The sequence below is a fragment of the Populus trichocarpa genome, chromosome 1 (genome assembly GCF_000002775.5).
Source record: "Populus trichocarpa isolate Nisqually-1 chromosome 1, P.trichocarpa_v4.1, whole genome shotgun sequence".
Classification (NCBI taxonomy): Eukaryota; Viridiplantae; Streptophyta; class Magnoliopsida; order Malpighiales; family Salicaceae; genus Populus; species Populus trichocarpa.
In genome coordinates, this window is record NC_037285.2 from 49,164,670 (window position 1) to 49,287,247 (window position 122,578).

Genomic DNA, 122,578 nt, shown 5'->3' on the forward strand with positions numbered 1-122,578 from the left:
AGTTTTTTTAATTACATAAAATACCCATGTAAAAATATCAAAATACTCCCGAAGGCAAAAAAAAATTTTCTTCTCTAAAACTAAAATCGTTATTTATTTATACTTGAAAATTAAAAAAACTTGATACCCTGTAAAGTTTACTCTAAGGACTTGAATTTAGGTACACAATCATTAAAAGTCACCAAGAATTCATGGGCATCTTTGGATACTCTAGTTTGATATCACTACTTGGAGAAAGTTCCATACTGCTGTGGCTTTTATTTTTTAATCATCTATATAGAAGAAAAAAATTGTTTTGTTAGTTAAAACATTTTTGTTTATTTTGCAACGAGCACTATAATAATTGCATTTTAAATTTAAATTTTGTAGAATTTTTATTTATTTTGCATACAAAAACTCATCTTACTGTAGTTTTAATCAATTATATATTATTTTTTTTAAGTCACAACTAAAAGTATTTTTGTAATTCATTTTTAAAAAACACGATAATAAAAACTACCAAATATCAGATGCACACTAAATATCAATGGTGTATCTATGGTATTATGATATTGAAGAAAGGGACCCACGGTATTGAAACTTGGAAACGTTAGCAATGTTAAGTCATTGGATTAATTCAAGTTAATTATTTTTATTAAATTGGTATTGTTTCATTATTTTAAATAAGATTTTTTAAGTTTAGATAAAGATTAGCTAATCAATTAGGTTATTAAAACTCAATCGAATCAACCAAATTTTATTAAATCAATTTATTTTTTATTTAACTTAAAACCTCATGTCAGTCAGGTTTTATATCATAAATTTATTTTGATTAACCTATCGAGTTGTTTCTCTATAATATAATTGATTAAAATCCAAAATAAGTTTAAAAATAGAAAATAAAAGAATGCAAGTTTGCAATTATCGCGTAAATACAAGTAAATTATTTTTATTAAATTAACACGGTTATTGTTTTTATAAGAAATTTATTAGTGCATAAATTGCTGGCATGACAAGATTGAAGGCATTGAAAGCTTGTGGTTGCATATTAGGTGTAGCAATTAATGAGTAATAAAAAGAAGTGAATGTACTTTTTCATCAATTAAATTTTGTGTGAGACGGATACGATAGATATAAGAATCTTAGCTCTGAAGATTAAGGTAACTATTTGTTTTTGTATTTTAAAAATATTTTTGAAAAGATTTGATTTTTTTTTATTTTTTTTTAAATTAATATTTTTTATTGTTTTTAAATCATTTTGATACGTTGATATCAAAAATAATTTTTAAAAAATAAAAAAATATTATTTTGATATATTTCTGAGTGAAAAAAATACTTTGAAAAACAACCGCAACCACACTCTCAAACAGACTCTAAATCAGATACAAAAAATTTAGGTTTAATAGTCATATCAAACTTAAGAGTATTGTATTTAACAGTCATGCCAGACCTAGAAAACATAATATAATTTATAATTACTTTTAATTAAAAATTATGAATTATAATTGAATTATATACCACATAATTATAAATTAATAATAAATAAATAAATAAATTAGTTTCAAATTCGTGAAAAAAATTGAAACATGTCTTATTATCATGCTCTAAACAGCAACCAAGAAAGTCTTTGATACTATCAATTTTTGTTTAAAATAGTAAAAACAACGTGAGACAGTAGCAAAAAATAACCTGTAAAAAAAATTAACAAAGAATTCAATTTATTTTAATGAGTTTTGAAGTAGAATAATTATTTTCAAATTTTAATACTTATATTTTTTTTGTTGATTTTTAAAGCATTTTAGAGTTTTGATATTCAAAATAAAGTATAACTACAACAATATATAGTTTAGTTGTCAAGTAACTTATTTATATTATTTAGAGTTTTACATGGTGTATAAATTAAAAATAAAAGTAACCTATATTTTATGTTGCATTTTATAAAATAGTCAATTTTTATGAATTATGAATTTTCTTTTCAAAATTTTTATTAATATTAGTCTTTTTATTAATAAGATGATGAGTTGAATTTACTTTTAAATATATATATATATATATATATATATATATATATATCAAGGATGCCTGACCCGGATGCCTTAGGGTCTGGCATCATTCATGTTTGTTAAACACAAACAAACAACAAATAAAAGAGAGGACAATAATGTATTTTAGTTGTCAGAAGAGAGAAAAGAAAGAAAAAACTCAAACACTCAATCATCGGTGACAATCCAACCATGATATATCTACACGCTCTACTTTATGTGGAAGAGGGCACGGCTGTGCATTTAGTGATGCGATAAATAGACAGATTTGGCCACTGGAAAGTGTCTCACATGCCTCTTTAATGGTGCCGGCGCCATTCACTTATTGAGGCATGTGGAACACGCGCTAACAGCTTTTTAATTAAAAAAATATAAAATATAACGTGTAAAATACTAAGACGCCTTATAGTTTTTTTAATTACATAAAATACCCATATCAAAATATCCCCAAAAGTAAAGCTTTTTTTCTTATATTTTCTAAAGTTAAAATCATTGTTTATAATTAGGTACACAATCGTTAAAAGTCACCAAGAATTTATGGGCATCTTTGAATACTCTTGTTTGATAATTGATAGGATTCAAGATAATATTGACAGATTGTATAGCTAGAATCAAGGCAGTAGAATAGCTAATGTTTAGGCTATAAATCAGGAAATTGATATGTATAACGTCTTTGTGATTTACATGACACTATAATATAAATACATCAAATCCAACCCTTAAGTGGTTGAGAGATTCTTCTGCTAAACCCTTTTCTTCTCTATTTCTCTACAATATTTTCTCCACTCTTTCAATAATACTACTTGGAGAAATTCCGTACTGATGTGGCTTTTATTTTTTATCCATCTATAGAGGAAAAAAAATTGTTTTGTTAGTTAAATTTTTTTGTTTATTTTGTAATGAGCACTATAATAATTACATTTTAAATTTTAATTTTATATAATTTTTATTTATTTTGCATGCAAAAACTCATCCTATAATAGTTTTAATTAATCTTATATTTTTTAATTTATTTTTTAAATCATAACTAAAAATAATTTTTTAATTTATTTTAAAAAACTATAAAAACTACCAAAATATCAGATAAGCACTTAATATCAATGGTGTATAGATGGTGTTATGATATTGAAGAAAGGGACCTGCGGTATTGAAACTTGGAAAAGTTAGCAATGTAAAATCAATGGATGAATTCAAGTTAATTATTTTTATTAAATTGATATTATTTCATTATTTTAAATAAAAATTTTGGAGTTAATTCAGTTAAGTTTAGATAAAAATTAGCTAATCAATCAGTTTATTAAAATTCAATCCAATCAATTAAATTTTATTAAATCAATGTATTTTTTATTTAACTTAAAACTCCATCTAAATTAGATTTTAAATCATAAATTTCTTGGATTAACTCATTGAATTGTTTCTCTATAATATAACTGATTAAAATCCAAAACAAGTTTAAAAATAGAAAATAAAAGAATGCAATTTTGCAATTAGCGTGCTTTCAATGATCTTAACATAGGATGAGGGATCAATTGATGAGATGTTGTGGTAAAACTCTCCTTTCAAATTAGACGTGTTCATAGTTTGACTTGAAAAAATATACTTGATTCAATGGTTATCAATCAATTTGCGAGTTATTATTGCGTAAATACAAGTAAATTATTTTTATTAAATTAACACGGTTATTTTTTTTATAAGAAATTTCTTGAAGTTAACATGGTTGGATTTGGATAGAGGTTGAGTGTCTTGACAAAATCAGTAAAGGCTCGGTGAACTCAGTTAAATTTTATTAATTTAATATTTTTTTTAAAATAAATTTAAAATTCTAACTTTATTTATACCCTGTTTGTTTGCTGGAAAGTAGTTTTTTTTAAAAAAAGTGAATTCCAGAAAAGTGAATTATATTCCGATGTTTGGTAATGTAATGAAAAATAAGTTGGAAAACACTTTCCAATGTTTAGTTATGTCATGGAAAATGAGTTGGAAAATAACTTATTGATGTTTTATTTTTTTCAAGTTTATTAAAATAATGAGAAACAAATCTTACAAATTAAAAAGTTGAACGAGAATGAAATTGAAAAAAAATATAATTTCATAAATTATCTCAAATAAAATAAATAATAATCAAAATAATAGAGATCAAATCTAAAAAATAAAAAAAATTAAAAGATGAAGAAATTAAAATAATAATAATTAATATTTCATAAATTATTTTAAATAAAATAAGTAACAATCAAAAGAATGAGGACCAAATTTGATAGATAAAAAATTTCAATTAAAAAATGATAAGAGAAAAGCAAATAACAATTATAAAAATGAGAACCAAAGTTAATATAAAAATTAAATTCTAAGGGATAAAATTGAAAAACAAATATTCAAAACAGAATATATATAGCAATCAAAAGTTTGAGGACCAAATTTGATATAATCAGTAAATAATATGATATTTTTAAATTTTTCATAAATTCTGGAAAGTGTTTTCCACCTAAAATAAAAGAAAAATACTTTCTTGAAAACCAAACCAAATTTTTTTTTAATCAAAAAATGTTTCTCGTTGACATTAACCAACTTTTTAATAGTAAATATACACACAAAAATTTAGAAAATAATCACTTTCCATTGACAAACATATAAGTTTTCAGACAATAAATCTTAATATCTTATGTATCCCGCTGAGAGCCGTACACGTTTTAATAACTATGAGCAGAGTAAACGCAGGGCATCAGAAGATCGAAGACATTGAAAGCTTGGAGTAGCAAATTAGGTACAGAAAATTAATGAGTAATAAAAAGAAGTGGCTGTACTTTTTTTGATCAATTATTAAATCTTGTGTCCTCTCTCTAAATCAAATACTATCCATGCGAGCATCAATCATCATCACTTTCTTTTGAGTGTGATTTTCAAAACGTGTGCTTTCATATGCTTCAAGCTTTTCTTCTCGAGCTTGAATCAATGGATAAGTAGGAAACATTAATTAATAGATATTTAATAGATATATGAATCACCTAGCAATATTCTTGAGCCAGAAAAAAATAGGAATATAGAGACAAATGAGATATATTTTCTTGTTTTAAAATCATAGAAATTCAATTTAAAATCATTTCAAAAATATATTTATTTTTATTTCTTTAATCAAACACACGAACTTGAAGAACAACAATTTTAGAACTTAATTAAAAGCACTGAAGGGCTTCTTGCATGCATAAATTCTATGTTGAGAACTCATTCAACTCGACACACTTACTCTAAAAATATTTAAGAGCAATATTTTTTTTTTGTTTAATATGGGTGTCCGGGCCAGCTTGCGTGCATCTCGACTAATCCCACGGGCCCTGAAGTTAACGACCATATAAATCTCCAGTGGCCATCATATGAGAAACCACAGGGTTCGAACCTGAGACCACAGAGGGAGAGAGCAGTACTCTATTACTTGAAAAAAAAGAGTCAATACATATAATATAATAGATGAAAACCCAAAAAAAAGGTTTAAAAATAGAAAATAAAAGAATGTAATCATGCTTTCATTGATCTTAACATGGGATGAGGAATCCATTGATGAGATGTTATGATCAAACTCTCCTTTCAAATTATGAGAAGGAATTTCTCATATTGGGTTCTACCCCCAACTAATTCTAATACCATTCAATCCAACAGCCTGCAAACCTTAAGGCCCATCTTCATGTGCAAAATAACCTCTGCCATGGAATGAACACGATCATGACTCTGGAAGGAGCCTAAAGCTTACTTGAATATTGGGTAGGACAGTACTAGCTTTATGTTTTTAAGAGTATTTTTTATTTAAATAATATTAAATTAATATATTTTAGTGTGTTTTTATGGTTTTGATATCCCAGTATAAAAAAATATTTTTAAATGAAAAACATTATATAATATAATACCAAACATACTAACAGGCTTTAAAAATCTATATTTAACCCCAACAGGTTTAAGTATGAGCTTGACTCATGAGTATATTGAAGGTGGGTTTGATTTGGGTTTTTAAACTCATATTTAGGTTGCTTTAGTGGGTGTCACGTGAAAAAAAAATGTTTTCTTGATAATTTTAAAGTTAATTTTTACTCTTTTTTTAAAAAAATAGAAAGGACATGAGAATATATATATATATATATATATATATTTTATCCTAGCTATCTTCTTCTATTATAGTTGGAGAGTTTAACCTATAGTTGATTTAATTTGGAGGTTTTTTTCTTGGAAAGAAAATCTTAACATTCACAAGATGCTTTTGCTTTCTCTTTATAAAAGCATAGGATTCTCCATTAATATCTTACATGGCCACTAAGCTTTTCTCAAAACCTTTAGTAAAAGGGCTACAGTAGACAATGTTGAAGAGAGAACGGGGCCAAGGTTCCCCATGCCCAGACTCGACTTCATGATTAACAAAGGAGTAGCTCGTGGGACCTAACAAGAAGAACGAGCTTTATTTGAGACTCTTTTATGCCTTTCTCCTTAGCCAATCCATGTAAATTAGAGCATAGATAAGCTTTCATAGTACAAATCTTTTTCTTTAACCCAATTATCGAACCAGCTTTGCTTGACCCTCATGGATTCCATGAAAAATTACACGCAAGTGTCACTCTCTCCGATTTGAAGGATCGATTTAACACACTGTCTTTTACTTTCGCAATGGAAGTTTTTCATTGGATCGAGGAAAGGGCCTAGATTTTCCACGATTTTTGCTTTGATTAGGTCTATTAAATGACAAAATCTTGACGAAAAAGAAGAGAAAGAAACTGCACTAGTGGCCGTCATCAACGTGATTACACCATTCTTGACCCTCCCTAGCTATGTGTTGGTCAAGTAGATGGAAAGCATAAAGAAACAGCGAAATTGCTCTTATTTCTCTACAAATATTCAATATATGACTGAGTTATAAGTAACACTGTGGATATTTGAAAGCTCTTTGTATTTCAATACATTTACATCGAAATAAAGCTTGAAAAATCTCTGCAAATAAAGCAGATAAGATACGAATATATCATCTCATGGTGAGACGGTAACGAGACTGGGAATCTAAGAGTTATGGCCGAAATATTTTCTTGTTGGACCTTTGAACCAAATCCTTAAAGCATAATGAAGAAAAGTTGTGAAGAGGGACGTAAGTGTTTCCTTCAATCATTTCTTTTTTTTTTTTTTTGCTACCTTTGGTCCCTAAATTAGAGTAATGAGATAAGAAATTGTCTCAAAAAAGGAGAGGAAAGAGAGGTTTATTAGCTTGGTGACTTTTTAGCGATGAAAATCATTATTATTAATGTTAATAAGTTTTATTCAATAAAAAAAATTTGATGTGGTGATTTTTATCTTAAAATTATATGAGATTGTAGATATTATAGAGTTTTTTTTTTTTAGTTTGGATTGAATTTTTTTTAACTCTTTTTTAGGTTTTTAGGATTATTAGGTGATTTAAAAGGGGTTTAATGGTTTTTTTTAGTAAAAAGTGATTGAAAATGAGTTTTTAGATCTAAAAGATATCTCCCTTTATTTTTTTTGCTATCATGATGGTGGTTAAGTTTTAGGCAGATAGGCAATTAACCTGTGTTGACTCAGATTAATTTAATATATTAATATTTTTATATTTTCATATAAAAAAATATCATCTTAATTAATTTTATATAATAAATACATGGTGATTAAATTTTTTTTTACATTAAATTTTTTTTCACCTCACCAACAACATAGCGCCGAATATTATCCTAGTGATTGCTACATAAACAAGAGATTTTGGTTAGTTGGATTTGGTGTTTTGTAAGATTATTTAAAAAAAAATATTTTTACTTCTTGGTACAAGTAATGGGATGTTAAGTTAATAATTCATAAAAAAAATACATCAAATTAATTATTCCAATGTCCAAGCATAGAACTATAGTAGTACTCCGTATGTGTTGGTCAAGGAGATGGAAAACGTATAGAACCATTGTTTTCTTTTTCTACAAAATATGGACAAATATTCATGGATATCAAACCTTCGTCCACCACCCAATCTTAATACTTTGGCAATACAACATCATGAGTTAGACGAGTAACATAAGTTTACCTAAAATAATAATAAAAAAATATTTCATTTCAAGATTTTTTTTAAGTTATAATACTTTTTTAAAATATAATATTAAAAAAATTAAAATAAATTAACCAAATTTGACTCGATTATTTCCATCTATTTCCATCAACAAGTTACTATTAATTTGTTAAAATAATAACTCTTTCTATTAATTTGTTAAAATAATTACACATATTAAATATGCTAGCATTTTTTTAGATTATTCTATTTCAATTTTTTTTTATCATTAGTATTATTAACGAGATGTATTTATATTTATTATACTTTATTCACCTTTCTTTTATTTAAAAAATTTTTCATAAAAAAAATGTATACAAGTTTAAAATTTTTAAGGTATTTAATAAAAATAAAATATATTTATATTTATTTTAGTACAATTCTTATTATATCTCAAAACAAATTAGAATTTAACCAAATATTATTTAGTTGCTTTAAATATTTATAAATACAATGTAATAAAATTATCAAATACTACTTTTATCTCATGACATAATATATATCAAATAGCACAACATAATATAACACAATAACTAGAATACATCATGGTGTAAAGAGTAACGTAAAGTGAAATTCTTAGCATTGTTTCATTCCTATAAAGAGTCACGCAAATTTGTGCATTAAAGGTTACCAATAGGTTTTTGGAATGATCAAGCCTCGAAACAAATGAAACAAATAATTATTGTGATTATCGTTGTCAATTCATGGTTTACATATAAAAATAATAATGCTAAAGATATTTAATTTTGTATAATACATCTTGATAAATCCATATTTAACGGGTCTAAAAAACCTTGAAAATTAAAAAACCTACGATCTAAAGCAACATGTCTAGACCCAGCACTGTGGAAAACAGCCAGGAAAAGAGCTCAGTTTTCTTAGACTCGACTATATTTTTTATCATACTCTCCCCACATCCCTATATGTATAAAAACTTTTCCAAGGGCCTGTTATTTTTCTATCGCATTAATATAATCTAGACTCTCCTCTCCACCAAAAGACAAGACTCATAAGCTATGAATCCTCCATGAATCCTTCAAGTTCGAGGTTTATATTCTCAATTTTTTAAGTACATGTATTTTCAAAGTCTATCTCTCTAAAATATCATTGCACTTTTTCTCTAAAAAAATACTTACTTAAATATTTAAGAGTTCCTAAATTTACAAAAAATAACATTTTTGCAGGTATCAGTCACCTTGACCTACCAGAAACCTGGTACAAGCTACCAGCTACCTTGATTATAAAAAATGAATTAGATTTCTAAAATTAAATGATTAAATGATTGTCCAACATATAAATCTCACTTCTAAATTACTTTGATATTTTAAGACATGATCACATTTCATATAATTTTCAGTATCATCAAATGTAAAAAGGAAAAAAAGATTCTCTTTAACAAATATCATATCATTTAGTAAAAAAATTTATATATAAAAAATTAAATACCCCCAGCATGATTCATTACAATAAATAAATAAATAACAACAAATTCAGATTTCATACCAACATTAACAATACTCTAAAAGGCGTGGGGAAACTATTGTAGCTTTCCCCACGCCACATGATTTTTTTTTTTTTTGCTGTTTGTTCCTTTTTTTTTGTTTTTTTCCCATAATTTTTTCGGTTTTTCCCTTTTTTTTTGGCTTTACATTTTTTTTCCCAAGATTATTTTCTTTTTTTTTTGTTTTTGTGTTTTTTTAAATTATCTTTGTCAATTTTTTTTAATATTAAATTGGTTTAAAATTTAGTTCTGTAGTTTTTTTTTTTAAACATTATGAATTACTATAATGTTTCCCTACATGGTTTTTTTTTGTTTTTTTTATGAATTTTTTTTCTTTTTTTTTCCAATGTGGTCTTTGTCGATTTTACTTCGTAGTTTTTTTCTTTAAAACACTGTGGATTGTTACAATTCCCCACATGGTTTTTGTTTTGCTACAGTGTTTCCTCACATGTTTTTTTTCAAAATTATCTTTGTCGAATATTTTTTTTAATATTGAGCTGGTTGAGAATTCAACTTTAACTTTCCCCGCATGTTTTTGTTTTTTTTTTTTTTTCTTCCAAAATTGTCTTCTTCTTCTTCTTGTTTTTTTTTTATTTTTTTGTGTTTTTTTTCAAAATATGGAGCTAGTTGAAAATTCAGCTTTGTAGTTTTTTTTCTTTAAAACATTGTGGATTGCTATAGTGTTACCCCACATGGTTTTTTTTTCTTTTTTTCTTTTTTATGATTTTTTTTGTTTTTTTTTTTCAGAATTGTCTTTATCGATTTTATTTTTTTTATATTGAGCTGGTTGAGAATTTAGCTTCATAGTTTTTTTTCTTTAAAACACCGTGGATTGCTACAGTGTTATCCCACATGATTATTTTTTTATGATTTTTTTTTAAAATTGTCTTTATCAATTTTATTATTTTTAATATCAAGCTGGTTGAGAATAATAACTATAAATTTCCTCATGAAACACTATAGATTGCTATAGTGTTTCCCTGCATGGTTTTTTTCCCTTTCGGTTTTTTTTGTTATGATTTTTTTCAAAATTTTCTTTGTTTATTTTTTTATATAAATATTAATATGGTTAAGAATTTAGTTTTATAGTTTTTTTCTTTTAAATATTGTGGATTACAATAATTTTCTCCATATAATTTTTTTTATATTTTTTTATAAATCCATGACAGTGTACAAGCATGCTACAAGCCCGCGGCATCGCGCGAGCATGAGATCTAGTCTCTTGTAAAACCTATACATGGAGTCATTTTCAACCATTACATAATAAATTCAAAGCCATTAGTATGTATACATCGCCTAACACTGAACTTTTCTTGATGGTAGTAATTAATTAATTAATACTTCATGGAAGCAATCAACCAAGACATTGGCGGTTTAATGACATTTTTAGTCCTTAATCAACTATAATTTTAGCACATCAAACCTAATGATTCAAGAAAAATACATTGGATCCTTAGGTTTTTTTTTTCAGAGGCAAAAAATTGGTCTCTCCATCAGATTGGGAGGTAATAGTTAAATTAAAGTGGTTTATTCAATGTGTGTCAAATTCTAGAAGACACAATAATGAACACATGGTGCATCCACATTGGTCACAAAAATATTAAAATCCTTTTTTATATATATATTTTTTAATTTTATTTTTCAATATTTAATCTAATTAATTAATAATTGAATTTTATAATTTTTCAAATTGACGAGATATCTCAGATTGACTCGACTCTAATTACTATTATTACAAGTTTATCCTTCTAGCTAAAATTGATTAAAACTAATTATTTATAAGTTTTTTTATTCTATTTCAACACAATATGCCCAAAAATGCGGGTATCGAAGCTAGTGTTTGCTAAATAAAAATGTTATTATGGTTAGTTGGATTTGGTGCTAATTAATTATTCCAATGTCCAAACATATTTATATATAGTAGCATTCTTGACCCCACTGCCTCAATGCCCTCTTTATGTGTAAGTCAAGTAAATAAAAAACATAAAGTTGTTTTTCTTTTTCTACAAAATTTGGACAAATATTTAAAGTTATTAAATTTATCTGGTTATTTAATACTCCGGTCACAAATTAAATGAGTTATCCCAAGTTAACACACGTTAATAAAAAATTAGATTTTTAAAAATATATAATAAGTTTTTTAAAAATATTTTTTAAAAAAACAAACTACCCAGATTTAACATGATTATTTTCTATTTAATTTAATTTAAAATTTTAATTTGAATAAAATTTTAAATGAATAAGTCACCAAGTTGATTTATCGAGATGTAAGCTATTTATATTTCAATACATTTATATCAAGATGAAGCTTAAAAAAAATATCTGTCTAATAAAATATAAATATATAATCTCATCTTGAGAAAGTAACTAGAATTAAAATTTTATTTAAAATTCGACCCTAAGTGGTTTTCAATCAACATGTTGCTAAATTGATTTATCAAAACTCACCTCATAATAATTATTTAGTAGTGGTCCAGTGATAAGAGTTTGAGATTAAGAAGTTTGTTTTTTTTATAGTTTCAAGTTCGAACCCTGTGGTTGCTAATATGATAGACACTGGAGACTTACATGGTCGTTAACTTTAGGGCCTGTAGAATTAGTCGAAGTGCGCGTAAGCTGGTCCGGACATCCACGTTAATCGAAAAAAAAAACTAACCTCATAACACACTCCGAATATTTGAAAGATCTTTGCATTTCAGTACATTTATATCAAAATAAAGCTTGAAAAAATCTCTGCAGATAAAGCTAATAAGATATGAATATATCATCTAATTGGGAGACAATAACGAGACTGGAAATCTAAAGATTTATGGCCGAAATATTTCTTGTTGGACCTTTGAACCACATCCTTAAAGCATAATGAATAAAAGTTGTGAAGAGGGACATAAGTGTTCCCTTATAGGTTAAGTAATTGGTATCTTCTTCTTCTTCTTCTTTTTAACTCTTACCCTCCAACAAAATAAAGTTTTTATTTTTTATTTTTTTGAAGTTGAAGAGTCTATTGTTTTTATATTTTAAACATATTTTTGAAAAAAATTAATTTTTTTTTATTTTTCTTGCTTTAAATTAAATTTTTTAATGTTTTCAAATTGTTTTCATGTGTTTAATGTCAAAAATAATTTTTTTAATATATTTTAAAATAAAATATACCTTAAAAAACAACAACTATCATACTCTTAAATAAAGCAAAATCCTTTCATTGTTCTCTGCCTTCTACCTGTTCTACAAACAATTAAATAAAAGTATTAGTATATGCTTTTAACCAAAAGTACAGTGATAAAGTTTTAATTAAAAGAATAACTTTCTCCATTATTTTTTAAAATAATTACACATATTAAATATGCTAGCATTTTTTTAGATGATTCTATTTCATTTTTTATCATTAATATTAATATATATAGTACAATTATTATTAGTCATTTTATATCTCAAAAGTATAATAATAGAGTTTAACTCTTTCCATTTTTATTTTGAGGTCTCAATTGTAAATTGCAAGAGGGGTGAAGTGGGAATTTAATACTTGAGGAAATGTATATCTCAATGAACTAAGAAAAGACCTTCTTTTTTTTTTCTATATGAATTATTTTGACTCGGTTAAAAGTTTATATGGGCATTATAAGATTTTTCATATCGAAGATTTTTTAGAGTATGCATGAAAAATGTATATCTCAATGAACTAAGAAGATTTTTTTCTATAAGATTTTTTTCTATATTTATTTTTAGGAGAGACACAATGAAGAGAGAAAAACAAAAACAAAAAAATAATTAACATTGTTGGAATCATTCTTATTATTATGCTACGTATTGACCTTTTTTTTTTACAACGCAGTGCAATATTGTCTTTTGTTTGTATGGAAGTATGACTGTAGTTGTTTTTTAAAGTGTTTTTTTATGTTGAAATGCATTAAAATGATATTTTTTTTATTTTTTAAAAATTATTTTTGAGATCAGCGTATCAAAATGATCCAAAATATATATAAAAAATTAATTTTAACAAAAAAAATTAAATTTTTATAAAACGTATTTACACTGCGTTTCCAAACGGTACCACCTTACATTATAAATGCTATTAAATACAATAATATGTATTAATTATATGAAAAGGATTTAAGTTGCAAAAATTACAAAGTACGGAAGAGGAAAAGGCTCTCTCCACTCTTTCCAATGATTGCCAATCAAATAAGTTAAATATAATAATTTATGTCCTTCCAAAAAAAAAAAACTTAGATCAAAGCTAGCTCATGCCAAGTAATATCAAATCAACTAGAAGAAATATCACATAAAGTGGAGAGTTACCCTTTGCTCATTTATATAATAATTTCCTTAGCATAAAGTATATTTTTACCCATCAAGATTCAATCCTTTTCTATTCAAGCTCTGGATAATTATTCTTTTAATATTTCTTTCCTTTAAAAAACCTATATATCTTTACAAATCAAATCTATAAAATTACAACTATTTAGTAGGTGGTCTAATGGTAAGAGTTTGGAATCTAAGGGATTTACTTTTCATGTGGTCTCAGATTCAAACTCTGTGGTTGCTAATATGATGGCCACTGGAGGTTTACATGATCGTTAATTTTAGGGCCCGTGGGATTAGTCGAGGTACACGCAAGCTAGCCAGAACACCTATGTTAATAAAAAAAAATCATTAAATTAGCTTAGATATTGTTTTATAATAAAATCAACAAATATAAAAATAATAAATACATAAAGACTCTAGACTGTTTTAGAGTCCATTTTTATCATTTTAAAACTTGAGATACAAGAAAATATGCCATTTATGTCTTTATCACTTCCATCTTTTTTATTTTAAAACAATATCCAACATAATTTGATATATAATTAAATCACTGAAAACTATTTATACATATAACAAAAGAATAGATAAGAACCGAAATCCAACTGCTTTTAATTTTTTTTAATTATGAGAACAAACATTCACACCAAAAATAAAAATACAAAAATTTATATTTAATATTTTTTTTCAAAAATAAAAAAGGGCAGCTGGTGTAATTAACAAATGTAATATAAGAAAGGTTGATATTGCTATGGCTTTTCCACTCCCGCTCTCACCAAATCGATCCCTTCTTCCATCTCTCTCGCTCCACTTATTTTCTTACATCAACAAAAACAAAGACAAAAACCCTAATAAACACACTGACAACAAACTTAAGAGAGACAAAAGGAGTGAAAGACACAGCCTTTCTGCGGTAGCAGCCTCTTTTTTTTCGACAAGGATTTCAATACCTATCTTGGGTTTCTGTTTTTCAAGAAACAGGCAAGTTTTTTTTCACATTTTTTCTTATGATTTGTAGTGTTAATTAAGCTCAAGTGAAGTTTGTTTTCAGCATGGTTTACTTGCTGGTCTTGCATGGTAGTTGAGAAAATGGAAGGAAATAGAATGAAAAGTTTGAGCCTTTAAGTTCTTTAAGTACTAAATTTTTTTCACTTGAATTGTTAATTTAAGCTTAAGCAAGGTGGTTTTAGCTTGGGATTTAGTTCGGTTAGTTTTAGCTTAATTTTAATGAACTGGGTTTTGAAGCTTTTTGGTTTTGTTGCCGCTAAGGCAGAGAATATTTTATTTTTATCTGTGTACATGTAGTTGTAAAAAGCTCAGTTTCTGCTGGGTTGTGTTTTGTTTTGTTTTCTGGGTTATTGTTAAATGAAGCACTTTTAGGATTTTAGCTTCAAAACTCTTTTTATTTCTTTTTATATTTTATCTGAAATAAATTGAGTAAATATGGCATTTTGGTATTGGCATGTTAATTGTATGAATGTGGAATTTTCTGGGTTGTGTATTCTCACACTTTTCTTTTGTTGAACTGCAAAATTTTGCAGGGTTTTTGTGTTTGCAATGAATTCTTTAATGAGTTCGAGTTGTTTATTGACGTTAATGGGTAGTTCAGTTTGAGATTTGATGGTGTTTAGTTGAGAGTGAATGGGGAGTGAAGAGGTTTTGGGGAGTTCAGCGGTTATCATGGATCCTACTATCAGCCCATGCAATGGTAGTATGGTTCAGCTTATGGATGATGGCGAGGAGAATGAGAATCTGGGTGTTGATCTTCTTAATGATTTGGATTTGTATTTGGAGGATATTAAGGATAGGTTGACCATTTCAAGAGTAGTGAGTGATTCAGTCATTAAGGGTATAGTGTCTGCAGTTGAACAAGAGGCAGCCCGGAAGATTGCTGAGAAAGAATTGGAGTTGACTAGACTGAAGAAAGGATTACATCTTTACATTGTGGGTTCAGATGATGGATCTGTGTGTTCGGGGATGCGCCAAGAGCAAAAACATATAAAAAATGAACTTTATTCAGATACTTTTGTGGAGCATGATAGATTACAAGAATCTTTGAGAAACCTTAAAATTGATGTTACAGGGCAGCTTACAAATCTCAAGAAAGAAATTCATAAGGTTAAAGGGTCCTATTCTATGAGGAGGAGGAATTCATCTTCTGAAATTGTGGGGTTGGGTGGTATTCTTCTGGAAAAGGTGCCTGATAAATTGATTGATGTGGACAAAATGGTTGATGGTCTAGGAACTACTCTGGACTCTTTCTGCGAACATGCAGAAGATATGGTTCATTTTCCCAAGTCATTATTCTTTGAGTGGCAGCAGGAGAGGGAGTTTCAAGCAGAAATTGAAGGGCTGGTGATCAAGAATTCTATTAGGGGTCTCCAAGAAGAGCTTGAACAACAGAGATTGTGTGATCAAAATACTCAGTTCTACAGTAACGGAAGTGCAAGTTGGCTTGAAAAGGTGAAAGAGCTTTCAAGTTTACGTCAGGAATTGGATGCTATTGCCAAGTCACTTTCTGTACCTGAAAGTGGGCAGCTGATTTCTCATGGTTCCTTGGAGCACCGGAAGTCTTCAGGTCATCATTTTTCAAATGGAAATCATGATGAGTCAGTAATTACTAGGCCAGAAAATTTGGAAGCTGCTGAGCTACTAAAGGACAAGAACAAGGAAGAATTGTTTCATTATCTCAAGACTGAGATGACTAAAATGAAGAGAGACCATGAGTCAAAAGTGCAAAAGATAACTGAAGAGCTATTCGCCTTAAAAGCGGTGTACTTGAAAGAAAGGGGATCTACTTTGCCAGGGAGGAAGGATAAGGATCTTGACACACTGAGGAAAAAGATCCCTGAAGTCATTCTGAAATTGGACAACATTCTCATTGAAAATGAGAAAGTGCCTGCAATGAGCGACAGTGCAGAGAGTCTTGACACTATGAAGGACAGACTAGAATCACTCCGTATAGAAAACTGTGAACTACAGGACTTGCTTGCACAAAAGAAAAAAGAAATAAAGCTCCTTTCCTCACAAGTTTCTGATGCTGCTGAGAAAACGTTGCAACATTCTCGGACTGAGGTAAACTTGTTCAGAATGATCACAAATCTTAAAAGCTCAATAGAAGATGCACATATTGAAGCTACAATCAGTGAACATCTATATAAATTACTTCTCAAGGAATTCATGGGCCAGATCAAATGCTTCAGTAAAGAATCAGACCTGGAGTACAATAGTATGGAGGGAAGTTCTGAAAACATTTTCAGAGAGGCAGCTCAAAATGTGAAACCTGCTAGCAAGTTGGAAATTGAAGATTCAGATATGGAGTCCATTATTATGCAAGGGGTGTTGGAAATTGGTCTTCAAGAGGCCTTCAAGGAAGCTGAGGAGAAACTTAGTAGCTTGAACCTGAAATATATTGATGAGAATGAAGCTCGATTGTCACTTGAAAGGGAAGCCATGGAAAAATTGGAGCAAGAGATACACTTACTAACAGCAACAATTAAAGAAAAGGACAAACTAGAGCAGGAATCAGTAGATGAATTGGAAAAAGAGAAGGAGAATTTTGAGTTGGTTTCTCAAGAGCTTGACAGTTTAAAGGCTCAGACAAATCAGCAGGGTCTTTTAACAGAGAACTTGAGGGAAACTGCTGAAGAGAGAAGCAGGCTACTTGCTGCTTCTCAAGAGAAGCTATCATTGGTTGAAGCAAGAGAAAGGGAGCACAGGGAGGAGCTGGCTTCAACTATTGTTCTTGTCAATGGATTGTCAAGAGCAGTCACTGATTTTGAAAACAGAGCCACAAAAGAAATCGAAAGGAAAAGCTTGAGGTACTTGCTCATTGCCTTCTTTTTTATATAAAAGTTATGCGATTTCCCATGGTTGGTCCTGTTTTTTAAAATGGTAACCTTAAATGCTTAAGCCTACACTGCACCCATGAATACTCATCTTCATAATATAAATGATCCTGGTGCTTATGTTATGCGTGTGAGAAATGGTATGCCCCCATTCTATTATATTACCTGATTTTTCATATCATTAATCTATAATGCTTGAAAGAGTTGAGGATTATGATGCTGTCGAGGATGATGTTTTTACTGAAAATTGTTGTGGAGCAGAGTAAGTTTATTGATAAGAAACTAGCCATAATAATATGTGGCATTTGTTGCAGGTTGGAAAACCTGAATTCACAATTTGGTTCTCTTATTCAGAAGGTTAGTAGACTTAAAAGAACAGGGTTTCTGTACAAGAAGAACTTGGAAAGTAGATGTTCTGACCTTCAAAAGGCTGAAGCTGAGGTATGCCCTTGAATCCACACTTTTTGAAGACTTTTCATATATTTTAGTGGCCTGCCATCTTCTCATAATAACTTGCACTGTATAGAAGAAGTATTAGGAAGTAAACTGATGGTTGGTTTGTATCTTTTTGCATAGACTATACTTACTGTTTGGAGATGAATTCCAAGAACTTAAACGGTGGCATATATCACATAAGTAGAACTACTATGTTTTTTCATTATTTGAGGAAGTTGCTACTGCATCTCATTGTATATTTCAGATTTTCTAATCAATAGCATGTCTCACAATAATAATATGTACTGTCACTATGGCTTTTTTTTAATTTTTTTTCCTGGAATGGTCTTCTTGGCTGATAGATGTCTGGATACAGTTTTCGTGCTATATTCTAAAACTATAAAATTTGTAGGATAGATGTTAATGCAGTGGCTTAATGGATAGGGATGGCTTGATTCACATCCTCATTGGCACTATAGAACCATTAGGGACTTTGAGAAGTAATAAAAAGAATTGGAACCCTAGAAATCGTTTTCCTTACGGAAGTATTTTGGAATTTAGGGGGGGGGGGGGTGGTTATACTCTCGATGCTACTTGACCAAGATTATCTGCCATTTAGGTTGGTGGAGCTTTTTATTTCAAAAGGAGAAATTTTCAGTGAACAAATTATATTTTTGTAAATTTGGGTAATCTTCGTAGTGACCCCAGGTTCATTTAATCCTACTTCATGAAAATGTACACACATGAACTTGAAAGAATGTGTATTTTCATTTTTCTTAATTAGTTTATTAGATTGTTTCTTTGAATTTCAGGTTGATCTTTTAGGTGATAAGGTGGAAAATCTTCAACGTCTTCTTGAAAAGATATACATAGCACTGGATCATTATTCTCTGATATTGAAACATTATCCTGGAGTAAGATGCTCTTCTCTTCTTCCACCGACACTTCTTTGATGTATTTGGAATTAATTTGTGTTTGCTTGCTTTCATTTTACCTCTTGGTTGTGTGATTGCATTTGATTCTTTCTTGAAGTTTTGAAGTGGAATAATCCTGGCACAGAGTTCATCACTTCATGTTGTTTTTTGACACTGCATACAAGGAAATGTTACGAATTTCCTGATCTTGAATGAATCTCATTCAGGCTTCAACCATTCAAAATTTTCAATTTTAATTATATATATAAAAAAAAAACTAATAAAACAAGAAGGTAAATAGATTCTAACACAAAATAAATTGATTATTGAACATTTGCACATCAATTGTGGCCAAAATTTAAAATTATGTGTTTTTCATGGTTAAGCATTACTGATATTGTAATAAACTCCATCAATACCCTTGAGACATTTCTATTTTGATTCATCTATTCTAACCCTTTACTACATTGCAGATTACTGAGATTCTAAAGCTAATTAGAAGAGAATTGAATGGAGAATCTATGACTGCTTACACACATGACCCTGCAAGCTCCTTGCAAAGCAATGCCTTTGGTTCCAATGCAAAGAAATTTGAAGATAAAAGAGTGTGATGCCAAACAGTTGCAGCAAGAGGGGCCAGACACTTGAGGGAACTTGTTTTTTTGCGAGACAGTATGGTCCCACATCCCTGGTTCTGAACCGCCTGTCTCGGTGAACCACAAGATGGTTCTGTGATAGACAGTTTTTTGTTCGCACTCCCCTGCCCGCATAGATTATAGTATTTTTGTAATCAAAGAATAAGGCTCCTTTTGTCTCTAGAAGTCCTCTTATAGCTCTTTTATATTTGGCTGTTTTTTATGTATTGAATTTATTCCATGTTTCATACCATAGGCTTCCATGTTAATGTATAGTTATTTCTGCAGTCAGTGAATCATTGGCTAGGCGTATTTCAACTCTTCCTGAGACACGTTAGCTTTTATCCCAAGAAGAAAAGAATTCTCTTGCAAGCAAATAAAAAGTGATTCCTATTCAAAACTAGTAAAATTGATGAGCAATTTCCATGCAAGGTAATCAAAATGTTGGTGGGATAAGATGAATTGGTGTGCAACACAAACGTAAATTATGTGCAACATCGGCCATTACGGGCCAGTCTCCACAGGAGAGGTATTTAGCAAAATCAAACAATAGAACATGCGTATTAAGCATTCACCAACTTTTATTTTATCTATTTTGTAATTTGTAAATAGATCTGATTGGTAAAAGAGAAATATGCTTCCAAATCATGTGGAAACTAAGAGTAATGAACGGCCGAACGATATCATGACCAAGTAGCTGATTTTCATTTCTTTTCACAATCTTGATAAATTTTATTCGGCAGAATGCACATAAGAATTTCACAGAAGAAAATTTATTTTCTAGAAATCTTCCTGTATAGATCTGTACAGTCAGTCGAACATTCAGCACCCTAAAACAAACCGGTCAGCTATGGCAGTTCTCTGTTGATTCTTTCATCAAGAAATTCCAGGCCAGCAGAGCTGCCCCGACAGCTGGTTCCACCTGAAGATTCAAAATAGGAAAAAGCACTTGTCATGCTACTCCAATTAAGGAATAATGTAGATTAGACCACCGTTCATTTGCTTGCACGATGACTAATACCTTCATGCCAACAAACTGTGTTTTGAATTTAAGTACTATTAAGTCCTAGGGTTTTCCTAATCCCCTTATCTGGTTTATAGTTTAAAAGTTACTATGTTACTCTCAAATTGTAATCACTGAATCAATTGCAATGTGGTTCAATGCATTCAGATTTAACAATGGGAATGGATGAAACTTCGAAAAAAATGAAAGCAAAGCCTGAAATCAGTTTTGCAGTTTGTTGAGGAATAAAGGCATCAAGAATGAAAGGTGAATCGATGCTAACCTGTGGTCTAATAGGATGAGCCCCAGGAAACTGCTCCTGAATACACTTCACAACTTCTTTCCCAATATCCCAAGTCCTGTTAGCTTCAAGAACACCACCAACCATCACAACAGGGAAAAAACCATTTCCATCTGCAAGAAAAAAAAGTGTATTTAAGAAGGTGAAGGTCATGAAATAAAAGGGAAAAAAGAAGAAGCCAACAAACAGACTTTGCTAGACAGCCTGTTGAAAATTGCGTTCTCATTATTGTTAGAACAGTTTATATGGAATATATCACATCTTACAATAAAGGCTAAAGAACATCACAGCTTGGACTACAGTTCAGGCATCCAGAGTTCATAAAAGTCATCCGCCCGTGTTAAAATTTATAAGAAAACGTTGTTTATCTTAAGCAACATTTTGAATAAGCACAGTAGGCACCTTCACCACACAAACCAAGTCTTTGAACAACAGCCTTCACACTTAGAGCCAAGTCCTGGACTGCATCAACTAATATCTTAGTTGCAACTTGATCGCAAGCTTCAGCACAAGATACCACTTCTGGAACGAGAGCTGCAATGCGTGCCCAAGATGGATCAGCATAAGTCCACCTAAAACAGCAGTGAAAAGATGGCATCAGTCGAACCAATGATATTCAGGATGCTTTAGAGGAGTAGGATATCTCTTATAGCCATTTCAATAAATGCTAAATATCATGTGCTTCGAACCATTTGTTGGTTAAAGAAGTGGAAAGGGAACAGAAAATACACAGGACACAAAAAGAAAACACTCACTGTGAGGTATACTTAGATTTAACATTTCAAAGCTCAAAGCTCAAACCAATAACTGAATGCAAAAAAGATAATCAGAGTCAAGAGCATTAAAAGAGATACCCAATAAGTTCATCTGGAGATGAAAGACAGAGTGCCTTTAAAATCTTATTTGTTAGCAGTGTCTGTGGACCACGACCATCATGAGCCCTTATTACTGCAGTTAGTGCCTTTGCAGCAATTCCATAGCCACTGCAATTAACACATAGTATACAAAAATTATAAGATAAAACTTACTGATATTAAAAGCCATTAGAAAGAAAAAGCACCATTGTCATTTTCAGAATACAAAGTAATTAACATTCAAACTATTGATTATTTAGGAAGTAAAAAGGAAAGTGAACTCAAACTGTATCTCATACATCCTGACTGCATTAGGCAAAGAACTAACAACGCATCAAATGTGCAGCACATACCTCCCCCAATCACCTAGGACAGGTCCTGCACCTGAAGCTCGAGCTTCTCTGCCATCTTCAGCAAATCCATAAGAAATGCACCCTGTACCAGCAATTAAAACACAGCCATGAAGCTTTCCCATGGTCCCACTTGCGAGAGCAGCAACAGCATCATTCTGAACATACAACTTCACATGGCTAGGGAATATTTCTCTGTAAAAATAGTCATCTGATTCAGAACAAGTTATCCAGGAATAATGCATTGTTATAAGCAAGGAAAAGGAAAATAAGAAGCAGATAGTAATTGTGGTGGGAATCTATAGCCATGAACAGGAAAGGGGGAACGGTCCAACTAAAAACACGTCAAGAAATGCAACAAGATAGTAAATTTAAGATTTCAATGAACAACAATAAGTTCTCATACGACATGGAAAAAAGATAGAATTCATGTTCAATTTCCACAGGTCAGGTCACTTCACAGGAAATAAAAAAAGTGCTAGGCAATATCCAGGTGAGAACCTCAGCCAATTTAGTATCCTTTCTTGATCAGTTGGATGGTTAACACCAGAAACGCCTAAACAAACAGCATGAACGGTGGACCAATTGGAACCTGATTTTGAAAGGGCTTCAGCCATAACCTCTTCTAACGTGTCCCTGGCAGCAGTTTCTGTAGGATATGATACATGAACAGTAACTAAAAGACAAAAATAATGACATGATGTTTTGCCTTGTATGGTATTTTGAATTTTCAACATTGACAATATGAGAGAGAGGAGAGAGAGAGGAGAGCTGATATAATAATTAGTATTCAACAATGATATAAAGAACAGAAAAGGACCTAATTAACAATATATTATCATTCATACTATAATAAGTGAAGCAGATGGTTTATCAGAAAATATTGATTATTAAGGTCTGTAAAGGAGCTGACACATAGAAGAGCATAAACATTATTCATTAGAAATCCAAAAAGCTACCAGCTTATGAAGTTCAAATAAGCATCCAATCAGAAGGAAAAGTCCACTCTACAGCTGCTTAATTACTCTAAAAACTTCTCCATATAATGACACGATCAGATTCAATCAGGGACCAAAACATAAAGCATACTTTTTGGTACCAAAAAATCAGCTCCCATTTGTAAAACTCAAAGCAATTAAGAAATTAAAAACTCAAATTTTAATAGCAGATCTCCTAAGATTATCAGCTGGAGGTCTAATTCCATATTTTTATTTTATAAAGTACAGAACTTTGAGTCAGATTAAATGGAAACGAGCCAAAACTCAACCAAATTCCTATCTGGGTCAGTTCAAATCACAACAATTCACCAAAAATCAATAACCTAATGATCACCATAATCAAAATTCAAAAACACCTCACATAAAAAACAACCAGAGATTCAAAATTTAACTAAAACACCAACCAATAAACCCACCATTCAAAAAACACCAAATGATCAAAAGGGTCACCAAAAAGCGAAAAAGAAATTACCTCCAACACTGTTATGATTGGAGCAACCAGAAACAGCACGTCCAAGGACAAGGAGAGGCTTAGGGAGGGTATTGGAGGAAGGAAAGATAGGAATACAGACACAAACAGTTGAAGTAGTGCCACCATCAATCCCCAAAATGACTCCATTACCAGACCCATCTCCATTTTCACCATGATCACGACCTTCAACTTGTTTTTCATGGACATTTAAATCTCCATTGCTCTCCCCATAATTATTCATCTTTGATACACCAAAATATCTCTCTCAGTTTCTGTCTCTCTCTTTGTAGTAGAGGATTAAAAAATAAAAAACCGAAAAGCGATGAAGGGATAGAAATTCAAATAAGAGTACGATGGTTTTGTCCAAAAAGATAAGAGACTTTGACAGTAAGAATGTTTGGTACGAGGAAAAAGTAAATTGTGAAGCAGATGATGTTTTAAAATGTGGTAGTTGATATTTTTAAAGGTGTTTTTTTTTTAATATATTAAAATAAAATTTTATATTTTATAAAAATATCTTTTATATTAGAATATTAAAACAAATAAAAAATATAAAAAATAATTAATTTTAAATAAAAAAATTAAATTTCTATATAATGTTGCTCACTAGTGCGCTCAAAATATATATATATATATATATATATATATATATATATATATATATATATATATATATATAAACAAAAAACCAAAATAAAAGTATGAATAATTTTAAAATGTTATCATTAATAATGAATGAGTTGTGAAATTGCAACAAGCTATGTTTTGTTTTCTTGGGTTTTCTAGTTTAAATAAAAATATTTTAAAAAAAATTATTTCAACTTAATAATTTAAATTATTATATAAAATCTTAAGATATAATTTATATTATTTTCTAATATATTTAAAATAACTATAAATTTTCCATTTCTCGTTGCATTGACTAAAGAAACAAAATGATAATAAAATAATTAGCCATTGAACATAATTAAACCAATTCAATTATTTCCTTCTTTTTATACTAAAACACATGAAAATCACTGCATAGTTCAATCAAACCCAATGTGTTTCGACTTAAGCATTTGTTCGAGGTACAAAACCATAAGCTTATCTTCTGCGGACTGGATTTTTGTGTTACTTGTTGGCCTTAGTGAATGGATTGTAGATGGGCCTTAAGTCCTTTTAGGGCTTGACCCCCTTTTGGGCCTTAGTGGATTGTGGATAGGCCTCTACCTATTTTGGGCCCTGAGTTGAGGCTCCATAAATTTATGATGGCCTTGGAAGATTGTTAATTAATGAATATTCAAAAAAAGTATGGGATAATTGATAATTAGGATTACGGAGTGTACATAGCCTTCAAAATGGTGCCAAGCATGAAAATTAAAGGTTACTAATAATCTCATTTCATTTGTAATTTAATTGAGATTAATGTGTAATCCTACGTGTAGTGATCATATAATGTTAAGTATAGTTATTAAATTTAGCATTTCATAATGTATCAACCTAGTAATTAACATGTTGATTCATAATATGGTTTACAATGAGCTTTTATGTTAAATTGGGTTGGAAGTTAACTTTGTTAAACTTAGTTGTTTTTACATATTATTTATAATTCAAATTGATTTTTTTAAAATATTGGTTATTTTTTAAAAAAAAAATCTTAAAATAAAGTGTTTTGATTCAATCAAGTATAAAAAAGTTGATTAGTTAAATTCATGACTTATATCATATATTGGATCATGTTTTATAAATATTAGTTTAAGATATTTGGTTACAGCACCCTAATACCATAGTTTTGAAACCCGGCTCGACGGGTCGACCCGGGATTCGGCAGACCCGATGCTGGAACTGGGCCGGATTCAAGAAAAAATAGGAAAAAAAAAAACTCGGGGTGACCCAATTGACCTGGCTAACCCGGCAAAACCCGGTTGCAACCCGTTGACTTTTGTTTTTGTTTATTTTTTATTAAAATGATGTTATTTTGATTTTTTTAAAAAAAATTTGACCCAGGAAATCCGGTCAAAATCCTAAACCCGGACCTTAAACCAGACCGGCTACCAGACCGGATTTAAAAACTATGCCAATTATCATATCACATCAATTTTTTTCTTTCATAAGATTGTTTTTTCCTTATAGAAGAGAGAGAGAGATATTTTCAAAAAGAAAAAGTGACAAAGACCTTTGTTTTGGTAAATGATACAATAAACTATATAGACTTTATCCATATGGGCCAATATAATTTGATAGATTGGCACAGTAAATCTTTTTTTTCTTGATTGGTTTGATGTGGTGGAGCCCTATGTTTAGCTTGATGTACAATTCATGGAATTATGCTTCTGACCTGCCACAAAATAACCAATCAAGAATCGATTTCTCTCTATAAATTCTTTGGTTTTTCAAGAAAATATGGAACTGCTAACTCCAAAGATAGAGAAATGACTAGTTAGATTCATGGTTGTTGGTCCATCAAATTCAAATCATACACTTGTATGGATAATGCACCAACTCAATTGTAATTTGATTTATCATTCTAACCAACATTGTTATCTTGTATTAAATATCATGGATTAAGCAGTCCACCCACCACTACCAATTTTCAAGCCAAATAAATTTAAAAACAAGTGTCCCCTTGAAGATCTTCTTCATGATCATGAGAAATATTAGTGATATAATTACCCTTTTGTTTTTCAACTTTCTTGGGTGAATGCATTAACAATGTCAGTATCAATACATATCTGACCGGAAAGACGAAGATAGAGAATATTGTACTAATTATAATTCATAAGAATTTACATTTTCTATGTAAAACTGCTGTTGATGGAGAGTTATGAAGAGAGGAACTGAGGAAGACATGCAAGCATGTAAGGTGGCAAACATTAATTGGTTTACTTGATCATAAAGATAGGAGAAGGACAAGGACCCTGGCCTTAACTCTCTCAAGGACTCTACTCTTGGTACGGACAAGAGGGCAGACAGTGCTCAGAAAAACTCAAGGGGCAGTTTTGTTAATCCTCGCCATCACTGCTCATCATCTTAGAGACATCTGCATGTGACCCACCTCACAAATAATGGAACCCCATCTCTGGTGAGAGCGAAAGAGCAGCCAAAACCCATCATCAAGTAATGAAAAATAATATTGAAAAGATTACAAAAGATGGCGTCTTTGTGTCTCTTGTGTGTGTTTTCATGTTTTTTTTTTTTAATGTAAAATAGAAAATTATTGCCACTTCATAGATAATTGCCAAATGCCAACAGTTACAAAAGATTACAATAAAGTGTAAGTTATGTCAGATTCTTGTCTTTTTTTTAAAGCATACAACAAACAAGAAGCAGGATGGAAAGAAGTGAACCTTTTTCTCTTCCTTTATTTAATAACAACCCATGTTCTAGTTCCTTTGTTTATATAAAACACATATAGTATTACAAGATCACTTTTTTTTTTTTGTTTCTTGTAATAATTTTCTCTAAGCAAAAAGGTTGTTGCTTTATATCTCATTGCCATTTTTCTCTCTCTCTCTCTTCCATTTTGTATCCAGTTCTTGCATGTTTCTTCTTGGTTCAGATCTGAACATTAACCGGGGTGGTTGTTGATTGGAGAAGGTCGATTCAAAGGAGGGTGTGCTGCTGGTTTTTGATAAGCATTCTTGGTTTATAGCTTTCAAGTCTCTGAAAGTGATAATTCGGATGCCTATGCGGGGTTAAAGAAGGTAACTTGATGTTTTTGCTAGGAACTTGAATGCATCGTTGAAGTTTGTTGAGATTTCTTGATGATGCTTTAATGTATGATTTGTTATGAACCTTTGATGATGATGGTGAGGTAATTTGGGTGATTTAAGAGATGGGATTTTCATGCGTTTTGTGAAATACTGTTCTTTTGGTTGGTTTTTGTTATACAATAGAGGGTTGATTTTATATTTGAAGTTAGAATATAAGACTCGAGGTTTTTGAGGGAAATTGATGGTAATGGAGAAGGTCCAGGGAAGAGGGTTTTTGGGTGTTGTATTTCTGGTCATAGTATTCCTATCTGTTAGCAGTGGAGAAGCTCAGTCTAGATCTTTTCTTGTAAACTGTGGTGCAAATAGCAGTGTTAATGTAGATGGCAGGAGATGGATTGGTGATTTGGTCCCAAATGATAATTTCACTGTCAGTTCTCCTGGTGTCGCTGCCACTGATTCTACAGCAAATGGTGATTCACTCTACAGAACTGCCCGAATTTTTGACAATGGTTTGAATTATACTTTTTCTGGAGTGCAGGGAAACTACTTTGTTAGACTCCATTTTTGTCCATTCCCTATTGAGAATCATAATGTGAACGAGTCCTTGTTTAGTGTCGTGGCTAATGGTCTGAAACTGCTGGCTGATTTCAATGTTCCTGGTGAGATTTCAGACAAATATCTGCCCTTGCAGAATTCCAACAGCAATTCAAGTTCTTTGTCCTTGGTCAAAGAGTATATTCTAGCAATCAATGATGTGCTTGTGGTTGAGTTCATTCCATCCAAGGGATCATTCGGGTTCATAAATGCCATGGAGATTGTCCCTGTGATCGGTACACTTTTTGCAGACTTGGTTCGTAGAGTGGGTGGAAGTGATGCCAATGTGAGCGGAAGGGGGATTGAAACTATGTATAGGTTGAATGTCGGGGGACAAGAGATTAAACCTGATCAGGATTCAGATCTTTGGAGGAAATGGGAAGTGGATTCCAGCTACATGATTACAGCCGATGCTGGTGTTGAAATCAAGAATAGTTCTAATGTCACTTATGCTTCGAACAATGATTCCTCGGTGGCTCCTCTTCTTGTATATGAAACAGCAAGAATAATGTCCAATACAGAAGTCCTGGAGAAAAAGTTTAACATGTCATGGAAATTCGAAGTAGATCCTGATTTTGATTATTTAATTAGGTTACATTTTTGTGAGCTGGTATATGACAAGGCAAACCAGAGGATTTTCAAGGTCTATATAAACAACAAGACTGCTGCAGATAACTTCGATGTTTATGCGCGATCAGGAGGGAAGAACATAGCGTATCATCAGGATTATTTTGATGCAATATCTGCCAAAATCAACACCCTTTGGATCCAATTGGGTCCTGACACCGCAGTTGGTGCTTGGGGAACCGATGCTCTCTTGAATGGGCTGGAGATTTTCAAGTTGAGCCGAAGTGGGAATCTTGCATACGGTGACAGAATTGGTCCAACTGGGAAATCAGCTAGTCATTTAAAATCTTGGATTCTCTGGTTGGGGATTGGAGCAGGTGTAGCTTCTGCTCTCATAATTGCAATTGCATGTACTTGCATCTTTTGCTTCTGTAAAAGTCAGAGAAATGAAATGAGCAATACCAAAGACAACCCTCCTGGGTGGCGGCCACTATTCATGCATGGTGCTGTTTTAAGTAGCATTGCTAATGCTAAGGGAGGGGCCCAAACTCTGAATGGATCCGTGGCAGCATTTACTAGAGTTGGCAGGCGGTTCACATTGTCAGAGATTCGTGCTGCAACAGACAATTTTGATGACAGTTTGGTGATTGGAGTTGGAGGCTTTGGTAAAGTATACAAAGGGGAGATCGAAGATGGCACCCTTGCAGCAATCAAGCGGTCAAACCCACAATCCGAGCAAGGCCTGGCTGAGTTTGAAACGGAGATTGAGATGCTCTCAAAGTTAAGGCACAGGCATCTGGTCTCGTTGATCGGGTTCTGCGATGAACAGAATGAGATGATCTTGGTTTACGAGTTTATGGCAAATGGAACTCTTAGAAGTCATCTTTTTGGGAGTGGTTTCCCTCCATTGACATGGAAGCAGCGATTAGAAGCATGCACTGGTGCTGCCAGGGGACTCCATTACCTTCATACAGGAGCAGATCGAGGAATAATTCACAGGGATGTTAAGACAACCAACATTTTGCTTGACGAGAATTTTGTAGCAAAAATGGCAGATTTTGGGTTGTCTAAAGATGGTCCAGCTTTGGACCATACACATGTCAGTACAGCAGTGAAAGGGAGCTTTGGATATCTTGATCCTGAATACTTCCGTCGACAGCATTTGACTGAGAAATCTGATGTTTACTCATTCGGCGTGGTGTTGTTTGAAGTTGTATGCTCTCGACCTGTTATAAATCCAAGCTTGCCAAAAGACCAGATCAACCTCGCAGAGTGGGCAATGAAGTGGCAGCGGCAGAGGTCACTCGAGACCATCATTGACCCACGTCTCAGAGGAAATTCTTGCCCGGAGTCATTGAAGAAGTTCGGAGAGATAGCAGAAAAATGCCTTGCTGATGAGGGAAGGAATCGACCAACCATGGGGGAAGTTTTGTGGCATTTGGAATATGTCTTGCAACTCCATGAAGCTTGGATGCGCACCAATGCTACTGAAACTTCTATTACTAGCAGTCAGGCCTTGGAGGATTTGGAACTGAGAGTAGCAGAAGATGCACAGAGACGACCTTCCTCCTTGGACGAAGACACTGTTAGACCTCGACATGAAGGGTGACTGAGAACCTGCTGCCGCAATGGTTTCAGCAAACAGTATGCAGCTGCTGGATTTCACAATGGAGTGGCCTAGGTAGGTGTCTAGCAAAAGCTAGAGATTATATTCATTACAGCGTTTTATCATAATGGTCCAAAATTCTTTTATTTTGTTCTATCAGATTATGTGCTTGGGGTAGCTGTGTTATTATATCGACATTATCTTTACCAGCAAGTGGAGTGAACTAAGACGTAATCTTGGTAGTCTTTCATATCTTATTCTTTGTAATATAGCTTGCTATAGTCAAGTTGACTTTCAAGTCAATTCTTGGTGTCATAGAAAATTGCTACTGTCCTGCTTTTAGTATTTGCTTTTTGGTCTTTTTGTTGGAACCAATTGCTCTGAATATATATATATATATATATATATTACTGTCATAATATATAATATAAAAGTTAGACATGTAATGTAGCGTTTTGGTTCTTACTGTCTTTTTTTTTATTTCGCGGGCATGTTTAAATTTTTTTCCATGCAAAAAAATATATTTAAATAGTGATAATTAAAGACAAGTCATGTTAAATTTATTAAAATACATCTCGAGATTAAAATAACCCACATAAAAAATAAAAAAAATTATAAAATTTAAAATCTAATAATCTAATGCAAATATGAAAGCAAAAAGGGATTTAAAAAAATATAATGATGAAGAAGAAAACTCGAGTTAACTCGGGCTAACTTGACTAGACCACAACCCGCAATATAAGACCAGGAAAAAAAAAATCAAAAGAAGGACCTAGCAAAAAACAAAAGTTCAACAAAAAAACATAAAAAACTCGAGTTAACTCGGGTTAACTTTACTAACCTGTTATCGAAATAATCAGACAAAAAATATTTTATGCAAAATAATAAAATTAAAAAAAAAACTTATAAAAAAATTAAACTTTCAAAAAAAGCACCTAGCAAAAAAGACCAAGGTTGAATACAAAAAAATTAGTAAGAAAATGCAAGTTAACCCGGGTTAACTTGAATAACTCGCACTCGAGATAAACCATCACGCGCGGATGTGTGCGTTGCACGCATCAACTGCTTTTTTTTTCCCAAATAATATCTAATAAAACATGCTAAAGGGTCAATAATTCAATGACAAATGATAAAATAAAATTTTAAAAAACTGAGTCAACCTAAGTTAACTCAACTGACTTGTGACCAGAGATATGAGACAAGAATAACCCAATAAAAAAAGAATGCATAACAAATCATGAAACAAAAAGGCTCAATAAGTCAATGTCAAACAATGAAAATAAAACGCAAACAAAGTTTTTTTAAAAGGATTTTAAAAAAGACTGAACTTAAATCGGGTTCATCATCAAAACTGGTGTACTGGGTTATAAGATTGGAATTACCCTGTAAAAGGTAAACACAAAAAAAACACAAAGCAAAATTCTAAATCATATGAAAATTTAAAAAAAATAATGAGGACTAGATCATACATAAAAAATAATTGAAATAAACTAATCAGGGATTAAATTGAAAAACATAATAAATGAAGAAAAGAACGAAAAAGAACAATACAAAAATAAGGACCAAAATTGAAAACCAAATAAATTTATATTAAATCCCAAAGGATAAAATCAAAAAATAAATTAATGAAAATGATAAAAAAATAGCAATAAAAAAAATAAGAACTAGATTGGATTAAAAAAATCTAATGAGATTAAATGACAAGGGAATAAAAAATTTTATGAAGCATTAGATTAAAAAAATGAGGAATAAATTAAAAAAAATTTAAATTAAAAAATACAACTAAATTTTTGGAAAAAAAAAAACTTCATAGCCACTTATCCGCTGCAGTATTGACTACACGTGCCATCCTAGGAGCTGCGTTGCCACCTATGACATCGGATGAGACGGGGGTTGAAAGTTTTTGGCCACTGGAATATGTTCCACGAGTCTCCAGAATGGCGCATAGAATGTTGATGCGTGAACAACACACCCTAGCCTCTTAATTAATTTATTAATATTTGAAAAATAGAAATTATTAAACAGGACCGAAGCACATATGAATATTACAAAAAAAAAAAAAACTAATTTGCAAAGACTAAAACATCCTCCCACGTAGCCTTATTTTTGTTTTTTAGTCAAAGGTTATATATGTAATTTAACTGTTCCAAAATTATGTAAAGATTAAAAAAAAAAAACATTTCTACAAGGTCAATATTTTTGAGCTTTAAAAAGTAGAATCGATAATTAACTGTGCAAATTAATGGGAAAATACGCAAAAAAACCATGAACCAAAGGTCAATTTTTTAGCTTGAAAGCGAAAAAATATTTTTGCTGTAAATTTTAAAGAGTAAATAACTAAACTTGCACCGCTCAATATACAAATGACATTTGGATTCTCTTAAAAAGACAACTCTACCCCCACTTTCAAGACAATTATTAAGTGTAATAAAAGATAAAACAATAAAAAACACTATCCACGGTGAAAATCGAGTATTTTTAGTTTTTTTAAAATAAAAAATATTTTAAAAAATAATCACAACTTCATTTTTAAATACATAAATTTAGACCGGTAAGGTAGCTATTTACTCACCTAAGATGCACACAAGAATGGGCTATGGAGCCCAATCCAAAAGGGACAATCGTAGATGTATACGGGGCGCTAAAAATTATCAAATGTCAACTAATTATAAATCCTAATTGATCCAAGATTTGAGTTATAGATTAGACGATTCAACCCTTCAATAAAATGATATCATTTTAAGTTTTTTCTGAAAAAAATCTAAATCCCTTCATTCTAGTTTTTTTAATAAAAAAAAAAGTCAATTCATGTCTCCCTCAGATTTTGACCGAGTCGACAACTCTTCACCTGGTTCAACATGAAACCCAGTCCGGGTTAGGGTCACCGAGTTGACCCGTTACCCAGGTTTGGTTTAATAATACTCATGTCATGCCAACTACTGTATCCTGACAGGGTCTAGTCCCTTCGTACTTCAACAAACCAAGTCCACTCAGCTGATCCTGTTATCCATTATTTAACACCTTCTGAAACCATCCATTTGATGCTGTCTTTCGATGATGTATGCACTTCCATTCCAAACCTTGCTTCACTTCCCTTGCGCTTCCAAATTTACAAGGTAAATATCCTCAAAGATTTCTGCTTTTTTGTTTTCTCAATTCATCATGTAATTGTATGTGTTCTTATTCACTTTCTTGGCATTCAACTATTACCAGAATGAAGTTTATGTGACTTGTAGTAATATGAAATGCTTATGTTTCTGTGCATTATCAGGCTGTAATAGTATAGTGGTCTGTTCTTGATCATTTTATTTCATCATAACCAGTTTTAGGATTTTGGGAACACAAGATTTTGCTTGATGGTTCTGCTGCTTGAGTGCTTGTTAATGGAGGACAATTGACTAGAATGCTATAATACTATGTTTAACATAGAAAAGAAGTGTAATGACAGCTTAAACAGCTAAGTGGTTCACATTGATTGATGATGTACCAGACCCAAGGATGCGATGCCCATGGACTTGCATTGCAAATTTTCTTCACTAGAAATAAAAAGATTGTCAAGGAGGATGGTGCTGAAGTTTTGTGGATTCAATACTCTCCTATTGTCCATCAATCCAGTTTTGGCTGCCCCGATGCCAGAGATGAAGGAGCCTGAAGTTATTCGGTAAGTTCTTGTTTGTCGTAGCTACCAGCTCATTTGTTTATCATTGTTGATCTTTTGGGGGCTTAGAAGATGTTTTATCAATACTGTTTAGTAGCTCTGATATGATTGTTTTGATTGGAATTTGAAGTGTCCAGGACACTGAAGCTTGCCAGTGGGGTTAGGTTTCAAGGTACTTTCTTAATCTTGCATAAGTAGCTGCTTATTACTTGAACTTACAACTTAATAATTTTTATATATAGAGATTATTGAAGGGGAAGGGCCGGAAGCTCAAGAGGGAGATACAGTTGAAGTTAACTATGTTTGCAGGCGTTCAAATGGATATTTTGTTCATAGGTGATTGTTGTCTAAATTTCATGTGGGTTTTAGATGTCTTGCTTGAATATCTGTTGATTCTGTAAATCATTTGTACTGTCACATATCATGACTAGTTTTGCTGACATACTCTTACTATCCTCTATTAGCTATTAACGAGGCTGATCTTGTTCTCTAACCATGCAAATATGCAATAATGCAGCACCGTGGATCAATTCAGCGGCGAAAGCTCGCCTGTCATACTTCCTTTGGATGAGAACCAGGTATGGTAGAAGTTAATGATCAAGTTAAGATAATGGACTTGAAAGTGTTAGGACCTGCGAGAGCATAAGAATTCTACGCAATTGCCTACATCCACAGCGCAACCAATTTCATTATATAGAGAGAAAATACAATTACAACAAAGGAGGAGGAGGAACACCCCTCAACTCAACTCCCGACTCTCTGTAATTGCCTCACGTCTCTCTTTATCTCTCTGCTGCTGCTGCTTACTCGTTGCTGCACTTCTGCCCTCTATTTATAGCTGAAAATGGGGAACAAACGTTCCCATTTCCAGACAAGAATTGTGCCAAGAACAAACCAATAGCATATCATTGAATATTTCGTACTTCCTATATATTATACTGATGGCTCCATCAACTATCATACATGCTATAGAAATACACACTTACCGACTTCAAGATTGTTGTCTTGCTTATGAACAGAAATCCTAATTTTTCATCATCGTTTGCTGCATTTTAATAAGCTTTTTGTGGCTGAAGTTGTGTTTTCTTCCCTCGACAGATTATTAAGGGCTTGAAGGAAGTCTTGATTGGCATGAAGGTTGGAGGTATGCTCAAGGACCTTATAGACCCACTATACTGGCTTTTGTATAATTACCCTTTTTTTGACCTTTCAGGTAAGAGAAGAGCATTGATACCTCCTTCTGTTGGATACGTAAATGAAAACTTGAAACCAATCCCTGATGAGGTGATTCTTCTTATCATGTGTCCAAGATTGCATCTGGTCAGTGTTTCGTGACAGAAAAAACAAGTATAGAAGGGATAAAAACATGTTTGGTTGAAGGGATAAAAACTGTTTTCGTCTCTTTTGTATTGAGATTTCGTCTCTTTTGTATTGAGACAAGTATAGAAAATACAAAAATATGTTTAGTTGAAGGAACAAAAACAGAGACACAAAATAAATAATTATTTTAGAATGAATTTAGTTAATTTTAAAATAAGAGGCAAAGAGAACATGTTCCCGTTATCTTTATTGTCTTCATCTCTTCTGTATCCAGACATCATCAACTACATGCTACTCGAGTGATTCTTTTGTTTTAAGTTTTCTACTTAAATTATATCTGCTAGTCCTTCTTGTACATTTTGGTGATGACTATGGTAATGGCTTCTGGTTTCAGTTTGGCCCTCGACGTAGCCTCTTCTCCCATGCAAATGAGCCTCTCATATTTGAAGTGCAGCTCTTGAAAGTCCTCTAAGTTTGCCTCCTATATTTGTATCCATTCTTTCTAGAACTAATGCTGTTGATGGCACAAAACCTTGAACAATTCTTTAGATTTGTGTAAAGAAAATTATTATTCATTTGGAAATGGATTTGTGGAAATGATTAATTTAGTAAAATTGAATTGAAAAAAATATTAATTTAGTAAAATTAATTTAATAAAAATAATTCACTCGAATTAAATATCAAATTTATATGCAAAACTAGCCCACAAATTCAAACGGCATCGTTCCTGTCAAAACTGTCCCTCTTTTTTTTTTTTCCTAAGCTTCAAACGGAAATACCATTTCACCTCCAGTGTTTCTTCACCAAGCTGATAAACATTAAGGCATCATCACCAAGATCGTTTCTTTTCACAACATTCTCAAACCTTAAACAAAATCATCAACTGGGTTGTCTTCATTTTCAATCAAAACAATGCAGAGTTGGTTTTCAAGCAGTGGAGAAGATCAACAACAAGAGAAACCCCCATCTTCTTTGTTGGCTGATTGGAACTCATATGCAGCAAAAAGCGATGTAAATGAATACACCAATGGATTAGGAAGCTTCGGTAGCTTTGATCTCGAAGCTGCTGTTCGCTCTGCTAACGACACCGTTTCTGGCACCTTTAATGTGTAAGCAAAAAAAACTAAAAGATAGAATATTTATTTTCAATGATTGAAGTTTACGTATTTTTGTGTTTATATAGAGAAATTTAATCGTGCGGTTTCTTGCTTTTGTTGATCAGAGGTTTTTTGGCACCTTCAATGTGTAAGCCAACGCAAAAAGAAAGGATCTTTATAGGCACGAATTGGGCTTTATGTATCTATTTTGTGTTTATATGGGCGAATTTAGTTGTGGGGTTTCTTTTTTTTTTTTCTTTATGTTGTTGATTATATAGTTTTTAGAAAATCTTTAGTTTAAAAAGAATCAATATTTAAGTGCGTGTGATTATTTAGGCGAATGTGATTGTGTGGTTTTGATTTTGATTTGAGGACATTAACTTATAAGTTAATAGAAGAAGTAATAAGGGGGATTAGATTTGGAGATTCTGTAATTTATAGTATTGAAAGTTAACCGGGTGAAGTATACTATTAGTATACTATTTTCTTGCTATGCACGTGAAGGAGCTGATTCTAGTATTCGTTTAGTGCCGTGTGCCCTTGCTGATTTATCCCTTCCCATTTTAGTTCCAAAACCTTTTGCAATGTTATTTCTACTAGCTATTGGAAGGCTCAATGCATTGCAGTCGGAGAAGGAAGTGGAATCTTATTTATTGTAATGTGTACTAAATCGATTATCTTAGATTTCCTGATTGGATGATAGGTTTATAGTGGATGAATGCTATCAGAGAACCAAGAAATGTACATTTTAGGCCTATTTTTTCACAGTTTAGATGTCAACCAAAAAGATTTGTTGGATGGTATGGAAAAGTTTGTTGATGAGAGATAGTTCTTTCCAGTTACAACACAGAATTTCCTGGACCAGGGTTTGATTACTCCAGTCATGCAGCAGTGTCGCGTGGAATCAGTGGGAGCTGCCTATGAAATAACAAAAGAAGAGTCTTAGGAATTGAAAGGATCAAGTTTTTGTGGTGTAACAGTTCTTTGAACCTATGGTTACTAGCTTCTTATGTTGATGATGTTATTTTATCTTTTGAAAACGATGCTGAAGCACCAGCTTAACACAATCAAACAGGCGCAACTTGGGTAAGTATTGCTTAGTGACCAGTTGTAATTAGTAGCTGCCTCATGGCCATAACTACTTCCCATCCTAAGCTGAAGCTAGTTGATTTATGTGGATACAAATGTCAGATTCGATGAGGATGGAGACGGTACTCTTATCTAAATGTTTCATTTTGTGAATGATGGTCTATATAGCTTTCAGAAGGCTTTTATTTCTAGTTCCGTCTTGTGTCATGTCATGTTGATGTCTCGCCAATTTTATCAAGATGCTGTTCTCAAGAGTTCCCTATATCTATCTCATTATCTGCATTGCACTATAGTCTTTTTGATAGCAAGGTGTCTACTATCGACTCCTTTTAACCCAACTAGTATCCCACCAGCATTCGTGTAGGAAAGATAGTCGAATATTATTTGGAGTCTTTAGGTAGCATTCGTTTACCATTTCACTATAGAAAGTACAGAACCAGTAGAGACATCACTTAGTATTGAAGAGTTGCGGCACATCCAAGGGAAGGGATGGTCTGGTCTCCATGTTTTTAGTGGAACAGAGGATAATAATATTGAATGTTTAAAAAGGGTCATCAATGGAAGCCATGCCAACCCACTTTCTTTCATGCTGATAATTGGAGGTTCGGTTGTTTTCATTAAAATTATTGCCATAACAATTTTACAATACATGGGCCATCATCATCAATTCATCTTGTAGAAAAATATGCCTTCAAATATAGTTACAAAACCTTGGCTCGAACCATGACACGGCTTAAAACTCGGATTATAGATTGAATGAGTTAATTTAAAACAATATTATTTTAAAATTATTTATGTTAAAAAAATTAAAACAATATCATTTTGAACTTGTTAGGTTTATTAAGTTTAACGTTGTTAATTTCCAACTTGATTCACAATAAAGCCGGCGAGTCTCTTGGATTGACTCGAGAGGATATATGGGGTTTTATAATAATGCTTTTAAGCCAAGAACATACTCCACACATGCATGCAAGCAGATAAATCCCAAAGCAAACCTTGCTTCAAAAGCCATGGGCCATCATCATTCATGTCTCTCAAAGGGCTCTTTTCCCAAGCCCAAGAAGTGGCATCAATCAAGCCAAACCTTATCTTCGATTCCTTGAGTGGGTTTAAACCAGACTCGCACAAGTAGCTTTCAGGTGTTATTAAACTGTAAAGTTTGGTCTTTGGGCTTAACAAAGTAGAAAAGCCGCAACTCTTGGATTTTTGACTCCTGACCTTCATTATTATATAATATACGCTATACAAGTTGTGCTTTAGGTGAAGGAAAGAGTCGGTCCACAAAGGCAGTCCAAGAGCATCATCCCACCTCACCACCCATTACCACCCTTATAATAAAGATTAAGGGATAAATAAATAGAGGTATTTGTGAACAAAATCCTGAAATTATGGGAGGATTAGGACATCAAACGCCGATAAGTGGACAAAGATTTGACCTTTAGAGGCTTATACGTGACAAAGCCATGGTTTTTTAAAAGGGGATTATTGAAAGCAAAAGGCCATCACCTTCACCGAGTAGGAAAAACCAAAGCTAAAAACAAAACGGACCACAAGTGAAAGGGTTGATGCATCACAATCACCTACGTACCATCATCGTCTAGACTATATAATACTCACACACACGCACGCACGGTTAAAACATAAAGGCTAAAGCCAAGACCATGTTCAAACTAGCCATCTTTATAGCGTTTGATTGCTTTCTCGGGGTAGAAAAAACAAATACGATGGATTAATAAAGAGACAACGATAAAAATATAAAATAAATAAATAAATAAATTTAATGTGAATTTTTGACATGTCTTCTATGTCTCTACCTTATGGTCTTGGCGCGGGTAGCTCACCAAAAAATAATTAATAGCAAAAAAAAAAATCAAAGAAAAAGAGAGTAATAAAGCATGGTCTATGATGCCTTGTTATTATCGTGCAAGAATTGATTAATATTCTCGAAGGAATGCATCTTATCTTGGTAGATGGTGACTTGGAAATTGGAATTAAAGGAGGATTAATTAATTAAGCTCATCTTTGAATGCTTTTTAATTATTCAAAGTCCAAATTATGATGTATTTAATATGTGTATACTTTATTTTTATTTTATTTTTCAAATTCATATGCGTGCATTGTCTTTGTTAATTAATAAAGCTAGTTTATGATAGATTATTAAAGATAATTAATAAATAAAGCTGTGACAAAGGGAGATTATTGCTTGCTTTTCTTTTCTTGGAGCCAGGAGATTCCTTTCTTAATCAAAATACTAGTGTTCTAAAGGTCCACAATTTGTTTTTTTTTTTTAAAATGGTTATAGAATCACACAGTAGCTTTTGCTGAGCAAAAGAAACTCCTCCATACATCTTTTTTTTTTAAAAAAAAAATGGATTTTAATTTGAATTATCTTTGAAATATGTCAAGAAATTGTATAAGATTACAGTAGGGTTTTTATAGAACACCTAGCTTGTTTATATATAAAAAAAGAAAAAAAAAAGAAGAAGCTAGCTTGTTGTTTGATTGATAATTAGACAAAAAAAAAAAAGTTAAACAAACATTAAGGTTGCATTTCGTTATATATATATAAAACATAAAAACATAAACAAAGATATAAAATAGATTTATTTATAGATCAATTTTGAAGTAAAATTCTATACTTTTTAAATAAAAATTACACAAAGATATCTCTCGTGTTCTCGCTATATATTTTTATCCTTTTTTTATTTTAAAACAATAAATAAACACTACCAAAATTATTTTAAAAATTCTAATATTATTGCAATGGAGCTTGTAGATTCTTCAGGGATCTAATAATTGGGTTACGCAATAATAGATCACTTTCTTCCTCCAATAATCTTTCGTACTCCCCATTAATTTGAGTTGAATTTAACTTGTGATTTCTCAAGATAACACCAATATTTGTTTACCAATATAATGCTCATCCTGTTCTGCTTGGAAGTTGAAGTGATCATCATGGATTCTGAAATGACAAGCAAATTTGGGAAACAAACAATCAAAGAGTCAAGAACTTGAGAATATCTTCTGACCATGGACTTGGAATTATTTTGGAATTATATATTAATTGGATAAAAATGATGAAGTTAGGGCAAATGATTATCATAATCGGACAATCAGATTGTCAAGATGTAGGACATAGATTTGGCAAATTATTAAGAGTCAAATCCAAAGAAAATTCATTCAAGAAACTTGAACTGATATACTTATCCAGCTTGGTGATGGATGATTAGATGGGCAATTTTCTCTTGGACGGCCATGGACCCTAAGGATTTAGTCGACGGGATCGCAATTAAGCAAATGACAAATCTTGTTTTGGATCCATCATGGTGTATTATTAATTAGGGATTTGAAATTAATAAAATATAATCTAGCTAGCTAGGGTTCATATCCCATTTAATCAAGGATCATGCATGAGCACGTGTGGCCAAGTACCAACTAGAAAGTCTCATGATAGCTTTATGGCATAGATTATTTTCTTTTTTAGGGTCCACTTCTTTTTACAATTCCAATATTAATCAATCAAGTACTAGCTTGTTAGTTTGATTTAAATTGATTTTTAACATAATATTTTTTTTTTAATTTGTTTTTATTAACCCTAGTTAATCTTAATGATGCTAATTTCTTCCTCTATGCCTGCTTGTTCAAGTATGAACATGTCCTTCTACTATATACTATATAGTGCAGGCAAGAAACGTGGACGTTTCAATGCCTTTAATTTCTTTGTCCAATTTTTTATCCACACAGTCTAGCTCTTAGTTAGTTCTGAGTACACATACATACATACATACATACATACATGAGGACAATGTATTTATACACAATTTATTTGATTTGATTTGATTTGTTGAAAGATATCTTCACGTCAATTTGTGCATATGAAAGATTATGTTTATCCCTTTTTGATTTAATTAGAACATAGAAAATTATGTTTATCTCTCCATCTTTTCACCGAATTAGAACATAGAAAATCTTGTTCATATTTGTTTCTAACCTAATTGAATATATATATATATATATATATTTTTGCTTTGTGTTTTCATTGTTGCTTCATGTAATGTCATTGAATTCAATTTTCATATCATCCCTTTTTTTTCTTAATAATAAATAACTTTGATCTTAAACCGAGCTAGTCTAGATTAGATGATGTGCCGAACTAGGTTTAATAACTTAAATTATAAAGGTGTTTGGGAGTGTGGTTATGGTTGCTTTTAAAAGTGCTTTCATTTGAAAAAATATTAAAATAATATTTTTTATTTTTCAAAAATTAATTTTAACATCAACGCATCAAAAATGATATAAAAATATTAAAAAATATATTAATTTAAAGCAAAGATAAAAATAAAATAAAATTTATTTTATTTAAAAAAAACATTTTTAAAACACAAAAACAAACATGGCCGTAACATCTGATAAAGAGGCACCGCCCCCTTTGTTTTTCTCATGTGCAGCTGTCCATGCCAAAACCAAATCTGACCCAAAAAAATAAAGATAAAAGAGAAAATTAATTAAAACTAGCACCACTGGGGGAAGGGAAAGGGAAGCATAGTGCTTATAAAATAAACCATAAAACATATGCTTTATTCCTTGGAGCTTCCACCATCACCATCACCATCACCATCCCTGTTAATTAATCTTCCAGTAATTTTATGCGATTAGAAAAACCAGAAATCTTAGATCATGTCACGTGTCTGCCCTTCCATCGATCTCAGTTGACGCCAAGACGTACGTTGCTCCATCAGATTCCAATATCTCATGTTTTTTCAAGAAAATATTGCATTACGTACATGAGATCATATCCATGTGATGTTGAGATTCAAAAATAATTTCGATCGGAGCAATTATTATTAGTTTGTCAATCAGTTTTTAATCAAGAATGAAAGGTTTGATTAGAAGTTACAATGTCAACATTAACCATATATATATATATATATATATATGCCTCCTATAGCTAGCTAGTGCGCAATTATTTTGAAAGGTTTGAATAAGTTAATTTTAAAGATTTTTTTAAAATTTTTATCCAAAATAATATTATTTCAGTTTTTTTCTTTAAAAAATTGTCATTTTTGTGCTCTTATCTTGCAATATTATTATTTATACGTAAAGAATTTCAAATGTACATAAGAAATGATAATCCATTAATTAATGCAAACTCAATAAATTAATATATAATATTGTTAAAGAACCATCTCAACCCAATAATTTAAACTGTTAGGTGAAGTTAATTTATATTATTCTCTAACACACCCTCTCAAGTGAAAGTCTTTTGGGCTTAAAATTTACACAGTCTCACATTACTTTGTGCTTAATTTTTATCAAATAAATAAGGATGGTGAGATTTGAATTCGTGACCGTTTGATCATTAAGGCTCTGATACCATGTCAAAGAACCATTTAAACTTAATAACTTAAGCTGTTAGATGAGGTTCTAGAATATAATTTATATTATTCTCTAACAGATATAATTAATTAAGTATGTTCATATGCGTTATTAATCTGAGGAGGAGGAGGAAGGTCAAATGAAGGGAGGGAGGGAGATCCATGTATATTTTATCTACTGTCTCTGTCTCTCTGTTTGGACGTTGTCCCTTCATTTCTCGGCTCCTCACTTTCTCACCAACATCACTTGCCCTCGTTTTTCTCTTCTTCATTTATTTTCTGCCAAACATCTTTTAGTTGCATCTATGTCTTGCAATACATTCATGCACCGTGTCTCTATCTACACACTCACACACACCATAGCTATTAATGTTGATATTATATTATTCATCATTTTTTTAAAAAATTTTTATTTTGAAATATATTAAAATAATATATTTTTAAAAAAATTATTTTTAACATTAAAAAGATTTAAAAATATAAAAAAATTAATTAAAAAAAATTCAAAATATCTCAAAATTATTTTTTAAATATAAAAACAAACACATTTTAAATATCGTTGGAGCTGATTGCTTGAGTGGAAAGCTTAATTTAAGTAAGGAGTGTTTACATCTGAACCCAATAATTTTTTTAAAAAATAACATCATTTCAGGTTTTTAATATTTTTTATCAACTTGTCTAATTCATAACTAGAGGTTGCAATAGGTAAACCTGAATTAGATAGGGTTTTTTTGGATTGTAGTAATAGTGGTAGTTTAAAGTGCTTTTCGTTTAAAAATGTATTAAAATAAATTTTATTTATTTTTTAAAAATTATTTTTGATATAGCACATCAAAACAATCTAATAATATATATAAAAAATTATTTTAAAAAAAAAATCAAAATTTTTAAGAATTCCCAATCACTCCCTTAATAGCTATAAGCTAGTCAAATTGCGATACAAATTATTTGGAGAGAAGCAAATAATGGTTTGGAGGGTGAAAATGAAAAGGAGTAAAGTACCTTATCTCTCCTTCGTATGAAGCTCTTGGGGTCCATACATTTTATGGTGTTTTTTATTTTATTTTATGATTTTACAAGCTCAATACCATCCATATAAAAATTATTAGTTTATTTGCGGGTAAGAGTTCTTCACTAGACTGAGAAATCTCATCATCACCATCGGTGTTCATCTACAGATAAAAGCTCACAGAGCAGCTCTGCTTTGCTCTGACCACAGCTTGAATGGTCTTTATCACTGAATGTTTGCAAGGACTGAGGACCATGCATGCATGGCCAGGATATTGCGCATCATATTTAATTCATGGCTCAATATATATGCTGTATTTCTTTCTTATATTTGGAAATTGTTTCTTGGAAACCAGAAAAAAATAATGATGGAGTTTGTTTCCAGATTTCTGGAAATCTCAAATTGAATAATACTCCATTATTATTAGTTAATTACCACTGTTTGTACAGTTTTTTTTTTTTTTTACAAATATTTTGCTTGTAATAAATTAAAAGAAAATGGTTACAATACCAAGTAAAATTCATCCTGGTTAAAAGGGAATGTTCACAATCAATTCATAACACTTCCACTAATATTTTATTTTCCAGATCCCGCAGCCCATGAGTAGATAATGGAAGAGCAAATCCAATCTGATCATCAGCTGGGTATTTTTTTTATTTTTTCAAAAATAAAAAATATTATTTTAATAAAAAATACTTTAATTTTTCTTTCTAATCCAGACCAGTTGAAGCCTTGAATCTGTTTATTTCCAGATTTACCCACTAGACAGATCCAAGTTGTAAGAGAAGGGAGCAAATTGGCATAGCACATGGTTAGTGATCCATCGTGTAATAATTAAAAGTGGTAATTAACAAATCTCAAGTAGATAATGTTGTCCCATCCACTCCCTCAAATTTTAATCCTTTACAGCAGAGACCACCCGACAGAACTACAAGATTTGCAGTCTAATTTAAGAAAGAAATTCCCATGAATTTTCACTTATTCCTTGCTTTCATGTGCTCTTCACTATTTACTATGGATTCCACCTCCTTCCACAACTTGTATTTAACAAATCCAAAATATATCTTTCCACTTCCCTTTTCTCTTTATCTAGAATTTTACCAGTATTAAATACATCATTATTACTCCCATCTCACTTTACGTATGATTTGTAATTCATTAACTCGAATTCTAATCTCAGTTGCATTTTCTGGATTTGATGAGGGGGGTGTGCATGTTATTTTAGATTAACTGTGTTTCATGGTAATTCCCATAAATCGGCTAAGAGTAGGTTTCTAAACTGTATACTTGGCTGCTTGAAAACATTGACAAGCTACTAAAGCACAGCAGTTAACAAAAACACACGATGGCTCTGCAACTGTGACCACATAAAACGATGGACCACCTGCTTCAGTTTGTTAGAGAATAATATAAATCATATCCTGGGACCTCACCTAACAGCTTAAGCTATTGGGTTCAGATGGTTCTTTGACATGGTATCAGAGCCTTGATGACCAAGCGGTCACGAGTTCGAATCTCACCATCCCCATTTATTTGATAAAAATTAAGCACAAAGTAATGTGGGCATGTGCAAGTTTCAAGCCCAAAGGGCTTTCACTTGAGGGGGTGTGTTAGAGAATAATATAAATCATATCCTGGGACCTCACCTAACAGCTTAAGCTATTGGGTTCAGATGGTTCTTTGACACAGTTGTCTTGGATTCATGGGATCCTCGACAAATTAATACATATCCAACGGTTGCTGTGTCAAGTTGGTTTGATCTTGAAGCTATCAAAATCTAAACCCATCAATCAACCATGCCCTGAAGATGTTACTCTTTGATTTCAATCAGTCTCTCAGCCTCAGGACTCGTTTGTAAGCATAATATCAATCAATCAAAAATCTTGGGAGATACAATTTTTCTGTGAACTTGACTCTGCTATGTGACCACAAGAGTGGCAACAGCTCGACCTGGAAAGTGGAAACCATATAGGATAGCTATAAATGTGAATCTTAAAAAGGAAAATTTTGGTTAACAAGTCATCCAGCAGATTTGGATTTTGATTAGATCGACCTAGGAATCGATTGGTTCATTCAATTGATTGTGTTTAATTGATTAATTCTCATTCAATTTAATTTGAAACTTGATCCACGTCTAGTCTAGTCTTGAGTTAGTGAATTACCAAGTTAATCTATCAAATCTGTTAAATATTAATTTTCACAATAACATAGAATATCACTTTTTTTTAAGAAAAAAAACTCCAAAAGTTTTGTACAGAATGTAGCAAACTGAAATTGAACTTTGGAAGGAAAGTACAAAAACACTTTGCTTAGTAAGTGACAGCAAGAGCAAAAGAAGGTGATATCAACAGCAGCATCCATCTACTAATTACTTAAATAAAACCAAATTAGTATCCATCTGCATCACCATCTCTGAATTAACAGCTATGCCAAATACAATATTAATAATTAAAAAAAAAAGAAAAAAGAAGAAGGTGGTGGACTTGGATCCAGATCTTCTGCTTTTCTTCTATAAACAAAACATGGGGTTCCTCCCTCAACAATCCCAACACAGACCAACTCTTCTCTTCTATCAGCAGCAATGCCTGCACCTCTAAGGAATCTCTTACTTTCTCCCAATATCTTCTCCTTCACCTTACTTCTGTCCATAAACTCTCTTCTCTTGCGTTCTTGCTACTCCATTGACGAGCAAGGCCAAGCTCTTTTAGCATGGAAGAACAGTTTAAACACCTCCACAGATGTACTAAATTCTTGGAACCCTTTAGACTCAAGTCCATGCAAATGGTTTGGGGTCCATTGCAACTCAAATGGCAACATTATAGAGATAAACTTGAAAGCAGTAAATTTGCAAGGCCCACTGCCTTCAAATTTCCAGCCTCTCAAGTCCTTGAAGAGCCTTATCCTTTCATCAACCAATCTTACCGGTGCAATACCAAAAGCGTTCGGAGATTATCTTGAGCTTACTCTCATTGATCTTAGTGATAATTCTCTCTCGGGTGAAATCCCAGAGGAAATATGTAGACTAAGGAAGTTGCAAAATTTGTCTCTCAACACAAATTTTCTTGAAGGTGCCATTCCTTCTGATATTGGAAACCTCTCAAGTCTAGTGTATCTGACTCTTTTCGACAATCAACTCAGTGGCGAAATTCCGCAGAGCATTGGAGCATTAAGCAGATTACAGATTTTTAGAGCAGGTGGGAATAAAAATCTGAAGGGTGAGGTGCCTCAGGAGATTGGAAACTGCACCAACTTGGTTGTTTTAGGGCTCGCTGAAACCAGCATTTCTGGGAGTCTTCCTTCATCAATTGGGAAGCTGAAAAGGATTCAAACAGTAGCCATTTACACGGCACTCTTGTCAGGTTCTATCCCAGAAGAGATTGGAGATTGCAGTGAGTTGCAGAACCTGTATCTGTATCAGAATTCTATTTCCGGTCCAATCCCGAGGCGAATTGGGAAACTCAGCAAGCTTCAGAGTTTGCTCTTGTGGCAGAACAGCATAGTAGGGGCTATCCCAGATGAGCTTGGACGTTGCACAGAGCTTACAGTCATTGATTTATCCGAGAATCTTCTAACAGGAAGCATACCGAGAAGCTTTGGAAACCTTTTGAAGCTTGAAGAGCTTCAGCTGAGTGTTAATCAGTTAACAGGTACCATACCTGTTGAAATCACCAATTGTACTGCTCTCAGTCATTTAGAAGTGGACAACAATGAAATCTCCGGTGAGATTCCTGCTGGTATCGGCAGCCTAAAGAGCCTGACTCTATTCTTTGCCTGGCAGAACAATCTAACAGGCAATATCCCAGAGTCTCTTTCAGAGTGCGAGAATCTTCAGGCTCTTGATCTATCATATAACAGTCTTTTTGGCTCAATACCAAAGCAGATTTTTGGATTGCAGAATCTCAGCAAGTTACTGATACTTTCCAATGATTTATCTGGCTTTATACCACCTGATATAGGGAACTGCACCAACTTGTATAGGTTGAGGCTGAATGGCAACAGGTTAGGAGGTACTATTCCATCGGAGATCGGAAATTTGAAGATTTTGAATTTCGTTGATTTGAGTAACAATCTTCTTGTTGGAGGAATCCCTCTATCAATATCTGGATGTCAAAACCTCGAGTTTCTTGATCTCCATTCAAATGGGATCACTGGTTCTGTACCTGATACTCTGCCTAAGAGCCTACAGTATGTGGATGTCTCAGACAATAGGCTTACAGGTTCACTGACTCATCGCATTGGGTCATTGACTGAATTAACCAAGCTTAATTTGGCGAAGAATCAACTTTCAGGTGGAATTCCAGCAGAGATATTGTTATGCAGTAAGCTACAATTGCTTAACCTTGGAGACAATGGTTTCTCTGGAGAAATCCCAAAGGAACTTGGTCAAATCCCAGCCCTGGAAATCTCTCTCAATCTTAGCTGCAACCAGTTTTCCGGCAAGATCCCATCCCAATTCTCTGATCTGAGCAAGTTGGGAGTACTTGACATCTCTCACAACAAGCTTGAAGGAAGCTTAGATGTTCTTGCAAATCTCCAAAACCTTGTTTTCCTTAATGTCTCCTTCAATGATTTCTCTGGTGAATTGCCTAACACCCCATTTTTTCGAAAGCTTCCGCTTAGTGACCTTGCTTCAAATCAAGGTCTCTACATTGCTGGAGGTGTAGTAACACCAGGAGTCCACTTGGGACCTGGAGCACACACTAGATCAGCAATGAAACTATTGATGTCTGTTCTTCTCAGTGCCAGTGCAGTTCTAATACTACTAGCTATCTACATGCTAGTTCGTGCTCGCATTGGTAGTCATGGGCTGATGGAAGATGATACGTGGGAAATGACTTTGTATCAGAAGCTTGAATTCTCCGTTGACGACATAGTAAAAAATCTAACGTCAGCTAATGTCATAGGCACTGGCAGCTCTGGAGTTGTGTACAGGGTGATTCTTCCCAACGGGGAGATGATAGCAGTAAAGAAGATGTGGTCATCAGAAGAGTCTGGTGCTTTCAATTCTGAAATTCAGACTCTCGGTTCAATCAGACATCGAAACATTGTCCGGCTTCTAGGCTGGTGTTCAAACAAGAATTTGAAGTTGCTTTTCTATGATTATCTCCCACATGGAAGCTTGAGTTCACTCCTTCATGGTGCTGGCAAGGGAGGAGCAGAATGGGAAGCTAGATATGATGTTTTGTTAGGTGTGGCACATGCACTTGCATACCTGCACCATGACTGTCTCCCACCAATTCTACATGGGGATGTTAAAGCCATGAATGTTCTGTTAGGACCAGGCTATGAACCTTACCTAGCTGACTTTGGCCTAGCAAGGGTGGTGAATAACAATTCTGATGATGATTTTTGCAAGCCCACTCAAAGACCTCAACTTGCTGGTTCTTATGGATATATGGCTCCAGGTAATTCTTGATTTTGGTTCAATCAAATTAATTTTGTCACTTCAATTAATTCAGCTTACTAAATCACTAATCATGTCTAATTGTTCTTGGTTTTTGTTCCGTAGAGCATGCATCGATGCAGCGTATTACCGAGAAAAGTGATGTGTACAGTTTTGGCGTGGTGCTTCTAGAGGTTTTAACAGGGAGGCATCCATTAGACCCAACTTTGCCTGGTGGTGCACATTTGGTTCAGTGGGTTAGGGAACATTTAGCTAGCAAGAAAGATCCAGCTGACATTCTTGATTCAAAGCTTATAGGGAGAGCTGACCCTACAATGCATGAAATGCTCCAAACATTAGCAGTTTCATTCCTGTGCATCAGCACTCGAGTTGATGATCGTCCAATGATGAAGGATGTTGTTGCAATGTTAAAGGAGATTCGGCACGTCGATACCGTAAGGGCAGAACCTGACCTGTCCAAAGGGGTTAATTTGACAGCCGTTCGCTCATCACCTCCTGCTAGGATTGTCGTTTCACAAGGATCTTCAAACTGTTCCTTTGACTTCTCAGATGATTCAATCAAATATTGAATAAAGCCTTGGAAAATAGGAGGTTTGAGTGCTTTTGTCCATAGAAGGATCCATTAAAATGTGCAACCACAGTGGGAATTTTTAGTGTAATTTTACCCTTTTGAATTGTAGTTTTCACTATATATGGTGTTGTAGATTGTACTACTGATTCCTTCGAGTAAATTCAGTCCAGAACATTAACATATGTAACAAAAATAAGAACTTTTGGGGCTTATAGAGGGTTAGATTGAAAGCTGTTTGATAGCTCCAATACTAGAGGTGGATTGGATTATCTTGGAAGTAGGGATAGTGGCAAGAGAATGACTGCAGGCTATGTAGAAGCTGGACCAATGATTGGTTCATTTGAATCTATGTAATTGGAACTTATTGCCATGGAATGGATTCTCTCTATCTCTCTCTCTCCCTCACTCACTCACTCACACACACACACACATACAATAAGACCAGTCTTTCCAGCCGAGTTCACATGGACCCACGTTTCTTTCATCACATGACCATGTGCTGTCTGAGAGAGACTTTCCAGCAATGAACAAGAAAAAACTCTTTCAAAGGATACTAAACTTGGTTTAGAAGAGACTGCATGTCTTAATTCAGAAGCACATGCACAAGCAGGACCATCATACCCGTTTATAAATAGCAAGATAATGATTTATAAACAACTGTTGCTCACGTTCAAAAGGTTTTCAGACCCACTTGAAAATTATAGCAGTCAGGGGCGAGACATAAGGCAGTCCAATCTCTGTCTAATAATAATACACAAGTTCCAGTATTTTTCTACAGCATAAAAATGAGGTACGGAAGTGGAGTAATTAGTGGTTTTTGTTTTCAAGGGCAAATCAGAAGAGTTGACATGTAAACCAACACTAACAAGATCTCAATGAAAATTTTGCACTTCATGGGTGCATGAATATTCCCATTATGTGTAAAAACTGTGATGATCTTCCAAAATCTAGTTGTTCCACTTGCTGCTTTGTCTTGGAGGTTGTCTTCATTCAGGTGGACTTCAGTCTACAAGATGTGATGGCACTGGGGTATGCTGATGCAACCTAAAACTTGCACAGTAAGAGTTGAAGTGTCCAACATTTAGGCCACAGCCGAGTGTGTGCTACTGGAGACAGTAATTCTATCCACATTAAGCAACTTACAATTCAAGTGACCAGATGGACCATTAGCTAATTTGGGGATGGCCCACATTCATTCCTGAGTTGGCACCAGGAATGGCTCTTATTGTGCTCTAGGAGATATGCTGTGATTCTAGCTTCTTCAATACAAAATTAACAACATCCCAGTTGAAACCACGATACTGAAGCCACCGAATAAGTCTTGATTTTCGTGTATCTTTGGGAACATCCTGACCTCGAAGCCATTGTTTTGAAGCCTGAATCAATAGCTGATCCATAGAAATCTTTGACATGCCCACTTTTGATTCTTGTTCATCGGAGTCACCATCCTCAAAAACCAGTTTTAGTGCCTTGTCTGTATCAGCTTCACTCACTCCTTTGTTGGACAACGCCTGTTCAAACAATTACACTCCAATACCAAGTAGTCAACACATTTTTCATTCAAATAACAGAAACTAAAAACATTTATTATTTGTCTTTTCTTCCTTTCCCTTCTTTTTCTTGTTTTCTATTGGAAAAGGTGCACTAACTGGAATTTATCCACTAAAGTCATTGTTCACTAACACGCAATGATCTTATCATCATCAATGAAGAACAATAAATATGAATCCTGATCTCTTGCAGATAGCTAGGAGCCACTGCATTATACGGCATGTTAATGACATAAAATTTGAAGTCTAAGTCATATTGCTTCGCTGCAGCTTACTGTATTAGCATTTCACCAACTGTTCTGGTAACCTACTCCATACACCTATCTCTTTGCCAGCATCTCAGAAAAACAAACTAGCAAAACTTTTAAGACCAAACAACGATTATTATATTTTGACCCTTCCTCTAAAGATACCATTCCAAATCAAGTTTGCCAAATAAATGGATTCTTTAGGAATGAGATATTGCAGTAGATGCCTAGGTTCTAGCTATGAAATATAATTTTCTTAAAAAAATAAAAAAGATAACAATAGAGTGACATTTATCAGGTGACAGATGGTGAAGCTGAACGTGAAGCTAACCGGAAAAAGGACAGAATACAATGATAGAATAATGTTATCTACCCAGCATTAGTTAGACATTTTGTCAGGAAAGGATGAACTGAGAGAATTAGATTACTTTCTTGATCCGCCTAGGTCCCCAGCTTGAGGAAGACCATCTAGATCGAGAATATGTTTCTGCGTACAAGCCATCATTGACCAGCCCTCTGAAACAAAAAGAAAAGATTAAGATCTATATTTTAATGCTTGTGGAAGCACAAAATTTCCTCAGTGAAAAGAGCAAATGACATCAAGTATTAAAAGCGTGTAACAAGAATATGGGAACACATAAGACAGCCTGAAAATAAAACTTCATAAAATCAAGTCAGCCATGCACCTGCTCTCGAAATCACCAATCACTGCCTCCACAATATCAGGAGGAAATCTTTTTCCATGCAATTTCTTTCTCAGTTCAACTGCTGTATATGCTCTGTGAGGAAAGTAAACAAGCTTAAGGTGATAGGTCCACACAGATAAATGTGCCCTTAACAATATTAGTAAAAAAAAAAATATCTCCTTTCCATTTAAAACTATCCAAGCAATTCAAGTTAATTGAGTCTCAAACTACAATGGCAGTTAGCTAACAGGATGGAACATGAGAATTCAAGGGTCATTGAGATCTCTGGTCTTAAAGTTCGGTTCATTTTGTAAGACTAAATAATTAAGAGGGTTTACAACCGTGAAATATGCTACTGCAGCAAGCATAGAAAATCCATGAGTAATTATTACAAATTGTACTGCTGTTTGGGACACGTGAGAGGAAAATGTAATGAAGGCAATCCAATTGCTAACATATGATTGCCATTAGGAATGAATCACTTGAATTGAAAAACTCAAATGTTGCATTTCAGTTAAGTGAAACAATTCTATGACATTGCTAACAACCAACAAAGAATAGTAACAAGGCAATAAAATTAAAACTATGCTTTAACCTTCTTGCAAGTAAACCAACGGCCACCTTTTCAGCATCTTGCATAATTTTATGCACTATCATGCTCTGATTAGAAATATCCTTTTCTTGTTGCATTACACTCTCTTCAACATCCTCTTCAGGCTCCCCCATGAGTTCATGACTTCTGGGTTCCGATTCATGATTGATTTTTTCTCCTAACTGTGAAAATGCTGTTACCTCTAAAGCATTTTGCTTGACTGATGAACATAAACAAATTGAAGTTGAACTTAGTGCGAGAACAGGGGGAAATGGTATACAGAACAACGCAGCTATACATGCAAAACATTGTTAATGATGGCATTGTACTGATGCTTGCTTATAATGAACATGCACAGAAGGGATGAGGGTGGGTATAGGAAACTATGAGAACAAAAACTAAGATGACCTCTTAAAGTCCTATTAACCAATTCAAAATGTACAGTTTTAAACTGCATATAACCAGATAACTAGAAACTAAATCATTTTGAAAGCTTGCACTTGTGGAAGCACATAGTGCCGGTCATTTATATATGCTTCCGATGCCCTGAACCCGATTGTCTCTTCAAGTATAGAGCAAGCGGGTTAAAGGAACAGCTGGAAGCTCATACATGCATAAGCTTTCCAAATCATCACTGATAATTAAATCCTAACAGCATAAACACATGCCACATAAATACAAGATACTAATCAATAATTAGCATCCACTCAAAGCTTAATTCTCATTCAAATATTAAGAAAAAAGAAAAACATTGTCAATAACAGAATTACCTTGCCGAGCATCATCAAACGACAGGCTCTCATTGCAAATTCGATTTTGATTTTTCACCTTCTCATTCAATCTAAAATTTCCCCTTACTCCATCCAAGTTTTTATCAAATACCCTCTTCTCAGAACTCTTCACAGGCAAGGGATTCTCAAATACTCTCTTCTCAGAACCCATTCGACCTTTTGCCTTGTCATTCAAACCAAAATTTCCACTTACACCATCCAAATTTTTACCAAATACCCTCTTTTTATCACCTTTCATAGGCAAAGAATTCTCTATCTCATCACTCTTTGAAGATCTCTTAGGAGTGTATCTAACCGGAACCGATGAACTGTTAAACTCCCTTCCTTTTAAACACAGTACAGCATTGTTTCTCTTTACCCTACAAATTATCGAAAACATATCATTTTAACCAACAAGATCGCTTCCCATTTTTACTATAACCGCAAAAATAAATGAGAGTAAATCAAGATTTCACATATATGAGCGCTTCAGCTCTTTGGCTGATTAAAGCTTTAGTTTTTAACTGTTTATCCCTCCAAAAAAATCAAGACTTTATCACTTTAACTAACCAACCAAAAAAAGAAATCCAAATAAATAAACACTGAATGATTAGAGACTAATTACTTTTAGCTGATTAAAAAAGTTTTAATCTTTAAGCTTAAAATCATAAACACACAAAATTAAATGGAAAAATAAATCAATTTTTTTAAATTTATCTGTTAAAGAAGAGGGAAAATTTTGGCCAAATACAGACTTTCTTTCCTTTTCCTTCATTTTCTCAGCAACCAAGCAGAGGGTAAATGAATTTGAGAGAAGAATCTTACCAGGGAATGACGGAGACGCGAAATTGAAGAGATGATGAGACTTTGGAGGCTAGATTTCCCGCGAAAATTGACATTTTGGAGTTTGATTTTCAAGTTCCTTTACAGAACAATTGCTAAACCCTAATGTAGAGAAGAGGGGGGGTTTTGTTTAAATCGCGCGTAGGGGCATTTTATTTATAGGCGCGTGGAAGATGACTTTGTCAGTTGGTGCAGTTAATTAACGTCCATGGAGGGAAGGAACTTCTTCTTATTATTGTTATTATTATGATTGTTTGGATGGTTTTCATTTCATATTAATTCTTTCTATAGAAATATTATAAACACATGAAAGAAAAAATAATAATTTTCATATTTTTAGTATGAGAAAATAATGTTTAGAAGTTTTTTAATAATATAAAAGGAGATGAAATTTATAATCATAATTATAGTTATAAGATCTAACCAAGTTGGGAGTTTAGAATTAATCCTAATTAATTCAAGTTTTGATTTAAAAAAATTAAAATAAAATAGTTTAATAAAAATAAATATAAACCAGGTTTTAGATTGAAGAGTTATTAAATTTACTTGTAAAACAATTTTGTGCATTCATAATATCTTATAGTATTGTTAGATTCAAATTAGTCAAGTTTATAATAAAATAAATAGTACGTGCCTGTAAATAGAAAATAATCAAGTAAAACTTGTGACTTTCAATAAAATAATTTACTCCATTTCTTTAATTTTTTGCAATATGATTGCAAAATGAAAATAAAAGGTGATATCATGAAGCATTATATATATATATATATATATATATATATATATATATATATATATATATATATATATATATATATGTGGACTGCTTTTGATACGGCGTATGTATATTGAGCCTTAAGCCACTTAGAATATGTTTGGGAACACGGTGCAAATCGTGATTCTAAAAATTTTAATTTTTTTTTTTACTAAAATTTAATATGATTTGTACGTTTTGGATCGTTTTGATGTGCTGGTATCAAAAATAATTTTTAAAAAATAAAAAAAAATTATTGGCATGCATTTCGGCACAAAAAATTATTTGAAAAGCAACCGCTACCACACTGCCAAGCACCCTCTTATAAGGCTAAAGTTGTGGGTTGGTCAAGTCAATTTGTGGCTTAGACAAATTAATTTATTTTTTATTAAAATAATATTATTTTAATGTTTTTTAAATAAAAAAATACTATTTTATTTTAAAAAAAAATTAAAATAATATGATTTAATAAATAAATTATAATTGAAAATAAAACTTAATTCGAATTAAACTTCAGGTTAATGGGTTGAGCTATTAGATAAGTCAGGTTTTATAAATGTGACCCGAAATAAAATACAACTTTGTGGAAACAAAAAAGGTAAGAAAAGGCAGGCATTTAGCTCAAAGATTCAGCCTCTATTTTTTCTGCCTAAAATCTCATGCTTTTCTACCTGAAAAACTTTTATTTTTCGACTATTTAACAACACTAGTGATTTGATTTCAGCTGCAATGATCGAACAACACAAGCATACAAAGAAAAGAAGAAGGAAAGTTGATTGTCTTTGTTTTTGAACATAGAAATGTTTCTTAATAGTCTAATAGAAGAAGTATAGAACAGCAATTTAATCAAAGATTGACCATACCCTCCCTACTCATATTTCCAAGCATTTATAACATGGAAAAACCCTGGTGTTGAAGAAGACCTTTCCTTTGGTGAATCATACATGCCTCCATCATTGCCTCTGCAATGTCTACCTTCTCCAACTTTATCATCCCCACCTTCTTGGGCTGCTGGCTTCAGGATGAACAATCCATGACTTGTGCTAGAGCCACTAAACAACCAATCATGAACATCCCAAAAAATCTGTACCCCAACATCATCCACTTTCATATTCTCATTGCCTCTAAATCTCCAATTCAAATTCATTACTCGAATCACCTCGAATCCATCTACAGTAATCCCCATTTCAGGATCACCTAGTCCTGACAAAGAAAATTCAATGACGAGGTCATGTTCTGTCTTGTCGTTTTGGAACATTGCCTTGGCACAAAATGATCTCTTCCCATACACATTTTCTTTCTTGCACAGCAATATAGGTTCTGTCAATGATGGTCTCTTTTTGGTTCTCTTGAAAGCATCCATCTTCATATCTCCAAGCATTAAAACCACCTCTTCATTGTAGACCAAAGCAACATAGTAATCTGATAAGGGCTCAGCATGGTTTGAGAATTTCGCTTGTCGAAAATCCCAGTAAACATCTACTCTTTTTCCATCTACTTCAAAAGATTTTAGACCTTTTTTCCCCCAAAATTGCCAAGTCTTTATATCAATCTTGCAAGTGTAATGACTTTCATCCAAAGGGTTTTCTACACTAATGCTAAGAGAACAGTTCATAACATTTTTGTTCCATGTAACTGTTACATTGCTGCGCAATTCTGCTACCTCCACCGTGTAGATGTAGGTGACAGAGATTTGAGGAGATTTGTTTGTTGTCTGCTCCTCGGTTTCTTTCTCCGTGGATGACGGTTTCGGATAGTTAGCTGGCTCAGCTCCTGGAAGATGAGCAAACATAATGTAAAACGTAATGAATGCCTTCTATTTCGACAAATTAGGCCTTGAGCTTGTAGATGTTGTGATGGAACAGGCTACACATTTCAATCTTCATAAAAGGATCAAACACCAAAAGCAGTTCCCCTGCAGCAATTACTGATTGTTTCAATGCACATGAATTGGAAAACTACCTGCAAAACGCAGAAAAACATCATATTAACATCGGTCATATGTCCTCAAAAGAGAAATCAATCAACTTTCTTAAGAAATCTAATACCATGCAAGCTTCCTTTAAGAAACACAAAAAGGGTGGTTACCTTGGCCTAATCAGCATTGACAGACCAATATCACACGTTGAATCCGACACGATTCTCGATGGTGATTGAAGATAAGGAAGGAACCAAAATGTTCAAGAGACAGGGAGAGACATTGTATGGAATTTGCAGGAATCAAAATATATGTTGCAGGAGACTCAGGTAATGGATTTGGAAACTCATGAAAATGTGACATCAAGAAATGATTAGATAACTTTGAGAAATGCAACTAACCTGAGGCTGTCAAAGAAAAGGCTGAAACAGAAATTATTCCTCTGCAATTTTAATTGAAAGTAGCTATTGTCCATCAATTTTAAGCCAAGCTGTTCAGTTAGCTAAATTTGGCCAAGTCTGGTACCCACCTTCAGCAGAACTTTGCAACTATTTTTAGCAAGTACAATTTTTTCTCAAAATTTTTGCTATAGGTCCCCTTTGCCTTTGGTTCACTCCTTCCAACAACATGAAACCATAAAATTTTTCTTCTATTTGTCTCTATCCAACTTCAAAAAGAATATAAGATTTTCTTTTAACTTATACAATGAAAAGATAAAAATTTAAAAATAAACCTACAAGGTACCAAAGCATTTAGAAAAAAAAAACCGTGCAAAATAGGTTTTGAGCTCAAGTCATACAAAGAATTAATTTTGACAATTATAAGAATTAATTATATATCAATTTTGGTTTAAAGAATCATATAAAAAAAGGTTGAATGGAAAATATTCTACATACTAAGCAATACTTCTTTTACCTTGTTTCCAACATTTTTTGCTTTGTTTTTCATCATTCATTCTTTTAGGTTTAGTTTTTTGTAAAGAGCTTTTGAGTTTGTTTTCCATGTTCATGTACCTTGATTAATAATACAACAATTAATTAAGGTGGTGTTGTTCAAATTTTTAAAGGCTGATTGCAATCAATTCATTTATTCAAAGTAATGAGCAATAAAGCCTTTAAAAACAAACTCAATGTGTATTTGTTACATCTCTTAGTATTAAACTAATCCTTAGTATTATATAATGCAAATTACACCTACTTAAACCAAATGAACTGCTGGATATGCAGGCATGTATAACAAAAATAGCCTGAAATGGGATGAATTCACACTGACAAAATCCTTGATGCTGCAGAATGATCAGTGTAAGCAAGCACAAGAACACACAGAAGATGTATATCCATAAGCGATGAACATTAGTACCATGACTTGTAAATTACAAGAAAATTTGCCATGGTGTAGGATATGTGGAAAGGAAGTCATCTGGACTACCATCCTCAAAATCCTCTTAAAAGAAGATGAAGCCAGTATTCAAACAGAACAGTCACTATACAACATGTTGAGAATATATTAATGGAAGTAAATTCATCCTATATTCTGTCAATCCTCAAGGTAAAATCATATACTTTCCGCGAGGAGTAGATCGACTCCTTCTGAATTCAGGCATAGATGTGTTTCCACCTTCTTTCACAGTATGAGTTACATTATTTGGAAGCTTGTTTTCAAGTTTTCCAGGTATTAAGGGTTCCACAGCTTGGACAACTCTGCAAATCATTGACATTTCTAGTATTATTAACACAGGCATATAGATATACAAAGCTTTACAGGAAGGGGGGAAAACTTCTTTGCGTTGAGGCTTCGAAAAGAACAATTTGAATCATACCTTGGTTCAAGATTCTGAGAGTTCCTTGAGAAGTTCCTCTGAATCTTCTTCACCTTTAAAGCACCTATTGTTGGAGACACAGGAAGCAGATGCTCATTTTCTGGCTCTGAAAAGTCGCTCTTTCGTGGCTCAGCATCTATATCAGAGAGCATTGTTGTCCCAACATCAGACTTATTGAACTTTGCAGGAAGTTGATGCTTTGCCTTAACCTTGCTTTCATTTTTTACTTTTCTAATGCCTCCTTGTCTTATATTGAGAGCTTGTCTAAACTGCTCCTCGTCATGTTCTGGGTATACTTTCCTGGTGCTAACCCTTTGGAAGTTGTAAAATGCGTTGGAGATATTATCCTGCTTCACCGCTTCTTGTGAGCCTTTATATGGACCCTTTGAGCTGTTATCTGCTGATGGGATCACTGGAATTGCAGCAATGGATTTGTTGATAGGCACTCTAGCTGGGAATGGTACTCTTGCAACTGGTTGATTCTCAACAGTCTCCTTGACCCTGCTTCTAATGTGGGCTCCTCTATCTGTTGAGATTGATCTTCTAACAGGAGGGGATGGTGATCTTGGTTTTGTGGAGCTCGCTAACATCTCTTCGCCTAAGAATGGAATCCTTGGTAATATTTCCTTGTCTGTGAGTGAAGAAGGAAACCTTGATCTCCTTTGCTTACCCGAAGAACAACTTCTAATCTGAAAATCAAAATCAACCACCCCAGGATATTCCTTGAGAATAGAAGTAACTAAAGATTGCAGCAAATAAAATAGTCTCTTGTTTTCTTTACCTCTGAGCGTTTAGTGTCATCATTTGACCTTTGAGATGTCTCAGGTTTGAAGTTGGCATTTGTACCATATCTTGGCACACTGAAAGGAGAAACTGCTCTTGTTCTTTGAGATTCTGTTGTGCTTCTAGTACTACCACCTTTGATTTGCTCCATTTCTGCTTCCTTTCTCTCCAATGCTTGTTTAAGATTTGATATCTAGACATGGAAATAAGCATCAGATAAATTTCCCTTACAAATCAAATATTGAAAGAACAGCATAAACAAGTGGAGAAAAGTAAACCTCTTCTTTCAGCTCTCGGATTTCGCCGGTTTCCTTGTTCGATTTAGCTGCCCCAAGTTCTATAGATGCTACTCTCTCGGCAAACTTCAGTGTGCTAATTGTCTCCCCAGTGGAATTAAGTTCAGGATTTATATGTACAAACATCAATGTTTTAGCATGCCCACCTAAATATGGAAAGAAACAATAAGAAGAAATGAAACGAAGAAAAAAATATTTGAAAGGAAAAGGTTGCTTGTTATGATCAGATGAGCACCTAAAGAATCCTGCAGAACTTGTGTAAGCTTGCTGTTTCTATAGGGAACATGTGGACTCTTCTGTGCTAGAGCAGAGATGACATCTCCCAATGCGGAGAGAGATCGGTTAATATGTTGAGCTTCTTTCAATCTTTCACCAACAGCTTCTGATTTATCCACTCTTTCACTTCCAGCTAAATCCACTAGATGCAGGCAGCCTTTAAGAATTGATCCAGAAACCAACTCTTTTCCATAGACATGAACTGTCAAAACACTGCCGCAAGCCAGAACCATCACAATGAATACTTGAAGAGTGAATTTTAAACTCTGCTAGAAATAAATCTTTCTACCTATGAGATCGACTGCTTCGCTCGTTTAGAGCAGTTGCACCGACGGCACGATTTCTGTGACCAATTTTCATTAGATCAAGAACATCTTGGGTGCTTGAAACTGGAATCCAGCTTGCATCAGGTACATTAAGTCCATTCAACTGTGAATTGTTACGTATGTCTAATGTATGTATAGTTAAGGCAAATCAACTCCTCAAGGCATAAAATTCATCTGAGATTTTATGAAAGTCTTATAAACAATCATCATGCCATGAAGCTAAATATATATAAAGTCAATTTTGAAGGATATCTTCTGTTGGAGCCATCACTGACTAACAGGTCTCTCACTTGTTCATTATATATCTCTATCATCTGAACTCCAACTTCATACTTAATGACATCTCCCCTTGTCTTTGAAATCTGAAATAAGTCGCGCAGAGCTCGATAGTTCACACCCCATGTTTCTTCAGAAGTCAAATCAGGGCCACTCTGTCAAAAATCAAACAGAAAACGAGCTGATGTGCATAATTACATATTTACTGTTGTTGAAAATGTTATCAGCTATTAACTCAAAATCAATGGTATACCATTGTATATGTCTTCCCTGATCCGGTTTGCCCGTATGCGAAGATGCAAACATTATAGCCGTCTAGAACTGACCGGACCAACGGCTGAGTGTCCACATATATTTGTTCTGAAAATGAAAAAGAAAATCATTAACATTTCAGAAAACCTGTGGATAAAAAAGAAAGCATAACTATATTTTTTCCTCAAAGGCTCTTTAACAAATGATGGCCTCAAACTTGGTTGCATCATGAAGAGTTACAGAACCTTGAGTGATCACCATCACACAATTCTGCAACAAGAAAGATGTCATACCTTGAGTAACATTTGATCCAAATACTTTGTTGAAGGAAAACACTTTTCTTGCTTCTTTCCCATTCTTAAGAGGATTAACAATCATGATATTTCCATTTTCCCCAATATAGTCGACAGCAGATTGCCTGCTCGATTGACCCGGTAAGAAGGGCCTGACTCTACAATAGACCCTAATTGTTCCTGCTCAAAAGAGAAATGTTACCATCTCATAAAATTCATAGAGTTCTTAACTTAAATAGAACAGAAAATAAGAAGTGGCCACCTTTAAGGTCTTGTACTTGATTGTAAAGTTGCCGATTTTCCTCTAAAACTTGGTGATAAGTAGAAGATGCTACTTCAAGGTCCGTGATATGATGCTCTGAGGTAATAAAAGTCAGAATGTTTTAAGGTCCAGAACACCATTCTAAATAAATGCGGAAGATTCACTGATTAGCATAAGAAATTTTAATGTTCTCACCAAGCCTACCGACTTCTTCCTCCCAACCTGCTTGAATTTGTTTCACTTGTTGCCTCGTCTCCTTGTAATGAAATCTTAGCTCCTGCAAGTATCAATTAGGTCAATATAAACAAAAAACATATCATGGAAAAGAAGTGTCAGTTTTTTGAAGGAGTAAACTTTTAATAGGCAAACATTCAAACCTCAAGCTGTTTCTGATGAAGATCGATTACTTCTGCGTGACCAGAAGAGTTACTAACAATATGCCGAATAGTTTCTTTTTTCCCACCACAGACACAAAACTTGGAGAAATCACTTGAAGCCAAACTAGTTCTTTGTCTAAGATATTGGGAAATGGCTTCTATGAATTCAGTCTTTGATAGGGAACCAATATCGCCCTTCAAAATTTTCTTCAGGAGTAGTCCAAGCTGCAAGGAGTGGTAAAAAGAGACCATTACTAGTTACTTCAAGGCAGGAACATTGGACTTGCTGATATATTAATCTTAGGCAATCACTTTTACATAGAATTGAAAAGAATACACAGTGAAACTCCGAAATTCTTATTACCTGTGTGCCCTGAGAAACAAGCAATGCTGAGAAATCCTTAACCACCTTGCTGAGCAAAGCATCTACTACCTGAAAGTTTTCACCCATATAATCACATCAGATTCCATAGAATGATAGAATTGACAGGCAACAAAACTGTCTACTTTTCGATTTCCATTGTCGGATTTCATTCCCATATTAGGTAGCTTGTACTCAGGTCTGATTAATACAATTGTATACATATGCAAACAAACTCAAAAGGTCTTACCTACCATTCCATTCAAAGGTAGCTCTTCAATCCCATTGCTCTCCTTAAGGTAAGCTTGAAGAAGTCTGAGTCCAAAATGATCGAAAAGAAAGGCCAGAGCATTGGCAGTTTTGGTTTCTTCAATTGCGACCTCATTAGAAAGATGAAGAAACTCTAATAGTTGTTCATATTGTGATGATTCAGATTCATCAACAGACTCATCAGCACTTTCACTGCCGACCAAAGAAGATGGCAATTCCTTCGGGAAAGATACGATTTTAACAAGCCCTCCATATCTCCATACCCCAATTCCACCAGCCTGCTTCCACTCGTAATATCCTTTCAGACAGAGAATGCAATCTACAACCTTACTCGATGAACCTCCCTGTATCCAAGATTTTAAACACAAAAATGCTTAACTAGAAGAGACATGGGACAGCAAATAAAGCACAACAGAGGTATGGAGAAAGAATTCCACCCTTTATGCTATGAATAAATGTAATGTCTGAATTACACTTGGAATAGCAGATATATGGAAAACTAGGCCTTGATTAGCAAATTCCAGTGCACATAAACCAGTCTAGAAGGTATTTTGGGAGAATCACAGACCTTCTCCAAGTCAGATGCTTCAAAAGTCAAAAGCTTCATGTCTTTAACAGCCACCAAAAAATTCCTCATGTTCTCAAAGTACTGAATTGCAGATTGTGCTGCTCCTTCTGTTGACTGCACAGTGAGAATCGAATTGTCCACCACCTATTCCAATTTTACAGATGAAACAAAACTACCATCGACATCAGAAGAAACAATTAAGAATTTTATCATAATTATTCCAGCAGAACATTGTTGACTCATCTCTAAGTTTATAGAAATTGTCGAGTCCCGATTAGAATTATGCACTTGTCAAAGTAGAACATATGCCAGTTTCATCCATGAATGCTGATAGCCTAACATTGTCAATGCAAGCTTCTATCTAGAAAAAAAAAATTATGCACGTATCAATACTAATACTGATGTAGGGTTTGAAGAAGCTCGTGCCTTGAGAACAGCACCAGGATTGACTTTATTGAGGACATTGCAGAGAATGAGGCCATTTCTTAGTGCAAGGCAAAACTCTTCCTCTGAAGGTTCTTTGGGCAGGGATCTTGATCCCCCCTTGTCCATTTGCCTCAGCCATTCTGCTGCTTGGTACCTCCTTGAAGCTGAGACACATGAACAATAGACATTGAAGTAAGAATTTCAAGACCATTTTTGCAATTAGCTTGCTACACTAAATTGTATCAAATTCAATCCACAAAATGGGCGATAGTTTAGAAAAAAACTGAAAATTTGCCTTAATTTTCCTATTATTTTTCTTTTCTTTTCAATTATCATTCTTAATAGAGCTTGAAAGTGAACACGGCAGGTACTGCGGTAACAATTAAACCATGGCCCCCTACTACTCACTATTGTTCAACAAGAGAACTCCAGGCCAAATAACCCTAGTGCAATTCTTAATAGCTAGCCTTAATCATCTAGTTGTTTCCGTACACAATATCTTACCTCTACCAACCTTGCCTTTAAATTTATGGCCCTCAATATTAGGAATTGCTAGGGACCATATTCCCTCTCCTTTGGCACTATGCTGCCCCACACTTCACTATCCAATTCCATAATTCTGATGTGTGGTTGGTGAAAATAGCAGATGTATAAAATATGTCAGGGCATGGTTTTCGTCAGCATCGGCAAATACAAGATACATCACCACTAGCATTTCAAAAAACAAATCTTCTGAAATTCGAATCATGTGTTTTCTAATTCCAGTCTTTAGGATAGCATCCTCCCTGCTTTCTGGAGGAGAGTTTCACAGGGCTGAATGTTCATCAGCTTCAAATCACGCCTTTTCGATACAAGAAATGCTTCATATTATGACAGAACATCAACGCAACAGGTCATGATCCATGTTTTAGGCCCTGCTATTATTAGCTAAATGTTTCATTGCTTAAACCAGAGAAAGGGTGATTATGAGGGTAGGTCTAGTTCCAAATAATCAAAGATTTTGCACAAAAGAAAAGACCAATCTACCGTTTCTTTCGGCTACCAAAAACAAAAGTGGGGTTGATTTGGACCCACCACTTCAGCACAAGTGATGAACACCAGTTTATTTTCAACTCTATGTGATCCCCCACACTCTGCCTTTCATCATGACATGCTGCGCAATCTTTTTTTCAGGCAAATGATTATATGACCACTCGAAAATTTATAACAAAGAATAGTGGACAAAAATTCAACAAAGTGAAAATCATAGAAACTATTAAACCAGCAAAGGAGACAACATTGGAGTAAGAATCTAAGTGAATTAGTAATCGTAAAATATGGAATGTTATCTATTCTTACCTGCTTCTTCAGCTTTTCTTTGAGCTAATTCACGGTCATTAATAATCTCCTCGGTGTAAGAAGCCTCGTTGCTGGACATCAAACCCTTTAACCCTCTCAAGTTCTTGCAAGGAGAGGTAAAAATGGAGCCATTGTTGGTTTCTTGAGGCATCTTTATGCCTTAGTACTCCCACCGGGATGTACTACACTATTTATCACTGCAAAAAACGATCATAAAAATGCACAGAAACCTGATCAGAACACTTGAAAGAAGTTGGTGAGAATTCAAACCCGGAAAGTAATATTCCAATTTTATTGGAGCAGTAAGTTTGGTAAGAAATTAATGTGATGCTCTTTAAGAAAGAACTAAAACATGAACACTTAACACATAAACAAGAGCTGGTAAGAAAAATAATGCTAAAAAAGAAAGAACATCTGACAAAATTGGAAACCATACAGAGAAGATTAGCAAGACTTCTAAGCATAGATGCCATGCACAAAACTCAAGGAATGGCCCAAAATGAAGAACTACTACACATGATCATCGCCACCATAGAAAAGAAACACCAAGTTTTTGCAAAGAAAAGTAGTAGACTTCAATTCCCATAAGGCTGTACCTTTAAAGGGACTTCTTGAAATCCAGCAAACTCAACAAAGAAGTGTAGGAGTTTGAGCTAATAAATGTGGAGCAGCAGATCCAATCTAGTTATCCAGATGAAATGGAAGGTGAAGGAAGCAGGGTTCTCGTGAGTCGTGTGGAGTGAATGAGAGAGCTTTCAAAAAGAACGTAAGCCAGGCATTAAATGATGCTGCTTCACAAGTTTGAGAGCACTAGAGGGAGGAAGAGAGAGTGTTGTGTATGCTCACGAAGAGGAAATACCATAGAAAGACCTCCTCAAAATTGAAACGTTAGCGTTGTATCACTCTTCCTCGGACCTTCGCCCTTCTTGTGCATTAAAGTAATAGTAATGCAAATTGCATTGCTCTTTTCAATTTTCTTTTCTTCTTATTGTTCCTCTTATTCCTAAAATCTTTCTAATAAATGTTATTTTGAAATTTCTTTAAAATAAATCAAATAAATAATGGATTAATTAGTCTTATCGGGTCAATTCCTATCAAATTTAATTTGAAATCCAACCAAGACTGGGTACTAGATTGACAAGTCACTAGATAGATTGCCCGCGGGACGGGTTGAATGGCAACGGTGTTAATTACCATTTTATCCTTGGCGGATATAAAAATACGGGAATGTTTTGACTTGAAAATGTCCTGCCAAGTGGAATGCAACGAGGGAGCAAATCAGATGATGACAAGTGTGGTCATTTCTGGGGCCCCTGGATAGTTGGACTGGACGGCAAGATCAGGGCAAAATGATGGCATGGATTGCTTTACAAAACTTTGGACTATGATTTTGTTATGACTTTTTTTTTTTAATTAATTAATAACGTGACCGTGTCTTTTGCTAGTAAAAGTGTCCGTTATGATACATGTACATTCCACACCATGCAATGTTCTCCTCCTGTACAGGAGGATCATGAGCGGTGGATCCAGACCATCCGATGCTCTTGTCGGTGTTGGTGATGATCACTAAGGTAATTTTAAATTTTTTTATGTTTTTTAAATTGTTTTAATATATTGATATAAAAAATATTTTTTAAAAATAAAATAAAATATTATTTTAATATATTTCAAAATTAAAAACACCTATTATTAATTTTTTTAATTTTTAATTTTTTTCCTGTCAACGGCATCCTAGTGTTTGGTGAAGAAACAAGAAAAAAAGTAGGTGGGGGGAAACGGCAGTAGATTCTCCTTAGCAAAATGAAAGCACAAATCGCAAATTTAAAAAGGAGCTTTGTCGTTTTGTTACATAACAGTTTTATTTCTTAAATCGAGATCTAGAAACTAAGTCACTCTTTATTTTTAAATTTAAAACTGTATTTTAGTATATTTTAAAAATATATTTAACTTTCTTAAAATATCAAATTTATCAAATAATCATCTCGACTCAATAAAACTTTTTAAACTTGAAACTTGTACAGTTTCACATTACTTCATAATTAATTTTTATCAAATAAATAAGAATGATGAGATTCGAACTCGTAACCGTTTGGTTATCAAGATTCTGATATCATGTCAAAAAATAATCTCAACTTAATAACTTAAGTTATTAAATGATGTTTTAAGATATAATTTATATTATTAATAATTTTAAATAATTTTTACGTAATAAATCTCATCTTAGCTGAGATTCAGTTACCTAAATATTTTTTGATGAGACATATAATATTACTAATGGAAAGAGCATTATATATATATATATATATATATATATATATATATATATATATAGAGAGAGAGAGAGAGAGAGAGAGAGAGTAGAATAAAGGCAAGAACAGTAAGTAGTCGTTGCATATTTTTTGAAAAGAAGAAGAGGCAAGACTCAAGAGACATGAGCCCTCCATTTCAGAACGTTGGATCCCATAATTCAAATGATTGCAGAGGCAAACTTTCTTCTCTCTCTTTGGGCCCCATGTAATGTAATGGACCACTTAGAGGGAGGTTCCCCCACCAGGATAGAAGGTTTATAAGAGTGTAATAATGGTTTTTTTAAAATATTTTTTATTAAAAATAAATTAAAATAATATTTTTATTATTTTTTAAAAAATATCTTTAATATTAACATATTAAAATGAACTAAAAATGCTAAAAACAAATAATTTTATATATCTTCGTCGTCCTCTGGTTGAATTGCTTTTACTTGCTTTTGTTAGGACTCACCTTAGTTAGTTAAGGGCATCTCTTGGAGAAGACTTCGACGACAAGCATGTTTTACAGTACTAGAAAAGAGGATTTATTACTGCGTAATCTAGGGTTTGTAATATATAGTGATTGAGGAGGCGGCTTCTCTTGGAAACCAAAGAAAAACAGCATTTTTTGGGAAGAAAAATTGATGGGACTTCATGAATTGCAATCATTCTTCATTCCCATGCAATGGAAAGGTCACGAGAAAGAGAGATCAAATTTTAACAACTTGGCTGCTCATTAGGGTTTATTTTTTTAGATCAAACCGGGTTTTATAGCTATGTAGCTCTTCAATCTTGAATATAAATGTAACTTAGTTTCTTCATTTTCATTGAAATTTTTTGAAAAAAATAAAATAAATGGTATGTTGAGATTAAAGAAAAAATCAAAAGAAAGATGAACAAGCAATGCATCATGATTCATTCCGTGACAGGGAGATTAGGACAATGGAAGATCAACATGATTGTTTTTTTTTTTTTTGGTTTGGTGCCTTTATGATCATCTACGCATGCTCTACCTTTTTATTAGTGAATGGGCTAGGTTGTAATATTCATTACAAGAGGCATGCATGGCATGTATATCTTTTTAAATAAATAAATAAATAATGTAATTTATTCTCGGATCACTTATGCAGCTTTGTATGAATTATACACACCAATATATTTATATATATAAAAAAAAAAATTCTCATGCATTTCCTTCTAGAGTCGAACGCAACTCCAAAGGTTAATCTATCTAATACCAATAACAAACCTCAAAAGGTTAATCTAGCCGTTGTTTATTTTCCCAGCCATTAATGGACTGGCCCACAAAAAGTTGATGGGCCCGTAGAAAGATTTTTCAGTCCAGCTCTGTTGGGCCCTTTAGAATGAGAGCCAAATAGCCCAGATAAAGAAGGCTCAGATATCATATATTACCAATACAGAAAAATAACCGCGATTTTTACTGTTTAATATTTTGTTTGATTTTATATTTTAAAAGTATTTTTGAAAAAAATATTTTTTTTATTTGCTTCAAATTTATTTTTTTGGTAATTTATATCGTTTTGATGTGTTAATGTCAAAAATAAATTTTAAAAAATTAAAAAAATATATTATTTGAATGTATTTTCAAGAGAAAAATACTTTAAAAAACAACAGCTATCACAATACTAAACGAGCTCTATATTGTTTATGTAAACACAAATATTATTTATTATATAGTATTTTTTTGAATTTATGTGATTTTCATGGTTTTGAAAGATAAAAGGGTGTCAAAGAGTTTGCCATTGATAAGTGAAATTGACTGGTGTTCATATATATATATATATATATATATATATATATATATATATATATATATATATATATATATATATATATAAACTATGTCATGGCCGAAGACCGAAGAATGAAGATAGAAATTGAGATCCATTTTTATTTTAAGACTTTGATTTCGTTCTTGATGAAAAAATGAAATTTTTGGATATAGCTTTCAATTTTTTTTAAAATAATTTAATTATAAATAAAATATAGTGTACAACATGTTATTCACTACTATTTTTATATATAAAAAAAATTACATGCATGGGTCTTCCAAGCTTGGCCCAACTATATTGTGGTTGGACCTATAGTTTTGATCGGGTTTTTTTTTTAATTAAAACGACGTCGTTGTAGTAAAAAAAAATAAAAATCAACGGGTTGCAACCAGATCTTGTCAGGTCAACCAGTCGGGTTAATTGGGTCACCTCGGGTTTTTCTTTTTTTATTTTTTCTTAAATTCAGCTTGGTTCCAGTCTCGAGTTGACTCGTCACGCCAGTTCGGTTTCAAAACTATGATTGGACCTAAGTTTGATTTAGGCTTGTGATACATGTTTTTTTAATATATTTAATTCTTACTTTAGAAAAAACTATGCTCACTTGCTAGATGACATAGACAATTGACAAGCCTTAATTTTGTCCGCACAGATGTCAATAACGACAAAACATGTGCTTGGACAGAGTTCCAGATTTTGGTGTTATATTATTCCTTGTCAAGTTGCTTGATGTATCTTTCAAAGTCTTCCTGATTCTATCCAAGAAATTTCGATTATCGTGTAATTGTATCTAATATCTAGATTTATACTATACAACATAATTTTAAATTTAACCGTTGAATCATGTTAGAATTTTATCAAAAATTTCTAGATATATTTTTTTATATTGAATTAAAACTTCAGGTTAATTAGAGTACAAGAAAGTCTTATAATACATGTCAGTCACCATATATAATACGGATTTTATTATTTTGAACTTTTTTTTTAAGATGATTTTTTTTCTAATAATACAAGGATATTCAGGAACTTATTTTTAAGAGTTTTCTAATTCTACAAAGACTTTTAATGAATAACAATATAATTTTTAAATATAGCAGAGATTTCTTAATGTTTCAAAATTATTTTTTTACAAGGATTTCTTAGCTACGCAAGGAAATGAAATATGAAGTATTTAATAGTAGGTAGATTTTGGGCTGTTTTATTTTATTATTTGATTATTTACATTTAATTTAGAATATCTGTTAGTTTAGGTGTGGTTTGATATAAAATTAATGTTTATTACTATTTTAGATATTAAACTTGTGATAATTAGGTATTAAATTAAATTCATTGGATTACAACCAAAAAGATATATTAGAACTGTGTAAAGGTGGGCTCAAACTTCAAATAGCAGTCTCATTTATGATTGGAGCGTTTGAAGTGGAAATGTGAAACTTCTTAATTTTGTGGGGTAGGCAGGTAATTTTTGGCCTTTCTATTTTCTATTTCTGGGATTGTGACCTTCCAAGGTGACATTAATGACTTCATTACAGAACACTAATAATGCATTTAATGAATTAGATTACACACCAGGTCATTATTTATGTGCATAGTTATTACACTCGACTGGTTTAGGTTATAAAATTAAAATAATATAATAGAAAATAAAAATAAATAAATTATAAAGTTTATTTTAATCGATCCAATATTAAATAATAAAAATAAAAATAAAAAATTAATTTAAAAAAAAAGGAAAAACTTGAGCCAATCGAGTTAACCCACCAAAACCATATCCTGATAATTTGACCCGTGATACAGGTAATCCAGGGCTCAGGTTGGCTCAGGTCTTAACAAAAATATGAGAAAATTGACATGGTATGATCCTGTTAAAAAATCAGATCAACCCGCAACTCAATTGGCCTCGGGAAAACTCAGTCCAAACTTGTTGACCTTCTTCTTTTTATTTTTATTTTCAAAATAATATCATTTTTATATTTTTATAAAAAAAAATAGGTTGGACCTAGGTCAACCTTCTTGACCCATGACTCAAGACTTGCTCGAGATCGGTCCCTGAGTTAGGTTTAAAAATCATGCGATAAATAACTTCTAAAACTCATGCCACATGTTATTAGACCGGAAGCACCATGCATGAAAAAAACGAGAAATTCAATCCTCAAAAATCAATTACATTAAAGGATCTCAAATAAACTATAGCAATTAAAAGAATGAAAGTGAAAATTAAAACTAAAAATAAATTAGAGTACAAGAACAATTCTTTGATAGGAGGGTTAAATTGAAAAAAAATAAAAGAACAAAAAGAAAATCAAAAGAATTAGGAGCAAATTAGAAGAAACAAAACACCACAAACCGAGATTGAATGATGGAATTGAAAACCACCAAAAACCTTGACAAAAGGGTAAGGAAAAAATTAAAATTAAAAGAAGAAAGACCAAGTTGAAAAAAAATTAATTATATATGATAAATTAGAATTGAGTATTAAATTGATAATAAATAAAACTTTAACAAAAAAAACCAAGCTTAAAAACTAAAAATATAAGGAATGAAGTTGAAATACTATGAACAAAAAAGACCCACTTGTATTTTTTTAGATAGAAAAAGAAAGAAAAATGTCAATTGATGATAAATTGTTCAACATTCGTCGATAGATAGATGCTGCATTAGAAGGAAGAGGACATGACAACGCATTCAATGACATGGAGAAATTGCATTTTATGCTACCAAAAAATACCACACATGCTATTCAAAATGTACGGATCATTAAAGGATAACAACTTTTTAAAATTAAATTAATACAAAAGGATATATATGACCTCGATTACCCTTACAATCACCCAAAACCCAACGTAAAAAGACCTAAAAGCCCCTAACCCTATGGTTTAATTTTCTTGACCTTCGGCCCCGTTTGTTTGCAGGAAAGTAGTTTCCTTTTGGAAAGTGAATTCCGGGGAAAGTGAATTCCGGGAAAGTAAATTCCGGGAAAGTATTTTCCGATGTTTGGTAGTGTAATGAAAAATAAGTTGGAAAACACTTTCCAGTGTTTGGTTATGTTATGGAAAATGAGCTGGAAAATAACTTATTAATGTTTTATTTTTTCAAGTTTATTAAAATAATAAGGAACAAATCTTACAAATTAAAAAGTTGAATGAGAATTAAATTGAAAAAAAATATAATTTCATAAATTATCTCAAATAAAATAAATAATAATCAAAATAATAGAGATCAAATCTAAAAAATTAAAAAAAATAAAAGGTGAAGAAATTAAAATAATAATAATTAACATTTCATAAATTATTTCAAATAAAATAAGTAAAAATCAAAAGAATGAGGACCAAATTTGATAGATAAAAAATTTCAATAAAAAAATGATAAGGAAAAAGCAAATAGCAATTATAAAAATAAGGACCAAAATTAATATAAAAATTAAATCTTAAGAGATGAAATTGAAAAATAAATATTCAAAACAAATTATATATAGCAATCAAAAGTTTGAGGATCAAATTTGATATAATCAGCAAATAATGACATTTCTAAATTTTTCACAACTTCCGGAAAGTGTTTTCCGCCCAAATTTTTCAGGAAAACACTTTCCTGAAAACCAAGCCAAATTTTCCTTTGACTGGAAAGTGTTTTCCGTTGACCAACTTTTTCAATGGCAAACAAACACAGGAAAGTTTGGAAAGTGGTTTCCCGGAAACCACTTTCCGGAAAACAAACACAGCCAAAAAGGAAAACACTTTCCTAGAAATCAAACCAAATTTTTCTTTGACTGGAAAGTGTTTTCCGTTGACTGAAAAGTATTTCCGTTGACCAGAAAGTGTTTTCCGTTGACCAACTTTCCTAATGGCAAACAAACACAGGAAAGTTTGGAAAGTGGTTTCCCGAAAAATAAATTCCGGGAAACAAACATGGCCTTCATTTTACAGCTACAACACTTTTTTTTTTTTAATTCGTTTGAAAACATAATCTAAGAGGACAAGTTATATTTGGATTTGAGTATTTCTCCTTCTACGCCTTCTTTTGCTTCGAATCCAAAAACATCTCGATCCCCACTCACCTTTGAATTAACCTCAATTTTAAACTTATCAACTAAGGTTGACCCAATTATATTACACTGACCACTAATCTTTCTTGGTTTTAACACGTCATTCTTATTTGTTTCGACAAATTCTTAAGCAGGATAAAGACAGGACTCCAACTTAAAAATATTTTTAAGATTAATGATACGTGGTGCGTGCTTATATTTTTCCTGATTTTTTTGGCGATCATTTTCAAAAAAATTGGCTGAGAGAATGTTATAATAATAATTTTTTAAAGTGTTTTTATTAAATAAAATAATATATATTTTTTAATTTTTTAAAATTTATTTTTAACATTAACCTATCAATACTAAAACACTAAAAAAATAATTTAAAAATAAAAAACAATAAATTAAAAAACCATCTTCCAAACCCCCCTAATTTTCTAGCTCTTTGTTTCTTGGTGGGAATAACAAGAATCTGGATAATCCAAGTTGCTTGGAAATTGCGGGGGTGAAATTTCCCATGTTCTTCATCCTTTCATTTTTTTTTTGAGCCATTTTTTTAATTTGAAGATGCACAATATTTTCACCCACCAAATTAATTAGCCCCACGAGTGTGTGAATATTTTATTAATTACAAGGAAAAATATTCAAGGGGGTCATCAATAAGAACAGAACACTATTTTGTTTTAGTTTTTTCTTAACTTTAAATTAATTTTTTGATATTTTTAGATCATTTTAATGTGTTGATATAAAAAATAAAATTTTAAACAATAAAAAAAATATTATTTTAAAATATTTTCAAGTAAAATATAATTTTGAAAGCAACATAACTACACTTGCAAACAAGCTCTAAGTAAGTGTTTAAAAGTGAGGTTGTTTCTGTTTTTAGATATGTTTTAAGAATACGTTTCACTTGAAAAAACATTAAATTTATATTTTAAAAAAACATTTCGATAATTTTGATGTGCTGTTATAAAAAATAAAAAAATCTAAAAAAATTAATTTGATATATTTTCAAATAAGAAACACGTTTAAAAAATATTATGCACTACAATACCAAACATATGTTATGTAGCTAGAAGTTTTAACTATCCATTTCCATACCATGTATAAATTTTAGTTGAGAACTTTTATTCACCACAAAAAAATATAAACAACAAAAAAAAATGACATGGAAGGAATATTATTGTAGTAAAAACTAGGCACTATTTGTTTTTAATAATAAAGATATTTTCAAGCCAATTTGCATATCCATTAAGACTGAATCGTTTTTCAAATGATTTTAAAGATATATATATATTAACTTGATATATTTAAAATATTTTTTCTCTAAATTCTGAATAAAAAATCAAAATTAACTATATATCTATCAAAGGAATCCCTCAAATCTAACTATATACTAATAAAAATTCAAGAAAAATCATGTATGCTCATATATCTGACAATATTTTTCTAGAATTATTTTCCAAAACCTCACTCAATTATTTAGACTTGGAGATTTATTAATGGAATCCATTCATTTAACAAGTAAAATTTGTTTCTTAAAAAATAATATTAGAAAGTATATTTCTATAAAACTAATAATATTATTTGATTTATTAATATGTTAAAAAAAGAAACAGACCCAAAGGAAAACAAAATGGAAAGTTGTCATAAATAAATAAATAAATCAGGAAGGGCAAATCTCAATCATTGCAAAAATATAAATCTCCAAATCCCCGTCGAACTTTTTTGTACTAGAAAGATTCGACGCCTACGTGGATCCTCCTCCTCATTCTAATCCAGCACCACCAACTTTTCAAAATATGGATGACAGGTGGCGGTTGTTGGTGCGGTGGAGCAGTCCTCTTGCACTTCCTTCCACCCCTTTCTGTTGATTCACATTTAGTGTTTTGATCAACTTGCATCTATTTTTATTAATTTTTAAAGTTAATAATTATATAAATTTATAATAATTTTAAAAAAATTCAAATTTATAAATATTAAAAAATAAATTCAAGACCTGACTAATTCAATTGAACTATCTCTCATTTTTTTTTTTATAACTAGTGATAGAGTTGTCCTTTCACTGTGTTATATTATTTTATTATTATTTTTTTAGTGAGGATTTATTTTTATGTTTAAAAAATTTAAAAAACTTTATTTAAAAATATTTTTAATTAAAAAATATTTTTAAAAATACCTAGCACTATAATACTAAATAATAATGATTTTTACTTTCATTACATGCTTAATAAATATTATTTTTAAATTCTATCTTCTTGTATACGAGTTACACTTAGTTAGTATCTTCTAGTAAAAAATATAAAAATATATATTTTGAGGATAGTTCTATACTTTGTTTTTTATTTATTATGAAATAGTAACTCAGCGTTAGCTTAAAACATATAATATATTTTTTTATATGAAAAACAAATTCATTTTTTTCTTTAATTAAATGCACAAAAGTCCGGCAGTAATGGGAATTTACAAGAGTTCTTGTTTTTTCCAAATACTCGAAGCAATTTCCAATAAGAAAACAATCACGTGCATATGATCGATTTACTCGACTCACGGCACTTGATTTTATTAATAGAATAAATAATAATTAAATATATAAATACATGGATTTTGGTGAAATGCTAACAATCCATATTTTTTTTTAATAAATGCACACTGATATTATGGGAGTATTTTTAAGAAGATTTAATCTCAGATAATAAAAAGATGATCTAAGAATAATATATATCATAATATTAATTAATTAAATAAATTATTATTTTCTAGAAAACGTAATATATATATATATATATATATATATATATATATATATATAGAAGGAACAAAAATATATTGTTTTTTTGTTAAAAATAAAAATATCATTTTAAAATAATAAAAGTACATGTGTATTCATCGTCTTCGCCTCTTCCGTATCCATACAGTAATCAAACACCTCGAGGAGTATATTACAAGCTTAGACTTTGGTGCAAGGTCTCCCTTCAGAGATACTGAAAAATCAGTTGTGTTTGAATAAGCCATTCAGCCATATTAACACAGAAGCACTCGCTCCTTCCCCCTCCCCTTCTGCTGCTAAAAACACCACCAGCCTCTTCCTAATAATAATACTATCTTTAAACAGTTATCTGTTAATTTTCCAAAATAAATATATATATTTTTATAAATCTCTCCCGCTCTCATTGATCTCTAAATTTTAAAGCTTTACACCAGGTACAGTCTTTTTTTATTTATTTTTTAATTGATAAATTATTTCTTGTTTAATTGATCAAATCTAAAATCTCAAGCTTTTTTTTTATTAATTGAATTTATTATTTTTGATTGCTTTGTGTGTTCATTAACTGATCTCTGTTTTGTGTGGATTAAAAATTGTAAAAAGAGTGACCCTGTGGTGTCATTTTGATGATTAATGTGATGGGGGATTGATGTTTTTGTGGTATGTAAGGAAAGGGAGGTTGTAGTGATGCTGACACTTTTGTTGGGATGTTTTCATGATTGTATTTTTCAGCTTTTTAAGAGCTATGGCTATGGAACTTAGTGATTGTTGATGAACTAGAGAATGCAATGATTGACTTCGTTGCCCTTTGATGATTTGGAATGAAATATTTTATATTTATGTAGAAAGTGGGATTCTTTCAAGTTATGAAGTGGGATTAATGCGAAAATTGGTTGAGAATAATGGGTTCTTTTTGTTTGTAGGATTTGTTCATGGATTCTAAATCAGTCGAGGATATGATAGAGGCATCATCAGGGGTTCATTTTTCTGGGTTTCATATGGATGGTTTGGAGATGACAAATACAGAGGTGGGACAACCGACAACCTCAGCAGCTGAAGAGATGTGTAAGCAACCCTTTGTTATTGGTGAGTCAGTGACTGTTCTTTTTGTCAATTTTCATTTAGCTGGAAGCCAGTAGCTCTTAAAATCTTTGATATAGGTTCTCAGTGAATTGTTAATGATCGGTGCATACTGAGAGGTGTTGTATGATTCTTTTCTTGTTTTATGGGATCAAAGCAATGGTTGCAGAAATTCACTTTCTATGATTCATATATGCAATGATCAAGAAATTCCATCTCATCAAAAGGAATCTCTTAATTTTTTCCCCACTGGTATTGTATTTTAGCATGCCCATGGAGACAGTGAGAAGAGAACAGATTGGAGAGACCTCATTTGCATTTATTTACCATCAGCACAAAAGACATGTTTTATGCTTATGTGCATGCAAATTGCCTCATGCTTATAGTTATAATGCATTAAGGAAGTGGTTTCATATTGGTTTGGCAGAACATGCGCTTGACATGTACCTTCTTCTTCCATTACAAACTTCTAACTATTTTACTCTTACCTCTCAATTGAATATTTTTCAACAGCAGTTATTAGAGTGCTTTAACCAGAAAATGAGAACAACAGAAGATATACAAGTACAGCGAGCAGAGCATATGCATTTTAAGAGTGAAAAAATGAGTCTTTATGTGGGTAATGAAACTGGAATCATCTAACTTAGGAAGGTGCATAACATGGATGCTAAAAGAATGGAATAATCTTGTACCAAGTTTTGCTCTTAAAGTTTACCCAGTCAGTCAAGAAATAGGTGAAGCTGGTTTTGGTTTAGATTTTAGGCTTATATTTGCCGAAGTAAATTAAAATGGGAGGGAGAGTTGCAAACAGGGATATGATGCAGAAGAAAAAGAAATCTTGATAGTTGTCATTTTAACTATTTTGTGGTACAGGAGTCGCTGGTGGAGCAGCATCTGGGAAGACTACAGTTTGTGATATGATCATTCAACAGCTTCATGATCAGCGTGTGGTACTTGTTAACCAGGTAATGACTCCCTGATTCTGTTTAAGTTTTGGAAATCAGATGCAGAAAGTTCTTTCATTAAAAAATTTGACACCTTTCAGAGTTACAAAATAGAACAGTTGGGGGAAGCTCCATTAACTGTATCCCTTTTGCAATTTTTAGCTTTACAGTTTGCTTTTTTCTGATCGTGTTTTATTTTAATGGGTATGGGGTTGCCTATTTTAGAAAAGGATCTTATAATGAAGCATAGTATTAAACATTGAGCTCTTAGTCATAAAAGTTTGGTGCTATTATCAGGATTGATTCAATATACAAGTAAATATTGTTCATGGATGAAATGGCAGGATTCTTTTTATCATGATCTAACTGAAGAGGAACTTACAAGAGTTCACGAGTACAACTTTGACCATCCTGGTGAGTAGACTTCTCTAAGATACATTGTGCTATTTAAGGGATCTTGGATACAATGAACCAAAATAAGCATGATTCGGGGGGGGGGGGGGGGGGGGGTTCTTGTTCTCTTTTATGTCATGCATTGAGTTTCCTGCTTGCTCTTATCATTTTCCAAACCACGAACATGCTGCAATGTTCCCTGTAGTGAAGGTATTTAAGGGCAGAACTCTGGCTAATTATTTTGAGATGGTGGGGGTAAATTTCTTGCATGGTGAATGCTATATTGCCCTTTTAGCAAAATATTTCTCTTGTTGTCAGATGCATTTGACACTGAGCAACTACTATGTGCTATGGAGAAGTTGAGGCATGGGCAAGCAGTAGATATTCCAAATTATGACTTCAAGAGTTACAAAAACGTTTTTCCTGCAAGAAGGGTACAGTTTTCCTATGCTCCCCTTGTCTTGAAAAACATAACTCTCCTTGATATATGCCAAATCCTATTGCAGATATCTGCAATTTGAAGCTGGCTTCATATAAACTTGGGTTCTGTACTATCATAACAAATGTTCTTCAGAATTTTATAAGATTTTGGTGTGGTATTTACTTGAAGGCTTTGTTATCTATATGGATATATATTTTCCAGGGGCCATTATTTAGTGAGGGTAAAGTCATTAGATTGTGACCATAAGGTTGCAAAAGGAGTTATGAGTAGCTGTTTCATGCAAATATGTTGAAGGTAGGACCATTTACCATTTCAAATCCTCCCTTCTTGGAGTCTTGGACACTGATAGGTGGGACCTTAATTGGATAGTGGTAACTGTATTGCCTGGCTCTATGTTCACACGCTACTTGTAAAATTCTCAAGGTTGAGCAAGATTGTTAGTGAAGCTATAAGTTTACTTATATCTAGATTTTTTGGGTTTTGACTTGTGTTATTTTGGGTTCTGTGGCATATATGGTCAACTATGGAATTTTATGGAACAAAGGCAGCATGATCTAGCTCAGAAGATAATGGAATTTATATTTCCAAGGAAAAGAAAAAGGCGAAAAACTAAAGGGAACAATACTATATTATGATTGTATTATACTAATTGCATAGTTGGATTCCTTCTTTTTCTTTGTCTAAATGGGGCTCTTGTTTGAAATAGGGAACTATTAATACAATAAAAAAAGAAGTGAAACTTCAGTAATTAGCAGTTTTTTACTTTTCCACATTAATCATTGTGATCTTTTTGTCAGTGACCAGGGTGTACAGATTTGATTTTTTTTTGATGCGTGGCTTCATATTAATTATTTGTGGACAAATGTTTCCTTTCAGCTGTACATGCCATGTTACACTTACCAGTACACTACCATAACCATGCTGAAATTTCCCTACACGATATTTGAATACTTCTTCCATGATGTCTTTGTACAACGTTTAGTGACTGCACTCATGAAATGTAAATCTCATGTTTGATTCCTCAATGCGCATCACATTCTGAACTCTCATTGCTACAAATATTTTGCAGGTCAATCCATCAGATGTTATAATATTGGAAGGCATTCTTATTTTCCATGATCCTCGCATTCGAGAGCTGATGAACATGAAGATATTTGTCGATACAGGTTATTTAGTTTTCCAGCTATCAATTAACTTTGGCATCACTATATTATCGATACAGGTTATTTAGTTTTCCAGCTATCAATTAACTTTGGCATCACTATATTATCTAAACAAACTAAAAGAACTGGAGTTTCTTATGGTGCTTTACTATTATATAAACAGTGAAGCACCTTAATATGTTTTTTAAATCATTTTATAACAATTACATGTCATAGTGTGCATGGCATGGGTGTAGGTCATGGGTTGAAATCTCACTGGCAGCAGTATTTCCTTCCAGGAGATAGATGATATGTCATCTATCTAATTATTTGGATTTTAATAATTTCTTTTCAATTATTATGCATCTGATATAAAAATAATACTACTAATAATAAATTGTTCCTGAAAATTCAATTCAATTTTTTTTTATTCTTAAAATCTTTAAATAGATTTTAAATATGATTTTATCACATTTATAATGTTTTTGGCTTTCAATCACATAAAATATGGACATATTATTTTGAATTTTTTTTTTCAAATTGCTTTAACAATCATAAAATATTTTTTTTTTTAATAGAAACAATGATTCCAGTTAAAAAACTTGCATTTGCTAAGATAAAAAAGAAATATATTAATAAGAAAATTTATCTTGAGTGAAATTGTTTTTCAAAACAACTGAATTTTCAAGTTTAATAACAGTGCCAAAGAATTCTCTAAGACCTGATTTCTTTTTTGCATTTAAAATTTTCTGGTCCCTCTGCAGTGTAGCGCGGGCATACAAACTAGTATAACCTATAAGGGGACATTGTTGGAAGATGTGAGAGTTCATAAAATGTGTCTAGAGCTTTTGTGGCATGTTATATTTTAGTTGTAGCCTTGAGGAATATCACAATCCTTAACCTTGCTGGATGGGTTATTGAAGCTTTTTACTGGAAACCTATCCTTTTCAGTATCTCAGATTATCTCAAGTAGCAATTGGTTTTTTTCTTTAACAAAATGTTTACACATGCCTGACTTTCTGCATTCCCCCATTGCCAAACACAACAATTTTATGTTGTTTCAGTTCCTCAACATGTTTCTGCCATTTTTCTTTTCATTTTGTTTTGGAACCAATAGGTTCTGATGTTCCTTATAAAATGATTCAATATACCACACAAATATAACTTATTTGTAGCACTATCACTTGACATTGTTCAATTTTCAGCGCAGATGCTGATGTACGTCTGGCAAGGAGAATAAGGCGTGATATTGTTGAGAAGGGTAGAGATATTGCTACAGTACTTGATCAGGTTAGTGGTTTTTTAATTCGTAGGTTGCATCATGAACTGACGGGGGCCTAAAAGTTGAATTATTCTTTCTTTCTTGCATTATTCTCTACAGTTTTATAGAAAGTAAAATACGGGGAGTCTAAAATTTTCCTTTGTTGGTTGTTAAATGTGGTGGAAAAAAAAAACAAGGGAAAATTGATGAAGAACTTTTATGTTTTACTGCCTGTACCCACTCAATTTCTTCAACTTAGAGCATGTGAGGTTTGGACAAGAGAGATAAGAAGTAATTTCCTACATCTCCCCTTTGTTCTTTCCTTTCTTTTTATCTTATTTTCTACCCATGCTATCCCAAAATGATTCTCATTCTTCCCTTTTCACCTTTAGGATGTTAAGAACTTAGTCTGTTTGTAATCTCACCTTTTCCTTGTCGACTCCATCTTTAAAGAAAAAAATCAGTTTCCTTTTCATTTGCTATTAATTTTGGAGGGTGAACAACATCACATGAGATTTATGCAGTCTTGTTATTTTTTCCTTTTGATTTAAAATACTTATTTAGTGATCAAGATAATCTTAAAGTAAGCAAACCAATAGAAAGCCTTTTACGTGTGAGCTAATTTTCATCTCTTCTATTAGGCTATCATGGTGTGTGACTTTTTGTGGGAATTAACAGAATTCTTTTGATGCAGTACTCAAAATTTGTGAAGCCTGCTTTTGATGATTTCATACTCCCAACAAAGAAGTATGCTGACATCATCATTCCTCGTGGAGGAGATAATCATGTAGCCATTGATTTGATTGTGCAACACATTCGTACAAAGCTTGGCCAACATGATCTGTGTAAAATATACCCCAATTTATATGTCATTCAATCAACTTTTCAGGTATGGCATCCTACTCACCAATCAAACCTAACAATGGGGGTTATGTATTCTAATGGAGATCTACATTAATCTTGATTAAGCAGCATATCTTACCTGCTTTTCTGGTTCTGTGTACTGTATTGTTGTTTGCTTCTTTGCTTATTTAGATCCAACAATTCTTGCCTGTCTCATGCAGATACGCGGTATGCATACTCTAATACGTGATTCTCAGACAACAAAACATGACTTTGTTTTTTATGCTGATAGGTTGATTCGTTTGGTGGGTTTATATTTTCTTAATTAATGTTTATTTTATTATTATTTTTAATTTTTTTTTTTTGCTTGAGAGTCGATATAGTGACCTTTTCTTTTATTCAGTTTGTTCACTCATCCAATCTCCTGTTACGCATGCCAGGTTGTTGAACATGGTCTGGGACATCTACCGTTTACGGAAAAGCAGGTGACCACTCCCACCGGTAAGCTGACAGCTCAGTGTTCTGAGAATCTTTAGGCTACTCAGGTCTTGATTTCAAGTTTACTTTTACCTTGTATTTATTTTGTCAATGAGAGATGAAATCTTGGAGAAATATTTGATGTTTATTCTTCAAATAAAAAGGTTTATACTTTCATTTTACTAGATACTTAAAACATGAATGATGAGCATGTTGGCACCCTGGTAACAGAACTTGTATTACTTGTGATGGTGCGTTTGTAGTTGCAGGATTAGGAAGATGAATTACTCCTACTCATTTCATACTCTTTAAGTGATGGGTCCATATTTCTCATCTGAGCTGGTTGTTTTTTTAGTTTTGTAACTGTAACTGCTCGGATCGTACTTCTCACCACATTTTTTTCCTGTGTGATGTAGGGTCAGTTTACACTGGTGTGGACTTCTGTAAGAGGTTATGTGGTGTCTCTGTTATTAGGAGGTACTTGCACGATCTCAATTTATGAAGCAGTGGATTGATATGTTCCACTGTCTGCTTAATATTTTGGCTTACTAGTATGTTTTATTCTCTTGCATCTGTCACCAGCTACACATGAGATTGAATTATGTGGGCGATGGCAATAAGTTGGCAATAACTTGTATCTTTCTTCCTGCATGATTGATACCCACTGCATTCTTAGGGAATTTCTTCTGCAGATAATATTATGCAAGAGCACTATGAAACCAACTCATTAGCTAGACTGTGTTAAGTTCTCAAGTTCATTGTTACAATCACATGAATGGGTAGCCTTATGATTGATTTGATTATTTAGTTTCTTGGTTAGAGGAAGATAATTAGGAACTGAATTGGAATCTGTAGCCCCAACAACGAATTTCTTATTGTTTACATTTTATGAACTTTTTCTTGCATCTTTCCCAACTGCATGACAAACAACTAAATATTCTCTTTTACATTATGACCAGTGGTGAGAGTATGGAGAATGCTTTACGAGCATGTTGTAAAGGCATCAAGATTGGGAAGATTCTTATTCATAGGGAAGGTGACAATGGTCAGCAGGTTTGTAAAAGCTTCTCTCTTTGTTTTCAAGCATGCGTCTGACTTCATATCTGTATGTGTCATACAATCACTGAGTTCTGGTTATTCTCTCAATGCTTCAACGCTTTGGCAGCTAATATATGAAAAGTTACCACAAGACATCTCAGATAGACATGTGTTGCTATTGGATCCAATTCTAGGGACAGGTTTGTGTTTTTCACTATAGATTTTTGTTTTGGAATGAGTTAGTGATGATAAAAGTTTTACTACCTTCGAGGACTCATAAAAAATCTTTTTGTTTCTTTGTAACTTGACGGAAAAGACCGTTACTCATGTCTTAAAATGCTACTGGCACTTCTAGACTCAATTGAAAGTTTGAATTTGAACATGAAAATTACTCGATTGAGTGTATCTCTTGCTCCACTAATTGGTATTAATGACTCTCTACCTTTTGTTCAGGCAATTCAGCTGTTCAGGCTATTTCTTTACTCATTAGCAAGGGTGTGCCGGAATCCCAGATCATATTTCTTAATCTCATATCTGTAAGCGAGTTCTGCCTACTCGATTTTTTGGTTTTATTTTTAGCCTACTCGTTATGAGACATTAATTTTGGACATTCCTGTTTACAAATATACTATTTATGTCCACCAGGCACCTCAGGGAGTGCATGTGGTTTGCAAAAGATTCCCAAGAATAAAGATTGTAACATCTGAGATTGAAATTGGTTTGAATGAAGATTTCCGTGTTATACCTGGTATGGGTGAGTTTGGAGATAGGTATTTCGGTACAGATGACGAGTACCAACCAGTGGTGGCCCCTACACAATAGAGATATTAAAAGCTGTGCTGATTAATCTGCGAAGAGTTGGAGGCGAGCAGCCGAAACTGCCGGACTCTTTTATCTGCTGAGTTGTGCTATTTCAGTTTTCAACAAATTTTGACTCAAATTAAACCTATAGTTTCCTCCTTTCATTTTTATTTTCTTGAAACTTTGAGTCACACAGGGAGGTGTTTGATTCTGTCACCTAGTTCTGTGCAGACGGGTTTCATAGGAAAAAATAAAGAGAGCAAACAATCCATTATCAAAAAGTTACTCGGTCATTGCATGGCTTAGAGGAGAGATTACAGGCACGTACTTGGAACGTGATGGTGACAACCTCCTCATGATATATGTATCTGTGAACCCAGATATTTGATCTCATATATGGTGATACAATTTTATTGTGAACCATTATTTTGGTTCTACTAGAGGTTGAATATCCTTGTTTGATTCTTTGCTATTATTGTGGTGTATGCAAATTTTCTCATCCTAGCTACATGTTCCCTTTTGTTTTCTTCTACTCTACAATAGCAGGGCATTAATTTATCAAAAAAATGAAGCTGAAATGAATTAGAAGGGACATTGACATTAATGGTTAGAAATTAGTGGCTGAGACAAATATAGATGTTTGCATCGATATCTTCAAATTTTGGAGGGAGCAAAGCTGCAGACGAGGCAAGAGCTTTTCCTTTTCCACACAATGCTTTTAGGGTTCTCGAGCTGAGATATAATAAAAAGATATCCACTTGGCAAAGAGAGTGATCACTCATTGCTTTATCCAAGGATGATAATCTGTGTTGGGCTGATCTCTTGACACGTGTTGACATTTGTAGGGTGGATTTCTTTTGGTATATTCTATCGAAGATGATCTATATAGAGTGGTGCTTGAGAAAGTTTGTTTTTGCATTTTCGTCTTGTATCTATTTATCTTTCTTTATCCAATATCCATCCTAGAAAAAGCTTTAGCCATGTCGGCCTTTGTTGGAAAGTATGCAGGTATTACTCCTCTTTCTCTCTCTCACACTTGTCTATGTCCAACCTTTTGAACTCCATGAAGCTTAAGTTGAGCACTCGAGTTCACTTTAAAGCACTGTTTTGACTACGAATTCATGAACACTGAAAACTAGAGTGCACCAGTTTCTTTCTCCTTTGCATATCCATCTTTTTTTGCTGGTTACAAAGGAGAGGCTCAAATGTGAGACCTCTTTGGAGATGGGGATATGATTGCATTTGAACTTCAAGTTCATTGGCAGATATCCAGTTAAGTTGCCACTGGTAGACTTTCATATATAAATGATAGGAGTTTCACCTCATGCATGCACATGGATTGAAGCTTCAAATAATAATGGATAGCTTATCAAATCAAGCCTATATATATATATATAGCTTCTAAGGTTGTTGGTTCTTACCATTGTTTACTCCAGATGAGTTGATCAAGACTGCCAAGTACATTGCCACACCAGGGAAGGGCATTTTGGCTGCGGATGAGAGCACAGGCACCATTGGTAAGCGTTTATCGAGCATAAATGTTGAGAATATTGAGTCCAACCGCCAAGCCCTGCGCGAACTCCTTTTCACATCCGGCAAAGCCCTACCTTACCTCTCTGGTGTCATCCTCTTCGAAGAAACCCTCTACCAGAAAGCCTCTGATGGGAAACCATTTGTTGAAGTCCTCCAAGAAAACAACATTATTCCCGGAATCAAAGTTGACAAAGGTGTAGTTGAATTAGCTGGGACTAATGGTGAAACTACAACCCAAGGCTTTGATTCACTCGGAGCACGTTGCCAGCAATACTACAAGGCCGGTGCACGATTCGCAAAGTGGCGTGCTGTCCTCAAGATTGGCCCAACTGAGCCATCTGAATTGTCAATCCAGCAGAATGCACAAGGGTTGGCTCGTTACGCTATTATTTGTCAGGAGAATGGTCTGGTGCCTATTGTGGAGCCTGAGATTTTGACTGATGGATCTCATGACATTAAGAAATGTGCTGCTGTAACTGAGACTGTGCTTGCAGCTGTTTACAAGGCATTGAATGACCAGCATGTTCTTCTTGAAGGCACCCTCCTCAAGCCTAACATGGTCACTCCAGGTTCTGATAGCCCAAAGGTATCAAAATATCAACATCAACCCTTAATCTAATTAATTGAATTATCTGATACTTGTCTTTATAATTAATTAATCTCAAAAGGGCTAACTTGATTCTGTACAGGTAACACCTGAGGTGATTGCTGAGTACACAGTGACCGCGCTACGCAGAACTGTTCCACCAGCTGTACCAGGCATCGTGTTCTTGTCTGGTGGGCAAAGTGAGGAGGAAGCAACACTGAACCTCAATGCAATGAATAAGCTTGAGGTGTTGAAACCATGGACTCTATCATTCTCTTTCGGCCGAGCATTGCAAAAAAGCACGCTCAAAACATGGGCTGGAAAGAAGGAGAATGTTGAGAAAGCTCAAGAGGTGTTCTTGGTTAGGTGCAAGGGAAATTCAGAGGCAACTCTTGGCAAGTATACTGGAGGAGGTGCTGGTGGGTTGGCTTCAGAGAGCTTGTTTGAGAAGGGGTACAAGTACTAGGCCTCTCTCTGAGTCTCTGTTTATGACTTTACGGGGCTGGTGATTTTATGTATGCAATTACAACTTGTATTTTCCTTCCTTGGAATGCCAATTAATTAATTTCTTTTGCCTTTTGGTGTGTGTGTGTGTGTGTTCAAATTTGAGTTTGAGTAAGCTCAGTATATAAGGGTATATTGATATTTTTCTTAACTAATTTATAATATTTTTTTCTCTAATTTATAATATATTGCTTAGAGTTATTTATAAATGAATAAATATTTTTTTAAAACAGTCCCATCAACTTTCAATTACAACAAATCTAAGCCAATCAAACAGACATGCTTCCCTTTAACACTGTCATTACTAGAGCTTTTACTTTTAATGGTATCTTGAACCAGACAGAACCCTCTTCACTGTGACAGCATCTTGCCCTTTCGATTATTCAACTACTGAACTCAAAGTTATTAATCCCAGCACGTCAGAGTCATGGACTAAACAGGCTAATTTTAATATATTTAAAACAATGTTTTTTTGGAAATCCATCCAAGTCAAAATTCAAGTCAGGTTTTAAATTCACCTATCAGATCAGACAGGGTTTAATAACGGTGATTAAACTGATTGAGTGGAGTCGTTGATTTCCAGTTCAGTCCAATTCACTGTTGGAAGCATTTGGGAACGCATAAACTGTCAAAAACAACAGTTCAAGGTGAATTTTAGATGCTCTATCTACGTTCTACTTTCTTCTAAAAATTTGTGTTAAACTTACAGTAAAACAAAAAAGGGTGGTCAATCAGTCGATTTGGAAAGTTTATTGAGATACAACTTGATAAGCATGGGAAGATCTCTGGTGCTGCTGCAGTTCGTACTTACCTTCTTGAAAGATCACGCGTTTGCCAAGTCTCTGACCCGGAGAGAAACTGCCATTGTTTTTACATGCTCTGCGCAGCACCACCAGAGGTGATTTCCTGACAACCATGCAAGCATTGTGGACCTCGCCCTTCAGACAAAAAGCTATCTGACTGATGTTCCCTTTCAGGATGTCAAGAGTTACAGGTTAGGGCACCCAAGAGCTTTCCACTATTTGCACCAGACATCAAATTACTTTTTGTTTAGACTGCACATTTGTGTTGCTTTAGCTTTGGTGTCAACTGCCACATTAGCTTAATCTTGTATCCCTTTTATCTGCGTTGAGTTGGAAATGGTTTTTCCTCCATGATTCCTTTCTGCAGTGTCCAGATTACTCCGTTGCGGGTTACGAAATGGACTTTGCTGAACTATACAGGAATTTGCCTTATGAAGATAGAAATATAAAATAAACATATTTTTAGAACAATTTTAAATGAATTTTTATACTTCAAAACAAAAGATATGAAAAACATGTCTTTTTTTTATCTTTACAGTCTCCATTATTTCTGGGTCGAGACAAAATGCCATTGCTTGCAGATACTATAAATCCTTGAAAGAGGTAAAGTTGGAATAATCATGCATATTTTTTGTGTATAGGAATAGGAAAGATACCAAGACAGGAAAAATTCTCCAACTTACTTTTTGAGAAATAGGCAAATTTTTAACCTGCCCCCCAAAATTTCGTCATTGCCCACCAAAACAAGCGTTTACAGAGGAGCTCGACCTCTCTCTCTATATAGCATACAGTGACACATATTTGGTGTACCCTAGCTAGTGAAGGGGCGTGTCAATGGATGCCACCACCGTTGCTCTCTGGGTTGAAAGATTTGCTTTCTGTCTCTTACTGTGCAGTGCTAACACTGGAAGCTGTGGTCTTGTTATCTTGGTACTATCTAATTTCTTATGCTATAAGTGTGCCATGATTGAAAAAGCTAACACGGTAAGGTTGAAGCCCCACAGAAGCCTAAAAAATTCTGATTCAAGGGTTAGTTCTCTTTCCAAGGAAACATGATTGTCTAATATTTCTCTCTTATATGTATGTATGTATGTATGTATGTATCCCTTTACTAACAATTTACTTTCACTAGACCAACGTAGAGCAATCTGATGGAAAGAATGCACTTGATCAGGATGAAGGAGAGGATTCAATCATGAAATCTGCACTTTTTGAAATATTGAGGAAGGCTACAAGTGAAGAAAACATTCCATATTGGGATGGAATATTGGTGAACAAATTGGAAGATGAGTTCGAGAAATACCGAGCACTTCGTGAAGAAGAGCTGAGAAAAGCAAAAGAAACATGTGAAGACGAATTCAGGGAGAAACTGAAAATCATGGAGGAAAGATTGCAGGCCAAGTATGATGACGATAGACGCAAGTGGGAGAAAGAGAGGAGGTTTCTGAAGGAAAAATATGAGATGATGCGATGGACATAGGCAGGACATTACAGGAATTTCTTGCCTAAGTTTACACAATATTTTCTTCTTGCTCCAGCAAAAAAGCTGCATGATGGCAGACTGAATATTTTCCCTAGACATAAATATTAATTGAAGCATTAATTCCTTTTGCAAGCAAAGTTATTGTTGTTCTGTAGAACTCAAATTGGAGTTCACTGCTCGAATCTTCATGAGGCAAAACATAGATTTGCTGTCATGACTAGCTAGTTTCTTTTTGGTAGATAAAGGGGCAGAAAGTTGCATGCAACATTGTGAGAAACTACTAAAAAAATTAAGTTAATTTATGACGGGTCGATTAAAATAAAATCTGATAAATAATCTATTTATATTTTTTTAATTTATATGTCAAAACAACAATGTTTTGTTTTTTATTTTTAAAGAAATCGTTTTAACATGTCCAATTCATTACTTGACCTCTGATAAATACTCGGGTTGGATTTAATAACCATGTTGTGAACTATAAGCACATTATTTTACTTAATTATTTGAGACAAGATTATCAAATTATAGTGATAAGTAAAAAAATAAAACAATGTCAACTTCTCGTTTAGTTCTCTCTCACAATCCATTTATATCCTTTCCTCGTTAGAAACCTCTGCATAAGTTCTGTGTTCTTCAACGATGTCTTCCACTTCAATCTCCACTTCTCTTCGCATATTGACCACAAAATTCCCAAGATCTCTTCACTCAACAAAAACCTTAATTTTCTCCTTAGAACCCACGAATCTTTCCTTCTTTATTTTCTCAAAACCTATTTCTTTCCAAAAAATCCCAACAAAGATTCAACCTTTACTTGCATCACCATCAAGCTCTATGTCTTTGCAACCAATTGACGAACTCCCTCCAAAGCTTCAAGAGATCATCAAGCTTTTTCAATCGGTTCAAGAACCCAAAGCTAAGTATGAGCAGTTACTTTTTTATGGAAAGAATTTGAAACCACTTGACAGTGAGTTTAAAACTAGGGAGAATAAAGTTGAAGGTTGTGTTTCTCAAGTTTGGGTTAGGGCTTATTTGGATTTTGAGAAGAATGTTGTCTTTGAAGCTGATTCTGATTCTGTTTTAACTAAGGGTCTTGCTGCTTTGCTTGTTCAAGGGCTTTCGGGCCGGCCGGTTGAGGAGGTTTTGAGGGTTTCTCCCGATTTTGTTGTGTCTCTTGGGTTGCAGCAGAGCTTGACACCTTCTAGGAATAATGGGTTTTTGAATATGTTGAAGTTGATGCAAAAGAAAACACTTGAATTGTATATGGAAGCTGAAAAGGGAAGTGGGGCTGTTGAAAGCTCGAAGCTTCGTGATGGTAGTGGTGAGAATGAGGGAAAAATTGAAAATTTGGGCTCCAATGGTGATGTTGGTGTTGAAAGTTCTGGTGACAATTCGGTCAAAGGCTTGAGTTTTGATGCGAAAATTGATGGTGGTGAGGGTTTGGGACCGGAGGGGAGTGAAAAGGGATCGAATTCGAAGGCTTTAGGGAGTAGGGGAATAAGGGTTAGGGAGAAATTGGAGAGGGAGCTAAGTCCTGTTGAATTGGAAGTAGAGGATATTTCATATCAGCATGCTGGGCATGCTGGTGTGAGAGGGAGTAATGGGGAGACACATTTCAATGTGAAAGTTGTTTCTAAGGAGTTTGACGGGAAGAGCTTAGTGAAGAGGCATAGGCTGATTTATAATTTGTTGCAAGACGAGTTGCAGAGTGGATTACATGCATTGTCTATTGTAGCGAAGACGCTGGATGAAGTTGATGGGAGCTGAAGAGGGGATGAAAATAGAGGTTAATTTTTCTTCTTTCATTTGATTGTATAGCTGAGTTCCAAATATTGTTTCTAGCTTTAAGTTGTTAAAGACAATGTGTTTAGTCAGAAAGTAAAATTGTACTAATAATGATCTTGGAGATGTTTAAATCAGTTGCATATTTTTTAAATCTTGAATGAATTTTGTTTACATGAGTTAATTTTGTAATCCTTTCACCACTGCTGCTGCTAATTCCATTGAATGTGAGTTTCAATTGTTCATACTTGCTTTTAGATATTGTTAATTTACTAACTGGGAGATCAGCGTAGGAAATGTCTAGAGGTCCTTCTATGATAAGCGCTGTCAATAAATTTGTGTGAAATGCTTTGAATTCACAGAAGTTATCTGAATTCCTACACTCAAGGTGCCGAGAAACTTCAAATTAGATAATAAGCTACTTTAGTTTAGCTGATTAAAGGTGGTTCTAGCACATTTGTTTAATCGAAGCATGTGTCTGAATATCAAAATTCTCAATTTTATCCACACTGTGTGCTTTATCCTTTCCTTTTACATAATTTAAGGTATTAATTTGACTGGACATTTTTTATGCTAGTTCACTTCATATGTTAGCTCATTGAAAACCTAGGTGGCGGAAGTACCAAAATGAAATATTGTCTGTGTTTACTGAGCTTAAGGTTTCAAAATAACATATTTATGGCCTTAGACAATTACAACCTCGAAGAATTCTGTTCGATCCATAGCACAAAATTTTTCAGACCATGTCTTATTATATATATAAAAAATCTATTTAGACATCAATCTGAACAAACCAGGAAAAGAAAAGTTAAAAATCTCTTCTTCTTCATCTCTTTGTTTTGCAACTTCGGGCAACGATAACACCAGTGGGTGGGCCAGTCATCTCTATCTCACACCTTCCATGTAACCAGTATGAATAATGGAGCAGACCCAGGTTAGATCTCACTTTAAAAGTTACTCTCATGTTGTAGTGGACCTTGTTACTCTGCACCTGCTTTTGAAGTTCAAAAGCAAGATTCTGGGGCAAATAGACCAAGCTTGATATGATTTGAACTGATTCCAATCTTGTTTCCCGACTTCTTTGTGTGAAAGGCTGAAGAGCTTGAGTTCCTATAAGTCTATCCGAAAAGTAGAGCTCTATATCCACATACTCGAATCTCACATCAATTTTCTGATTTGGGTTGGAGAAGTCTGCGAGGAAGGTAAGATCCCCATTGAAATACTCTGGTGAATCGAAGTATATGCTGCTTAGATTTGCGTTTGGTATGTCGAACACTGGATTTCTTGGTTTAATGACAAGGTAGATAATCAAAGTTGCTATTCCAAAGAAGATGAGAACAAGGCTGAATATGAGGCAGAGGATTGCACCACACCATATAACTGGGTTGGTACGGCGAGGTCGAGGATGTTTGAATATTGGCGGCTTGCTTAATTTCTTGCTGTCAGAATTTGATGTCTCTGCCGAAGAACTTTGTTGATTTCTGGCTTGCTTTGATATGACTATCTGATTGAGAGAGACTGGAAAGCCTTGCTTTTCTGGTTGTGGAGATGGTTCTGCGGGCAGCGGGGAGGGTGGTGGAGGAGGGAGTGGAAGCATCTCTAAGTGTTTGTAAGGAAAAAAAACCTCTAAAACAAGTTTTGTTGGAGATTAAAATTGTTGTTTCTTTAAATATAACGGGGTGTGGAATAAGTAAAGTAGGAAAAAGAAGGTTTGATTCAGGGTAGTGGGCCTACATGTTGTTTTTAAGAATGGCAAAAGGATGTGCATATGGATTTAAAGTTGGAAATCACAGATTTTGTGTTTGAATATGCACACTGCTGTATAAGAAATTGCTAAAGAAATGGTCCTGCGGCTTATGTTTGTTAACTCTCTTCCAGTACTTTAGTGTTTTGGACCTTTAAGTTACAAATCCAATGGCTATGATTTGGTTATATACAATTTAAGATGGTAATGGAATATGATATCAGCCCTGGACAAGTAAGTTCAACTGCGTTAAGAAAACATTGAGTGGAAAGTTAAAGGTTTAATGCTGTGATCCGCCTACGATAATGAAACCAGTATAAAGAAAACTTAGCATCCTCAAAGGTGGACCTGCAGTGGTAACTGGTATCTTGATAGTGCTGATTGCCGTAGTTATTTGCATGTGATGATTACTTTGGGGAAGATTTGAAAACTTATTACATTCCAGGATTTGCTTCCAAAAGTGGATTTTGCTCATCTGCCCTTTCATTAGTGTCGGCCATAAGCCCATGGCCAATGTGCTGTTTTCTGATGCATTAGCCATGGCCTAAGTAACAAAGTGGACTTGTAACAGGGAAGCAGCTTGCGGTGCTCCTCCTATAGAAATTTTGAGTCATATCAGTGATCATTGATTCATGTCTCTGTAGCAGAAGCAAGTCTCCTTATATATATATATATATATATATATAAAAGGTAAATTACGTGGGAAAAGTATTTTAGGTCTCACAAAATAGTTGTGAATTATCAGTGTTTTTTTTATATTGGTTTTTTTTTTTATTATGATTTTTTTTTAAAATTATTTTTGTTGATTTTATTTTTTAATATTAAGATGGATGAGAATTTAATTGTGTAATTTTTTTCTTTTTATTTTGTCTTTCTATGATGTTAGCGTGGTTTGCATGTTTGTCAAGGTAATCCAGGTTGCTCCAGTTTATAGATTTGGTGAGTTTTTTTTAATTGAACTTGATTTTTTTATAATTTTTTTTTCTCATATTGTTAAAAAAAATAGTTTTAGAGAAAAAGCATATTATTAAACTTTATGAAGTAACAAAAATTAAAGGATGTTGGGGAAACCACTGTTCACCCAACACCCATTGCACTGTGAATTACAATAGCAATGCATATTGTTTTGCTATCTTTTTCTTTCTGTTTTTTTTTTGATGATTTTTTTTCAAATTTATTTTTGTCGATTTTATCTTTTAAAATTGAGATTGTTAAGAATTTAGCTTTGTAATTTGCTTCTTTTTATTTTTTCTTTATATGAGGTTAGTGTGGTTTACAAGTTTACCAAGGTAACTCAGGTTGCCTCGGTTTATGAATTTGGTGGGTTTTTTTTTAATTGAACTTAACTTTTTTATTGTTTATTTTTTCTCATATAGTTTTAAAAATAGTTTTAGAGAAAAGTCATATTATTAAACTTTATAAAGTAACAAAAATTAAAGGGTGTGAGAAAATAATTATTCACTCACACACATTTCACTGCAAATGACAATAGCAACCCATAATGTTTTGATTTCTTTCTTTTTTCTTTATGTTTTTGAATTTTTGTCATAATTGTTTTTCAAATTTGTTTTTGTCAATTTCATCTTTTAATATTGAGATAATTGATAATTTGGCTTCATAATTTGTTTATTTTTATTTTACTTTTCTATAAGATTAACGTGGATTAATTGAGAATTCATTTTCATAATTAAAGTTTAATTCTTAAACGTTTTGCCTTTTATGAGGTTATCGTAATCTAAAAAAATCTCAGTATTAGGTTTGTGTTTAATTTCGCATTCATCTATTTTTGTTATTATGTAGTTAAATAAAAAATAGATTAAAAAAAATATAATCTAGTGAAGTCCAGAAGCTAGTTCACAGGTTTGGCGTGCTAGCTTGGCTTACTCGATTTACATGTTTGATAAGTTTACCTTCCGATATGATATGTTTTGTTTTTTAATTGTTTTTAATTTATTAATTTTTTATTTCATCATTTAATATTAGATTGGTTGAGAAATAAACTACATTATTGATTTTTATTTGCTTTCTAGGGATAATTGTCTCAAATAAATGTCTATTTTTAGGTGGTGTTCAATTTTATGAACATATGTTTTTATCATATAATTAAATAAAAAAATTTATAAAAAAAGTTATTAAACCTAATAGAGTCCATGACCCGGGTCGCGAAGGGGCGAGGTCGATCATTATTTCAATATTTTTTTAAAAAAATTATAAATCTTGAATTTTTTTTTAAAAGGTAAGTCATGTTTTTATCGATTATCAAGATTGTATTTGGACCTACGAAATCAATCAATTTAAATCGAGTTAGTTCTCACATGGTTTAATTAAAAACTTGAGTTAGATAAAGAATTGAATAGAAAGGTTTTAAAATTAACCTATTTGATTAGGTTTAATAACATTATTAAAAATTTCTTCATGTTTTTAATATAATTTTTTAAAAATAATCTAACCCGCGGTCAACATGAGTCAATATACCCGAGAATGGTTGACAATTCATTGCCAGTTAACCTCTACTAAAGTTGGACTGCATTGACAATTCATCCTCTGGCCTTTATGAAGATCATACACTGAAGACTTCTTCAAATTCTGTCTCTCTCGTTACGAAAGAGAGTACAATAATGGCCGACAAAAAGACATTGAAACAAATTGACATTGGAAAAGGAGAAGAGAAGGACAAAACCGGCGAGACTCATCATCAAATCATCAAATACAAACTTTACCAGGTTTGTCTAATGTCCTTCTGCTGCACAACGAACCAAGTCATAATGCCAGAAAGACAAGGGAAAGTTGATAAATATTACGTGAAAAAAAGGGAAAGAAAAAGAAAGAAAAGACAAAACACAGGCTGTTTGGAATCAATTTTTTATGCTAAAATTGAAATCAATTGATAGGATGAATTGAATTCTCTTTTATACAACTATAATTTCAAATCATTTTGTTTTATATTCTACCCTCTTGCATATCATCTTCTTCATTAATTATTCTCTTCCTCTCCCTAGAAATCCCATTACCATATGATGAGTCAAATATTTGGTTAAAATTTTTATAAATAGAAAAATCTTAAAAAATAAAATGAATTTGACAAATATGTTAGACCTAAAAAACTAGTAGGTAGTATGAGTCTAATAAATATATCAAACTCAATGAACTTGGACTTGGTAGTTAGTCAAGTCTAAAGTAGCGTGGATCTGACAAACATGTCAGACCCAAAATGCCAAACCCAAGGTACCCGGCGTGTGACAAACATGTCAGATCCAATGAACTTGAACTTGATAATAAGTCAAGTCCAAATTAGCATGGGTCTGTGGCAAACATGTCAGACCTAGAGCGCCAAGCCCAGGATAGCAGGGGTCTAACAAACATACCAAACCCAAAGCATTTGGGTTTGGTAGTTAGTCAAGCTCAAAAAAATATGAGTTTGACAAACATATCAAACCCAAAGCATTTAGATTCAACTATTACCAAGTTCTAAGGTTATATGTCTAATCCTAGATAATCTCCTAAAATAAAATTATGGAAGACATGATAAACTGTTATGTCTTTCCATCTAGAATAATCATTTATATTAATGTAATGATTTTTCTATACTCATAGATATATACAAAGTCTGAAAACAACAAGGTCTAGGGGGTATAAATACCCCCTGCAACATCCACGTAAGGGTTTAGAACTTTTTATCTCTTAAGGTAAATTCATATAGATTTCATAGCATTAACCCACTTAAAACTTAAGAACATGCTCTTTTAAGTCATTTATTATCTTAAGAAATTTATTGTATTTTTCATAAATATACTGACTTTATAATTTGAGGGTCTTTAAAACCTCATGATTAGGACTGTTTTTGTAGGCACTCAAGCTTTTACCATAATCTTGGAGTTCTTTAGACTAAAGAGAAGAAATCCAATTACTTGAATATATTGATTAACTATTATCTCAAATACTAAATAACTCATTATTTACATATCTTGGATGTAAGGACATCATCAGTGGCCCCGTCTGTGGGGAATACTTACAAAAAGTCATAAATAACTTTATTGTTTAATTATTTTTCCCTAATTATCATTATCAATGATAGATAATCATGACACTCCTGGAATATAACAAGTTACCAATATCCCTGCCACAACAAATACTCCAACTCCCGTACAACCAATCCTTCAATAACTTATGACGCAGATACAACTCCTTACATAGGCAATGCTGAGAAATTAATAAGCGAGAGAAAATACATGAGTGATGATTGAAGAGCCCCTATTAGAGATTATTTGTAGACATGAGAGCTACCTTTAAATAGAAATAAAGTCATTCACTTACAGGACAAGCATCAGGGTATTGCATGATTGACAACGTTTTATATAGAAGATCTACCTCAGCTCCGTGACTAAAATGTTTGTCCCTACAAGAGAGCTCTTATGTTTTACAAGAAATATATGAAGGCATATATAGCCTATATACAGGCTCTAGGGCTCTTATAGCTCAAGCAACATAGGAATGATTTTATTGGCCAATCATACTCCAAGATGCCACGAGCCTAGTGAAGAGATGTGATAAGTGTCAAAGATTTACTTTAGTTCCCCGACAACCATCTATAGAAATAACCACTATAACTTCCCTTTGGTTGTTTGCATAATAAGGAATGGATATCTTAGGTCCATTTCCTAAGGCCATATGCAAGAGACAATTTATCCTAGTGATCGTGAACTATTTTACTAAGTGGGTTTAAACAGAAGCTTTAGCAGAGATAACTATCAACAAAGTGCTTTCATTTTTTCTAGAAGAATATCATATGTTTCTTTGGGCTCCCTAAAGTCTTGATCACAGACAATGAAACATAGTTTGATAATTATAAGATGAGAGAACATTACCATAAGTTTCATATTTAACATTGTTTCTCCTTAGTATTGCATCTTTAGACGAATGGTCAAGTTGAGTTGACTAACATAATTTTGCTTAATGGACTTAAGAAAAAGATAAAAGAAACTAAGTCAGAATGGGCAGAATTGTTGAATGAAATTTTATGGGCCTACAAAACAACCCAAAAAACATTTACTAGTGAAACATCATTCCTTCTCATATATGGGACAAAAGATATGATCCAAATTGAAATCGGATGTCCAAGCCACCAAGTAGTTAACTATATCTCAGAAGGCAATGAACAAGGTCTTAGGACCAATCTTGATTTCCTAGAAAAATCTCATTTACTGTCTGCAATTAGAAATGAAGCCTATAGGCTCAGAACTACCTAGTATCACAATGTCAAGGTCAAGAATAAAAGATTCAACTTTAGAGACTTGATACTCAGAAAGCTAGATGTTACTGGCAACAGAGCGAGTATCGACAAACTAGCTCCAAAATGGTATAGTTCCTTCAAAGTTAAGTCTGAGCTCCCATCTGCGTACTTCAAAATTGTTAACATGATACTACTCAATGGCCTTCTCTATAACCCTTCTCTTCTCATCCCATATATTCTTGGAGTGAACGTACATCATAAAGGTCTAAACAACAAAAGAGATAAGGTAAGTTATCCTTCAAAATAACATAATAAAATGGAAAAAGAAAAAAAATTATAGTTTGATATCTTACCTAAAAAGCCATATATCTAGTAATGGCCAAATGATAATGGAAGCCTGGGTTAATCAATCCTTCCACATCAAAAGGAAATATGATGAATTTTTCCAATGTCTATATCACAACCAACCCACCAAGTCCCCGTGTGGACCTACCTTGGAGAATGGTCTCTATTATCCTCCTCTTTTCCTCGCTTAGAGTGGGGAAACAGATAGGGGCGTGGTCCAATTTAAGATTAGAGAAGATATTCTCCACCCTAAAGGGTAGAGGAGCTTGACTGGACTTATAGGAGCATGAACGTTATATGAAGAAGGAACAATCTCCACATCAGAATCTAAAAGGTTGGAGACTCTCCTTCTTTTCCATTAGAAAGCGGCCTCCAGAATGACCAAAGTTGGTGTTAGGACCCTAGGGCCCTCCAATAAGGGAGAACGAGACTCTTTACTGCCTTTTGACACACCTCATCAGCAGGAAGGCTAGTTATAGGGGTGTCTTCAAGGATATCCTCAACTTGAACTGTGACAATCTCCTCAATGTTTATTTGAATGGAAAACTTAACCCTTCATCTTTATATCAATGGTTAACTGTCTTTAGAAGAGGAGCTGCTATTAAGAAAAAGGGTGTAAACACGTGACTAGGCATAGAAAGGGTAAACCCACTGAATTCAGATATAACGGTCTCAGAAAAAGACTCTGGACAAAGAAATAGTCAGGGAATAAAAGGTATTAAAATAAAAAAAAACATATGAAAACAAGATTACCTATAACACCATATAGCTTTTTAGCCATACAATTGATGTTGAGATTACCTGTAACACCATATAACCCTTTAACCATACAACTGATATCATATTCAGTATAAAGGTTGTTCAACCTACCAAGGGATTAATGTTACTAATCATGGTATAATAGTGTCTAAATACCCTGACTATAGGCTCCACATTCAAAATCCTCAGTAATTTCAAATAAGGATAGAAATGATCAGACCAGATAGGTGCAAAGAGTTTGGCTGCTTTCCTAGTCATTGAAACACAAGTTGGAGACATATTGATGGTCAATTCATTAAGATGAATATGAGTAGGATTGAGGTTGTAATACCTCAAAACATCATTTACAAATTCCTGTAAAGAAAACAAGTATCCAAACTCGTATAAATATAGGGGTTAGTAGTGATAATATCACCCCTACCATATTTTCTAGTGACCTAAGAAATATGATCACTAGTTTCAAGAACTATCATTGTGTAATCTCCTGGCGAACTAACATTGGCTAGGGTTACTTGGTCCCAAGTTACCAAACTTCATGTGTTATCCACATGAATCCTAGGCAACCTCAGTTGTCCTTTCAGGTTTGAAACCTCCTAAGGAACATCCTCATCTTTTCCTTCAGTAGAAAAAGGTTGAGCATTGTCCCTCTCAGATTTAGGGCCAGTCTTTATGGCCGGAGATCTTCGACGAGTGATTTCAGTTTCATATATGAAATTAAAATCACTTTCAGGAGATATGTTTCCTTTAATTTTTCTTGAAGTCATAACGATATAGGGAAGAAAAGATTGAAATAGGTTTTACGTAAACACAAAGAAAGAAAATCTAGTTTACCTAGCCAAAGAAACCCTCTCTGCTGTAAACTTGCTCTCTTCTTATGAAAAATTAAAAATTCCTAAGACAGGGAATACTGGAAAAAAGGTTTAGCAAAAGTAATAGAAGGGAGGAAAGATATGAAAGAAAGATAGATGACACCTCATATATAACCCAAGAGGGCCAAAAGCCTGCAATATTTATTGTGCGTTGTCAAGTGGTCTTCCCAAAATATTTTCTGCTTCCTTTTCCCATGAAAATCTTTTAGATAAATCAATAGTGCTTAAATGCCTCTTCCAAAAAAAAAAAAAAACAAGACGTGTACTGATCAATTGTCTCCCTAAAAATCTCTTAAGATGCAAGATTATGCATTAAACGTTTGGGGGGGGACTTGTGAGTCAAATATTTGGTTAAGATTCTGGCATAAAAAAACTTGGGCTTCAAAGTTAGCCAAGCTAAAGATAATATGAGTTTGACAAACATGTCAAATCTAAAGAACTTGGACTTGATGGTTAATTAAGTCTAAAATAACATGGATCTAACAGATATGTCAGACCCAAAGAACTTGAACTTTGTAGTCAACCAAGTCCAAGGTAGCATAGGTATGGCGAACATGCCAGACTTAATAAACTTGGACTTGATAGTCAATAAAATCCAAAGTAGTTTGGAAAATATACCAAGCCTAAATCACTTGAGGTTAGCAGTCAACCAAGCCCAAAGTAGCATGGGTCTGACACCAAAAACCTTGGGTCTGACAAACATGTTAGACTTAAAGAACTTGGACTTGGCAGTAAGCCAAGTCCAAGGTATCACGAGTTTGACAAACATGTTAGACCAGCCAAGCTTAAGGAAACATGAGTTTGACAAACATACCAAATCCAAAGCATTTGGATTCAACCATTGCCTAGTTCTAAGGCTATATGTCTGATCCTATATGATCTCCTAAAATAAAAGTATTGAAGACATGATAAACCATCATGCCTCTCCATCTGGAATAATAATTCATATTGATGTAATGATTTTCTATATTCATAGGTGTATGCCATGTCTTTTAAGGGACCTATCATGCTCACTGTCTCATTAATGATATGTATAAGTTATTTATCTCTCATTAATGCCAGCGAAAATAGAGGACTTTCCAGTTGTTCCTTTCTCTGAAAACAACAAAGTTCAAAAGATATAAATATCCCCTGAATGATCCAGGTAAGGGTTCAAAACTTTTTATCTCTTAAGATAAATTCATATAGATTTGAGAGCAAAAATAAAGTTTTGTTTTTAAAAAAACTATAAACTGGTTTTTTTATAACTAAAATTTCAAGAACAAATTTTATTGAAATTTATGTAAAATAGTGTAGGTTGATTTTCCAACTAAATTTTATACTGGTCGTCACACTAGTAAGCGCTTGAAGTCTATCTAAATTCCATTTTTCAAGTTGTTTTAGGGGTCCACTAGTCCATTGGCCCGTGCTTCATCGCGGGTCAAACTAATTTTTTAAAATGCAAAAAGAATTTTAAGAGCACGAAGAATTTTTTGGTTGTGTTATTAAACCTAACTTAATGGGTCAATCTTGAAACCTTGCAACCCATTTGCCTAAATCAAGTTTTTAACTAAATCGTGTAGGATCTAACCCGAATTAAATTGATTGATTTCATAGGTCCAAATGCAATCTTGATAGCTGGTAAAAACATGGCTTGCCTTTTAAAAAACTTCAAGATGACAATTGTTTTAAAAAAATATAGAGACAATGACAAATTGAATCGATCTTAGTTCCTCAGTAACCCGTGCCATGGACTTCATTGAGTTTAATAATTTTTTATAAACTATTTTTTAATTATATGATCAAAATAAATGGTCACAAAATTGAGCACCAATCTAAAAATAAAAACTTGTTTTAGATAGTGATAACCCTATAGAAAGTAAACAAAAATAAATCATGCAGTTTATATTACAACGAATTCAATATTAAATGATAAAATTGAGAAGAAAAATTAAAAATAATTAAATGAAAAAAAAATATTCGGCCAATAGGTGAACTCGTCAAACTTATGAACCGAGTAACCCAGGCTAGTACGCCAAACTTGTGAATCGGGTTTTAGACTTTAGTGAGATTATAATTTGTTTTTTTTTTTCAAAACTATTTTTTATTTAACTATATGATTTAAAAAATACAAGATTACAAAATCAAACACCAACTCACTACTGAGATTTTAAAAAAATAATACAAAAAGAAAAAAGAGTTAAACTCATTAGATCTTCGAACTAAGTCAACCATCCAAACCTATGAACATGTTCATGGATCACATAAAGTTTAATAAATGACTTTTCTCTGAAACTATTTTTTTACAATATGAGAAAAAATAGACGAGAAAAAAAAATCAAGTTCAATAATAATAAAAAAAGATACCCTAACAAACCCATTTTGGCTTCAAGATATTTAATATTGCGATATGAGTCATTTACGTGGTTGTTTTTAATGAATTTATTTATTAAAATCTATTTGAAATAGAAATCGACACACACATAAGATTTATTGAATAAAATAAAAAGAAAAAACATAGTATACAAGACTGCATATATTAAAAAGATATTTTTAAAGCATCTCCCTAGAATAGTCTTATATTTTCTCTTTCTAAAAAGATACTTATTTAAGTATTGAACAGTCCCTACCTCCACCAAAGAGAACATTTTGCAAGTACTAATCACAAGCCACCTTGACCTACCAAGCACCAAGTATATGTTATCAAACACCTTGGCTAGGAAGAATAGTTGAGATTGCTAGGACCAATTGACTAACTAATTATCCAACTTGGAACCCTATGCTACTTGGATTTTTTGGGACTTCATCAGAATTCATAAAGTGAAGTGAATATTCTAACTTCGTATTTCCCCCATTCTTGTATCGATCAACAAACCTTATATCATAGGGTGAATGCATGTTATCTGCCTATCTAAAAGGGTGTAACTAAAGACGAACAACTACATTTGGATGGAGAGATGTGTACGAGGTTTGTAGCTCCTTCCACAGGAGATGGACCAAACTAAAACCTTTCTCTTTGCTTTTCCAAGAATATCATAAACCAATTAGCAAACTCTATTGGCCAAGTCATGAAATTCAAGAAGCAACTCCTTTAAAATTTTTAAAAATACTTTATTTTTCTATAAAATATTAAGATTCTCTCATATTTTTTTTTTTATGCAGTTATTAATTTAAGTATCAGAAAGTCTTTTATTTTATTGTTTTTCAGGCATATTTGTTAAGCCCATCATCAACCAGTAAACTCAAACACAAAGCCCACATTAAGCTTCTTGGGTCAGGACTGCGAAAAACTTTTTTTCTACATGAAGTCATTTCATTACTTCATCAACATGAAATGTATAGCTAAATGACAATTTTATGTTAACTTTCTCTATTTCAAAGTAGAAAAAGAAGTGTTCAAGATTCCTTAATTAATTCTTGAATATTGATCCAGTCAAGTAATTCTGAGTGATACGTAATGATGATGGATAAATGATGTTGAAGTTCTACCTATGCAACGATAAGCAAGACCAAATTCAACAATCATAAAAAAAAATAAAAAAAATTAGACTTTGTAATTCTTATTGGGCCACCTCATGCATTAGATCCATTAAGAGATCAAGACCGAAGACTCAATAGAAACCACATGTGAAGTTCTTTGAAAATGGCAGCTACCGAAAATTCAACCCATCTTGTATAGTTGCTTTAAAGCCAGGCCCCAGGCCCCTCTCGCCCAACAGCAATCTTTACTCCCCATTTTAACTTACTAAGGCTATCTTTGGAATGTGTTCCAAATGTTATTTCACGGGGAAAAAAAAAAATTTAAATCGTTTTGATATGTTGGTATTAAAAATAATTTTGTTAAATAAAAAAATATTATTTTAATATATTTATAAAAAAAAAACACTTTAAAAAACAACCACTACAACACTCCTGAACATTCTGTATATCTTCTTTAAAATTTGTGATGATAGCCACACTTGCATTTTCAAATAAACACTTAACCTTACAATTTGTGAAGGGTACATAAAAAGTTGCTTTTATATTAATAATCTTTTGTCTTTGCTTCGGTAATATTTCTCAAAATTACATATGAATTGGGATATAGTTGTAGTAATTGTTTTTTAATTTTTTATATTTAAAAATATATTAAAATATTTTTTAAAAAAATATCTTTAACATCAACATATCAAAACAATCTAAAAATATTTAAAAAATATTTAAAATAAAAAATTTTAAAATTTTTAAAAATTCTATTTCAAACATTATCTAACCAAAACAGACGCTAGTTTCTAGCAAAGATGATATTTCTGCGATATCATATTTGTTTGTATTCACTAGCTACAAGATATAGTTTACTTTTTTACTATTATATATTAATATTTTCTAGTTTTAAAATTTAAAAGTAAATATTATAATGTATAACAAATATTAGATATTAATATTTTCTAGTTTTCCATTACCGAGCATACCCTAATCTTTATTTTCTATATGCTGTTCATATAAAAACAAAATTACATATATAAAATTAACATGTTTACTTCTTGGATTAAGCTATCTAGAAAAGATTTGCTCGAAATTAAATGGTAGAAAATTTGTATATATTCTCCGATTAGAATGTGTTTGACAATTAAGTGAACAATAAAAAATTAATGAAATTTTAAAAAATTAAAACATAATTTTAGTAATAATTTTAGAAACACAGTTGAAACTGTGTTTTCTAAAAATTTAAATTAAAATAATAAAATTAAAATATTAATAAAATAATAAAATATTAATAAAATAAAATAAAATAGCACTGTTTATATAAGACACAATTGAAAACCTCAATATTATAAATTGTCCACGACAACTCATGATGTTGTGATTTTGAATTGCGACACCTTGTGAAGAACCTTAATTTAACTTTTTTAAATGTTGTGATTGTTATGACAAATGTGAAATTTAACACAAAATTGAAATAGAGATCAAAACGAAAATAATAAATCCAAAAAAATCAAGAAAAATAACAAAAATAATCTAAATAATAATTTCTGAATCTAATTTATATCTAACAAATTAACCAGTAAATAACGCAATGCTTCCCACAAGAAAACTTCATGTAAAATCATCTGAGAATATTTAAGCTCGATCCAACAGTTAGGTCTCCTGTCATCTTCGTTTTAAAATCAATATATACTATTTCATAAATTTGATCAAACCTGTTTTTTTGAGAAAATAATTCTTGTTTCTGATTGGCTAACTATTACTGGACAATCTTTCCGCATCTATAAATAAGTGGTCACTTCTTTATAGGGTCGAAGTACTCAAATTCTTTACATGCAAAGCATTTTCATTCGAATATAGTTATCGAATATGAAGGTATACAAACTTCTTTCTCCTGCCTCAAACTACATTCCATAATTTCTATTCCCATTTTCTTTTTTTTTATTATTTTAAAATTTTTGTGCCCATTGAAGTTGCTATCCTACCTTCAGAGATGTGTATAATTTATATGTTTTGTTCTAAATTCTGCAGCAAAAAATAGTGATCAAAGTGCATATGCATTGCGAGAAATGTAGAACCAAAGCCAAGAAGATTGCTGCCACGGCATGTGGTTAGTATGCATCACGTTCCACCATAATTTCATGACTTAATTACCTAGCTCTATAGATATACCTTGCCATGTCAAGAAACTAAACCCAATATTATTATCTTAATTACAAAACATATTAAGTAGAGATAAACATCTCAAGCTGTTCTCCTGCGTTTCTAGGTGTAACTTCGGTGGCGCTGGAGGCAGCCAAAGATCAGATAGTGGTGATCGGAGAGGAAGTTGATTCGGTTAAGCTGGCAAAGTCACTAAGAAAAAAGGTTGGCCATGCCGTTTTGATGAGCGTGCAAGAAGAGAAAGAGAAAGAGAAAGAGAAAGAGAAAGATAAAGATGAGAAGAAAGGAGCTCTATATTGTTATCCACAGCCAGCTCTACCGTATGCAGTGGTTTGTGAATCAAACCCTGACAATTGCACCGTATTGTGAGAGCCAAATCCCCTTCTCTGAGCCTAGCAAGATTCGTATATTTCCTGGACGTTGTCTAGTCTAGGGCTTCTCTGGTGTCACCTGATTGTACCCTTTATTTGGTTTTCCCGAGGAGGAATTCTAGCAATTGCATTAAACAATGTTTTCTATTTGTGAAATTAATATATGCATGCTTTACAAGGAGGATTTCATCGATCTCAGTACTGTATGTTCGTGAAGACAACGTTCATGCATGAGGTCTTCTTTTTCTTTTTTTCCCCTTCACTTCAAGAGATTCTAAGGTACAACATTAATTTAATGATTATAAATAATTTGCATTAACTTTTATCAATCTCCTCGAAAAGTTTTCAAATACAGAAGACAGAAGACTATTCTAAAATATCTCATCACATTGATGATCATAAAATGGGATGTATTGACTAGAAAATAGAAGAGGAAGAAGAGGAGGACGAGGAGGGCAAAATATACAGTAAGAAGAAAGTATGCATTGTTCTATCACAAAAATTAAATGTGCTAAATATAAAACAAGAAATTCTGTTTTCTTGAAGATAACTAATTGACATCCATAAATAATATATATATATATATTAAAACAAGATTGACCATGCAAGTCTTCGTCAATTAATTGTGATCGTCTAAATGAAAACCAGATTGACCATGCAAGTCTTCGTCAAATATTAATTGTGATCGTCTAAATGAAAACCAGATTGATCATGCAAGTCTTCGTGAATTAATTGTCTATTTGGAGGCTGCAATATAGACACGATAATATAATCCCAACCTGATAAGTATCACTGGCTTGAATGAATGAGTTCATGGATTAGATAGAAACAAGAGATAGAGTAGGATTGTTTTGTGTTTCAAGAATATTTTTGAAAAAATTTAAAAGTTTTGTATTTTTTTTAAATTAATAGTTTTTAGTATTTTAAAATTATTTTGATGTGTTAATATCAAAAATAATTTTCAAAAAATAAAAAATATAATTTTAATACATTTTAAAATAAAAAATACTTTAAAAAATAATTACTATTATATTTTTAATTAATTATAAGAGATAGACTCGACGGGATTGAAACTACATGCAAAGTTCCTTGAAAATTACATCTATTAGAAAAATCAGCCCATCTTTAAAGTTGAAAACAGGCTCCCCACCTAACATTAATGCAGCAAACTTTGCTGGCCGAACATCGATCTTGATGTGTTTGCATAAATTTCCATCGTTACCTTTTCAACATTGTTGAAGCTAAGAACATGAGAGCACATGTAGGAAAAAAAACAAAAGCGTCTCGGTCCTATTATTAATGGTTTGGCTTTATTGTAGCTACCAAGCTTTAAATTGTAGTGTTAATTATGATATTTTGCTTCAATTGTATCCCTAAACTGTGTCATTTTAAAAAAAAATTCCATTGCTCAAGAGTTTTAGTATAATTTTTTAAATCATTTTTCTATTTTAGTTTCTTTGTTCTTGAAGCATCAAAGAACTGCCTTGGCCCATCGGAAGTAAACGGTTCCTCCCAATCTTTAGGCCCATACATGCACGGACCTTCCTAAAAAAACATGGGAGCGTAAGGCCACAAAAGAATTATTTTGATGACTTTCAAGAACATCAGAAACCTTTTCACAATGATCGACATTTTACCTACTTAAATGGGCCAAGAGGTCCAAGCCCTATTATCCCCGTAAAATTGCATGCATAGATATTAAACCTCGTCCAGCGAGTGACCCGGCAATTTGAAACCTACAAATAATGCTTTGAAATGCCTTTTATGTTGATATGGGAGCTAGCGGCCTGTAAAATTTGATAAAATCCGACCTTAAAAGTACAAACCCTTTATTGATTTGGGAAGAGAACGGAATTCAAAGACAGCTTACGGTTAGATACACTCCTCGACGAAATAGCGTGGCCGATAGAAAGAATCACACATTGGAAGCAAATGGTATTGAGCAGCAGCTCCTCTACCAAGTTATATCATCAGTGGATGGAATGGAGGATGCCAAGCTTGGATCACTTGTCTCAGTCGTATGATAAGAAAGAGCTGCTGAGGACTACACCGCAGAAATTCTTTGAATTAAAGAATAAGCCTTTCCCGGAAAACATTTTCGGAATGGAAGAGTTATCCTTGATTGACGAGCTTAGGAAATGCCATGTACCAGAACGATATTTTGGTGCACTTGGTGATGCATGGGAAGTCAACTCTTGGGAAGATGTGGAGTTAGAAATTGTAGTGGTAGTAGAATATTGATGTTGCCAGATATCTTCCGTGATATATTCATGTCCAATATCATATGGAACATCTACCTCAACATCAGGCAGGGGAACTCTTTTGCCAGAAGGCATTCAAGGATGAGTTTGATAGGCGGTGTCAAAAAGGCTTGGAGGAATTGTCACTTGTCATTATTAGAAGATGCGGGGCGTTGCCACTCGCAATTGTGGCTATCGGCGGACTTCTAGCTAGCAACGAAAGAACAGGTTGTTCCATAATAGAAAAGGTTACTTGATATATATATATATATAGTCTTGGCTGAACAATTGGGAAAATTGCTACCTTTAAGGTATCTGAACTTAAGAAATAACTTAGTGTCAAAACCTCCAGAATCATAACCTGGAGTCCTTGGATCTGAGATGTTCTTCAGTGGAAGAGTTTCTCGTTAAGATTAATAGGTTCCCGAAACTGCGACGTGTTCTGGGGCTTTCTAAAAAGAGAGTTGGGTTGAAGATACATTCCGCATTGGGCATTTAGACTTCATACGAACAATGCTTGTAGTAGGGCTGAGCATTTCCGGTTTGGTCCGGTTTTGAACCAAAATAAACAACCAAACTGATTTTTTTAAAAAAAAATTTGAACCGAACCGAACCGAACCGAAAACGGCCAGTTCAAACCGATTAATTTCGGTTCGGTTTGGTTCGGTTTTTTTCTCTTCCAAACCGGTTCAAACCGAAATTATTCCAACTTGTTCACAGTCCCAAAAAATCCCTAATCCCTGCGTCGAAGAAGGCAACTAAAAATCTTTCTTGTTTGGGCATTTTGATGCTCTGAGCCCTGACCGTCCACAATTAAAACAAAAGCTTCCAAATCCAAAGCTTCTGCTACGCATAATAAAGAAAAGATGTCATGTTTGTTTGCTGAAACCTGTATGAACAAATTGTCCAAACCAGCAGCCACACAAGCCAGCAAAAGATAACAGGGAAAAAAAAAAGGGGGAATGAAAGGAAAAAAAATCCACAACTTGGCACTTACCCATATCATGCATGTACCCCATAAAGCCTGTAACTTTAGGTTTACAAAGAGTAAAGGGAGGGGAGAAAAATCAAAGCAAAAGAGAGTAAAGGAAAGGGAGAGGGATATGCAGAGAAAGGGAAGGGATATGTAAAGAAGGGGGGGCTAAAAGAGATATGCAGAGAAAGGGAGCTAAAGGGAGGGAGGGATATGCAGAGAAGGGGGATATGCAGAGAAGGGGAAGGGAGGGCTAAAGGGAGGGAAAGGGCGGCTGATGGCTAAAGTGATTTTAGGGTTAAAAAATGTTGTATTTATACTTACTTTTTTTTTAAGTGTTGGCTGGTTGAACCGGTTCGGTTAGGTTCGGTTCAATCGGTTTTAGACTTTAGAAACCGAAACCGAACCGAACCGGAATTTTTTTGTGATTTTTTAATCGGTTAATTCGGTTTTTTTTTTCGGTTCGGTTTTTTCGGTTATTTTTTTTCTGGTTTTCTCGGTTTAATCGGTTTATCGGTTTTTTTGCTCACCCCTAGCTTGTAGAAGTTTGAGGAGTTGCGAGATTAATTACTGAGCTAAGAATGTTGAAGCAATTGAGAAGAATATTGGGGACATTAATGTATCATGGAAAAGAGAATATGGAAGGGTTCTATGCACTGCATTGGAGGATATAGCTCTCAGCCAGCTACGGGGATGAAATTCTTGAAGTGGAATCGATCTCTTCTCCTCAAAATCTCAAACTTTGGGGGCCATTAGAAAGGTTGTTAGATTGGATTTCCTGACAGTCTACGTACGAAAATGGTCGGCCATGACCGTGGCTCCAAGAATTCTACCGGCTATCCAGAAAGTTTCTTGATTCCTTTAATTAGTAATCATTACTCTGTACATCAATATTGTATATGTTTGGTTGTTTTGTGACTATGCTTGTGGAACTTGTTTTCATTGTTAATCTTGTTGATATTGGTTGTGTTTTGTTTCTTCCTTCACTGGAATCTCCTTGTAATAATTGCTTAACAATAAACTTTTATGAAAATGGTGAAGGAATTAAAAGAATAAAGATTAAATTTGAAAAATTAAAAAATATAATAGGAGTGTGAAATTGAAAAGATATCAATTTGATAGATCATTCAAGATAAAAAAAATTCATAATAAAAAGAAAATGGATTAAATCTGAAGAAGCAACAAATTAAAGGGTTGTTTTTAAATTTTGTAGGGGTTGGCGTGAAAATTTAGGTGAGAAGAGAGATAAGAAGGGGGGAAATAGTTACCGACTCCAAACCGCCATAAATGGTGACACATATGCCACCTCGTGGGGCTAGGAACACCGAGACTTTTCAATTGTTGTCCTGGAACGTGATGTTTGGTTATTGGATGGCTCCTCACACATCGCTAGAAAGGTGCAGCGATCGTCCACATGCTAGCGCGTGCGGAGGTTTATTTTTATTACAGTACCCCTTGTTACCCTTGAAATTTACAATAAAAACATAGCAAAATGACATCGCTAGAAAGGTGCAGCGATCGTCCACATGGTTTTTTTTTACTTTTTAATTAATTTTTTTCGTTTACTTTAGTTTGTTAATGTTAAATTTTTTTCTATTTAGTTATTAGACTTTCATGACGGTTTTTTTGTTTTTTTTTTCGTTTTTTTTTACACTTTTAGGGTTTTTTTTTCTTTTAATAATTTTTTTTTGTTAATGTTAAATTTTTTTTATTTAGTTATCAGACTTTCATGACACGGATCCCGGGTTTAATAGGTTAATATGGTTTGACGAGTTAACCTAGAATTGTTTTTTGTTTTTTTTTTGTTTTTAATTAATTTTTTTCGTTTACTTTAGTTTGTTAATGTTAAATTTCTTTCTATTTAGAAAAGGATGAGTTGTTTTGTTTTTCATTTTTTTTTTACACTTTTAGGGTTTTTTTTTTTGCTTTTTTTTTGTTTTAATAATTTTTTTATTTTGTTAATGATAAATTTTTTTTATTCAGTTATCAGACTTTCATGACACGGATCCCGAGTTTAACAGGTTAACATGGTTTGACGAGTTAACCCAGAAATTTTTTTTTTGCTTTTTTTTTCTTTTTAATTAATTTTTTTCGTTTGCTTTTGTTTGTTAATATTAAATTTCTTTCTATTTAGTTATTAGACTTTCATGACACATATTTCAGGTTTCACGGGTTAACCTGGTTTCACGGGCCATCAATTTTTTTTTGTTTTTTTCTTTTAAGAATTTTTTTTATTTAATTTAGTTTGTTAATGTTAATATTTTTATTTAGTTATCAAACTTTCATGACACGGATCCCGGGTTTAACGGGTTAACCTGGTTTGGCGAGTTAACCCAAAATTGTTTTTCTTTTTAATTAATTTTTTTCGTTTAGTTTAGTTTGTTAATTGACAATAAACTAAAACTGCTCAGTGTTTCACTGTGCATGTCCACAGTGAAACGTTGAGCTGTCTTTTTTTTTATTTTTATTTTTCGTTTTCTAGCCTTTATGGGTTTTTTTTTTTGCTTTTTTCTTTGTGTTTTTTTCTTTTAATGAATTTTTTTTGTTTAATTTTTTTTGTTAATGTTAATTTTTTTATTTAGTTATCAGATTTTCATGACACGGATCCCGGGTTTGACAAGTTAACCTGAAATTTTTTTTTTGCTTTTTTTCATTTTAATTAATTGTAACATATACTAAAAGGGATTAGTGTTTTATTGTGGACTGCACAGTGTAGCCCACGGTAAAACACTGATGCTTTAGGTTTTTTTTTTAAGTTTGTCTCATTTTTTTTAGCTTTTGTTTATGCCTTTCGGGATTATTTTTTTGCTTCTTTCTTTGTTTTTTTCTTTTAACAAAATTTTTTGTTTAATTTAATTTAGTTTATTAATATTTAATTTTTTTTATTTAGTTATCAGACTTTCATGACACGTTTTCCGGATTTAACAGGTTAACCTGGTTTCACAGGTGAACCCAGTTAATTATGGGTTGACCGTCAATTTTTTTTGTTTTTTTTTTATTTTCATAAATTGTTTTTGTTTAATTTAGTTTGTTAATGTTAAATTTTTTTTTATTTAGTTATCAGACTTTCATGACACAGATCCTGGGTTTAACGGGTTAACATGGTTTGACGAGTTAACCCGGATTTTTTTCCTTTTTAATTAATTTTTTTTGTTTGGTTCAGTTTGTTAATTTTCACTTTTTTTTATTTAGTTACCAGACATTCATGACACGAATCCCGGGTTTAACGGGTTAATCTAATTTGACGAGTTAACCTGTAATTTGTTTTTGCTTTTTTTTCTTTTTAATTTTTTTTTCGTTTAGTTTAGTTTGTTAATGTTAAATTTCTTTCTATTTAGTTTTTTTTTCTTCTTAGAGGTTTTTTTTCTTTTATTTTTTATTTTTAATTAATTTTATTTATTTAATTTAGTTTATTAATATTAAATTTTTTTCTAAGTAGTTCTCGACTGATGCCTATAGTTTTTCTTTTTGTTTTTTTGTTGTTTTATGCCTTTGACTGTGGACTGCACAGTGCAGTCCACAGTGAAAAGGATGATGCCTTTTGTTTTTTTTCTTTTTAATTAATTTTTTTTTTAATTTAAATTGTTAATGTTAAATTTTTTTCTATTTAGTTATCAAACTTTCATGACACGGATTCCGGATTTGACAGGCTAACTTGGTTTGACAAGTTAGCCCAGTTAATTCTGGGTTAACCCATTAATTTATTTTTTTCTTTTTAATTATCAAACTTTCACGATGCGAATTCAAGGTATGACGGGTTAACCTGATTTGAAAGGTTAACCCAGTTAATTCATATTTTTTTTCTTTTTCTTCATTAGTTTTTTTCTTCCTGTTGGTTTTTTTTCTTTGTTTTTTTTCTTTTTAACTAATCTATTTAATTATCACACTTTTATGACATGACCTTGCAGCCAGACCCACGTCCAATGCTATTGGGTCTGGTATTGCAGTCCAGACACTTTTATGCTAAGGATTAACCCAAGTTTAATGTTATTATTAATATTATAAATATTACTTTTGGGTCAAGCGTTTCAACCAAACTTAAAACTTTTGGGTATAACTTTGTAAAAAAACCTAACACTTTTAGATCTTGACTTTTTTTAAAATGCAAAAAATAATTGACCCGCAGCATCGCGCGGGGCATTTAACTAGTAGTTAACTAAATCTTGGAACACAGGAAAATCACCGTAAGCTTTAGTTGGCGACATAACAAGTGGGGCATGCAATTGCAAAAAGAAAAATAAAAATGGAAGGGATGGGAAGGGAAGGGATGGAGGAAGGAGAGGTGACGTATAAAATTATAAATATCTCTATGCAATATTCTATGAATTAAGAAGTTTTCAAAAAACATAAAAAAAAATTGAAGAAACTGAATCGAGATTGATAAATTAAGAAAAAGGATACGTTGATAGGTTAAGGTTGTTGCGTGCTTAATTAAGATCAATTCATTTATTTGTTGACAAACACAAGGATGATCTCATGCTTCATCAATGCTTAATTAATTGTGCTGTGCTGACTATTTTTGTACCCCCCAAGGGTTCTAAAAATCAATTGGGTTCGCCCACATTAGGATGATGATGATGCAATTCCAACCACCCACAAAATAATCTGAATACTAAATAAGATAAATTGTAAAAAAAAAAACTTTAAAGTTATTAAGCCTGATTTCGGATCAGTTGATTGAAACTTTGACTCGACAGGTCTACACATGATCAAAATTTAAGTTGGCTTTTTATTTTAAAAAATTAAAATAATATATTGTTCTGATTGACTCGAGATAATTTGCTCAATTCATGATCTAAATCTTAGGCCAGGATATGAACTAGATCGAGTTTAATAACTTTAAATACTACATGATCTATTTAAAACTTAATTAACCTAAATCTTGACATAAAAATACATCTTTACTATTAGAAATAAAAATAGAAAAGAGAGGATATTTCACGATGAAAATAGTAATTAGGGGCCACTCAGAGTGGGATAACAAAACCGGTCCGCTTGAGATGTTCTTGAGGAATTATGGAAGAGATGTAAAGCAAGATTAAGGCATGATTTAGGTGAAGATCGATTTGCTAATCGGTCTATTTCTTGCTCCCAGGTGTCCCAAAGGCTGCCCTACGCCAACCACCTTTCCAACTTTGACATGCAAGTTGATGACAGACTGATAGGTGTCAATGAACCAATTGTCTTCTTCCTCAATGTTTTCTTAATGCAATGTCGTTCTCAGACACATATGAAGGTAACTGTTAGCAATGAACAGAAGAAAAACCATGCGGAGAAAATTACAAGGACAAAACTGAAGACGAGACAGGTTAAAAAGAGGTGAAAGAGCACATATGTTATTAATTTCTCGAGGGAAAAATGCGTAACTGTTATGAAGATCTTAAAGACTTTGAGCTTCTTCTCGATGAAAGAAATTCATGAACAAAACTATAAGAAATATATACCCTACCATTCAAGCACTTGGTCTTTTTTTATTACTAAATTTAGGCACGACTCAGAGGGACATTTTTTTTATGTAATTCTCTTTTCTTACAGAACAGTATGCTTTGTACCATGTCGCCTTGAAATAATTAGCCTACAAAATAAACAAACAATAAATTGATATTAATTTGGTCATGCCATCTTGAAAATCTGCTACGAACGAACTTCCAGCCCAGACTAGCCATCTTCCTAGTTGCATTCTCCTCCTGTAATTATAGATGTCGATCGAACCTGGCCGAGATCCGATGCTCGGGTTGCTCGGATTACTATATAATTCCAAATTAATCTTGATATAATGTAGTTTTTAATAAAAAATAAAATAAAACAAGGTATAGAAAAAAAACATATCATTGGAATTGATTTGAGCGGATTGCAACCTACATTTTACCATATACAAAACAATTCAAAACAAACTCAACCCAAGTTAGATTCTAAATCACAAATAATCCATTAAATTAGACGGAATTTAATAACTTTGCTAACAATCCATAAACATGTACCTGTCAGAAAATTACAACTAATTATATATTTAGTAATGCACTTTCATATTTTTATTTGATTGACTAAACATGACATTATAAATTTTCATGACTTATCTCGGAAATTTTATTTGAATTTTGGGTTACACTTTTTATAATCCACACTAGTATATCGGGTTACACGTCAAGTCAATGTTATTTTTTGTTAAAATATAAAAAAATATTAAGAGTATAGAAAATATTTTAAATCCTTTGAGTTTAGTGACAATGTCAAACCTAAGAGTCTTGGGTTTGACGACCATGTCAGACCCTAGAATGGCTGACTGAAAAGCTAGCCTTGATCACCGGGAGACGTCTCATGCGTCTCCTTAATGATATGGATGCCACATACTTGTTGGGAGTGTAGAATATGTATCAACAGCTTTTTAAATAAGAACCATAAAAAACAATATGGCAATACTAAAACGTCCCTCATGATCCTTTTAATTACACATCATACCCAAGTAAATTTTATTGTTGCGATTCATAGTAATCTGTATCTAGAGCTATAGTGAAAACTCTATGTTATTTAGCTTTATCTATAATTTCTCATATGTTTTAAAATGAAAAAGGTTAGAGATGTATTCCTATGTAGTATGATTCAAATTCAACAAGATTAACTAAATTAGGGATATAAATTTAATTTGGATGCATAAAATCAAGTTCAATATGGTATTGTTGCCTATTACCTAATACAAGAAAGAAAAAAGAGAAATATCCTACAAAATGAAATTAGGTCCTCCTTTCACCCATAAGACCACTTCAAATGATTTTGTCAATCAAGTTACCAATCAATGCTAATTAAGATGATCCAATTAGTCCACACCTAATCCATGTGGTGTAAAAAAAACAAGAAATTTTGGACACATGACCTTATGGATGTTGCTTGTCAAATAAATTTAGAATATATGTATCTAACAAACACACACCTGTTATTCAAACACAACCCAAATTCAACACCCACAAATTTTGGTAGCTCCTATGGCTCTATTCAACAAACAAACGAAGAGAATGATGATTCAAATCAAAACCTCTACAGTACTAGCCAGTAGCCACTCATGTTTCCCATCGAGTATCCGACCACCATATTGGAGGGGGAGATGCACATTCACACCCCATTAATTTGAGTCCAACCCCACAGACAGCCATAAACAAATACATATCTTCAAATCACTGCCTAAGTGTAGGGTTGTGATCATTTTGAATGTCATTACATAGATTACTTGTAATACTGGGATTTCTAATGGATTCATGTTTGGTCTGTCCCACAAATAGATACCTTTCTTGTCCACCTCTCAAAGCCTCCAATCAAAATGGGAAATTTAGAGTGTAAGTTGCAATATTTTAATTTTAGGAAGAAACAAACGAATCCAAGATTCCACCCTTCTTTTTTTTTCAATTTCCAATGAATGCTCCCACAACAATTTGCTTTCTCCTCCAACCCTACTTTACAATAAAATGTTTTAGTACTAGAGATGTTTGCTATTTAATATTGGAAATGCTTTAGCGATGATATATTCATTTGCTTTTCACCAATTGTGTTTCCAACCTATTATTAATTATTAATTATTATTATTATCTGGTTGAGAGAGGACAATAACTTTTGTTTTTATGTATTTTTTAAAAATATGTTTACTTTGAAAAGTATTTTTCTTAAAGAACAACAGTAGCTTAAATTACTCTGTGAATTCATGAATCAACCCTATCGACCTGTAGCTAAGACCTAAGAACTTGGACTCGAGTTGAGTCTTTTAACTATGGTTTCTAAGGCTAGACGCATAGAAGTTTGATGATCAAGATGTGATGAGATCATGGAATTTGATGCTTACACATCAGAAAACCACGATGTTGATGAAAGCTTCCCATGCATACTTTTCTTTTTTCCCTTCATCACTGCTGCTGATTTGTATTCCACACCTTTGCAGATATTATCCATACTCTTCAAACTCTCCACGATTACAAACATTACTTCAATGGGTTAATGAAATCCTACGCATCTTTCCATTTCAAAATAAGAAATTTAATATAAATGATGTTACTTTAAATAGTTCATTTTTATGCAATACTCGCTGTGTGTCAATGAGTTCATATATATATATATTATCATTTTCTCTTAAAAGGAGACGTGACCTTTGAATAGAATATGAGACATGTATCCAAGGATCCGTTCAAATACTAAACGGGGGCTAAGATTTGAAGGAGATGAATATGATCTTAATATGCTATGAATCAAATTCTTCTATGTAGACGAGCCATCCAAGGAAAATGGCAAATGAATCTTTAAGCACTTGACAGACACACAAAGAATAAATGATATTCCTGACTTGGAAGCTTAAAAAATGTCAAACAAATTCCTTTCCTCCTCAACCGCACAAGTAAACCTCCATACACACACAAGCACATGAAATAAATAATTTATTGAAGGAAGAAGGATGTCGTCTGTCTTTAATCTTATATCTTAATGGAAGAAAAACAAACCAAACGATAATAGCCTTTACATTAAATAACACAAGCTCTCTCCCTTCCTTCCTTCCTTCCTTGCTTGCTTGCCCGCCCTTGAAGTGCAGTGTAAGCCAACAAAAACATCACCCCTCTTAATTTGTCTCTCTCTCTCTCTCCCCCTGCTTAGCAAAAGAAGAAAAAAAAAAAATTAAAACTTCACCATCAATGGCGTAAAGCAACACCAATCAAAACCCTTGCGTGTCCGAAATCATTGAAAAGCAACTAAACCAAGAACCAAGAACACCACCCCAATTTCTAACTTTCTTTATATGTTTTCTTTAATGAAGATATGATCACCTCATATCAAGTGCAAGGTGAAAGTAGAGTGTAGTATAAAGGATTTGAACAGGAAAGATAGGTTTCTGACTGTGACTGTGACTGTGACTGTTATCATTGTTCGTGTCCTTTTTCTTTTGCTTTTTTATGGTTATGTTTACGAGGAGTGGTCAAGATAATTGTAGTTCTAGTAAAGAAAAAGAAGATTTTTGTAGAAGTAGTAATCCTGGGAAAGGCAGGGGAATATTTTCTTGATGGGAGGATATTTGATTGTATCCATGAAATTACAGTGGCTCTTGCTTTTGCTAGGATGACAGATTCTTCTGCTTATAGAGTTGAAACCACTTCTCGTCTTGCTCAATGGAAGATAGACAATCTTGCTTCTTGTACTTATCGGAAATCAGATCCTTTCAAGATTGGCAAGTGGAATTGGTTAGTACTTTCTTGTTTTCCTTTTCTGCATCCATGGGTTGATTCCCTACAGTAGATTGTTTAGTTTCTTGTTCTGTTTCAAGAAGATAGAATTTGCCCTAGAGTCTTGTGTGATTGTTGTTCTCTTGATTTTCGTAAAGCTGGTTTCTTTCACTGGAAATTTAGGATCTTTTTGGCAGTTCTTTTGCTGTTGCTGTTGTTTTTCTCTGTAAGTGGGAATTTATGATCTGAGTGTCCTAGAAATGGGTAATTTTGAAGTGGGATTTTGGGGTTTTTCAATCCATGTGGAATGGTGAGACTTTAGCTTTGGATAGGATAGAGACCAGGAGTATGGTCAATGGCAGAGACAGGGTAGGCACATGTTTCAGTACATTGATGATCCTTTGTTTGGTTGCCTATAAATTTTGCTGGTAAGAAAGAGAAAGTAAGATAGCTATGATTTATTAGTGCACTGTGAATTTCTTTTTTGGCCATTATTTTCTGTGATCTTGCTATATCAGCTGAGTTTAACAATCTTTTTGGATTGAAGGCATCTATCTGTGGAGAAGAACCGGGTATTATTTGTTAAGTTGTATCCAGAGATATCGAATCTAACGCGGGAAAATCCTCCAATTGCTTCATTTATTATTCGAGTTGTTTCTTCTGCTGGAGATCGCAAGGCTTTGACTCATCCAGGTAATAAATTCAAACTCTATCTTCAGTTTTTAGATACTTTTCTGTTTATAACTTGTTTTTCTCCAATAAAGATGGAACACGTGCAGTTAACCATCTTGAATTTCATACTTCTGACCCTTGATTTGAATTCTAAGTTGTGATCTACAAACCATTACAAAGTTCATGAGCTGCGGAGTGAATGACGTAGATGATCTATACCCTCGATCGAATGTTCTAAGTTGTGATCTACCTACCAATACATTATTTATGAATTGGTGAAATGGATAAGCAAATGAAAAATATGATCGTAACTGTGATAAACCATAACTTGAATCTGCAAATGATATGGTAATTAGTGCACTGGGAGCATACTATCCTATGCATATGTATGTTTTGCCGCTGAGGATAAGGCAGTTTCTTGTGTGTTTTGGTATTTTCTGACAAAATGCTCAACTTCATGTTACTTTCTCAGTTTTATTTTAAATGTATTCCTGCAGAGGTAACAGATAAGCAGCTCAAGAACAACGAGGATTTCGTCTGGGCAATTGATGTTCCTTTAACAACAGGGAAATTCATTATCGACGTTGAATTCCTTGATTTGAAGGCAGCATCTCCAGGGGTATGTTTCTATATTGGCTGGCCTATCAATAGAAAGAAAAATTATATCCTTGAAAACACAAGAGATGGCAATGCACCTGTTATTTGAATTCTCTATACTGTAACCAATGAGAGTACCACTCCCATTCTACCAAACAGATAGAGTATTGCTACTATACCTTTATTTTAAAAGCTGCTATATGTCATTAAATATACAGGGTGGAGAACCTTGCTCGATCTGGGACGAAGAAACCACAGAAAAGCGAGCAAATGCAACAGCTCTTGTGTCACTTGGTAGAATGTTAACAGAAAGCATCCACACGGATATCAAAATTATTGTTTCTGATGGAAGCATTGGAGCCCACCGTGCTGTTCTTGCTGCAAGATCGCCTGTTTTCCACAGCATGTTTGCTCATGACCTGAAAGAAAAGGAACTGTCAACCATAAATATCTCCGACATGTCAATTGAAGCTTGTCAGGCTTTTCTCAATTACATATATGGGAACATCCAGAGTGAAGAATTTCTTGTCCACCGTTTGGCACTTCTCAGTGCAGCTGATAAGTATGATATTGCTGACCTGAAAGAGGCATGTCATGACAGTCTTCTGGAAGATATAGACACAAAGAATGTACTTGAGAGGCTACAAAGCGCATCCTTGTATCAATTGCCGAAACTGAAGACCAGCTGCCTGCGGTATCTTGTGAAGTTCGGTAAGATATTTGATATTCGAGATGATTTCAATTCCTTCTTGCAATGTGCAGACAGGGATCTGATAGCTGAAGTCTTTCATGAAGTTCTCAATTCCTGGAAAGGATTCTGAAGACGATAGTGTGGTTAAGTCAGTTGTATTTTACAAAATGGGTGTTTAGAAAATTTAGTGTGCACAATTTGTTGCCATCAAGATTATTCTTTGTTCAGAATGAATTTGTTGATGCCTTCATGTACACATATATTGGATTGCGTGACATAGATCTTCTATCCCTGTTATGGAGGATCATGTATTCATGAACACTATGATTTGAATGAAATGTAAATACTTTGATAATATGATTCAAATTTCAAAATAACTTTTTTTAGTTTTTCTTCTAAATTAGATGGCACAGATATGCGTGAAAGTCATGTGAGAATGATCTAATCTGATTTTCCCCGGGTATCAAAACTAGCTGCCTTTTCGAATTGTCAGGACATGAATATTGAGTCAAATCTGGTTTATCATGAATATAATCATGCAAATGCTCATAAATTCAAGAGTTGAACCCAGATCAGCTATAAAGCTCACAAGAGCATCATCAGGCATGATTTCACCAAAAATCTTCCCTTAATTTGCAGCCATGATTTCACCCCATTGTTGACTCCTTTCCAGCCTCTCTTCAAGCCGTGTTTCCATCTCATTGTAGCTAGAATTTGTGCGAGTTTGTCTCCAAACTCAACTCAAGGAAGCAAACTTATCGATCAAATTATGCACATAGCAGCATCAATTATGGAAACAGGCAGGAGCAACACCATTAGGTCCTCAACGTAAACAGATTCTGCTACTTGGCCTTTGTTTCCAATTAGAATTCAGAAAACACACCATAATTTCACACACAAACCATGGTTCTATGCATTAATCTAGTCAATTCATTGTTGGAATGAACATTTAACACAAGAACACATCATGACATTGATAGAAGATCTTCTCATGGTCAGAATCCCAAGTCTAAAATAAGATGTAATATAAACACAACAAGGTAACATCAAAATGAAAGGCAATATGTTTATTGTTCAAGTAGCACAACAACAAATGATTATGCAACAAGAAAAGCAATATTTTTTTTGTGAATATTCGAGGAATTTCAATAGCAAAAAAGCATAGCTAAAAAACTAAAAACATCTTTTCATAAACAAGGAAACTGAATAGCATGACCAAAACAATAACAAAAAACACAAGCAAAAGGGTATGTTATATATCCTCTAGGGCAATGAACTCACCTCTTAGAAAATCTTTTGAGGACCACTTCATATTGATTTTGAAACCAAAATCTAGTGTTCTTTAAATTGCCAGAGACCAATCATGGCAAGGAATTCTTGTAGGAGTTGGTAAATAAAGAGAGAGGTGGAGCCGTGGAGGGAACAAGTAGCTACTTGCAAGAATGGGAATATGGAGGGAATATTATTAGGATCTCTTCATTGAATTTTTGGGACCTCTGTAAGCCATAGCCCAAGGTGTTAAAATTAGTTTTTGGGCTATGGAGACCCTTTTATTTGATCATTACAAACTCAACAAAAATATTCATGGAAGCCCAATAAGAGTCGATTCGAAGAACCCTAGGCACTTGTCTAACATCGTAAGGCATTAGTAAATTAAAATTGCTGTATATTTTGCTGAATTATTGTATATAATCCAAAGGAGGTCTAGGGTTCATACAAATTGGATGTACGGTGAGTCCATTTGAATAAGATTTGAAATTTAAGCATCCTCACTTTTAGTATATTAGCGTTGAACCTGAGAAAATAAAAATAATAAAACAAGTCTTAGTTGATATATATTCAAGTATATCTAAAATAGGTTCGAAAACCACCATTTATATACTTAATGTGCATTGTAACATCATGGAGTGGTGCTAAAACATGCAAAAAAACAAAAAAACATTAACAAAAAAGGAATCAACATTTAAGTTGTGGTATCTATGGACATTTTTAGGGTTATTATAAAGTTGATAAGGTGTTTAGAAGTGTAGTAATGATTGTTTTTTAAAGTGTTTTTTATTCTAAAACACATTAAAATAATATTTTTTTATTTTTTACATTAGCACATCAAAATGATTTAAAAATATCAAAAATATATTAATTTAAAATAAAATTCAAAAACACTTTCCAACACAGTACCAAACACTGCCGCCAATTTGTGGCTTAATTTGGGTTTTATCTTCTTATCCTTCGTCATCATTTCATTTTCTATTTTTTTCGGTCGATTCTTTTAAAAATATATTTAGATAATAGTTTTAAAAATAGGTTATTCCAAATATGATCAAAGAGGCATCAAACC

At 32.9% G+C, this 122,578-nt stretch overlaps 13 protein-coding genes and 1 long non-coding RNA gene across 24 annotated transcripts; 8 read left to right on the forward strand and 6 right to left on the reverse strand.

The window, feature by feature from the left end:
- Window positions 1-14,625: 14,625 nt before the first annotated feature.
- On the forward strand, window positions 14,626-20,013 carry LOC7471694 (WPP domain-associated protein). The gene is made up of 5 exons (XM_002299015.4): window positions 14,626-14,875; window positions 15,436-17,715; window positions 18,057-18,183; window positions 18,990-19,091; window positions 19,565-20,013. Exons 2-5 carry the CDS (start codon window positions 15,536-15,538, stop codon window positions 19,700-19,702), a joined length of 2,547 nt encoding a protein of 848 aa, XP_002299051.1. The 5' UTR covers window positions 14,626-14,875; window positions 15,436-15,535; the 3' UTR covers window positions 19,703-20,013.
- Window positions 20,014-20,409: 396 nt separating this feature from the next.
- Window positions 20,410-24,115, reverse strand: LOC7457643 (uncharacterized). Its single transcript, XM_002300536.4, has 7 exons — window positions 23,705-24,115; window positions 22,736-22,883; window positions 22,238-22,429; window positions 21,885-22,013; window positions 21,433-21,602; window positions 21,013-21,143; window positions 20,410-20,648 (listed from the first exon to the last, which is right to left on the reverse strand). The coding sequence occupies exons 1-7, from the start codon at window positions 23,943-23,945 to the stop codon at window positions 20,571-20,573; spliced, it is 1,089 nt and encodes a 362-aa protein (XP_002300572.1). The 5' UTR covers window positions 23,946-24,115; the 3' UTR covers window positions 20,410-20,570.
- Window positions 24,116-26,850: 2,735 nt separating this feature from the next.
- On the forward strand, window positions 26,851-30,511 carry LOC7471695 (probable receptor-like protein kinase At1g30570). Its single transcript, XM_002299016.4, has one exon. The coding sequence runs from the start codon at window positions 27,641-27,643 to the stop codon at window positions 30,167-30,169; it is 2,529 nt and encodes an 842-aa protein (XP_002299052.2). The 5' UTR covers window positions 26,851-27,640; the 3' UTR covers window positions 30,170-30,511.
- A 2,593-nt stretch (window positions 30,512-33,104) lies between these two features.
- Window positions 33,105-35,758, forward strand: LOC7457644 (peptidyl-prolyl cis-trans isomerase FKBP16-1, chloroplastic). Of its 6 annotated transcripts, XR_008058692.1 has the most exons (9): window positions 33,105-33,282; window positions 33,657-33,827; window positions 33,962-33,996; window positions 34,067-34,160; window positions 34,342-34,402; window positions 34,500-34,585; window positions 34,923-34,968; window positions 35,038-35,108; window positions 35,539-35,685. XR_008058692.1 is itself a non-coding variant. In XM_052451048.1 (8 exons), exons 1-7 carry the CDS (start codon window positions 33,221-33,223, stop codon window positions 34,936-34,938), a joined length of 525 nt encoding a protein of 174 aa, XP_052307008.1. In that variant the 5' UTR covers window positions 33,105-33,220; the 3' UTR covers window positions 34,939-34,968; window positions 35,038-35,499. The 6 variants fall into 6 exon arrangements, 5 of the variants coding, with proteins under 5 accessions (XP_052307008.1, XP_024464038.1, XP_052307002.1 ...); XM_052451048.1 differs by lacking the exon at window positions 35,539-35,685 and having other exon boundaries at window positions 35,038-35,499; XM_052451042.1 differs by lacking the exon at window positions 34,500-34,585 and having other exon boundaries at window positions 33,110-33,282; window positions 35,539-35,758.
- A 10,249-nt stretch (window positions 35,759-46,007) lies between these two features.
- Window positions 46,008-50,077, forward strand: LOC7457645 (LRR receptor-like serine/threonine-protein kinase RGI3). Its single transcript, XM_002299018.4, has 2 exons — window positions 46,008-49,119; window positions 49,224-50,077. Exons 1-2 carry the CDS (start codon window positions 46,296-46,298, stop codon window positions 49,685-49,687), a joined length of 3,288 nt encoding a protein of 1,095 aa, XP_002299054.1. The 5' UTR covers window positions 46,008-46,295; the 3' UTR covers window positions 49,688-50,077.
- Window positions 50,078-50,332: 255 nt separating this feature from the next.
- Window positions 50,333-54,518, reverse strand: LOC7457646 (uncharacterized). Of its 3 annotated transcripts, none has more exons than XR_002976944.2 (7): window positions 54,361-54,518; window positions 53,536-53,915; window positions 52,769-52,985; window positions 52,174-52,266; window positions 51,916-52,003; window positions 50,833-51,200; window positions 50,333-50,733 (listed from the first exon to the last, which is right to left on the reverse strand). XR_002976944.2 is itself a non-coding variant. In XM_002300537.4 (6 exons), exons 1-6 carry the CDS (start codon window positions 54,432-54,434, stop codon window positions 50,922-50,924), a joined length of 1,131 nt encoding a protein of 376 aa, XP_002300573.1. In that variant the 5' UTR covers window positions 54,435-54,518; the 3' UTR covers window positions 50,333-50,921. The 3 variants fall into 3 exon arrangements, 1 of the variants encoding a protein (XP_002300573.1); XR_008059611.1 differs by having other exon boundaries at window positions 50,333-50,739; XM_002300537.4 differs by having other exon boundaries at window positions 50,333-51,200.
- Window positions 54,519-55,889: 1,371 nt separating this feature from the next.
- Window positions 55,890-57,666, reverse strand: LOC7471696 (uncharacterized). 2 transcript variants are annotated; one of them, XM_052447171.1, is made up of 2 exons: window positions 57,221-57,666; window positions 55,890-56,905 (listed from the first exon to the last, which is right to left on the reverse strand). In XM_052447171.1, the coding sequence occupies exon 2, from the start codon at window positions 56,745-56,747 to the stop codon at window positions 56,001-56,003; it is 747 nt and encodes a 248-aa protein (XP_052303131.1). In that variant the 5' UTR covers window positions 56,748-56,905; window positions 57,221-57,666; the 3' UTR covers window positions 55,890-56,000. The 2 variants fall into 2 exon arrangements, with proteins under 2 accessions (XP_052303131.1, XP_024449438.1); XM_024593670.2 differs by having other exon boundaries at window positions 55,890-57,094; window positions 57,221-57,665.
- A 715-nt stretch (window positions 57,667-58,381) lies between these two features.
- Window positions 58,382-65,914, reverse strand: LOC7471697 (kinesin-like protein KIN-14F). The gene is made up of 18 exons (XM_052447170.1): window positions 65,570-65,914; window positions 64,974-65,170; window positions 63,636-63,799; window positions 63,210-63,353; window positions 62,622-62,985; window positions 62,375-62,439; window positions 62,011-62,235; window positions 61,829-61,910; window positions 61,634-61,729; window positions 61,372-61,551; window positions 61,080-61,186; window positions 60,801-60,981; window positions 60,514-60,676; window positions 60,184-60,437; window positions 59,931-60,094; window positions 59,651-59,845; window positions 58,870-59,558; window positions 58,382-58,750 (listed from the first exon to the last, which is right to left on the reverse strand). Exons 2-18 carry the CDS (start codon window positions 65,122-65,124, stop codon window positions 58,594-58,596), a joined length of 3,381 nt encoding a protein of 1,126 aa, XP_052303130.1. The 5' UTR covers window positions 65,125-65,170; window positions 65,570-65,914; the 3' UTR covers window positions 58,382-58,593.
- Window positions 65,915-75,983: 10,069 nt separating this feature from the next.
- Window positions 75,984-84,714, forward strand: LOC7471698 (uridine kinase-like protein 3). The gene is made up of 15 exons (XM_024583318.2): window positions 75,984-76,279; window positions 76,766-76,928; window positions 77,796-77,887; window positions 78,211-78,280; window positions 78,578-78,693; window positions 79,771-79,867; window positions 81,054-81,133; window positions 81,799-81,993; window positions 82,169-82,252; window positions 82,388-82,448; window positions 82,841-82,901; window positions 83,384-83,477; window positions 83,590-83,662; window positions 83,916-83,998; window positions 84,108-84,714. The coding sequence occupies exons 2-15, from the start codon at window positions 76,775-76,777 to the stop codon at window positions 84,282-84,284; spliced, it is 1,437 nt and encodes a 478-aa protein (XP_024439086.1). The 5' UTR covers window positions 75,984-76,279; window positions 76,766-76,774; the 3' UTR covers window positions 84,285-84,714.
- Window positions 84,715-85,104: 390 nt separating this feature from the next.
- On the forward strand, window positions 85,105-86,958 carry LOC7457647 (fructose-bisphosphate aldolase 5, cytosolic). The gene is made up of 3 exons (XM_002299020.4): window positions 85,105-85,271; window positions 85,700-86,382; window positions 86,486-86,958. The coding sequence occupies exons 1-3, from the start codon at window positions 85,244-85,246 to the stop codon at window positions 86,846-86,848; spliced, it is 1,074 nt and encodes a 357-aa protein (XP_002299056.1). The 5' UTR covers window positions 85,105-85,243; the 3' UTR covers window positions 86,849-86,958.
- Window positions 86,959-89,698: 2,740 nt separating this feature from the next.
- LOC7457649 (sufE-like protein 1, chloroplastic/mitochondrial) lies at window positions 89,699-91,130 on the forward strand. The gene has a single exon (XM_002299022.4). The coding sequence runs from the start codon at window positions 89,812-89,814 to the stop codon at window positions 90,934-90,936; it is 1,125 nt and encodes a 374-aa protein (XP_002299058.2). The 5' UTR covers window positions 89,699-89,811; the 3' UTR covers window positions 90,937-91,130.
- A 441-nt stretch (window positions 91,131-91,571) lies between these two features.
- Window positions 91,572-92,847, reverse strand: LOC7457650 (NDR1/HIN1-like protein 3). Its single transcript, XM_024598648.2, has one exon. It carries the CDS (start codon window positions 92,546-92,548, stop codon window positions 91,778-91,780), a length of 771 nt encoding a protein of 256 aa, XP_024454416.1. The 5' UTR covers window positions 92,549-92,847; the 3' UTR covers window positions 91,572-91,777.
- Window positions 92,848-105,133: 12,286 nt separating this feature from the next.
- Window positions 105,134-106,060, forward strand: LOC7471699 (heavy metal-associated isoprenylated plant protein 47). The gene is made up of 3 exons (XM_002299023.4): window positions 105,134-105,217; window positions 105,374-105,452; window positions 105,612-106,060. The coding sequence occupies exons 1-3, from the start codon at window positions 105,212-105,214 to the stop codon at window positions 105,872-105,874; spliced, it is 348 nt and encodes a 115-aa protein (XP_002299059.1). The 5' UTR covers window positions 105,134-105,211; the 3' UTR covers window positions 105,875-106,060.
- An 11,424-nt stretch (window positions 106,061-117,484) lies between these two features.
- Window positions 117,485-121,673, reverse strand: LOC112323911 (uncharacterized). Of its 3 annotated transcripts, none has more exons than XR_008059532.1 (3): window positions 121,522-121,673; window positions 119,729-120,366; window positions 117,485-119,593 (listed from the first exon to the last, which is right to left on the reverse strand). It is a non-coding gene; the product is annotated as an uncharacterized LOC112323911 (long non-coding RNA). The 3 variants fall into 3 exon arrangements; XR_002977458.2 differs by lacking the exon at window positions 117,485-119,593 and having other exon boundaries at window positions 119,637-119,968; window positions 120,044-120,366; XR_008059531.1 differs by lacking the exon at window positions 117,485-119,593 and having other exon boundaries at window positions 119,637-120,366.
- Window positions 121,674-122,578: the final 905 nt, after the last annotated feature.

Coding starts and splice junctions, on each gene's coding strand:
- LOC7471694 (XM_002299015.4), top strand. CDS start 15,536: ATGGGGAGTGAAGAGGTTTTGGGGAGTTCAGCGGTTATCATGGATCCT. Junction 17,716..18,056: donor ATCGAAAGGAAAAGCTTGAG/GTACTTGCTCAT, acceptor CATTTGTTGCAG/GTTGGAAAACCTGAATTCAC. Junction 18,184..18,989: donor TTCAAAAGGCTGAAGCTGAG/GTATGCCCTTGA, acceptor TTTGAATTTCAG/GTTGATCTTTTAGGTGATAA.
- LOC7457643 (XM_002300536.4), bottom strand. CDS start 23,945: ATGAATAATTATGGGGAGAGCAATGGAGATTTAAATGTCCATGAAAAA. Junction 22,430..22,735: donor AGGATACTAAATTGGCTGAG/GTTCTCACCTGG, acceptor CTATTTTTACAG/AGAAATATTCCCTAGCCATG. Junction 22,014..22,237: donor GTCCTAGGTGATTGGGGGAG/GTATGTGCTGCA, acceptor TGTTAATTGCAG/TGGCTATGGAATTGCTGCAA.
- LOC7471695 (XM_002299016.4), top strand. CDS start 27,641: ATGGTAATGGAGAAGGTCCAGGGAAGAGGGTTTTTGGGTGTTGTATTT.
- LOC7457644 (XM_024608270.2), top strand. CDS start 33,221: ATGATGTATGCACTTCCATTCCAAACCTTGCTTCACTTCCCTTGCGCT. Junction 33,997..34,066: donor CAGTGGGGTTAGGTTTCAAG/GTACTTTCTTAA, acceptor TTTTATATATAG/AGATTATTGAAGGGGAAGGG. Junction 34,161..34,341: donor AATGGATATTTTGTTCATAG/GTGATTGTTGTC, acceptor GCAATAATGCAG/CACCGTGGATCAATTCAGCG.
- LOC7457645 (XM_002299018.4), top strand. CDS start 46,296: ATGCCTGCACCTCTAAGGAATCTCTTACTTTCTCCCAATATCTTCTCC. Junction 49,120..49,223: donor TTATGGATATATGGCTCCAG/GTAATTCTTGAT, acceptor TTTGTTCCGTAG/AGCATGCATCGATGCAGCGT.
- LOC7457646 (XM_002300537.4), bottom strand. CDS start 54,434: ATGTCAATTTTCGCGGGAAATCTAGCCTCCAAAGTCTCATCATCTCTT. Junction 53,916..54,360: donor CGCGTCTCCGTCATTCCCTG/GTAAGATTCTTC, acceptor GATAATTTGTAG/GGTAAAGAGAAACAATGCTG. Junction 52,986..53,535: donor GTTTGATGATGCTCGGCAAG/GTAATTCTGTTA, acceptor TATGTTCATCAG/TCAAGCAAAATGCTTTAGAG.
- LOC7471696 (XM_024593670.2), bottom strand. CDS start 56,924: ATGTTTGCTCATCTTCCAGGAGCTGAGCCAGCTAACTATCCGAAACCG.
- LOC7471697 (XM_052447170.1), bottom strand. CDS start 65,124: ATGCCTCAAGAAACCAACAATGGCTCCATTTTTACCTCTCCTTGCAAG. Junction 63,800..64,973: donor AAGAAAAGCTGAAGAAGCAG/GTAAGAATAGAT, acceptor CATGTGTCTCAG/CTTCAAGGAGGTACCAAGCA. Junction 61,552..61,633: donor TCAAGTACAAGACCTTAAAG/GTGGCCACTTCT, acceptor TCTTTTGAGCAG/GAACAATTAGGGTCTATTGT.
- LOC7471698 (XM_024583318.2), top strand. CDS start 76,775: ATGGATTCTAAATCAGTCGAGGATATGATAGAGGCATCATCAGGGGTT. Junction 76,929..77,795: donor TAAGCAACCCTTTGTTATTG/GTGAGTCAGTGA, acceptor TTTGTGGTACAG/GAGTCGCTGGTGGAGCAGCA. Junction 82,449..82,840: donor GCAGGTGACCACTCCCACCG/GTAAGCTGACAG, acceptor TGTGTGATGTAG/GGTCAGTTTACACTGGTGTG.
- LOC7457647 (XM_002299020.4), top strand. CDS start 85,244: ATGTCGGCCTTTGTTGGAAAGTATGCAG. Junction 85,272..85,699: donor CTTTGTTGGAAAGTATGCAG/GTATTACTCCTC, acceptor TGTTTACTCCAG/ATGAGTTGATCAAGACTGCC. Junction 86,383..86,485: donor CAGGTTCTGATAGCCCAAAG/GTATCAAAATAT, acceptor GATTCTGTACAG/GTAACACCTGAGGTGATTGC.
- LOC7457649 (XM_002299022.4), top strand. CDS start 89,812: ATGTCTTCCACTTCAATCTCCACTTCTCTTCGCATATTGACCACAAAA.
- LOC7457650 (XM_024598648.2), bottom strand. CDS start 92,548: ATGCTTCCACTCCCTCCTCCACCACCCTCCCCGCTGCCCGCAGAACCA.
- LOC7471699 (XM_002299023.4), top strand. Junction 105,453..105,611: donor GATTGCTGCCACGGCATGTG/GTTAGTATGCAT, acceptor CTGCGTTTCTAG/GTGTAACTTCGGTGGCGCTG.